Below are 119,510 nucleotides of genomic sequence, written 5' to 3' on the forward strand. Positions count from 1 at the left end.
CAAAACATCTATAATTGTCTTTATAATTTTACAAATTATCTTAATGTGTTCCAAAGATATAAGTTTAATGTTTGTAAATCACTTTTCTTTAAAAAGCTCTCCTAATGCTGTGTTTGGTTGGGGTTTTTGGGGTGGGATTTGGAAAAGGAATGAGAAATGTAATCCTATCTATGTTTGGTTATAATAAAAAATATATGGGAAAAGAAAGGGGGTGAGAAATAAATAAAGAAATAGGAGACCTTTTAGGACATAAATTCTATTTTATAACCAACACAACCAAACATAGTTGGGATTTGGAATTCTATTAATTCTTTCTCCTTTTCCTTTCATTTCCATTTCCCTTTCCATTTCCCTTCCCAAATCCTCCAACCAAACACAGCGTAAATGAGTTAAAAGAGTTGATTGTGAATTAAATTAGTATCTTTAACCTCCCTTATTTTATAATTTTTTTAAATCTATGACTCTTTGATAAGACAAATATTTGTTGACCTAAAATCTTCATAAATTCATAACTTGTCATTGGGTAAATTACAATTTAACCCATGTGATTTACCTAAAAAATATGGAGCCCCCTATAATTTCATTTGTAACACTTAAACCCCTTATATTTTATACCAAAGTGTAATTTTCGACGGAATTGTTTGTTTAAAGAGAACGTGTGTTGCACAATCATGAATGGTGAGTGGAATAGTTTTTCCCGCCCAAATATATATGACAAATGACCAAAACACCCTTATTGCCATATATATACACAGAATGGTATTGTGCAATAGAGCATGGATTACACTCTTGGCGAAACATTAACATCTTTATCTGTCACGACCCAAACCCGCCCCTATAGGTATAGCGTCACAACCGGCCAGTAATCCTTGGATTACCAAAGGCCTTTTAACAGAATAACATATAATAAGGGGCTGCAGAAGCAAATATAAAAAATATACAATATCCATAGAACTGTGTTAACATATATGAGACAGAAAACTTCAAAACAACATATATATATATATATATATATATGAGACATCATAAATACATGAGTCTTACGTCACCCAAGTACACAGATAATGCCAAAAGGGAACTTAGCCCAATATACAGATAAACAAAACAAAGCAAAAACATCTGTAGCAAGGTTGCAAACTAAACATTTCAAAGAGAACCTCCCCGGGAGGCATAGTGATTGGCTGACCCAAAAGTCCAAGCAGCTGCTTAGGCTTGTCCACACGCCTACTCACCTACATACATAATATAATAAAGTGAGCGGAAGCCCAGTGAATAATAACAGAGTAAAGGGTTTAAATGAATGATATCCATAACAGGTACAGAAATCAGAGTTCATATTAGAAACAGATTTATATTCATGTTCTTGTTCAATCTACATACAGAAATCAGAGTTCATGCTTCGTTATACATGGTACATCCATTAGCATTAACTTGTTTGTTAGTCCTATAGGGAACCTCCGGTACCGAGAACTTGTAATAAACTTGAGCCATGGTATTGTTACCCCTAGTGTCACGACCCAAACCCGGCCCTATGGGTTTAGCACCGTAACCGGCCAGTAATCCGAGATTACCGAAGGCCTGCAGAACAGTAGAATAGTAAAACAGAGTACAGGGCCTGGCGGAAGCTAATACAGTAAATGAATAGTGTCCATGGAGCTGTGTCAGTCTGTATGCCAAAAAGATTTTTCATGCATTCACATATACAAACAGTACAGTCTATACAAAATTTACAGTCACAGAGTACAGGGACCTAATCCCTCGATAACAGTACGGTTAGCAGTTAACAGTCTATACAGTAATCCAAACAGTATGGAGACAGACGGGGGAAAAACAAGACACCCCAAAGCCATAACATGGCAACTCGGAACCTCTCAGTGAGGCACAAAGGCTGGCTTGACAAAACTGGAGTCTAACCCACGCTCCTAGCTCCGATCTGGCGGCTGAGCACCTACATATATATATAAACAGTGAGCTAAAGCCCAGTGAATAACATAATGCGTAAAGGGGTTATGAATGAAATGTCCTTACAGTAATGAAATCAGTTCATCAAACAATACTTCAGTCTTTCAGTCAGAACAGTTATTCAGTCATATGTGGTACATCCATTAGCATAGCAGTAAACAGTAGGTCTTAAAGACCGAACAGTAATGATGGCCATCAATCAGTAAACAGTAGTGGTCCTACGAGGGAACCGGCAGAGATCTCTGTAACAGTAACAGTAAACAATAGGTGCTAAGGATGCCACAATACAGTTCAGAAGATAGAACATACATTCATTCAGTAACAATATCAGTTCAGTAAACAGTTCAGTTCAGTATTCAGAAGATAATCATTTGAACATATCTTTACACAATTATTACTCACAGAGTTTGGGCTACAGTATGCTAGAGTGTGTCTCCCCAGTCGTCAACCCTACACAGTTCACAGGTTGAACACACACTAAGCTACACAGTTGGGAAAGATAACAACTTAATCCCTAATTTGCCTCGGTGTGTTCTACATCTATATCCTCAATAAGATGCCTTAAACTAGGTCTAAGAATGCCTAGAATGGGATGAGGATGCAAAGATGTGATCAGAAAACAGTCTCGAAATTTTCAGAAAAACAGAGTCCCGCTCGAGCGCATGTTTCCCCGCTCGAGCGCATGTTTCCCCGCTCGAGCGGACATGCAACAGAGGTACACGCTCGAGCGTAAACTTTCCCGCTCGAGCGTACTGTAAAAGTACTGGATGGGTGAAATCTCCGCTCGACGCCCGCTCGAGCTTGAGACATGACTCCGCTCGAGCGCCCAATCCTTCGCTCGAGCGGACTGTAAAACAGTGCAGAGATACTGGATGCTCGGATTCCACGCTCGAGCGGCACTTACCCCGCTCGAGCGGAAGTGCAAAATCTGGGAATTCCAGATTGCACCTCCAAGCTCAAACTCACATTCAAATACATCAAAACCAATCCTCTTGGGCCCATTTTCTGGAAAACATTTATAAACACATAGAATAACATGGTTCAAAGCTCAATTTGAGAAATCAAAGCCCAATGGTGTTTAATTCAAACTCAATTTCAAACCATTTTTCAAGAACAAGATGAATATGCAAACATGCATGAATTCAAACCATTTTGAAGCTCCAATTTGATGCTCTAAGGAGCCAATTGATCCAAAAACAAGTTGAAAACATGGACCATTACAAAATTATGGACATGCATGCACCATTTTTGTCACGACCCAAACCCGGCCCTATGGGTTTAGCACCGTAACCGGCCAGTAATCCGAGATTACCGAAGGCCTGCAGATACAGTAATACAGTAAAACAGAGTACAGGGCCTGGCGGAAGCCAATACAGTAAATAAATAGTGTCCATTGAGCTGTGACAGTCTGGATGCAAAAAGGCTTTTTATATATTCACACATAAACAGTACAGAACAGTATGTACAATATTCACATCCATTTAACTAGGGACTCGACCCCTAGTAACAGTACAGAAAACATTCCGTCTGTACAACACAGTATACAAAATTAACAGTCACACAGTACAGGGACCTAATCCCTGTATGACAGTACAGTAAACAGTCAGTCTATACAAAACAGTGAAACAGTACAAAAAGGGGAAAAATTCTAAAACACCCCTAAGCCTTAACAGTAGGCTCGGAACCTCGCAGTGAGGCACAAAGGCTGGCTTGACAAAACTGGAGTAACCCTGACGCCTCTAGCTGCGGTCTGGTGCCTGTACACCTACATATATATATATGAGCAGTGAGCTAAAGCCCAGTGAATAACATAAAGCGTAAAGAGGTTTAGAATGAATGTCCTTACAGTAATGAAAACAGTTCAATTCAATCAGTATTTCAGTTGTTCAGTACAGTAAACAGTCATATGTGGTACATCCATTAGCATAACAGTAACAGTAGGTCTTAAAAGACCGAACAGTAATGATGGCCATCAGTCAGTAAACAGTAGTGGTTCCACAAGGAAACCGACAGAGATCTCTGTGACAGTAACAGTAACAGTAAACCGTAGATACTAAGGATGCCACAGTACAGTTCAGAAATAAAGGACATACATTCATTCAGTAAATAATACCAGTTCAGTAAACAGTTCAGTTCAGTATTCAGAAGATAATCAGTTGAACATATCTTTACACAATTGTTACTCACAGAGTTCTGGGCTACAGTATGCTAGAGCGTGTCTCCCAGTCGCCAACCCTACACAGTTAACAGATTGAACACACACTAAGCTACACAGTTGGGGAATATCATAACTTAATCCCTAATTTGCCTTGGTGTGTTCTACAACGATATCCTCATCTAAATGTCTTAAACTAGGCCTAAGAATGCCTAGGATGGGATGAGGATGCAAAAATACACTTAGAAAACATTTTGCAAAGTTTGCTGAAAATAGGAGCCTCGCTCGAGCGAGACCTTCTACGCTCGAGCGTAAGTCCAAAATCAAAGGCTTCGCTCGAGCGAGGAATCCTTCGCTCGAGCGGTCTGCAAAACAGTAAAAGTACTGGATGCTGAAATTCTACGCGCGATGGTCGCTCGATGGTCGCTCGAGCGGAGCCCTGGACAAAGGTGCTCGCTCGAGCGGGGAATCCTTCGCTCGAGCGAGGAAGCCAAATCTGGAATTTCCAGATTTGCCTCCCAAGCTCAAACCAAGCATTCAACCACTCCAAACTCGACCTCTTGGGCCCAAATTCTGGAAAACAACATTAAATTCAATGTATAACAAGTTTCAAAGCTCAATTTATGAATTCAAGCCCCAAAGGTGAGTCAAATAGAACCATATTCAAACCCATTTTCAAAAATATGAAGAACATGCAAACATGCAAGGATTTAAACCAAATCAAAGCTTCAAAGCTTGTTCAAATGAGCTCATTCTTTTCAAAACAAGATGAAAACATGGTCTACTCTTACAACATGGACATGCATGTAACCATTTACCATGAATTCAACTCAAAACTCATTAATTCAACCATGCATGCAAGAAATGAGCTTCAATTCACCATTAATGACCCAAATCATGACTTAGTTCTACAATGAAGCATGAACCATGCAAGAACTAGTTCAATAGCATCAATAAGAAGATAAGATCCTTACCTAGAGCTTGAATTAGAAGACTAGGAGCTCAAATATGCAATCTATACTTCACTTCCTTCAATTCTCCAAGCAAAACCCAAGGTAGAATTCAATTCCTCTCACTCTCTCTCCTCTCTTCCCTCTTGGTCGGCAATGAGAAGGAAAAGGCTGAGGAAATGTTTTGATTCAATGTGTGCAAGGCTCTAGCATCACTAGGTAGTGTGCCACTAAGGGTGGCAATATGGTAAATAAACCGAACTCTTTAATTGGCTTAATTTAATCTAATTTAATCATACCTAATCAATTTTCAGATACTTATACCATAAAATCACATTAAATATGAGGGTCACGTAACATCAATCGGTTTCAGATTCGGCCGCCGATAAGGCCTTCAAATAGCAGTTTAAACATATAAACATGAACAGATAATCAGACAATCAAACAGATAGAATGCAATTAACTAACATATACTCGGTCAAGTCAGTTTCCAATTTCAGTCAGTCAGTTCAGTACTTTAATCAGTTCAATTATCAGTCAGTTATCAGTCATCATCAGTTCCGTTTAGCAGTAATCGGTGATTATCGGTAATCAATCAGTCCCTAATCAGTAAACAGTATGAGGGTTGTTACAATTTTGCCATGAACTCAACTCCAAATTCAACCAAGAACACATGCAAGCATGAATTATGCTCTATATCAACATGTATGAACTAAAACATGACTTAGCTCTACAATTTAACATGGACCATGCAAGAATTAGTTCAAACACAAGAATGAGAAGGTGAAATTCATACCTAAGTTCCTTGAATGCAAGTCTAGGGGTTCAATTTAGCAATCCACACTTCAATTAGCAAGCAATACACCAAGCAATTCAAGCCAATTCAACAAAATGAACTCAATTCTCTCCTCTAGTCTCTCTCTAGTCGGCAAGGCAAGGAAGAAGCCTGAGGTAAACGTTTTTGGCTCAAGTGTAATGAACTCAAAAGTGTATAGGTAGTGGCCCACTCAAGGGCAAGGTTGTAATTAAGGCCAACTCTGTATTTTATCAATATTTAATCTAATTTAATCATACCTAATCAGTTTTCGAATAAAAACACTATAAAGTCACATTAATTACGACGATCATAAAACACCAATCGGTTTCTAATTCGGCCGCCGATAAGGCCTTCAATGAGCAGTTTAAACACAAGTCATGAACAGATCAAACATACAGTCAACAGATAAAATGCAATTCAAACGTACATACTCAGTCAATTCAGTTCCAGTTTTCAATCAGTCAGTTCCGTAGTTTATTCAGTTCGATTATCAGTCATAATCAGTCTCGGTTAACAGTAATTAGCGGTTAATCAGTCATTAGTCGGTAAGCAGCATGAGGGTTGCTACACCTAGGCAAGGGCCTTGCTTATAAACCACGATATTGTTACCCCTGAGCAAGGGCCTTGTGCTAAGGATGCCACGAATACTTGCCAGAAATTGAACAATCATTCATTGAACATAATATAACATTTCATAAAACAGAGCATTTATTGTCATATCATATCATATAAGAAATTACTTAGACGTAAACATAACTTTACAAAGTTATTACTCATAGATGGCTCCACTTGCAGAACAGACAAATTAGATAACTTGTGGCGCGTGACCTATACACACATAGCAAAAACACATATGAAACACACACTCGGTCGGTACTTAACTTCTTTTCGTTTCATTCTTAATGTGTTTCGAAGTCTTAACCTCTTATTGAGTCTTAATCATAGCCTAGGAATGCCTGGGATGCAATGTAGATGCCAAAATGCACTTTGGAGCCCTTAACAAAACTTGCTGAAAACAGGGGTCCCGCTCGAGCGATCATGCAAACATGTAAGGGGCCGCTCGAGTGCAACCTCCTTCGCTCGAGAGGTCTGCAAACTTTGAAAAAGTACTAGTTGTGTGATTTTCACGCTCGACAAACGCCCGATAATCGCTCAAGCGTGAGACTCAGGTCCTTGCTCGAGTGCAACTCTTATCGCTCGAGCGGTCTGCAAAACATAAAACTTCTGGGAGCTCGCATTTCACGCTCGAGCGGACCTCATGTCGCTCAAATAGAATTGTAAGATCACAGAGTGGCCACTCGAACGCAAATTCTGTCGTTTGAGCGGAAATGTAGAATCTGAAATTTCCAAATTGCACTCCTAAGGTTCAAACTCGAACTACACACCTTAAAACTCATCTTTTTGGACCAAAACTTCAGAAAACATTTTGAAACTTGTAAAATACCATGGTTTGAAGATCATTTCACTAAATCAAGGCCCAAAAGCATGATAATTGACCAAGACTCCAACTTGAAATTTTCAAATATGCCATGAACATGACATACATGAATTACTTTGAACTAAGGCTTTCCAAAACATGATTAATTAAGGTCAAATGGTAAGAATTATGATGAATTCTCAAAACCAAGTCAAAATAGACACATGCATGTGACAATTCTTTAGAAATCTATTCAAAATGTCATGATATATGCATGCATGCATGCATGAAATTCATTCATTAAAGCTTAAGTCTCTTACTTAGTCACCAAAACTTCTTGAATTCTTTTCATTAACAATTTAAATACAAAGATTAAGAATCAAACACTCACCTAAGACCTTCAATTGAGCTCTAGGTTGTTCTATCTTTGAGTCTTCAAGTCAATTTCCCTTAAATGGCTAGCAATTCCTTTGTTTGATTTTAATTCTCTTGGTCTCTCTCTCTCTCTCTCCCTCTCTCTCTCTCTCTCCCTCTCTTCATACGTTGGTGTCAAAAGATAAGGAATGAGAGTGTGTAAAAGGTTTTAAGGTTTATATTAGCCTTATATAGGCTCTAGTAGTGGACTTAATTAACCTTAATTAACTTAGGTTAGGCAAGGGTATTAATTAATCTAAATTGATTCGTTCCGAATCGAATTTCAATTGAACTTACCATAATGTTTTAAAAAATTCAAATAACACATATACCAAGTCAATTTTGCATTCGGTTGCCGATAAAGCCTTCAATTCATAAACTGAAACACAAACACAAACAGATATTTCTACATTACACAGATATAAAACACAAATAATGCAATATACAAGTAATTAACTTACGATTTCATTTTAATTACTTATTAGGCGTATTAAATCGTGGATTAACATTAATCAGATGTCGGGGTCGTTACATTATCCTCAAAAGAAATTCAGTGTTTGAGCATGGGTTTCATTTACCTCAAGCATTAATATTCTTTGTGCATGGGTTTGAGCATGGGTTTCATTTACCTCAAGCTTTAACATTCTTTTGTTTGTTTCATTTACCTCAGGTTCTCTCTCTCTCTCTCTCTCTCTCTCTCTCTCATTATATAAAAATTCTCAAAAACTATTTTTTGCAAATGGATACTGCTTGACCAACGTAGAATTGACTCTTGAGATGCACAACCTCAAATCCAAAAACAATAGAAAATTGCCCCTTGTCTGAAGGACACTGCACGGCAACAGAAAGTTGCCCTTTGTTTGAATAGCACCGTAGCACACTGTATGCCAACGGAAAGTTGCCCTTTGTTTGAATAGTACCGCAGCGCACTGTAACCAGTTCTCATGGTGAAGGTCACAACCGAACTCTCGGATACGGAGAAGACCAAGATGACCCGTTCAATCTGATAGATAGGACAGTTGAATTTGAAGTGTTTTATGGCTGGACTTCAGAATGAAGTTGCTTACGTATCCCAAAAATGGGAATCAAGCCTTACGTAGTTCGGGATAAGGTACATTCGGGTATTGACCTATCCTTTTGCGTTCTAACTTTTGCCAAGGCCGCCTTTCCGGGTTTTCAACCTTGCAAGCTTTGTTTTTCTTTTCTTTTCAATTTTTTTCTTTGTTCAGAATTTTTCATTTTCTTCACTTTTCCTTTTTTTTTTTTTTATTCTTTGCATTTTTCTTTTTTTTGTTCTTTTTCTTGCTCTAATTTTTGCCTGGGTCGCCCTTCCAGGTTTTCAGTCCAGCGAGCCTCTCAAGGGAAAAAGTTTAGTTTTGTCCATGTTGAATGGTTTGAGATCTCGGAGCCATCTGAATCCAAGAGAATGGCTGATGTTCGCTGATGATGTAGAAGTCCATTCAATGGAGAGTGAGTTTGCCCCTAGTGTTATAGATAGGAACTTGGTTGTCCTTTAGCAATACTTTCTTCTTTCCATCTGAATCCAAGAGAATGACTGATGTTCACTGATGATGTAGAAGTCCATCCAATGGAGGGTGAATTTGCCCCTAGTGTTATAGATAGGAACTTGGTTGTCCTTCAGCAATACTTTCTTCTTTCTCTCTTCTGGGATTTGGCATTCTTGCCAGTCTTCCCTGGTTTGCAGAAAAGACTCATCTTTGACTCTTCGAGCGCATCTGACATTTTTGCCCCTAGTTTAAGGGCTGCTTTTGATCTAGCTTCGCAAGCTTCCTTTGATTACATCTGATATTCTCGCCCCTAGTTCATGGGCTGCTTCTGATCTAGCCACACGGGCCTTACATTGTGGTTGACCGTTGAACATTCTGAATTAAGGTTCAAGGTTTGAAAGTGAGGGGTCGAGTCTCGGGGCTAAGAGCGATCCTAAGCTGCACAATCTCAAGAGCGATTTCACACAGGTCTTCGTAGGACCGCACAAAACATTTTTTTGAAATCTTTTAAGAAAGCGACTAGTTGCTCACGCTGAAGACAGTGTGGAACCAATCTGGATCAAGCCAGGATCCTTCTTAGTACTCAGATTAACAAACATGATCTCATTCATTAAGGGCTTAGCACGCCTCTCTTCCCTCAATTGATCAAATTTTACAAATCCCGAGGAATTTCTTCCTCTTCGTTTTCATCACAATGTTCCAAAAAGGTTTTGAAAAAATTGGGTCGATGTAATGACTTAAAGGCACAGAAAAACAGGTGAAAAGCACTGCTGTTTCATTCAAGCTTGCTGACACAACAGGCTCAAAGCAGAAACAAGCACAAAAGCATGAAAACCACAGCTGTTTCAATTATATCTTCTGGTGTAACTGGCTCCCCAGCAGAAATAGACTCAAAAGAAAGCGAAAAGACAAACACAAAACAAAATAATGATATCCGAGGTAACGCTCCCAGGATCACCCGACTCTAACAAAACAGGACTGACTCGATACAACAAGACAGACCTAACTGACTAAGTATGAAAAGACTGACTTTATACAACGGGACAGACTCTAACCAACATAACAAAACTGACTCAATACCCGAGTCAAGAAGTACAAAAATCAGCATTCACAAATGCTCAAAATAATGCGTGCCATACGCCACATCTGGAGTAAACTGAGCGCCGCCTGCAGGTGGTTCATCCCCTGATCACATATTCGTACTATCCCCCAAGTTCACTGATCCAGTGGCGAAAGACTTTGCTGAGCTGGTGCGGTGATGACCTTGTTATCAAACAGATCTTGTACATCATGGCGAAGATGAAAGCAACTGTCAGTGTCATGACCGATTTGTTAATAGTAGGCACAATATTTAGTCTGGTCATGCTTTGGAGGGATAGGATCGGGTAGATGCTGTTGTTTCAATGGTTTCAGATATCCTTTCCGGAGTAAGACCTCCAGAGCCCTTGACAAAGGCATATAAAGTGGGGTAAAAACCCTCTTAACTTGAGGTGGATATTTGGTTTTTTGTGAGCTACTTCCGGACGCACCGGTGAGTGGGGTAGCTGTTCTTGATGCGGCGGTGGTGACCATGCCCACTTCAGAAGATCTTGCAGCTGCATCACCACTAGTGGTCGCATTCGAACTGCAGAAAAACGCCCTCCTGGGCTGCTCCTTCTCCTGGTCAATGAGGCCCTGCTTCATAGCGTCCTCGATTTGCACCCCAATGTCATGTAAATCTGCAAAGGTGGGTAGGGAAAGAACGATCATCTTTTGCATGAGCTTGGGCTGGAGGTTGCGCACAACCATCCAAATCTGATCTTTGTCAATGGGCCTGATGGTCATCATCGAGGCTTTAGCCCTCCAGCGGGTCACAAAATCGGAGAAGCTCTCCTTTGGCTCTTGTCTGGTGGTCTCGAGTTCATGAGTTGTGACCTTGATCTGTGTATTGTAGGAGTATTGAGCTATGCAGGCCTCAGCCATCTCCTCTCAACTTCTTTTGATGGAATCTTCTAGTTTTGCGTACCAGATGGCCGCTACACCCGACAGGGTTCGGCTGAATAAAGAAAACTTCTGTAATCTGGTGAGGCCCATCGGCCTTAGTATGTCCAAAAACAACAGCAGATGTACCATAGGATCACTGGATCCATCAAAACGGTCAATGTGTGGTATCTTAAACTGGTCCGGCAGCGTCACGGCCACGTCGGTGTACCCATATTCGATATCTAGAATGGACTTGACACCTTGAGATTTCTTGAACAGCTTTTCGAGCTTGCTCGCTTTTAATGCTGTGGGGTCCACCTCGAACTCAAAGGGAGAATTTGGTAGGTTGGTAGGTGTTTTGGATAGCTGGGGTAGGATTGGAGGCGGAGCTGGCCCTGTTGGAATGTCGGTATCTTCCTGGACATTTGGTGTCTCCCCGGGTATCGGAACCCTTGGCGGGAGAGGAGCTTGGTGTGAAGCGGATGCCCTGGCTTGCTGCTGTAGTCTGGTGATTAGCTCTGCCTGTTGGGCCATGATCTCAGCCTGCTGTTTGGCAAATTCTGCTTGACGAGCAGCGTCTTACTGCATAGTTTTCATACTTTCTTGGAGCTGACGCATCATTTCTTCCATACTAACTGAAAACTGCTGATCTAACTGAACAAGTGTGTATCCCTTTTTTGAGGTGGAAACAAATATCTCAGCCCAACCGCGCACAGGTGAGGTGAATAATGACCGCTGAACTGGGTACTGTTGAACAGGTGATCTGTGCCTGATTGGTCTTTTCTTGCCTTACCACTGGCGAAGGAAACACTGGTTGCTCTGAACTGAATCTCTGACCTGACAAAGTCTATTAGCACGAATCCAATGTACCCGGGGGATATTGGAGCCCTCTGAAGCTATAGTTTCGCGACTACCTTGCAAAAGAGAAAACAGACAGCATCTCAGCTTGATTTCACCAGAACAGGTATAAGCATAGTTGAACGAATATGCTCTCTATTGAATTCTGTCCAAAACCCTGCCAGATACCCTCAGGTAAAACTGATTCTTCGCATGCTGATGCCTGCAGGCTTGATACCCCGACTTGCAAACTGATACATGCATTCCTGTAGAGGTACACTCTAAAAGCACGTATCAAGCAAATGAGAGCCAAAACACCCCTATGTTGGGGTAGGGTTTCCTTGTCCTATTTTGTCAGGAGCTAGGGTTTTACTATGCACGTAGCGGTTTCAAACAACCTACAATCGGGTAAGCAACCTGTTCTAGTTTGGAATGGTCACTATGGATTTTGAATATGCACTAGGACAAATGGTCAAAAGGGTGCCCCGGTAAAAATCGGGGTTTATGTTCCCATCGTGGCAGAGCCCGTAACCGGTCAGCCACATGGCACGCAGCCTCCGGCAAACCGTTTAGGAATAGCAGATGGCAAACACGGTGTCCTATGCGCACCAATGCGAATGCAATGCAAAGAAACACATGAGTGTAGTCAAAACAAGATATCATGAGTTCAAGTCAAGTTCTCTAACTCCCCAGCAGAGTCGCCAGAAACTGTAGATGTCCCCGAACGTCCCAGGAAGAATCTCGTTTTGTTCATTTGGGCTTACTACAGTTCGGACTCAAATGTCACGGTTCTTAATCTGATCTCACAATGTGCGATGTGAGATTGATAAATCACCAAAGAGTCCAAATCTGGCAAATCGTTTTGGAAAATTGATTTTTAGAAAGAAGTGTCAAACATGGACTGCTTTGCCAGATACAGAGTCGCCACCTAAATATTTTATTTTGGGAGAATTTAGGAAATCCTGACTCGTGCCTAAGGCCACGTGTTCGTCATCACCAAAGTTGTCTCGGCTCAGGAACTTGGGTACAATTAGGGAAGGTCAGCTATGAGCACCCCTGCTCGCCCGATCAAAGATCGGCCACTACTAAGCATGATAGCGAGTTTTGAAAACATATGTGCTCTTATTCCGGTTATTAGCCTAGAATTACTATGTGATGCGCACAGCATACAAGTATAGACTGGGTCACCTGAATTGGACAAAACATCTCATGTTCGTTTTGAAAAACGATTTGAAGGTGCTACTCGCAAGTAGACTAAAACACTGATTCCAATGAATTGTTCCAATTCAAGAAATCCAACCTTCACCCACAGGCATTCAGGTAGTTATATCACATAAGTAATTAGCCTCATGGTAAGCATGCTGTCATGTTAACATTCACATACATGCAAGATGCTAAAGCATAAACACTCATAGTGTACTTCGAGCCAAAACAAGAAACTAGTTAGTAATCATGAATGATCCTAGTTCATGTTAGCAATGGCTAATGCAACGCATGCAAAATACAACTAAGATAGGCTTGGCTACCCTAAGAATGGCATGTGAAATGTGACAACTCGATACACGTATTCAAATCGGAATTGAAATACTATGCAATTATTATGATGTGCCGAGCCCGGTGCGTGCAATACGAATGAATGCATGCAAACATGCTATCATAAAGTATGCTAATTGAAACGTACCCTAAGACTAACCATTGAAAGCAGGTAAGTAAAAGGGAGAAAGACGTGGGGTTGGAAGACATGCATCACACACACGCACGCTTATTACAAAATTCGCCCTCTCTCGGAGGGGCCAAAAGAATAATACAAACCAAATAAATAATTAACTACTCTAGCTAATTAAATATTACAAAATCTTAATTAATTAACGAATTAATTAAGCTATTAAAGCAGTAAAGTTGCCTCGGGAAGAGGGTTAAATGCATGCATGCTCGATTCGCCTCGCTCGAAAATCCGTTGCCATGCCACATGTTCCCTCTATTTGCACGACCACCCTCCCTATCATACTATGAACTCAAGGGGGTTTGGTTCTCAACCTTCGGGCCACCAATCACGCATTTCAATGCATGATGGCCAAAGGCGCCAAGTGTGTAATTTGATATCAAATGAAATGCACAAAAACACATAAGGGCCCCAACCTCTATCATGATTGATTCAAGAGGCAAGGGATGCGCACACAATGCTATGCAACCTAAGCATGCAAGCAAACTAATGCAACATGAGCATGCAAGCAACAATGCTATACAAGGCAACTAGCATATAACAATATGCAAAGACAAGCATGCAAACAAGCATGTAACTTAACAAGTATGCAAGATGGATGAACATGCAACAACATGTCAATAGGCTAACATTTAATAACATGCAAAGGCAAGTATACTTAGACCAATGTAATACATGCATGATGAACTTAACAAAGCAACACAAGCATGCAATAGGCAATAGGCAATAGGCATACAACCTAAACATGTGAACACGTATAGCATGCAACAACATGCAAAATGAAACAAGCATGCAACAACATGGTGAGATGGACTTACACTAACATGGGTAGCTCTCAAGCATGCCAAAATCAGTGGCCAAACATGATGGAAATGAAGCAACAAAACACATGCAAACATGCAAGGTGTAAGGGCTCTAACTCATAGCACAAGATGCAACTCTCCTAGTGCATTGAAAAGATGAAGTATGGCATATAATGGCATATATTCCAGCTCTGAAATAACATACAAAATGGTTCCGAATCATGCAAACGACTTACATAATGCATGTAAAAAGGCTCAATTACCGAAACTAGTGAAGCACATTACACTAGAGGTATGCAAAGCGATGCTCGAATGACCAAACCAACCCCAAACAGTCCCTATACAAGCCCAAAACAGTGGCAAAATGGACTAAGATGATGCCTTGAAGTGCACAAAAATGAAGCTCGTGCAATGACTCATAAATGGGGTATAAAAGCATAACTCTCAAACACATTGAAGACATGATAAACATGAGAATATGGCACACCTATGAACTTTGAAATATCATATTCAATGATGCCAGAACACTAAAATGCCTCAAGAAACACATGCAAGGGACCCCAAAACTCAAAGGTAAGCGAGGCTATTACACTACAATCATGCATGGCAAGCACCAATCAGCCAAAAGGCCTAAAAACAGAGCTAAGGCAGCCCAAAATATGAACAAAATATGTTTGGAGTGTGGCCAAAAGGTGCTAGAATAAGGAGCCAAAACAACATGCAATGTGAGCTAGTAAGCATGATTTACACTACAAGCCTATGAAGCATGTGAGGGGCCACCAAACCAGCCAAAAATAGAATCATGGCATGCTAAAATATGAGCAAAAACACACTGAAACATGGTCAATACATGCAAGAATGATGTGCTACTTTGATAAGCTATGAAAAGGATTACTCTACACATGCAAGAGGCAAACAAAAGGGGACCAAACCAACCATGGACAGAGGCTAGACAGGTCCCAAAAGTCACCAAAAAGTTCCTAAAATAGGCCTCCAAATGATATAAACATATGCTCCTTTGATAGGCCAAATATGCTAGTAAACAAGACAACAAAGGAGAGGGGATGACCCTCTCCTTCTTAGGACCTCAAAACACCATCCCCACCACTGAAATCCCTCTGGATTTCAGTGGTGAGAAGGCAATACAAGGTGGTCCCAAAGCTCACAAAAAAGGCACAAAAATGAGGCCAAACAAGGCCTAAGAGGGGGTAAACAAACCCAAATACAAATGTGATCTTAAACAAAGATTAAAAGCATGAAAAAATAAATTTTTTATCAGTTATACACTAAGCTCAAAACAGTATGAAAGATAGGCTAAAATCTTGTGCAAAAATGGAAAATAAAGAGGGAAAATGAGTTACCCTTGTAGCTCAGCAAAACCAGCAGGTTCTTGGACAAAAAACCAGCTCTTTAACCTCTGAAAATACCCTCTAAGAACCTTAGATGAATGGTGGAGGTGTGTGGTTGTGAGGTGGTGTGCAAAAGGGCCAAGAATCTCACTTTTTTGAACCCAAAATACAGAGATATAGAGAGAGATATATCTCTTGTGCCTTAGACAAATTTTTCAACCTCTCTGAAGGAGAGGGAAGCCCTCTCTTATAGAGAAAGAAGAGGGTTCAAGCTTCTTGGAGAAGTTAGAGCAAAAGGGTCAAGCTTCTTGGAGAAGCTAGAGCAAAAGGGTCAAGCTTCTTGGCGAAGCTAGAGTAAAAGGTTCAAGCTTCATGGAGAAGCTAGAGTAAAGGTTCAAGAGGTTCAAGCTTCCTCAAGAAGCTAAAACAAAGGTTCAAAAGGTTCAAGCTTCCTTAAGAAGCTAAAACAAAGGTTCAAAAGAATCAAGCTTCCTCAAGAAGCTTAAAACAATGGTGCAAATCCTCCATACACGTGTATGGAGGGCAGGGTCTGTGCTTACCAGTTGGCACAGCTGGTATGCATAATGCCTGAAAAAGGTAAAGAAAAGGTCTCGGCCAGAAAAAGTGGCCGATTGACCAAAACAATGGTCGACCGACCAAAAACAATGCCGACCGGCCAATACCTTTGGCCGGTAGCAAGAAAACAGGGCCGGTGGCCTCAAGCCATGGCCGGTGAGGTGTGGGGATGGCCAACAAGCCATTCCCTACCCTTAGAAGCAAAAACACAAGTGTTTGGTCCATGACCAAGCACAAAACAGATAAGTTGAGAGATCTTGAGGTGAGGCGCGTAGCCGAGACCTCCGAGAACTCAAAACGAACACGATCATGGATGATCATCGAGTGTTCAAACGATGACGTCCAAGTCTTAAGGACGGTCAAAAATAGGGTGTCTACAACAACACCATTACCTTTCTTGCAAAACTACCACCATCACCTTTTATTCTCCTCTCATTTCACTACCATTACCTTCCATGTAAAATCACAACCAACCAACATCACCACCATCATATTCCATGCAAAACCACAACCAACTTCTTATTCCATGCAAAACCACCACTCAAAATTACCACAACAACTTCTCTCTCTAAAAATTATCCACAACCAACTTCTTATTCCATGCAAAACCACCACTCAAAATCACCACCACAACTTCTCTCTCTAAAAATTATCCAAACCCACTTTTCTTCTTATAATTCAAATTAGTAACAAACCCAACCCATGAAATCAAACAATTAATATGTATAAACATTTAGATTTTAGAAATAGCATTGATGGGATTCATACTAACCAAACCCACTTTTTCTTTCGTTTCTGACATTTCTTCGGCCCACCTTTTGGACTCCATAACTTTCTCGATTCTTAACGATTTTGTCCTGTTCTTTCACTAAACTCCTCATCTTGCTTTATACTTCATCCTACGCTACCTCATTTTCTTACTTCTTCCTGAAATGGGTGGTTTCGGCATACCGAAAGTTATCCGAAAACTAACTTCACATATTTCAAAAAAATATCTCTAATTCTATTTCTTTCTTTTTCATCATCCACTCTTTTCTGTTGCTTCATCTATAGCACTTTGTAAAGGGTGGTTCTTGGTTTTGATGGAGCTGGGCAATGGTAGTGATGATGGTGGTCACGGTGAGAGAGAAGATATATATATATATATAGAGAGAGAGAGAAAGAGAAAGAGAAGTCAAAGCTTGGGTTCACTATTTATCTGTAACAACCCTCATACTGTTTACCGACTTATGACTGATTGATTACCGATAACCATCGATTATCGTTAAACTGAATTGATTATGACTGATAATTGAACTGATTAAAGTACTGAACTGACTGACTGAAATTGGAAATCGAATTGATTGAGTATATGTTAGTTAAATTGCATTCTATCTGTTTGACTGTATGATTATCTGTTCATGCTTATATGTTTAAACTGCTAATTGAAGGCCTTATCGGCGGCCGAATTAGAAACCGATTGATGTTCCATGACCCTCGTAATTAATGTGATTTTATGGTGTATTTACCTGAAAACTGATTGGGTATGATTAAATTATATTAAAATAAGCTAATTAAAGAGTTTGACGTAATTACACTTTTGCCATCTAGTGGGGCCTTTGTTTACTCATATTTGAGCCTTGTGTATGCTTTATCAAAACATTTCTTCAGCTCATTTTGAGCACATCACCGACCTTGAGGGAGAGAGGGAGAGAATAGAATTGTTCTTGGGGGTTTGGCTTAGTCAACTTGAAGAATTGCTTGAAATTGAAGTGTATCTGCCTATTTGAGCTCCCTCACTTCTAATTCTACACCTAAGGTAGATCATTCATCATCTTAATGGTGTCCTTGAGTTGTTCTTGCATGATTCATGCTTCATTGTAGAACTAAGTCTTGTTTTGGTTCATTGTTGTTGAATTAAAGCTTGATTGTTGCATGCATGTACATATATTGGAGTTTTGAGGTTGTAGTTCATAATACCTCACATGCATGTCCATCTTTTGGTCATACTGTATGAGTTCATCTTGTTTTTGAAGGTTTGAGCTCTTTTGAAACAGCATTAAAGCTTTGAAAATGATTTAAAGATCATGCGTGTCATGTTTGAGGATTGTCCTTGGAAAATGGTTTGAAATCGGGTTTGAATAAAACACCCTTGGGCTTTGATTTCTCAAATTGAGTTTTGAATCATGTTTAACTATGAGTTTACATGTGTTTTCTGGAAATTTAGCCCAAGAGGTCGAGTTTTGATGCTTTTGAACTTGGTTTTGGAGCTTGGAGGTGCAATCTGGGTTTTCCAGATTTCGCACTTCCGCTCGAGCGGGGGAAGTTCCGCTCGAGCGTGGAATCCGAGCATCCAGCATCTCTCTGCACTGTTTTGCAGTCCGCTCGAGCAGAGGACTGGGAGCTCGAGCGTAGATTTCACCCACCCAGTACTTTTACAATACGCTCGAGCGGGAATGTTTACGCTCGAGCGTGTACCCTTGTTGCATTGCCGCTCGAGCGGGGAAACCTGAGCTCGAGCGGAACTCTGTTTTTCTGAAAATGCTTTTTAGTGTACATCTTTGCATCCTCATCCCATCCTAGGCATTCTTAGGCCTAGTTTAAGACATCTTGTTGAGGATATAGATGTAGAACACACCGAGGCATTAGGGATTAAGTTGTTAATCTTTTCCTAACTGCGTAGCTTAGTGTGTTCAATCTGTTAACTGTGTAGGGTTGGCGACTGGGGAGACACGCTCTAGCATACTGTAGCCCGAACTCTGTGAGTAACGATTGTGTAAAGATATGTTCACAAATGATTATCTTCTGAACAACTGAACTGTACTGTTTTCTGAACTGATTACTGTTAACTGAATGAATGTATGTCCTATATTCTGAATTGTATTGTGGCATCCATAGCACCTACTTTTTACTGTTACTGTGACAGAAATCTCTGTCGGTTCCCTTGTTGGAACCACTACTGTTTACTGACTGATGGCCATCATTACTGTTCGGTCTTTTAAGACCTACTGTTACTGTTATGCTAATGGATCTACCACATATGACTGTTTACTGTACTGAACAACTGAAATACTGATTGAATTGAACTGTTTTCATTACCGTAAGGACATTCATTCTAAACCTCTTTACGCATTATGTTATTCACTGGGCTTTAGCTCACTGTTTATATATATATGTAGGTGCTCAGCCACCAGATCGGAGCTAGGAGCGTGGGTTAGACTCCAGTTTTGTCAAGCCAGCCTTTGTGCCTCACTGCGAGGTTCCGAGTTGCCATGCTATGGCTTGGGGGTGTTTTGTTTGTTTTCCCCCGCCTGTCTTCTTACTGTCTAACTGTTCTGTATAGACTGAATGTTTACCGTACTGTTATCAAGGGATTAGGTCCCTGTACTATGTGACTGTAAATTCTGTATAGACTGTACTGTTTGTGTATGTATGAATGCATGAAAAATCTTTTTGGCATACAGACTGTCACAGCTCATTGGACATTGTTTAATTACTGTATTGGCTTCCGCCAGGCCCTGTACTCTGTTTTACTGTATTACTGTTAAGCAAGCCTTCGGTAATCTCAGATTACTGGCCAGTTACGGTGCTAAACCCATAGGGCCGGGTTTGGGTCGTGACAGAGTGGTATCAGAGCGATACTTACCACGAGTTATACCGCACACACGTGTCCAAATGAGCTATAGGGTGTCCTAGAAAAGTGATTAGGGCATCTCATGAGCATGAAAAGTGTGTGGTTATGTTATAACTGAATATCTGCTAATGTGGTAAACTGTTAAACAAATGACTGCTTATGTTTAAAACTGTTCTAACTGCTTATAGTGAAATGGATAATGCAACCAATGCAAATGAACCTGAATCCTCATCTACTGAGGCAAGAATGGAAAGAATGGAAAGAATGATAGAACTGATAACTGCTAGACTTGAACAACAACAGAACCAACAGCCCCCACCTTCTCCTCCTCCGGTACAGCCGGAACCTAATGCGAATGTGGATGATGGGGATATTATTGCTCTCACCCATAAATTCAGCAAGATGAAACCGCCATCCTTTCAGGGAGGCCTCGAACCGTTAAAGGCTGAAGCTTGGGTGCTTGAAACAGAAAAATTATTTGAAGTGTTTCCGTGCTCGGAAGCGAATAAGGTATTGCTAGCTACCTTCACCCTACAAGAAGAAGCTAGAAGGTGGTGGATGTTGATCCGCGATACAAGCACTGTTTTGACTTGGGCTCAGTTCAAGGAGTCCTTCTTTGAAAAGTACTTCCCTCAGTGTGTCAGGGATAGAAAAGTGACTGAATTTGAACAGCTGAAACAGGGCACAATGTCCGTTGCAGAGTACGAAACAAAATTTACTGAACTTGCCCGTTATGCACCGCATATGGTGGATACTGAGTATAAGAAGGCCAAGAAATTCGAAGGTGGCCTTAATGTTGCAATCCTTGATCGAATAAATGTCTTGAAACTACCGACTTTTGTGGGTGTTCTCGACCGGGCATTGATGGCCGAGTCGAACATTGCAGCAGTGAAACAATCTGAAACACCAACAACCGAATGGCATGGTAAAAGGCAGGGTTTCAAATTCAAGAAAGGCAAGCACAACCCAGCCAACAAGAAACAGAACACGGGATCGACAACTAGCCCCAGCCAAGGGAGTGGGTTTATACCACCCTGTTCTGAGTGTGGCAAGAAGCACAAAGGGGTTTGTTATAAACTATCTGGAGCCTGTTACAGATGTGGCAAAGTGGGCCACATGGTTAGAGACTGTCCCTCTGCTCCGCAAGTTAGTAGCAAAGCTACACCAAGCGCAGCAGCATCAACTGTAGCACCAAAGCCTAACCCCAGAACTACCGGGAAGGAGCCCATGAGGCAGGGCCGAGTGTTCGCCCTAGTACCGGGAGACGTCCAGAATACCGAGACCGTTGTGTCAGGTATTCTCTCTATTTGTACTCAAAATGCATATGTACTGATTGATTCGGGGTCTACGCATTCATATGTATCGCATGCTTTCTCACGGAAATTGAATAGACCCTTAGAACCTATGAACTATCTGTTAACTGTATCATCACCCGTCGGGGGATCTATGACATGTGCTTATATGTACCCCGCATGTGAAATCATTGTTGGGGATATGCATCTGTTTATTGATTTACTGCCATTGAACATTGATCATTTTGATGTAATATTGGGGATGGATTGGTTACAAAAATATCATGCCACCATTGATTGTGTGACCAAGCAAGTTGTTTTCCGTCCACCTGGTTTGCCTGAATTCGTGTTTAATGGGAGTGGAGTAGTACCTCCTCCGCATTTGATTTCGTCAGTGAAAGCTGTTAAATTAATTAGGAAGGGGTGTAAAGGGTATCTGTGTTCTGTGCTGACTGCGTCTACTGATGATAGTGTTAAAATTGATGTGAATTGTGTTCCTATAGTCAGAGAATTTCCAGATAATCTTCCAGGAGATTTGACTGATAGGGAGATTGAATTTACCGTTGATGTGATTCCCGGAACACAACCAGTTTCTAAAGCTCCTTACCGAATGGCTCCAACTGAACTGAAAGAACTGAAAGTGCAATTGCAAGAACTGTTAGACAAAAAGTTCATCAGACCTAGCACTTCGCCATGGGGTGCTCCTATTTTGTTTGTCAAAAAAAAAGATGGCTCACTGAGACTGTGCATTGACTATCGTGAACTGAATAAGGTAACTGTAAAGAATAAATACCCATTACCGCGCATTGATGATTTATTTGATCAGTTACAGGGTGCACAAGTGTTTTCCAAAATCGATCTCAGATCGGGGTATCATCAACTGAAGGTTAAACCAGAAGACATTGATAAAACTGCTTTTAGAACGAGGTATGGCCATTATGAATTTTTAGTTATGCCATTCAGAGTCACGAATGCCCCTGCTGCTTTTATGGACCTCATGAACAGAATTTTTAAACCATACCTTGATGACTTTATTGTTGTATTTATCGATGACATATTGATTTACTCCAAAAGTATAGAACAACATGAACATCATCTGAGACTTGCCCTACAAACCTTAAGAGAACAGAAACTGTATGCGAAACTGTCTAAATGTGAATTTTGGCTTGACCATGTTATGTTTCTGGGGCATGTTGTTAGCAAAAATGGAATTTCTGTTGATCCGCAGAAAATTGAAGCTGTAGTGAACTGGCCTAGACCGACAAATGTGATTGAAGTCCGAAGCTTTTTGGGACTGGCTGGATATTACAGAAGATTTGTCAAAGATTTCTCCAAAATTGCCCTACCATTGACTCAGTTAACTCAGAAGGGGACATCATTTGACTGGACTGACCAAAGAGAATCTGCTTTTCAGGAGTTGAAAACTCGATTAGTGACCGCACCGGTTCTTACCTTACCTTCAGGTACGGATGGTTATACTGTATTTAGTGATGCTTCTCATAAGGGTTTGGGATGTGTTTTAATGCAGAATGGGAGAGTGATTGCCTATGCTTCCCGTCAACTGAGACCGCATGAAAAGAACTACCCGACCCATGATCTGGAACTTGCTGCAGTAGTATTTGCACTGAAAATCTGGCGTCACTATCTGTACGGGGTGACATGTGAAGTATACACCGACCACAAGAGTTTAAAATATTTCTTCACACAGAAAGAACTGAACATGAGACAGCGGAGATGGCTAGAACTGATTAAAGATTATGACCTACAGATATTGTACCATCCGGGAAAAGCCAATACCGTTGCCGATGCATTGAGCCGGAAATCGATTGGAAACTTAGCCTGTTTGCTTACAGGACAGAAAGAGTTGCTTTGTGACATTGAAAAATCTGAAATCGAAATTGTTTTATGAGAACAAGGTGGAATCTTAGCTGCTATTTCTGCTCAACTGGCGCTGATTGAGGAGATTAAAGAGAAACAGCCACCCGCTACCATTTTCCACCATTGTCTTCCGTCGCCATCACCCACCCCCACCACCACCTGCCACCACCACTCACCACCCACCTGCTATCCACTCGCCACCACCCACCTGCCATCCACTCGCCACCACCACCACCACCACCACCCTCCCGCCACAACCATCTACCGCCTGCCACCACCAACCGCCACCTACTTGCCACCACCACTCACCAGCCACCTGCCACCACCAGCCACCACCACCACCCACTCGCTACCACCTACCACCCGCCACCATCACCCACCCACCGATCACCACCCGCCACTTACCCGTCACCAGCCACCACCACCCGCCACCCACTTACCACCCACCACCGCCACCACCACTCACTCGCTACCACCGACCACCCGCCACCGTTACCCACCGTCACCCACCCGCCACCCACCCACCACCACCCGCCACCCACCTGTCACCACCACCCGCCACCACCACCGCCACTATCACCCACTCGCTACCACCCACCACCCGCCACCATCACCCACCCACCCACCCACCACCACCACCACCACCCGCCACCTACCCACTACTACCACCCGCCCGCCATTCGCCACCCACCTGCCACCACCACCCGTCACCCGTCACCCACCCACCCACCACCACCACCAGCTACCCACCACCCACCATCACCACTTTCCACCACCGTCTTCCGCTGCCACTTGCCATTTCTCACTCTTTTTATATTTTTAAATTTTTTTAAACATTTTGTCAATTACCAAACGCGTTTGTAGTTTATGTTTTTCAAAAAATAAACAAAAACCAGTTTATGAAATTTTTGTAAATATAAACTGAAAATGTAAACGTTACCAAACACACCCTTAGAAACCCACTGGATCCATTTCGGAGCAAAACCCATTCGGCGCATAAGCTCCGATAAAAAATCCCATTCAACTCGATCGTAAGCTTTATTGAAATCTAGTTTAATGGCTATAAACCCCGCACGCCCCGTCTTCTTATGTTTTAAAAAGTGGAAAGCCTCATGTGCTACAATGGAGTTGTCTTGAATCATTCGTCCCGGCACAAAAGCCGATTGATTAGGAGAGATTAGGGATTTCAGAATTTGTTTCAGCCGGTTTGCAAGAATCTTGGTAATGATCTTCAGAGTGAAATTACACAAGCTAATAGGCCTGAATTGGGATAACTTCACAGGGCGACTCAATTTGGGGATAAACGCCAAATTTGTCCCGATTTCTTTTAGGAGATGACCTCCTTGAAAGAAGCTACAAACTGCAGTGCATACATGAGGCCCAACCACAGCCCAGTACTTTTGATAGAAACACCCTGGAAAACCATCGGGTCCTAGAGACTTAAATGCACCCAATTGAAACACCGCATCCTTTACTTCATGATCGTTGAGGAGTCGCACCAAGATTTGGTTCATAGACTCTGAAATGACTGGAGTCACCATAGATAAAACGTTCTCCATATTCCTTTGCCCCAATGCTATGAAACAAATTTGAGAAATACCCTGAGAGATGCTGATTGATTTCATGTTCTGTGTGTAGCCAAACTCCTGCCTCATTCTGAAGTCTCAAAATCTGGTTTTGTTGACGTCATTGAATCATTGAGGCATGAAAGAAGTGGGAATTCCTGTCCCCATAACTCAACCATCAAGACCGTTGATGCAAACACATCTCCTCACGGGATAAGGCATCCTTCAAATCCACCTTTAACTGTCGTTGCAAACGAGCATTATCCTCCGGAGAAGGGGTGAGATTGGAGAGATACGAGTTGGGATTTTAGAGTCAAAATTTGACGTTGATTATTCCCGAACGTTGCTTTACTCCACACTTTAAGTCTCTCCTTACAAGATTTCAACTTAGAGACTAGCTGAAACATTGGAGAGCCAAAGTGTTGACCATCTCAATTTGATCGAATGACATCTTCACAAGCTGGGCTTGTTGTCCACATGTTTTCGAATTTGAAAATTCTAGGAACCTTCTTAAGTGAAACACAACAACTGAGAAGGAGGGGACAATGATCAGAGCCAAATTAGGCTTCGCGAAAGACTTGGGCACAAGGATACAAGGCTCTCTAACCCACTATGGCTAAAGCTCGATCCAATCGTTCACGGATATTTCCTGCACCCACCTGATTATTTGACCATGTGTAGGGTGGACCCTTAAACTCAAGATCCATAAGGCCACAATCAGAAAGAAGTTCTTGAAAGGCTTGTAGTTGACTCAAACGACAATGTGCACCGCCATGTTTCTCTGACTGAGCCCCAATCTCATTGAAATCTCCAATGTATAACCAAGGATAATGATATTCAAAGGCCATCTTTTTAAAGAGACACCAGAAAGCCTTATGAAGGCTTCTCTAAGGAGGGGCATGGACAAAAGAGGTAGCCCAGACCGTAGATTTATCTGGAGGAGTAATAATGTCCCTAATTAAATGCTTAGATTGATACCTGATGTCAATTTGTACATCATCTGTCCACCAAAGTGCCAGGCCTGTTGAAAGGCCAATTGGTTCCACATAACTCGAATTTGTAAATTGCAAACGCCGTCTGATTCTTTCCAAACTACCCATTTTATTTTTTGTCTCCATGAGGAAGACCACCGTAGGCTGATGGGTTGACACCAACCCTCGGAGGATCCGGACTGTCAGGGGTCGGCCTAGCCCCTGACAGTTCCAGTTAAGGATTAGCATGAAGGCTGTGGCTGCTTGGGGCCAGCCACCACAGCCCTATCAACATCAGCAAAAGATAAATCCTCAAAAAGTGTGCTTGGGACCTGTAAAAAACAATCATCAAATGGAGTCGTAGGAAGGCAAACATCACAAGAGGATTCCAGCTGTGGAGATTGGCTCGCAACCACCGGGACTTCGAACAGAGTCTGAGAATCATGTTGATGTGCCCTCCCCAGTTGCTTCTTACCTCTCCCACGATGACAAAGCCTAGATTGCTCAGAAAAAGGGCATGGAAGAAGGGTAATCAGAGCTGAAGCAGTGCTAGCAGAACCCATAACAGGGATGGAGACAAATGGCTTGTCCGAACACTTGAGAACCTTGCGTTTCGGGACCGGTCTGTCCTCTTCCTTGTTGGCTTTACGTTTGATGGAGAGACTATGAAAAACTTGGGACATACAATCATCCACCACTATGGTTTTGAGATCCAACCGAACATGGCTGTAGATGGACTGAGCTCTTCAATATTCAGTAGGTTTGATGACTGATTTTCATGGGCCATAGAAAGAGAAAAGGCCTGGATACAGTCAGTTGGTATAGTTACAAAATAACATTGTCCATTAGGAGGAGACTCTTCTGTCAATGTTGGGCCAATTGGATTCCTCTGATGGGCCAACTCCTCAACCAATAGCCCAGCAGATTGATTCCCTATATATCCAACCAAGCTGGCCCCCATTTCCACATACGGCTTCTCTAGGGAGAGGTTTTGGACTATTGTGTTACACCCTACAGCCCCAGCTATTCTGTCTCTCTCCATCGAAATTTCTGTAGTACAAACATCAGGACGTGCATGAACACTCGTTACTGCCTCCACTATCCCAAGTTCAGTACGGAACCCACTCGTCTCAGTCATACTCGCATGTCTAGAGTCTATCATCTTGCGTTACGAACTTTGCTGCGGTGACCCGGATCGGTGTAACATAGGCCTCACACGTTCAACCAATTCGTCCACCTTCTTCCGATAATACTCAACCGGAAAACCAATGGCACGAGCTATTTCAGTACATAAATGTGGCCCATAACCAAACTTACTTCCTATTTCTCTTGATACAAACTTACAAGAATGTCTATTATGGCCAAGACGCCCACAGTCAAAACAAAAATCGGATAACTTCTCGTATTTGAAAGACACCCATAAGGCTGCTTCGCCCTCACCATGTGCTTGACCAGTACGGAGAAAAAACCTTTTGGAATGGGTTTCGTAACATTAACTCCCACTCTAATTCGGAGGAAATTTCTGTAAAGAAGAAGGCCCTCACAGTGAGCTTCCACTCGGATAAGACGGCCAATATTAGCCCCAATAATCTCCCCATTCCTCTTAGTCAGCTTTTCAAGAGAAAGGCCATGAACTTGGACCCAAAAGGGGCTCCAGGAAAAATCCATGTCTGTGACTGGGACGCCCAAGATGAAAGGGTTAAGAACAAGTAAAGACCCCATAATAGACCAGGGGCCCTCCCGCTGGACCTACTAGAGGTCCTCCTCAGTTTCGAAGTTGAAAATAAAAGTATTGTCATTCCAAGAAGAGATGGTAAAGGAATTTCTAACCTTCCATGAAACATGGAGGATGTTCAAGACCGCTTGTTTGTTGAGCTTCTTGGAGGCCAGAATCCGACCAACTAAGCACCAGTGAGGTATTCGGAGCCTTGTAATCTATCCTCAAACTCGATGGTTCCCAAATCAGACGAAGTGCTCGAAACAGTCGCCATCTAAGAAAACACAACTCGAAGAAAAAAGAGGCTCAGAGGATATTCTAGAATTAACGAGAGAGAAAAAAGAGGCAGAGAGGCTACAAAGACCCCACAAGAGGAAAACATAAACAGAGACTGGGATTGACCCAGAGAAATCCACTCTAGGGTAGAAAGCCCCTCATCTTAGAGAGAGAAAAAATTTACAAACACTAGTTGTGGAGCCTTATAACAGTGTTTTTTCTACGCACTCTCTCCCCGAGCACACAGATGTGGCTGTTCTTTTGGACAATGAGCCATTTACAAAAGCATACAATGAGCACCTAAGATCACAAATTCAGTGTTTGAGCCTGCAAGAATGATGGCGAAATGTGATCCGAGGCATGGGAAATATATGGCCTGTTGCTTGATGTACCTTGGAGATATTGTTCCAAAGGATGTTATTGCAGCTGTTGCCACTATCAAGACCAAACGGACCGTACAGTTTGTTGACTGGTGGTTTATAATGGTATCAAGAAGGAAATTAGAGAAATAAATAAGGGTAATTTAGACTTTTTACAATTTCTTTTACATTTAAGTGTTACAAATGAAACTATAGGGGGCTCTGTGCTTTTTGGGTAAACCACAGGGGTTAAGTTATAATTTATCCTTTGTTATTTGTAGCAAAGGATTATGCTAGGGACCCTAAGGACTTGTTTAGTATGTATCTCAAGATATAATTTTTTAGAAATTTTTTTAAAATTTTGTTTGGTTCAAATTTTTTTAAAAAAAAATCAAAATCACTTTCTCTCTCTTACACATCAATCAATCACTTTTTTTCTCTCTCTTTTCTCATTCTCAATCACTTTTTCTCTCACACACATCTACTCAATTATAACAAAATATCAAATCCGTTCAAATTCCAAAACTATTTCCAAAATATACAACTAATAAACCAAAAAAATTTCTAAACTTTCTCTTCATTTTTTTTTTTTTTTGAAAATCTATCTCAAAACGTAAACCAAACACACTTAAGGGGTGATTTGGAAAGTTGGTTAAAAACTGACTTTTTGACTTTTTTTTTTAATCTTTTTGTGGACAAAAAATGTGAGAGGTGACGTGACTCAAAATAGATTACAAACTAAAAGCTAGCTTTTAACTAGCTTGCCAAAAGACTTCTAAGGGGTTGTTTGGGGTGTCCTAAATAAGTGCACTTTTTGTCTTTTTGAACTAAAAAATTGAGAAAGAAAATATAGATGTTTGGGTTAATTTTTTGACTTTTTATGGAAAAATGTGTAATAAAAAATTGTAAAAATTAGTTTGTAAGAGAAAATTATAATTGGGAGTTGTGTAGCCATAATTGTTGACTTTTGGTGAATAGTGTTAACTTTTTAACTTTTTGAGTAATTCTAGACTTGCCAAACTTGGCCTAAATGTTTTATCAAATATTCTACTAAATGTCTCACATGAGTGTGGGACCCATACGAGGCCTACATGGTGTGGGTCTTACACCCATATAAGACATTTAGTAGAACATTTGGGATCCCTAACATTTTTCTTTAGCAAAAGAATATTGTTATTCAAGACAAAAAAATTAGACCTAATTTTGAAGCTTAATAACGCGACAATCAATTAAGATATTAAAAGCAACACTCTCTCCTATCTATACCATATATTAAGCAAAAGGGGGTTTTTAACCCCAAAGCCTGTGGGAGCTCCAATCTCCTAATTCTAATTTTCTAATTTTTTGATTTAAAAAAAAAAAAAAACTTCAGCATTTGTTGACTTCTCTCATAATTATTGCAACACCCTTTTCAATTTCTCCCATACACTATGGTTACACACAAAAACAAAAAAAAAAGATAAGAATTTAGTTATAAATCTCAAAAAAGATATAACATCTAAATTTGAATTATGATTTAATAATATAATTATGTATTTTTTTTTATGTATATCTATCAAAATTTTAAATTACTTAATGAGAAAAATTAATCAATTTTCCAAAATTATTGATTTTTAATTTACAAAATAGATTAAAAAAAACCATTGACTGATTTATTTACTTAATAACAAAAATATTTCATAATCTCTCCCTCCTAATCTCTGTCACAAATTTTCAAAAAAAAAATATTAAAACTTGCTTTCTTTTTCTCTTCCCCTAAAAATCAAATAATATTTTTTTATTAAAGTTGTAGATATCTACCTATATTTTATATATTATATTATAACATAACAAAAAAAACTAAAAAATTAATTTTTTTTAAAAGTTTATCTAAATAAACTTTAAATCAATAAAACTTACATGTCTATCACATATCTAACTCACATCATAACTTACCTAAATAATAATAATTAATTTTTTGATTTTAAAAAAAAAAATCTCAGCATTTATTGACTCCTCCTAACCCACAATCCCTTTTGACTTTTCTCATAATTATTGCAATACCCTTTTCAATTTCTCCCATACACTATGGTTACAAAAAAAAAAAAAAAGTGATAAGAATTTAGCTATGAATTTTAAAAAGATATAACATCTAAATTTGAATTATGATTTAATAATATAATTATGTATTTTTTTTTGTATATCTATCAAAATTTTAAATCACTTAATGGGAAAAATTAATCAATTTTTCAAAATTATTGATTTTTAATTTACAAAATAGTTTAAAAAAAACTATTGACTGATTTATTTATTTAATAACAAAAATATTTCATAATCTCTCCCTCCTAATCTCTCTCATAAATTTTCAAAAAAAAATATTAAAACTTGCATTCTTTTTCTCTTCCCCAAAAAATCAGATAATATTTTTTATTAAAGTTGTAGATATCTACCTATATTTTATATATTATATTATAACATAACAAAAAAAACTAAAAAACTAATTTTTTTTTAAAGTTTATCTAAATAAACTTTAAATCAATAAAACTCACATGTCTATCACATATCTAACTCACATCATAACTTACCTAAATAATAATAATTAAAAACAAATAGAAACCACAAATAAATTAAATTTAAAAAGAAAATATACCCACAACTCCATCTTAAATAAATTGAAAAAAAAATACCCGAATAGAAACCACACACAAAAAAAAAGAAGATATATCTATCTATCTATCTATCTATCTATACTATATATTAAGAAAAATGAGGTTTTTAACCCCAAGCGTTGTGGGAGCTCCAATCTTCCCAATATAAATTTCTTGATTTTTTGATTTAAAAAAAAAAATCTTAGCATTTGTTAAAATTGATGTATATTATTGATTGATATAGATATGTTGATTGATTACAAGATTGATAAATTACAATTCCTATACAATCTATATATAGAAGAAAATGTGGTAGTAGGTGTAGTGGAGGTGATAGTGGGTTAGGTGAAGTGGAGTGTGTGGTGAAGTGGAGGTAGGTGAAGTGGAGTGTGTAGTGGAGTAGGTGAAGGTAAAGATGGGAAATTCTAACAGCCCCCCGCAAACTCAAGGAGGAGAGAAACTAACCAACTTGAGTTTGGAGAGAGTAACAAAACAAGAAAATACATAAAAATAAAAAAGGATAGGAGACACTGTATGGTCGTGTCAGACCGTTGGTGAAGACACGGTATGGGGTGTCATAACGTTGTAGAGGACACTGTATGGTGGTGTCAGACCGATGGAGAAGACAGTTTATGGGGTCATGTCGGACCGTTGTAGAAGACAGTTTATGGGGTCATGTCGGACCGTTGTAGAAGACAGTTTATGGGGTCATGTCGGACCGTTGTAGAAGACAATGTTGTGACAGTTTACGGAGTCTTGCTGGACCCTTGTAGAAACTAACCGGAATCAATGTCGGGACAGTTTACAGAGTCTTGTCGGACCCTTGTAGAAACTAACCGGAATCTATGTCGGGACAGTTTACAGAGTCTTGTCGGACCCATAAAAAATCACATCCTCAAAAGGTGCGCTCAATTTTTCAAAAGGCGTGCCATAAAAAGGCGTGCCCACTTTATCAAAAGATGTGCCATGAAAAGGCGTGCCAGTTTGTCGGGCGTCAAGAGGCGCGCGATGCGCGTGGCTGCCTCGGCTATAAGACGGAGGCTGAGGCTGAGGCAGAGAAAAGCTGTGAAAAAACCTCTGAAAAAAACTTCGTTGTGCTGAGAGAGAGAGTCTGAAAAACTCTGTTGCCCAGACAATGGCCTCCTCTTCCTCTTCTTCCCGTGGTCTGCTTACTCTCTTTCCCGAACTGAACGAGTCAACAAGAGAGAGAACTGGTGCGGAGACCAGTGAACCTCAACCAAACACCTCTGTGTTCGCTCCGTTGAACTTTCCGATGCGGTCGGTGGAGCAAAGAATGGCAGTGCAGTCGGATGTGGAGGCCAATCAGTATACTTTGAAGGCATGTGTGGAAAGCATGACGGCGGTCACAAATTTGTCGAACCGGCTGCAGAGTAGGACAAATGAGGTGCAGCATTTAAACTCCCAGCTGGCTCTGCTCCAACGCATGTATAAGGATGCGCGAGCAGAGATAAGCGTGCTAAGGGCAGAAAACAAGGAGCTGAAGCGGAAAGCCACCGTGATGTTCCGATTTGGAGGTCCTCCATATGCTGCAGTGGAGGAGTATGGGGGAGTGATCATGCCCAGTGGAGTGGGAAACATGGAGGCAACACCGTCAAGGGCCGCCCAGGACGGAGGCAAGAAGAAGAGACCTGCAGCAGAGTAGAGAAGCAAAATCCCGCCTGTGGATGTGGTTGTTTGGTTGTGTGATATATGTTTTTTTTTTTTTTTTTTTTTTTTTTGTGTAAAATGGTGATCGGGGTGAGCCCCGACATGAATAAAAGGAAATGAGTTTGGTGTGCAGTTCGTCTTCGTCTTTTTTTTTTTTTTTTTTTTTTTAAAGAAATAAAGGAAAATAAATAAAAATAATAAATTGAGAATCAAAACGGAGGAGAGAGGGGACAAGGCACATGGGTGTCTTGGTGTAAAGGAAATAAAAGAAAAAATAAAGAAGTTGAGTGGGTGACCCAGTGGATGGCCGTGAGGAGAGAGGGAGAGATTCGAAAAAGGTGAGAAAAATGTGAGTGGTGTGGGTCTTTAGAGAAAGAGAAACCGTGAGTGGTGTGTGGGGGTTGTGGAGTTTGACAAAGTAAAAAAATGAGAATCAGGAGAGGGGTGCAACTTTTGTCTGTGTAGAGAGAGGGTTGGTTGGGAAATAATAATAAGAATAATAATAAAAATATATGAGTGGGAAAGCCTGGTGGGAGAGAGATGAGTGGGCACCCCGGTTTTGTTTTCTCTGTGCGTCTTTATTCTCCGCAAGAGAGAGAGATGGTGAGGTCCCCCTCTGTGCGTCTGTACTGTCTTCTCCGATCTGCGTCAGAGCTGTGATTGCCGAAGAGGGCTTCGCGAGTCCCTCAGTCGAATCGCTAGCAACGAGAGGAATCTCTGGCACCGACTTGATGCGGTGGCCGCGAGCCATGACGAGGGAGGGAACGGCGGAGCGGTTCTGGTTGATGGTGATGCGGCGGTGCCAGCGGTCGCCAGATCTTCATCGGAGCGAACATGCGGCCGCCGCGACACATGGTTCCGAAGGCACCGGGGAGACGGCGTAGGGCTGGCGACTGTGCTTGGACATGTTGGTGTGGACGAAGGTGATGATATCGGGGCGGATCGAGGATTGCATGAGGAAGTGAGAAGCTGAAGAAACCTCCATTTAACCAGAGAACAAGAGGCTTGGAAGGTGGATCTATTTCGGCTTCAACAAAGTAGTAGAACAGAGCTCTCTGTTTCTTGTCATCAACAGTCACGTACCCAGAATACTGCTCGAAGCTGACTTGGGGTTGCCCTGGTAGCTGATTAATCCTATCCATTGCAGACAACAGAGAAGATTCTACTTCCATCACAAGGATTAGCCCCTCAAACAATACTATGGCCAATGGCAATGCCATAGTTTTCCATTGTGAAGAAGATGGCATGACTTTCAGTAGTATAAAGAGGAAAGAGACTACAGAGAGAGAGAGAGAGGAATTTGAAGGTATGTATAGAAAATTCCAGCGGGCAGCAAAGGCAAAGTTGCCGGCCGGCTGCCCGCCGGTGACAAAGAAATACAGGCTTAAATCTTATCTCTGCTCTGATACCATGTTAAAATTGATGTATATTATTGATTGATATAGATATGTTGATTGATTACAAGATTGATAAATTACAATTCCTATACAATCTATATATAGAAGAAAATGTGGTAGTAGGTGTAGTGGAGGTGATAGTGGGTTAGGTGAAGTGGAGTGTGTGGTGAAGTGGAGGTAGGTGAAGTGGAGTGTGTAGTGGAGTAGGTGAAGGTAAAGATGGGAAATTCTAACAGCATTTATTAACTTCTCCCAACTCCCAAGTCTTACCATCATAATAACACTTTAATACAGTAAGAACAAGCATAAAAAAAATTATTTGAAATCTAACGCATATAAATTCTTTGAAAAGTCCCAACACATATGATTATTATCCCTCATAATAACACTTGAATGCATTAAGAACAAGCATAAAAAAAATTTCTTGAAAAATCCAACACATATGATTATTATCAAGATATTAAGCTTTAATATAATATAATAAAAAAAAGACATTTAATTCCTTGAAAAGTCCAACACATATGATTATTATCAAAATATTAAACTTTAATATAATATAAAAAAGAAAAAAAAGAAGATATTTAAAAATAGGGTTTTTAACCCCCAAGGATTGTGGGAGCTTCAATATCTCAATATGAATTTTCTAAATTTTTTATTTAAAAAAAAATACAGTATTTATTGATTTGGTCAAAATTCAATGATTAACATTTATTAACTTTTTTTAATCCACATGTTTTTTCACATGCTTGCATTTATTGATTTGGTCAAAATTTCCTGATCAGCATTTAAAATCCCCTCAAACAAATAATTATAGATACAATCCGTGTATAGTTACCGCAATACCCTTTTTAACTTCTCCCATACATTATGATTAGTGATAAGATTGTTAAATTATTTTTATAAAAAATCTTAAAAAACATAATTTATATATTAAAAAAAATTCAAAATAAATATAAATATTAATAATTATCCCGTGCATAGCACGAGTGATAAGCTCAACATCACCTCGTCATCACAAATTGGTAAAATTCTTCAATAGTTTATGGGTATGTTTGGCAAAGTTTGGACCCCCCACCAAAACATCGTCTCCCACTAAACATCACCTGGTCATCACAAATTGGTAAAAATCTTCAATAGTTTATGGGTATGTTTGGCAAAGTTTGGATTAGGTCGGATTAAAGTTATTTTAGTCATAAAAAAATATATATATTTTTAATTTAATAAGATAAAATGTCACATTTAAATTATAATTATTTTATTTAAAAAAAAAAAGTCAAAAAATTTCATCTAAAATAAGACTTTTTAACCCTAAGTTAAAAAAATTCAAAAATGAAAAAGTCAATATATATCCCAAATAAAAGCTAGAAAAATGACTCGTAACTCGAATTTCATGCGGCTCGAATGACCCGAACTGTCCAAAACGACGTTGTTTTGAGCAGTTTTTTTTTTTTTTGAACAAACAGAGAGAGAAGAGAAGAGGAAGTAGAGAGAGAGAGAGAGAAAAGAGAAGAGAAGAGAAGAGGCGATCGACGGTGATGGTTGGTGATGGTGGTGGCAATCGCAGATCTGGATTTGAAAAAAAAAAAAATTATGTATTTTTTCCAAGTAGACCTAGATCTGCAAAAAAAAAAAAAAAATTATTGATGATGATAATGTTGATCCGGATCTACAGAGGATTTTTTATTTTTTTTGTTGATGAAGATGATGATGATGTTGAAGATGATGAAGATGATGGCCATCTGCAGAGGATTTTTTATTTATTTTTGGTTAATGAAGATGATGATGATGTTGAAGATGAAGATGATGGCCCGAACTGCATTTTTTTTCTCTGTATTTTTTTTTTTATGCAGAAAAATGCAGATGATCTGCATTTTTTTTCTCTGCGTTTTTTTCTTTTAACTTTTTTGGTTTTTTTTGATGCCGAAACCCATATTAAACATCATCTCCTTTTGTTGATGCCGAAACTCAGCTCCTTCTTCTTCTTTTCTTCTTCTTCAGCTTTCTTCTTCTTCTTTAATTCAGAAAAACGTGAAAAAAAAAAAAACCAAACGACGTCGTTTTGGTGTCGAGCCATTCGAGCCATCAGACTTTTGAGCTATCAATCGGAATTGTAAAAGCTATGTATTATCAGCTCTTATATCTCTTTCTTCTTTATTCTCTCTCCTCCATTGTTATTTTCTCCCCCTCTTTATTTGTGTGTGTTTGGTTTGAGTTTTTTAAATTAAATTTTTTGAAAGTTGAATTTTTTGTTTTGTTTTTTTTATTTTTAGTGAATATTTTTAAAATTTTAAGCATTTTTATTTTTTTAGATGTACCTTACTTAGATATATCTAAAAAGTAAAAAATTTGTGAAAAAATATTTTAAAAAATTAATAAATTCATAAAAATATGAAAAATATACTGAATTCTCGTTTTTTTTTTCATTTTTGATATTTAGTGAATTTTTAAAATATTTTTTTCACAAAAATTATATTTTTATGTGTATTTATATTAGATGTGCCTAAAAGTTTAAAAAATTGTTAAAATATTAAAAAAATTAATAAAACAAAAAAATACGAAAAATAAGAAGGTAAAAGTTTTTAAAAAATATTTTTGAAAAACTAAAAGCAAGAAAAGTTTCGACATGCTGTCAAGTGTTAGTTGAGTGGGAGTTTAGTGGTAGTTTAGAAAGTGGTAATCTCAAAGGTATCCAAGAACTGTCCGCCTTTGTTTGGTATAAAAAGTTTGGATTAAAATAATTATAAAAGGATATAATAAATTAAAAAATTAATAAGATAAAATATCATATTCAAATCATAATTATTTTATTTTTTCTCTTACAAAAGTCAAAAAAATTAAAATGTCTATTCCAATGACTTTTTAATCACAGGCTAAAATAACTAAAAAATTAAAATATTAAAAAATTAATTCATATCCCAAACGAAGGCCCAGTGTAATTTACCAAATAGTTAAGGACTTTTTGGTTGTGTTTTCTCCTTCATTTGCATTTGGCATATTTTCTGGGAGACAAAAAAAAAAAAAAAAAAGAAAAAAGAAAAGAAAGAAAGAAAGAAAGATATGCTCTAAAACACTCAACACTTAAACTCTTTTTTTTTTAAATTTTTTTGCTCAAAAACTGTTTATAAAATTTTAAAACAACTTTTTGATGGTTTTATAAAGTGAGTTGTTTTTACAAAAAAAAAAAAATTAAAATTAAAATTAAAATACAGAAAATTTCTTTAATTTTTTCATGAAATGAAAAGATAAATTAAAGAATTAAAAAACCAGTTTGAATTTGATAATCAAAATAAAAAAAAAAAAGTGTGAAATAATAGAGAGGAAAAAAATTATTTATTGATACAGACGGAGGGGTAATCAGTACGGTAAGATATGAGGGGCCCCAGTTATTTCACTAAATAGAGAAGGGAAAAAAAAAAGCAGATGAAAATAAAAACAAAAGAATTTTGATTTTGACATATATGTCAACCTAACGCTTCACTTTTTATTTTTATTTTTGTTATAGGCACCTACATATTCAGAATGTTAGGCATATACTTTATTAGAATTATTTGACTTGTATGATACATCCATGGCATTGGCATGATGTATCCATCACTCACAGGTTGCGTTCTCAAATGGTTTATCAACACATTTTTATCACTTCTTGCTTAAGAATCTGGTATACGGTACTTCCAGTTTTCTTTTTCCTGTTATTTTTTACTATTTAATAATCTCACTTAAAATAATTTCCATTTGAAAGGGGTCCAAGAATTTAAAAAATCATAACTGGCTGCTAGTTTAAATAGTCAAACAAGATACAGCAGTTGCTCTCGTACCCATCTTGTATTTCAATTTCTGCATCATTCTTTCTAGGTATAGTAGTTGAAATGTAGCCTGTGTATGCTTTGTCCACCAAAAGCAAGACACAAACATAGCCTATTTAGTATTGAAATGGATCTTTTCAAACCAAGAGAAAACAACAATGATGCTCCTCTGCAAGGACAAAAGAAAGCAAGAAGCAATCATGCATGGAAATTAGATTGTACAAGTTTACTCAAGAATTGGTTGTTCTCCTTCAAGCTCGGATATTACAATCAGTGAATCCGTCAGTTCAAGGGAGAGAGGTGCAGATTTGGGTAGTGGATTTATCACCTGCAAAGAATTAGGTATTTGAGCGATTTCCTAACGCTGTTTTGGTCAGGGGATTTAAGAAGGGATTTGGAAAGAGAAAGGAAAAGGAAAAAGATGTGTAAAACTAAGTAAAATGTAGATATATTTTATTCATATTTTATCTACATTTTCCATTTCTCTTTCCAAATCTCTCATTAAATCCCCCAACCAAACACAACATAAGTGTTTCCAATTGAATATCCAAATGAAAAAAAGTATACCTTCTTGTTGTTCTTCACATAACCAATGGCAACTTCTCGTCGTAAATATGCCCTTTCAGATAGCTCAGCAAAAGAAGGATTCTCCCCCTCTTTCATGTAGAGGCCAATATGCTATAATAAACCCACAAGCATATCAATTATTCAAAAAAAAAAAAAAATATATATATATATATATGTACAGATGGTTTAATTATAAACATATTAGAGCCACTGAAGCTTCCTGGTTATGCCAATTACTCCCTTACCAACTTGGTTAGGGTAGAAGTCAAAACTCATAGGGGCTTTCGATGTTACTTTGGAAAAAAATAACTATGTTTTCAGGCATGACTACCAAAAATTTCCAGTGATCTTGATTTCAAAATTGGAATGGTCATGTGGTGTTCAAAGAGCACCTATAGTCCTAATCCGTAGTGCGAACAAAATTGGTAATCCCACAATGAGGATGTCTCGATCTATCTTCTTTTTTTTAAAAATAAACAGAAACTATTGATGAATAATAACCAGCTAACCTAATAATATCTCAAAAGTTGTTTAATTTACTTAATTCCTTCGCTAGACAATTAATTCAAATTCAGAGGGGGATGAACCAAGAAGATGAGTTATCCAAAAGCTGTAATTCATTGCATCTGAGAGACCTATTCCATGTAATTTACCAAATTGTTTATATTTTGTCTCTTCTCCAGTTTATTTTTGGCTGCCTTGTACAGCATGCCACATCATATTTACGCCCCCCCCCCCCCCCCCCCCAAAAAAAAAAAAAAAAAAACTAAATAAAATAAAAAATTGCCACATCACATAGAGAGGCATAATGTAAAAGTGTTATTATGCCCATGCATTGATCCTCAACTTTTCATCCTAGTCCAAATATGTAAAGATTAAAATAATTACACCACAGAGCCCATTTACCTTCACATATATTTCGTCACCCTCAGCATCCAGAATGTCTCTCCACACCTCATTCAATTCACTGTTCTCCGCCACTGTCATGCACAAGCAGAAAATTACCTTTAAACATGGAAACCTCAATTGGTTTAACACACATTAGAAAGAAAAAGTGGAATAACTCAAGACCTTGTGCTGTCACAAGGCTCATTACTTCCTCAGCTGCAATGTAAGTGAGGGCTGGATTGATTCTTGAAATCTGTAGGGATTTGCAAGAGTGGTAAATGAAAATTGAACTTGAGCAAGTACGATAGGAAGATGAATTTTTACATGGAAATATAATTAGTCTGCAAAAAAGAAGAATTACTTGTTTTCCCAATTTGGAGTCAACAATTTCTGCAACTAGATTATGCACCTGCAATCCATTCATCATTATATTTTTCCTCAGATAGAGAAATTAAACATTTATTATGCTTATGACGGAAGAACACATGAAAAAATAAATGCTACTAGATCTTTAGTTTAAAGGCATGGATGCTAATGGTATCTAAACCATTCAACCATATTTGGGCCCTAAGTTTCTGTAATGAAGGATTTAGAAGGAGATTTCATAACTTGTTCCACTTCACAATTGGACCTGCTTTCCTGTTTCACCAGACTTGTAGCATATTGTACATTTCTCTTCAATAAAATGAGATATGACACACAATGGCTATGTTTTTTTTGGCTGGACTGGATTAGATGGGATTATGCTACAACCAAAAACTATGGTTTTTCTTTTTTTTTTTTGATAAATAAAAGTTTATTGAGAAAGTATCAAGATGATGCAAAGAATATGTAAAAAAAGATGTATTATTGATTGATGTTGATTGATTATTACAAGATTGATCAATTACAATTCCTATACAATCTATATATAGAAGAAAATGTGGTAGTAGGTGTAGTGGAGGTGATAGTGGGTTAGGTGAAGTGGAGTGTGTGGTGAAGTGGAGGTAAAAAGATGTATTATTGATTGATGTTGATTGATTATTACAAGATTGATCAATTACAATTCCTATACAATCTATATATAGAAGAAAATGTGGTAGTAGGTGTAGTGGAGGTGATAGTGGGTTAGGTGAAGTGGAGTGTGTGGTGAAGTGGAGGTAGGTGAAGTGGAGTGTGTAGTGGAGTAGGTGAAGGTAAAGATGGGAAATTCTAACAGCCCCCCGCAAACTCAAGGAGGAGAGAAACTAACCAACTTGAGTTTGGAGAGAGTAACAAAACAAGAAAATACATAAAAATAAAAAAGGATAGGAGACACTGTATGGTCGTGTCAGACCGTTGGTGAAGACACTGTATGGGGTGTCATAACGTTGTAGAGGACACTGTATGGTGGTGTCAGACCGATGTAGAAGACAGTTTATGGGGTCATGTCGGACCGTTGTAGAAGACAGTTTATGGGGTCATGTCGGACCGTTTGTAGAAGACAGTTTATGGGGTCATGTTGGACCGTTGTAGCAGACAATGCTGTGACAGTTGTTGTGACAGTTTATGGAGTCTTGCTGGACCCTTGTAGAAACTAACCGGAATCAATGTCGGGACAGTTTACAGAGTCTTGTCGGACCCTTGTAGAAACTAACCGGAATCTATGTCGGGACAGTTTACAGAGTCTTGTCGGACCCATAAAGGAGCTAACCGGAATCAATGTCGGGACAGTTTACAGAGTCTTGTCGGACCCTTGAAAAAGCTAACCGGTATCAAATGTCGGGACAGTTTATAGAGTCTTGTCGGACCCTTGTAAAAGTGGCACCCTCAAAAGGTGTGCCCAATTTTGTCAAAAGGCGTGCCTTCAAAAGGCGTGCCCAATTCATCAAAAGGTGTGCCGGACATGATGGCGAGGCACGTGAGTGTCTTGGTTGGCGTGCCCGTTTGTCGTTTGGCGTCAATTGGCGCGCGATACGCGTGGCTGCCCTGTCGTCATGGTCTTTATAAGCGGAGGCTAAGGCTGAGGCAGAGGCGGAGACAAAAACTTGCGAGAGATATTCTGAGAGAGATTTCTGAGAGAGATATTCTGTAATACTCTGTTGTCTGAGAGAGATTTCTGAGAGAGATACTCTGTAACACTCTGTGGCCCAGAAAATGGCTTCATCTTCCCGGAGTCTGCTCACTCTCTTTCCCGACCTCAACGAGTCAACAAGAGAGAGAACTGGTGCGGTGGCACTGGAAACTCAACCAAGCGCCCCGGAGTTTGCTCCGTTGAACTTTCCGATGCGGTCGGTGGAGCAAAGAATGGCAGTGCAGTCGGATGTGGAGGCCAATCAGTATACTCTGAAGGCATGTGTGGAAAGCATGACGGCGGTCACAAACTTGTCGAACCGGCTGCAGAGTAGGACAAATGAGGTGCAGCATTTAAACTCCCAGCTGGCTCTGCTCCAACGCATGTATAAGGATGCGCGAGCAGAGATAAGCGTGCTAAAGGCAGAGAATAAGGAGCTGAAGCGGAAGGCCACCGTGATGTTCCGATTTGGAGGTCCGCCATATGCTGCAGTGGAGGAGCAGGGGGGAGTGAATGTGCTTGGTGGATTAGGAAGCACAGAGGCAGCACCGTCAAGAACTGTCCAAGACGGAGGCAAGAAGAAGAGACCGGCGGCTGAGTAGAGAAGAAAAATCCCACAGTGGGTGTGGTGGTTTTGTTTTGTTTTGTTTTGTTTTGTTTTTTTTTTTTTTTTTTTTGTGTGTGTAAAATTGTGATCGGGGTTGAGCCCTGAGATGAATAAAATATGGTTTGATGTGCAAGCCAGATGGTATGAATGGAATTTGAAAAAGATTAAAAATAATGTTAAAAAAGAAAAGAAAGAAATAAGAAGAATATATTTAAAAATGGCAATGGTGTTCGATATATATATATATATATATATTTTTTTTATAATAATAATAATAATAATAATAATAATAATAATAATATATTAAAGAGGACAACATGTGCACTGGTGGGTTGAAAAGTAGTTGTGTTAGTGAGGGAGATGATGATGTTTTTTTTTTTTTTTTTTTTTTTTTTATTTATTATTATTTTTTTTATTATAAATAAACAAAGTAGGAAAAGTAAAAGTGTTGCTCTTCTCTCTCTCAGCACCGAGAGAGAATAAAGTGTATTGGTTAGTGGGTTTTTTTTTTTTTTTTAATTGATATTGTCCAAAGTAGATCTGAAGCAGATTGCACGGTTATTTTCCTTTCTTTTACAATGTTCGATGTACTTACCAAACCACCAAATCTCATCTCTGTATCATTGAGATCCCATTGGAGAGGAGTGTTGGTTGAGGATGAGGATTGGTCAGTGACGGTCCAGGCGTGGACCCAAGAGATGGAACTGGTGTGATCGCAGCCCTCGATGAGGACGGTTGATCCGAAGGAGGCGAAGGACTGGGGGACGAATTTGAAGTCGTTGATGTCGGAGCCAGTGAGGAGGCGCATCATAAGCTGGTGGAAAGAGGGCCATGGAACCACCACTCGAGGCCGTCAGCTAGACCTGTGTCGGCCTCTCTTTTAAAACCTAAACCCCTGTCGTAGCTCTTCGAAGAAGCTGTTTAAACCCTATGGCCATGGCTATGAGATTAGCGGCGGCGAGAGTGGCTCCGGCTGGGCCGCTTGGCTTAAGAACTGCGTTGTTCTCGACTCTAACTTTATCTTCGCCGTTCGTTCCACCGCCGACTAATCAAGCCGAGAGGCCTCCTCCAGCTGAACCCTCCACCAACCTCTTCGTCTCCGGGCTTAGCAAACGTACTACTACAGAAGGACTTCGAGAAGTCTTTGCAAAGTTTGGTGAAGTGGTCCATGCTAGAGTAGTGACTGATCGTGTTTCTGGATATTCCAAAGGCTTTGGTTTTGTAAAATATGCTACTATAGAAGATGCTGCAGAAGGTATGTGTAGAGGTCCGGCGGGCGGCCAAGGCGAGGCTGCCGCCCGCCGGTGAAGCAGAATAATTAGGTTGTTAACCTTGCTCTGATACCATGTAAAAAAAGATGTATTATTGATTGATGTTGATTGATTATTACAAGATTGATCAATTACAATTCCTATACAATCTATATATAGAAGAAAATGTGGTAGTAGGTGTAGTGGAGGTGATAGTGGGTTAGGTGAAGTGGAGTGTGTGGTGAAGTGGAGGTAGGTGAAGTGGAGTGTGTAGTGGAGTAGGTGAAGGTAAAGATGGGAAATTCTAACAGAATACAAAAAAATCCTCGACAGGTGAAACTAAAAACTCCTAACCAATGACAATATCCAAGAAATCTAGGAAAACAAATAAATCCGGATCCACCCTTTGCTCCAACCAACTACACAAAGTAACTAACAAACGATTCTCAAGCCACGACACCGAATGACTAATCTCTTGCAACGTACGTCGATTCCTTTCCAACCAAACCAACCACATTAAACAAAAAGGCACCAACAACCAAATTTGCCAACGTCGCCTCCCAATCCTGGCACCACGCCAACTCCACAACAGCTCCAACATCCTCTTTGGCTGCACCCAAATGATCCCAAACACAGACCAAATAAGCCCCCAGAGCCGAGATGCTACAACACAATGAAGAAACAAATAATTCACAGACTCAGTGTTTGCACAACACATACAACATCAATTCACTAATACATGTCCTCGACGCACCAAATTGTCAATAGTAAGATTCCGGCTCAAAGCTGTCGTCCACAAAAAGAAAACCACCTTTAATGGAACACCCGGCACCCAAACACTTCTCCAAGGAAATACCCCTGTCACCTCCCCCACCAAACTCCTGTAAATGGAGGAAACACAAAATTGTCCTTTAGTACCCAAAACAGTCCACACAACCACATCCACCCCCTTATCCGTGAAGCCCAACCCATATAAGAAACTTAACATCTCCTCCAGTTGGCCAACCTCCCAATCCTGAACTGGTCGTCGCAATTGAACATCCCAAACCACCAGCTCTCCATTTCCCAAACAATCAACAACAGTGATCTCTTAATCCATAGTAATCCCAAAAATCAAAGGGAAATGCACTGCCAACACCTTATCCCCATACCACCTATCCTTCTAAAACCGGACATTTTCCCCATTCCCCATCCGAAAAGTCACCCTTTCCCAAAACTCACCCCTCCCTAACCAAATCCCTTTGCACATACCCCTCCCACGCGATCCCTGTGAGAATATTATGTTACTTATGGAATTATTAAATTGATTGTGTAGATTGATTGTATTTCCTATTTTAGATTCGATTGATTGTGTTTCCTATTTCAAATTAGGATTAGGATTGCTATATATATTGGCTATAATCTTTGTATTAGCTACAATTCAATACACAGAAAAGACATTCAGAAAACTTACATGGTATTAGAGTCATGTTTAAAACCTTAGCAGCAATCACGAAACCCATTGGTTTGGATCTGAGTTTCGATCTGAGTTTGGTTGGTGGTTCACTAGAGATTGCTCTCTAGGTCATTGGAGTTCAACCCATCTGTTCTCGTGACCCATCTTGAGTTTGCAAGACTTCGACCCATCTCTAGTTCAGTCTATCGAAAGTTCGAAACCCCTGGTTCTCTCGTTCGCAAGTCTCTGGTCCATCTCTCTAGTTGTTCGCACAGTTCTCTCTCCCTCTGGTTTAGAATCGTGACACCCATGCCCATCGTGGTTTGCGATCTCTTTATGATTTGGAGTCGACTTTTTCTACTTCTCTTTGGTTCGCAAGTCTCTAGTCCATCTCAGCCTCGAATTCTTCTACTTCTCCCTGGTCTGAAATCCACGAAATCCATCTGGTCTGGGTGTTATTATATTTGAAGCTCTCAGGTTTGGGGTTATTACATTGTTGCCCTATCAAATTTCAATTTATTACAGTTCCTTATTTTTTTTTTTGGTTCATTATAATGATGACGGTTTCAGTTTCTATAAAGCCCAACAAGGGGCTCATTGTCTCAGATGAAGTTGCTTTCTGCCATTTGAGGGGCCACTGGAAGTACCACTGTCCCAAGAAGAGACGTCTACCTACCTCATCTTTTCAACAGTCTCAGAACCAATTCCGAGCTCCTCCCACTACGTATACTGCATCTGTTCCGTCTCCTGATCCTGACTTGGCTTCCTTGACTGCTCAGATTAGTCAACTTCAACATATATTGTCTACCTCCCAGCCATCCCCATTTGCCTCCATTGTTTCCTCTCTTCATTCAGGTTTGCTTGGGTCTTGTTCAGGTATTTCTTCATCTGTCTGGATTTTTTACTCTGGTGCCTCTCATCATATAACTCTTTATCTCTCCTTACTTCAAAATTGTACTCCTCATTCTTTTCCTATTACTGTCAATGTTGCTAATGGGTCTGGTATGTCTGTTGTATCAGTTGGGTCTGTCCTACCGTTTACTATGTCTGCTGTCTCTATTTCATTTGTCCTTTATGTTCCTTAGTTATCTGTTAGTTTATTATCTATCAGTCAGCTTGATGCCTTTGATTTTGATGTTATCTTTTCTTCTTCTATCTGTTCTGTGCAGGATTGGATGTCTAAGCAGCAAATTGGGACCGGCCATAAAGTTGGAGACTACTATGTGGTGGAGAGCTTGCATCTGCCTATGACAACCTCTCTGACTACCCTTTCCTATTTTCAGTTAGATTCTCTATCTAGTCTGCTGGAAATTTGTGTTATAATAAGATAGTGGCATGTATATAATATGATAGTGGTGTTGGTGGTAGATAGTGGCATGTATAGAATATGATAGTGGTGTTGGTGGTAGATAGTGGCATGTATAGAATATGATAGTGGTGTTGGTAGTAGATAGTGGCATGCATATAATATGATAGTGATAGATAGTGGTAATATATAATATGTAAGTGGCATATAATGGGTTATAATGATGTTTGTAATATCTCCTATATAAGGAGTGTCATTTGGTCTTGTAAAATAAGAAGTTTTGAATATAACATAAATATATTCCTTCTTCCTCATATTTTCGGAGTTCTTCTTCCTCATATTTTCTAAGTTGGTATCAGAGCAACAAAAAACACAGCAGCCCTAAAACCGTCATAGCCATGTCGGAAGTCACGTCCGAAACCACTTCAACCCCTGCCGCTGCCATTCCGGTGAAAACGTCCAACTCTCACTCTGTCCAAATCACCACCATCCGCCTAAATGGTGATAATTTTCTCCGCTGGTCACAATCTGTCCGGATGTATATCCGTGGGCAAGGAAAGATCGGTTACATCACTGGTGACAAGAAGGCTCCTGCTGTTAATGATCCGCTGTTCGACAGTTGGGACGCTGAAAACTCCATGGTTATGACATGGTTGGTCAATTCCATGGAGGAGGATATAAGCTCTAATTACATGTGCTATCCTACTGCACAAGAATTGTGGGATAATGTTTGTCAGATGTATTCTGACCTAGGAAATCAATCTCAAGTTTTCGAATTAACTTTGAAGTTGGGAGAGATTCGTCAAGGAGATGATTCCGTCACCAAATATTTCAATTCGTTGAAAAGGTTGTGGCAGGATCTTGACATCTTCAACACATACGAATGGAAATCAGTTGACGACTGCAACCACCACAAGAAAACTGTGGAAGACAGCCGTATTTACAAGTTTCTTGCCGGCCTCAACATTGAGTTCGATGAAGTGCGAGGAAGAATTATTGGCAGACCTCCTCTCCCATCCATTGGCGAAGTATTTGCCGAAGTCAGAAGGGAAGAGAGCCGAAGGAGCGTCATGCTTAAGAAAAAAGGTACTGGTGAATCAATTGAAATTTCTGCTTTAATTAGCGATGCTGCGGCCAACAAGGCTGCAAATTACCAGCGCAGGTTTGATGATAAGCCACGGGTCTGGTGTGATTTTTGCAACAAGCCTCGCCATACACGCGAAACGTGTTGGAAGATCCATGGCAAACCTGTCAACTGGAAAAGCAGCAAACAAGGAGAGAAGAATCGTGGCTTTCCTACCGCTAATGAAGCCGATTCAGGTCCCTTCAACAAAGAGCAGATTGATCAACTCTTAAAGCTGATAAAATCCAACTCCTCATCCGGTACTCCTAGTGTTTTGTTGGCACAAACAGGTAGAAATCCTAAAGCCTTCTCTTGCCTAAACTTCTCTCCGTAGATCATAGATTCCGGTGCCTCCGATCACATGACTAGTTTTTCCCATTTATTTAGTACCTATTTCCCTTGTTCTGGTCATGACAAAATCAGAATAGCCGATGGTAGTTTTTCACCTATTGCAGGAAAAGGATTTATTAAACTAACTGAGAAAATTAATCTCAATGCTGTTCTTCACGTCCCCAACTTAGCCTGTAACCTTTTGTCTGTCAGTAAACTATCTAAGGATTCTAATTGTCGTGTTACATTTTTTGAATCCCATTGTGAATTTCAGGACCAGAACTCGGGGATGATGATTGGGCGTGCTAGGATGCTTGAAGGTCTTTACTACTTTGATGAAGTACCTGTTAGTAATAAAAAAGCTCAGAGCTTTAATAGTACTAGTTCAATCTCTGTTCGAGAAAAAATAATGCTATGGCACTATAGGCTAGGACATCCTAGTTTTCTTTATCTGAAACATTTATTTCCAGAATTATTTAAAGGGATTGATTGTTCTTCTTTTCATTGTGAAAGTTGCATTTTTGCAAAATTTCATCGCTCTACTTATTTGCCAAAACCTTACCAGGCTTCCAAACCTTTTTATTTAATTCATAGTGATGTTTGGGGCCCTTCTAAAATCACTACTCTTTTTGGTAAAAGATGGTTTGTTACATTTATTGATGACCATACCCGCTTATGTTGGATTTATTTGATGAATAAAAAATCTGACGTGAAAAATTTATTCACAAATTTTTACAATATGATTGAAAACCAATTTCAAACCAAAATTGGTATTTTACATTCTGATAATGGAACAGAATATTTCAATGAGCAGTTGGGTGAGTTTTTGGAAAAAAAAGGGATTTTTCATCAATCTACATGTCGGGATACCCCTCAACAAAATGGCATTGCAGAACGAAAAAATAAACATCTACTTGAAGTAGCACGTGCTATAATGTTTTACATGCATGTTCCTAAATATTTATGGGGTGAAGCAATTTTAACAGCCTCTTATTTGATAAACAGGATGCCTACAAAGGTGTTAACATACAAAACACCTTTCGATTGTCTCAAAACTTTTTTTCCTGACACGAGGTTGTTTTCTGATTTACCCGCCAAAGTTTTTGGATGTACTGCCTATGTTCATGTTCCCAGCCAATTTCGTTCAAAACTTGACCCCCGTGCTATAAAATGTGTTTTTTTGGGTTATTCCTCAAACAAAAAGGGGTATAAGTGTTTCGATCCTCAAACCAAGAAATTTCATGTGAGTATGGATGTGTCATTTGTTGAAACAAAATCCTATTTCCCCAACACTTCTCTTCAGGGGGAGACAAGTGGAGTAGAAGACCGTTTTTGGGATATTTCTATCTCGCTCCCCAATGTCATTTATCCTACACAAAAACCACATCTGTCTGATAATGATCACTCAGGAGAACCAAGTTCTATGGTGCCTAGTCAAGAAGATTCTTGTTTAGGGGGAGAAGTACTACAAAATGATCTAAATCCTGAGCTTCAGGTTTATACTAGGAAGCGATTTCATCTGAGGAATAATGACCCGAATGTCCATCCTAATGACCCGAATGTCCACCCGAGTTCTGGCATCGAAATTTTAGGTAATCCTATTCCTTCTATTTCTGACCTTGATGTTCCTATAGCAATTAGGAAAGGTGTCCGAAATTGCATTAAACATCCTATTGCAAATTACCTCTCCTATCAAAGACTGTCTAAAAACCATAGAGCTTTCACATCTAGGATTTCACACTTGTTTGTTCCAAGGAATATACAGGAAGCATTGGATGATCCGAATTGGAAATTAGCAGTCATTGAGGAGATGAATGCTTTAAGGAAAAGTGGTACTTGGGAGATAGTTGATCTACCCAAAGACAAGAAAATAGTTGGGTGTAAATCGGTGTTTACGATAAAATGTAACGCAGATGGAAGCGTTGAGAGATACAAGGCGAGACTGGTGGCTAAAGGCTTCACTCAAACTTATGGGATCGACTATCAGGAGACGTTTGCTCCTGTTGCTAAAATAAATTCCATCAGAGTACTGTTATCTCTTGCAGTAAATTCAGATTGGCCTCTACATCAACTTGACATTAAAAATGCATTTCTCAATGGTGATCTTGAAGAGGAGGTGTTCATGAGCCTACCGCCGGGATTTGAGCAGAGACTTGGAAGCGACAGAGTATGCAGATTGAACAAGTCATTATACGGACTCAAACAATCACCAAGAGCGTGGTTTGAACGCTTTGGGAAGGCAGTTATCAGTTGTGGCTTCTCGCAGAGTCAAGCAGATCACACAATATTTTATAAACATTCAAAAAACAGTAAAATTGCAATTTTGATTGTTTATGTTGATGACATCATTTTAACTGGTAATGATGAAGCAGAGTTAGCAGCCCTTAAAGAGAAACTCGCAAAAGAATTTCACATTAAGGATCTGGGAGCCCTCAAGTATTTCCTCGGAATGGAATTTGCAAGATCCAAGGAAGGTATATTCGTTAATCAGAGAAAATATGTTCTTGATCTCCTTGGAGAAACAGGTATGCTTGGTTGTAAGATGGTGGAGACTCCGATCGAGCCTAACTTGAAGTTACAAGCTGCTAAGGCTGAAGAAGTCAAAGAGAGGGAACAATATCAGCGACTTGTCGGGAAATTGATTTACTTGTCTCATACGCGGCCTGATATTGCCTTTGCAGTCAGCATGGTAAGTCAGTTCATGCACTCACCAGGGGCAGAGCACTTTGAGGCCGTTTATAAGATCTTAAGATATTTGAAAGGAACTCCAGGGAGAGGCTTACTGTTCAAGAAACATGGACATCTTCAAGTTGAAGTATACACAGATGCAGACTGGGCATGAAGTGTTACAGACAGGAGATCAACATCCGGATACTGCTCCTTTGTAGGTGGGAACCTAGTTACATGGCGGAGTAAAAAACAGACTGTGGTAGCTAGAAGTAGTGCAGAAGCAGAGTTCAGAGCTGTTGCCCATGGAATCTGTGAAGTAATGTGGATTAAAAGAATTCTTGAAGAATTAAAGCTTTCTCACCCGACACCTATGAAGGTCTATTGTGACAACAAAGCAGCTATATCTATAGCTCATAATCCAGTTCTACATGATCGCACAAAACATATAGAAGTGGATAAACATTTCATCAAGGAGAAAATCAATGCTGGCATAATCTGTATGACCTACCTTCCAACAGGTGAACAATTAGCTGATGTGCTAACAAAGGGACTACACAAGAAGCAATTTGATAAGCTGACTAGCAAGCTGGCTATGGAAGATATCTTCAAACCAGCTTGAGGGGGAGTGCTGGAAATTTGTGTTATAATAAGATAGTGGCATGTATATAATATGATAGTGGTGTTGGTGGTAAATAGTGGCATGTATAGAATATGATAGTGGTGTTGGTGGTAGATAGTGGCATGTATAGAATATGATAGTGGTGTTGGTGGTAGATAGTGGCATGCATATAATATGATAGTGATAGATAGTGGTAATATATAATATGTAAGTGGCATATAATGGATTATAATGATGTTTGTAATATCTCCTATATAAGGAGTGTCATTTGGTCTTGTAAAATAAGAAGTTTTGAATATAACATAAATATATTCCTTCTTCCTCATATTTTCGGAGTTCTTCTTCCTCATATTTTCTAAGTTAGTCCTTTCTACTTGTGACATTCTAGATTAGGACATTTGTCTGCTGATCGCTTACAGTCTTTAGTTCATTCTGGTATATTGGGTAAAGTTTCTCCTAGTGAACTTACTGAATGTCGAAAGTGTAAACTTGCTAAAATGACAGCCTTACCTTTTCATAAAAATACTTCTATATCTAATGCACCATTGTCTTTAGTTCATACTGATGTTTGGGGCCCTTCTTCTGTTCTCACCAAAAGGGGTTCTGCATACTATGTGTCATTTGTTGATAACTATACCCATTACACTTAGGTTTATCTTATGACTCATAAGTCTGACTTCTACCAGAAGTACCGTACTTTCTAGTCTATGGTCACTACACAGTTTGGGTCTACTATTAAATTGTTACGGTTTGACTTGGGCGGGGAATACTTTAAAACTGAATTTTGTGAATATTTGGCCAAATTGGGTAGCATTCACCAAACTTCTTGTTCTTGTACTGATACACCTGCCCAAAATGGTCAAGCTGAGCGTAAACACCATTATGTCCTTGAGACAGCTATGTCTCTCTTTCCCTCTGCCTCCGTTTCGGCTCCGTTTTAGGGTGAGGCAGTTCTTATTGCTATTTGTTAGAATTTCCCATCTTTACCTTCACCTACTCCACTACACACTCCACTTCACCTACCTCCACTTCACCACACACTCCACTTCACCTAACCCACTATCACCTCCACTACACCTACTACCACATTTTCTTCTATATATAGATTGTATAGGAATTGTAATTTATCAATCTTGTAATTACATCAATCAATCAATATCAATAATACATATATTTTTACATGGTATCAGAGCAGGTTTAGAACCTAGTATTTTTCGCTTCCCCGGCGGGCGGCAACCTCACCTTAGCCGCCCGCCGGACCTCAACCTAGTCCGCTAAAATTCTCTACACATACCGTCACTCTTCTTCACCAATGTCTGCAAACAATCAGATCTCTCTGAGACATTTCATCGAACACCATGTCTGCAACAATGATGGGCAAAACACACACACACACCATGCAGGGGGGACACCCTTCATTACCAAACAGAAGGCCATCTCTTCTCCAACCAATTTTTTTCTCTCTCTAGACTTCACCACCAGCCCCCCGTATGATCTGATTGTTTCTGCACAGCTGCCTTATCCAAGAAACTAAAATCTTTGGTGTGATCAATCTTGCGGCTTCCTTTGATAGCAGATTCTGTATCAGCAATCTCATACAAAAGAGTCTTATCTGCTGGAACTCTAACCCTATATTTCTTCACAGAAGCTACTAGCACCTGACAGATTCTTGTCAGAGGGCTACCTCCGGGCTTCTGGTTCCGATACAGGCGAGTACCAGAAAAGAAACTTGCTACTGCCATTGTCATGGCCACAGCTGGGATTCCACGAGGCTTACGGTGGTTCTTGATTTAGATGAGACTCTAGTGTGTGCTTATGAAACATCTAATAGACTGTATCGGCCTTCTACCATTAGCACGGAATATCGTGAGCATGTGAAGGATCTGTCTTGCCTCTCACAGGATCTCTGCCGAACAGTTATTGTTAATAACAACCCATTCAGTTTCTTATTGCCACCAGTGACTGGAATTCCATGCATCCCCTTTTCTGCAAGACAACCACATGATGATCAGCTTCTGGAGGTCCTTCTTCCACTCCTCAGACACCTCTCTCAAATCCGGGAAACACATTTTCTCTCTCACTTTACTTTTTCCACCACCCACCAAACATCATCATCGCCATGACTGGGTCTGCCCCCTGTGCTTCTTTTTCTTTTATTCTTTAACAACAACACTTAGTTGGTGAGCCCCTTTCACACATGTTTTCCACTAAACCACATACCCATCACATTTTTTTAATATTTCTACTTTTTCGTTTTTGTTGTTTTTTTATTTTTTTATTCATCACCCCACCTGGGCATGTCTCATCCGGGTGCTTATTTTTCTTATCTCTATTTTTTTTTCATTCTCTTTGTTCCCACCATGTTTCATCCCACTAGAGTATATAAAATATATTTCTATTTTAAAAACAATTTAACATATATATATATTGTTTTATCTATTTTTATTTTATTTTATTTTATTTTTATTATTCCACAAAAAAAAAAAAAAAAAAAAAAAAAACAAACAAACAAACAAACAAAAACAAATCCACAATCCATTCACCACCTCGGTTTTCAACCCGATCACAATTTTACACTAGGATCAACCCCGATCCCCATTTTACAGCAAAAAAAAAAAAAAAAAAAAAAAAAAAAAAAAACACACAAAACATCCACCTACACAGTGGGTTTTTTTTTTTTTTTTTCCCTTCTCTACTCTACTGCAGGTCTCTTCTTCTTACTTTTATCTTGGGTGTCCCGTGCCAGTCCGGTCTCCGTGTTTCCTTGTCCACCGAGCACGTTCACTCCCCCATACTCCTCCACTGCAGCATATGGCGGACCTCCAAAACGGAACATCACGGTGGCCTTCCGCTTCAGTTCCTTATTTTCCGCCTTTAGCACACTTATCTCTGCTCGCGCATCCTTATACATGCGTTGGAGCAGAGCCAGCTGGGAGTTTAAATGCTGCACCTCATTTGTCCTACTCTGCAGCCGGTTCGACAAATTTGTGACCGCCGTCATGCTTTCCACACATGCCTTCAGAGTATACTGATTTGCTTCCACATCCGACTGCACTGCCATTCTTTGCTCCACAGACCGCATCGGAAAGTTCAGCGGAGTAAACTCCGGGGCACTCGGTTGAGGTTCCAGTGCTACCGCTCCAGTTCTCTCTCTTGTTGACTCGTTGAGGTCGGGAAAGAGGGTGAGCAGACTCCGGGAAGACGAGGCCATTTTCTGGGCAACAAAGTGTTACAGACTATTTTCTGGGCAACAGAATATTACAGACTATCTCTCTCCGCAAACGGAACTATCTTTCTCAGCAACACGAAGGATTTTTCAGAGGTTTCTCTCAGTTTTTTCTCTGCCTCAGCCTCTGCCTTCGTCTTGGTTAAATAGCCGAGGCTGCCACGCGCATCGCGCGCCTCTTGACGCCCGACAAACTGGCACGCCTTTTCATGGCACATCTTTTGATAAAGTGGACACACCTTTTGATGGCACGTCTTTTGATGGCACGCTTTTTGATGGCCCGCCTCTTTATGAATTGGGCACACCTTTTGAGGGTGCAACTTTTTTAAGGGTCCGACAAGACTCTGTAAACTGTCCCGACATTGATTCCGGTTAGCTCCTTTATGGGTCCGACAAGACTCTGTAAACTGTCCCGACATTGATTCCGGTTAGCTCCTTTACGGGTCCGACAAGACTCTGTAAACTGTCCCGACATAGATTCCGGTTAGTTTCTACAAGGGTCCGACAAGACTCTGTAAACTGTCCCGACATCGATTCCGGTTAGTTTCTACAAGGGTCCAGCAAGACTCCGTAAACTGTCCCAACAACTGTCACCACATTGTCTGCTATAACGGTCCGACATGACCCCGTAAACTGTCCTACTACATCGGTCCGACATGACCCCGTAAACTGTCTTCTACAACGGTCCGACATGACCCCGTAAACTGTCTTCTACAACGGTCCGACATGACCCCATAAACTGTCTTCTACATGGTTATGACACCCCCATACAGTGTCCTCTACACCGTTATGACACCACCTTTCAGTGTCTTCACTAACGGTCTGACACGACCATTCAGTGTCTCCTATCCTTTTTTATTTTTATGTATTTTCTTGTTTTGTTACTCTCTCCAAACTCAAGTTGGTTAGTTTCTCTCCTCCTTGAGTTTGCGGGGGGCTGTTAGAATTTCCCATCTTTACCTTCACCTACTCCACTACACACTCCACTTCACCTACCTCCACTTCACCACACACTCCACTTCACCTAACCCACTATCACCTCCACTACACCTACTACCACATTTTCTTCTATATATAGATTGTATAGGAATTGTAATTTATCAATCTTGTAATTACATCAATCAATCAATATCAATAATACATATATTTTTACACTATTTTTCTTCTTAACTGTATGCCTACCCCCTTTCTTTCTGGTTGGTCTCCTTATGAGGCTCTGTTTTCTCAACTTCCTAATTACTCCCTCCTTCATGTGTTTGGGTTTGCTTGTTTTGTCCTTTTGCCCCGTAAAGATATGACAAAACTTAGTGCCCGGTCTGTCCTATGTGTCTCTTTGGGTTATAATCTCACTCAGAAAGGTTATCGCTGTTATGACCCTATTTCCCATCGCCTTTATGTCTCCCGCCATGTTGCCTTTCTCGAACGTCTACCTTACTTTCAGTTTCCTCCTCTGACCACTCCAATTTTCAAAGAGGATTTGGTTCATATTGATCCGTTTCCTTCAGAAGTCCCGTCTGATGAATACATCTCCACAATTCCTTCTGAGCTTGTTCTATTTTCTCCTTCTGCTTCACCTCTAGTTGCTTCTCCTTCAGTTTCTTCTCGTCCTCCGTTGTTAGTTTATTCTCATCGCAAGGCTCCTCCTCCACCAGTTGTCTCTGCCTCTGCTTCTGATGACTCTGATTCTGCTGCACACCGATATCCTACTCGAGCACGTCATCCTCCAAGCAGGTTGGGTTGGTCTAATATATGTTTTTCTGCTTCCTATCGTACTTTTTTGTCTGCTATTCACTCTTTTTCAGAACCTCAGTCTTACAAGGAAGCCTGTCAGGATCCTTATTGGGTTCAAGATATGGAGGATAAGCTGTCTGCTTTACATAAAACTAGCACTTGGGAATTGGTTTATTTGCCTACTGGTAATAATTTGGTTGGTTGCAAATGGATCTACAAAATCAAGACTCATTTTGATGGTTCTCTTAAGGGCTACAAAGCTCGTCTAGTTGCCAAAGGTTTCTCACAAGAGTATGGTATTAATTATGAGGAGATCTTTGTTTCTGTTGCCAAGATGACTACTATCCGTACTTTGATCTTTGTTGCTACTGTTCGTTTTTGGCCTCTTTATCAGATGGATGTTAAGAATGCTTTTCTTAATGGCCATTTCATAGAGGAGGTTTACATGCGTCCTCCACCTGGCCTTCACCATTCCTCTAGACAGGTTTGTCACCTTTGGCGTATTCTGTATGATCTGAAACAGTCTCCTCATGCTTGATATGATCGCTTTCAGACTGCTGTTACTGCGCTTGAGTTTTATCCTTGTGCTCAGGACTCTGCTTTATTTCTTCCTCACACCTCTGCTGGATTTGTTGCCTTATTACTGTATGTGGATGATATGATCATCACTAGCTCTCACTCTTCTGCCATCTTTGAGGTAAAGCAGTATCTTTTCCGCACCTTTGAAATGAAGGATCTGGGCCCCTTGCAATATTTTCTTGGTATTGAGGTAACTTCTTCTCCCAAGGGTTACTTTCTATCTCAAGCTAAGTATACCAATGAGGTTATTCATCGTGCCAATCTTACTGACACTAAGATTTCTGATACCCTTATTGAGCTTAATGTGAAACTCACCACTACTGATGGTGTTCTTCTAGATGATCCTACTTTGTATCGAGAGCTCGTGAGTTGCTTAGTCTATCTGACGGTTACTCGCCCTGATCTTGACAATGTTGTTCATGTAGTTAGTCAGTTCATTTATGCTACTCATTCTACCCATTGGGCTGCTTTGATTCGGATTCTTCGTTATCTCCGAGGTACTATCTTTCAGGGTTTATTGTTGTCTTTTACTTCCTCTTTGGATTTGGTGGCTCGTGCTGATTCTAATTGGGCTAGTGATGTCACTGATCGCAAGTCCACTTCTGGCTGTTGCATGTTTCTTGGTGATTCCTTGATTTCTTAAAAGAGCAAGAAACAGACTGTTGTTGCGTGTTCCACTGCCGACGCTGAGTACCGTGTTATGACTCATGCCACTACTAAGATTGTTTGGCTTCGTTGTCTCTTGACTGATTTGGGTGTTCCTCAGTCTTCTCCGACCTCCCTTTACTGTGACAACTATAGTACTATTCAGATTGCACATAACACTGTCTTTCATGAGCGGACGAAGCACATTGAGATTGATTGTCATTTTGTCCGTCAGCATTTGCAGTCTAGCTCCATCTCACTTCCTTTCGTCTTTTCGGCCTTGCAACTTGCTGATTTCTTTACACAGACTCACACCATTGCTCGCTTTCAATTTCTTCTTGGCAAATTTTCCGTGTTTTCTGCTAAAACACCTTGAGTTTGAACGGGGGTGTGAGAATGTTATGTTATGTATGGAATTATTAGATTGATTGTATTTCTTATTTCAGATTCAATTGATTGTATTTTCTATTTCAGATTAGGGTTAGGATTGCTATATATATTGGCTGTAATCTTTATATTAGCTACAATTCAATATACAGAAAAGACATTCAGAAAACTTACAATCCCATCACATCACACGTCCATCAATTCCCCCTATCCACTCCAAACTTGGAAGCAATCACCTTCCGCCAAAGCCGATCCCGTTCCTAAGCAAAACGCCAAAGCCACTTTCCTAACAAGGCCCTATTAAAAGTCACCAAACTTCGCATCCCTAAGCCACCGTCCTCCTTAGAACAGCAAATACGATCCCATCCAACCAAATGATAACGAAATTCCTCCCCTCCACTCCCCCACAAGAAATCCCTCTGAAGTTTCTCCAGCCGCCGCGCCACCGAAACCGGACTCACATGCAACGACATAAAGTAGGTCGGAATGCTGCTCAACACACTCTTAATCAAAGTCAACACCTCTAACCCTTTGATAAATATTGTCTCTTCCAACCTGCTAAACGACGTTGCACCCGCTCCATTACGCCATCCCACGTCCTTGTAGCCTTAAATGTAGCTCCCAAAGACAAACCCAAGTAAGTCATCGGCAAAGCCGACACTTTGCAACCTAAAATTGCTGTCAACACTGGAACTCTTACAACCTCACCTACTGGAATCAATTCATACTTAAATTCACTCGTAAACCCAAGACTGCCTAAAAACACTCAATACACAGCGCAAATAACCTAATTGCTCCGCTGACGCATCACAAAAGACCAAAGCATCATTTGCGTACAATAAATGTGACACACCAACCACACTCCTTGCCACGGAGCCCACCGAAAATCCTTCTAACAAACCTTCTTTGCCCGCAACAACAGTCTACTAAAAGCCTCCATCACCAAAATGAACAACAACGGTGACATAGGATCTCCTTGCCTAAGACCACGGAAAGTGGGAAAGAAACCTGCCGGCGTACCATTAACCAACACAGATATCCGCACCGTCAAGATATAAAATTGCATTCACCGACACCACTTGTCCACGAAGCCCATCCGCTCCATGACATAGAAAAGAAACTCTCAATTCACATCATCATAGGCCTTCTCAATATCCAACTTGCAAATCACACCAAGATGCCATTGTCGAATCCGAGAATCAACACATTCATTGGTTACCAAAACTGCATCCAAAATCTGCCGACCCCCTACAAATGCATTCTGAGATTCAGACACCATGGCCGACAAAACACCATGAAGTCTGCTAGCCAGGACTTTTGCTAACAACTTATATACACTCCCTAGCAGACTAATCGGTTAGAAAATCGGGGATATCCTCTACCCTCCCTTTCTTCGGAATCAATGCCAAAAAGGTTGCGTTAAGACTTTTCTTAAACTGCCTAGAGTTGAAAAAAGCCTTGAACACTACCATCACATCTTGCTTAATTACACTCCAGTATTGTTGAAAGACAGGCATGGTGAAACCATCTGGTCCTAGAGCCTTATCCCTACTCATAGCCTTCAACGCCCCCAAAACCTCATCTTCTGAAAAAGACCTCTCTAAAGCCTCCTTATCCCCTTCACTAATGGCATCAAAGTAAACCCCGTCCAACCCAGGCCGCTACTCACTTTCCTGTGTCCTGAACAAATTCTGATAAAAACCCACTATACCTTCCTTGATCTCCTTATCTGTGCTCAGATCTCTACCCTCTATCCGCATTCTAGCAATCTGGTTCACCCGTCGATGGCCATTTGCCATACAATGAAAGAATTTCGTGTTCCGATCTCCCTCCATCAACTATAAGCATCTGGATTTTTGTTGAAGCACACCTCCTCCATGTGAGCCACTCGAACATTATCTTGCCTCGCCATCTCCCTCCTAGCAATATCTACCTATAATAAACCGCCAGTCATTCCCTGATCATCTAAAGATTGCAAAATCCCCACCACTGCTACCTTCTAAATCTCCAGCTAACCAAACGTCTCCGTGTTCCACCGCTTTAAGTCTTCCTTAAGCAATTTTAACTTTTGAGCCAACATACAACTAAGCGTGCCACTAACCGCATAATTCTTCCACCACTCCATGACCCCATCCACAAAGCCTTCCGACTGTAACCACATGCTCTCAAACCGAAATGGCGTAGGCCCACCACGACGCCCCCCATTATCTAACAGAAGAGGCCAATGATCTAACACTGGACAAGAAAGACGAAGCTGAACCATCTCCGAAAAGTGTTCCTCCCAATTACCCATAACCAAGAATCTGTCAATCCGAGACATCTGTTGCCCATTCGACTAAGAAAAGTTCCTTACTTGAAGAGGCAGGTCAATCAACTGACAGTCGTCAACAAAATAACAGAAGGCTTGCATTGAGCCCCGTCCCCCGACTACTCCCCATCTTCTTTGTTGGCTATCTCACCAAATTAAAGTCTCCCCTTACACACCACAGCTTCGACCAGCGGAACGCAATAGTCTCCAGCTCTAAAAGAAAGGCATCCCTCTCTACATTCCGTACCGACCCATACACTCCAGTAAACACCTACCGAAAACTGTCCTCCACACACCTAAATAAACAAGACACAAAAAAATCCCCTATCTCCTCCTCTTTTCTCACCACCACCCTCTTGTCCTAGCAAATAAGAACCCCCCTGCTGTGCCCATTGTAGGCAAGCAAGTCCATTCCACAAATCGACCACCCCAGATTTCTCGTACCACCTCCCCCTCCATTCTTTCCATTTTTGTTTCCTGTAAGCACACCACATCTGCTCTGGCGTTCTGCACCATTGATTTGACTGCCATCTGCTTGTCCCTATCATTTAACCCTCGCACATTCAAAGACAAAAATTTTAATTTCATTTCAACAAAAGAGGGTCCCTCATGTCTTCCGTAACTCACGGCCTGCTGTCTTTCCTCCCTAATCATAATTAATGGAGCACTGCAAATTTTTAAGTTCCCAAATCCCTTTCCGACTCACCCCTTACGACATGTTTACCTCCTTTCCAAGACCATCTGGCCTTCAAGAAGCCTATACTGCTGAAAACAGTCGCATCGCTTCAGCCCTGTGTCCTTTGAAAGATAACCCTAACATATGGCTGAACTCGCTTATCCGACCATTCCGAAACAACTTCAACTGATGGGATCTCCTCCCCACCAAAATCCCCTTCTCGTTGTGCAGAATCCGAGACTGTGTTTGAGCAATCTTGCCATAGGACCTCATCGCCTCCCACTACCAAAGGTTGAACCACCAAGGACAACTCTTTCTCAACACCATCAACCTCAGCCTCCACCCTGTCAGCCCATGTTATAGCTGCCACCCCTTGATCTTCTTCATTTTGGACCTCTCTTTCGTCACAGCGTTGCGACTCCTCATCAAAAGTCGATCGATTGATCATGTCCTCCTTCTCCGATGTCTGCTTGAGTTCGAGACCCGCAAACCCAGGTACCAAACATTGCCTCGAAGTCGATGGGTCTTCCACCCGTTCTTCCTCCACTGTGTCGATGTTCGAAACGTGAACCCCATGTCGTGGGCCAAACTTTGGTGTAGATTAGTGAATATCTGGGCCACTGGAGTAGTGGACCCATTTTGTGCCGCTAGATCCTTCACAGATAGAGCAAACCACATACTTGAAGCCCCCATTTTGTTGTGGCCCAAACCTACATTATTTTGAGCTTGAACCATCATCCCAGAGTTGAACTTATGAGTTGGCCCAATCACTCTATTAAATTCCATTATATTTCTGGGTCCAAACCCATTCGTGGGGCCCCTCAAATGTGTGTTTCTAGGCCCAACCCTATTATTAAAACCTCTTCTGTTATGGAGCCCAAGCCACTGCCCATCTTTCTGCCCTTTAATCATAGTCCTGTCCACTTTCGGTTTCAGAGCTAGCCCAATGACCTTCTTCAAACCCATACTATTATGGCCCAAGATCAACCCCGCCGCTTGTCTTTCCTTCTTTGGTAGCCATATCCGTGTTGACCCAATCCCGTCATTCCCATATCTGTGTTGACCCAATCCCGTCACTCCCATGGTTTTAGAAAGTCATAGAGATGCTAGTGTAATTTATAGATAACAATGGTGAGGACCAATATTATAGGGCGACTAAAATAATGACAATGAAGAAGATGATGAACCTTTGTGTTATAATAACCTTAAATAAAAAGTTAAACAACTTTTGACACTTCTACCAAAAATGTTAATGACACGTAAACATGACATATCTGCAAACCTAAAGGGTTTGTCCACCTATATAATCGAGGCCACACTGGTTAAATTAACCAAAAGGGATCTGAACATGGCACAAGGACCTTAAAAGGAAACTGTGAAGGAGAATTTACAAGTCCTAGAAAGAAATTTAGTGTTTTACAAACCAGCCAAGTAAAGCCCTCAATAGTTTCTCAGAGGACAACCTACCTACCATAGCCCCATTGTTTCTCCAGTAATCAAAAGACTAATGGGAAAAATATCTCAACATACTATGGGTATTCCATGCCATATATAACCGACCGACACCCCACAAGTTCCATGATAGAAAAGCGCATAGACTAAAAGTTCCCAAAAATGTCCAATGATTTCAACCAAATTGCCATAAATAATCTATTTAATTACGTGCAATATTTTGGCATGATAATAATTTGTTTCTTTAGTTCCAAATGGGTTATAACCCACCTCTCTATTAGGTTTAGATAAATAATAGAATGTTTTATATGTTTCACCATGCCACAGAATTGGATCCGTCAAGCAATGCAATGTCAACCATCCATCCAATTAGAATCATCGGTTCATAATATCATACGCAAAATATATCTAACGTCAGTAAATGGAAATTTTCCCATTATCCGACATTCTATTATGCAGATTACCCAGACAAAGAAAAAGGAAGTTTCTATACTCGTGTTACTTACAACTTACACGTAAAAAAAAAGATCACATACAATTTGTAATAAACGTTAATATCCTTGAGGATCATTTGCTCTGAGTTATACTCACCTTCACTCCAAGTCTGTTGCAAATATTTTCAGCAAGAATAAGGGCATATGCTGAATGCTTGTCTGCCCTAGATGGATCTGAAGAAAGAATAGTTAGTGACATGCCATCTAAAGCCAATAGAAATATTATGTTCTATTACCTCCAAGTAGCCACTCTCTATCAGATATTACAACAATCGACAAGGGAATATCTTCACCATTCTTGAAATTTTTCTGGATATTAGTTATGGTTTCCTTTAAGACATTATAGTCCATGGGGTTGCCAATCTGCACATATGAAAGAACATGAAGGATTCAAAGGAATGTGGAAAAAGAATTCTAGAATTGAGAGAGAGAGAGAGAGAGAGAGAGGGGGGAGAGGAGATAAATAGTTCTAACCATATTTGATGAGACAGTACCCTATGGGAAACCCGGACATTTTTTAGCTTGCGTTGATGAACAAGGTTGCTTGCCCTGTCATCCATCGGCACATCTGACAATGTTTCCTACACACACATAGATCTTAAAATATAAAATTTTGATCAATGTACATAAAATCTGAGAACTTAATGTATGCAATATCTAAGACATTAATTTATCTTGTGTTTGATTTCACAAGAGGGGAAAGGGAAAAGAAAGAAATACAGTGAATGAATAATGTCAATCTACTGGTGGCCTTGGGAGTGACACTTAGATATTGTCAAATAGCTATTACTAATACAGCATCTGGATGCAATATATTTGCAGATAAAATTGCTAAAGAATTGAAAAGAGCAAAGCACTCAAGATGACTAGATGACAGTTTCTAATTTGATGGCATCAACAAACAGCTTAATTGTCCCCAGTAAGAACGGGGTGGTAATGCCAACTTTGATGAAAACTATCAATCCATGAAAATAATTATTGAAATAATTGGAGAAGCAAAAGGCATACTTTGCATTACAAGAGACATATATATATATATATGTGTGTGTGTGTGTGTGTGTGTGTGCAAAACATGACAGATTTCTAATATTAAAAATTTATAGCAGACTTTTATAGACGAAATAAATGATTCGTTCAAAAGTGAGTTCAGCATGAAGCTGATTAAGAAGAGACTGTATTATCTTTCTGTTAACTTTCTAATGCTTCATCCAAGGTGCCTAAAGTTACATCTAGCTGTCACTCATTTTTCTACAAATCTTGATAAGTTCCTAGTTAGTTATCTAAAAAATATGCAAACAATCATTGGACTAGTCAATGTCACAGATAAGGTTACACTTAGAAAATATGAGGAAGAAGAACTCCAAAAATATGAGGAAGAAGGAATATATTTCTGTTATATTCAAAACTTCTTATCATACAAGACCAAATGACACTCCTTATATAGGAGATATTACAAACATCATCATAACCCATTATATGCCACTTACATATTATATATTACCACTATCTACCACTATCATATTATATACATGCCACTATCTACCACCAACACCACTATCATATTCTATACATGCCACTATCTACCACCAACACCACTATCATATTCTATACATGCCATTATCTACCACCAACACCACTATCATATTATATACATTAACACAATTTCCAGCACTCCCCCTCAAGCTGGTTTGAAGATATCTTCCATAGCCAGCTTGCTAGTCAGCTTATCAAATTGCTTCTTGTGTAGTCCCTTCGTTAGCACATCAGCTAATTGTTCACCTGTTGGAAGGTAGGTCATACAGATTATGCCAGCATTGATTTTCTCTTTGATGAAATGTTTATCCACTTCTATATGTTTTGTGCGATCATGTAGAACTGGATTATGAGCTATAGATATAGCTGCTTTGTTGTCACAATAGACCTTCATAGGTGTCGGGTGAGAAAGCTTTAATTCTTCAAGAATTCTTTTAATCTACATTACTTCACAGATTCCATGGGCAACAGCTCTGAACTCTGCTTCTGCACTACTTCTAGCTACCACATTCTGTTTTTTACTCCGCCATGTAACTAGGTTCCCACCTACAAAAGAGCAGTATCCGGATGTTGATCTCCTGTCTGTAACACTTCTTGCCCAGTCTGCATCTGTGTATACTTCAACTTGAAGATGTCCATGTTTCTTGAACAGTAAGCCTCTCCCTGGAGTTCCTTTCAAATATCTTAAGATCTTATAAACGGCCTCAAAGTGCTCTGCCCCTGGTGAGTGCATGAATTGACTTACCATGCTGACTGCAAAGGCAATATCAGGCCGCGTATGAGACAAGTAAATCAATTTCCCTACAAGTCGCTGATATTGTTCCCTCTCTTTGACTTCTTCAGCCTTAGCAGCTTGTAACTTCAAGTTAGGCTCGATCGGAGTCTCCACCATCTTACAACCAAGCATACCTGTTTCTCCAAGGAGATCAAGAACATATTTTCTCTGATTAACGAATATACCTTCCTTGGATCTTGCAAATTCCATTCCGAGGAAATACTTGAGGGCTCCCAGATCCTTAATGTGAAATTCTTTTGCGAGTTTCTCTTTGAGGGCTGCTAACTCTGCTTCATCATTACCAGTTAAAATGATGTCATCAACATAAACAATCAAAATTGCAATTTTACTGTTTTTTGAATGTTTATAAAATATTGTGTGATCTGCTTGACTCTGCGAGAAGCCACAACTGATAACTGCCTTCCCAAAGCGTTCAAACCACGCTCTTGGTGATTGTTTGAGTCCGTATATTGACTTGTTCAATCTGCATACTCTGTCGCTTCCAAGTCTCTGCTCAAATCCCGGTGGTAGGCTCATGAACACCTCCTCCTCAAGATCACCATTGAGAAATGCATTTTTAATGTCAAGTTGATGTAGAGGCCAATCTGAATTTACTACAAGAGATAACAGTACTCTGATGGAATTTATTTTAGCAACAGGAGCAAACGTCTCCTGATAGTCGATTCCATAAGTTTGAGTGAAGCCTTTAGCCACCAGTCTCGCCTTGTATCTCTCAACGCTTCCATCTGCGTTACATTTTATCGTAAACACCCATTTACACCCAACTGTTTTCTTGTCTTTGGGTAGATCAACTATCTCCCAAGTACCACTTCTCCTTAAAGCATTCATCTCCTCCATGACTGCTAATTTCCAATTCGGATCATCCAATGCTTCCTGTATATTCCTTGGAACAAACAAGTGTGAAATCCTAGATGTGAAAGCTCTATGGTTTTTAGACAGTCTTTGATAGGAGAGGTAATTTGCAATAGGATGTTTAATGCAATTTTGGACACCTTTCCTAATTGCTATAGGAACATCAAGGTCGGAAATAGAAGGAATAGGATTACCTAAAATGCCAGAACTCGGGTGGACATTCGGGTCATTAGGATGGACATTCGGGTCATTATTCCTCAGATGAAATCGCTTCCTAGTATAAACCTGAAGCTCAGGATTTAGATCATTTTGTAGTACTTCTCCCCCTAAACAAGAATCTTCTTGACTAGGCACCATAGAACTTGGTTCTCCTAAGTGATCATTATCAGACAGATGTGGTTTTTGTGTAGGATAAATGACATTGGGGAGCGGGATAGAAATATCCCAAAAACGGTCTTCTACTCCACTTGTCTCCCCCTGAAGAGAAGTGTTGGGGAAATAGGATTTTGTTTCCACAAATGACACATCCATACTCACATGAAATTTCTTGTTTTGAGGATCGAAACACTTATACCCCTTTTTGTTTGAGGAATAACCCAAAAAAACACATTTTATAGCACGGGGGTCAAGTTTTGAACGAAATTGACTGGGAACATGTACATAGGCAGTACATCTAAAAACTTTGGCGGGTAAATCAGAAAACAACCTCGTGTCAGGAAAAAAAGTTTTGAGACAATCAAAAGGTGTTTTGTATGTTAACACCTTTGTAGGCATCCTGTTTATCAAATAAGAGGCTGTTAAAATTGCTTCACCCCATAAATATTTAGGAACATGCATGTAAAACATTATAACACGTGCTACTTCAAGTAGATGTTTATTTTTTCGTTCTGCAATGCCATTTTGTTGAGGGGTATCCCGACATGTAGATTGATGAAAAATTCCTTTTTTTTCCAAAAACTCACCCAACTGCTCATTGAAATATTCTGTTCCATTATCAGAATGTAAAATACCGATTTTGGTTTGAAATTGGTTTTCAATCATATTGTAAAAATTTGTGAATAAATTTTTCACGTCAGATTTTTTATTCATCAAATAAATCCAACATAAGCGGGTATGGTCATCAATAAATGTAACAAACCATCTTTTACCAGAAAGAGTAGTGATTTTAGAAGGGCCCCAAACATCACTATGAATCAAATAAAAAGGTTTTGAAGCTTGGTAAGGTTTTGGCAAATAAGTAGAGCGATGAAATTTTGCAAAAATGCAACTTTCACAATGAAAAGAAGAACAATCAATCCCTTTAAATAATTCTGGAAATAAATGTTTCAGATAAAGAAAACTAGGATGTCCTAGCCTATAGTGCCATAGCATTATTTTTTCTCGAACAGAGATTGAACTAGTACTATTAAAGCTCTGAGCTTTTTTATTACTAACAGGTACTTCATCAAAGTAGTAAAGACCTTCAAGCATCCTAGCACGCCCAATCATCATCCCCGAGTTCTGGTCCTGAAATTCACAATGGGATTCAAAAAATGTAACACGACAATTAGAATCCTTAGATAGTTTACTGACAGACAAAAGGTTACAGGCTAAGTTGGGGACGTGAAGAACAGCATTGAGATTAATTTTCTCAGTTAGTTTAATAAATCCTTTTCCTGCAATAGGTGAAAAACTACCATCGGCTATTCTGATTTTGTCATGACCAGAACAAGGGAAATAGGTACTAAATAAATGGGAAAAACTAGTCATGTGATCGGAAGCACCGGAATCTATGATCCACGGAGAGAAGTTTAGGCAAGAGAAGGCTTTAGGATTTCTACCTGTTTGTGCCAACAAAACACTAGGAGTACCGGATGAGGAGTTGGATTTTATCAGCTTTAAGAGTTGATCAATCTGCTCTTTGTTGAAGGGACCTGAATCGGCTTCATTAGCGGTAGGAAAGCCACGATTCTTCTCTCCTTGTTTGCTGCTTTTCCAGTTGACAGGTTTGCCATGGATCTTCCAACACGTTTCGCGTGTATGGCGAGGCTTGTTGCAAAAATCACACCAGACCCGTGGCTTATCATCAAACCTGCGCTGGTAATTTGCAGCCTTGTTGGCCGCAACATCGCTAATTAAAGCAGAAATTTCAATTGATTCACCAGTACCTTTTTTCTTAAGCATGACGCTCCTTCGGCTCTCTTCCCTTCTGACTTCGGCAAATACTTCGCCAATGGATGGGAGAGGAGGTCTGCCAATAATTCTTCCTCGCACTTCATCGAACTCAATGTTGAGGCCGGCAAGAAACTTGTAAATACGGCTGTCTTCCACAGTTTTCTTGTGGTGGTTGCAGTCGTCAACCGATTTCCATTCGTATGTGTTGAAGATGTCAAGATCCTGCCACAACCTTTTCAACGAATTGAAATATTTGGTGACGGAATCATCTCCTTGACAAATCTCTCCCAACTTCAAAGTTAATTCGAAAACTTGAGATTGATTTCCTAGGTCAGAATACATCTGACTAACATTATCCCACAATTCTTGTGCAGTAGTATAGCACATGTAATTAGAGCTTATATCCTCCTCCATGGAATTGACCAACCATGTCATAACCATGGAGTTTTCAGCGTCCCAACTGTCGAACAGCGGATCATTAACAGCAGGAGCCTTCTTGTCACCAGTGATGTAACCGATCTTTCCTTGCCCACGGATATACATCCGGACAGATTGTGACCAGCGGAGAAAATTATCACCATTTAGGCGGATGGTGGTGATTTGGACATAGTGAGAGTTGGACGTTTTCACCGGAATGGCAGCGGCAGGGGTTGAAGTGGTTTGGGACGTGACTTCCGACATGGCTATGACGGTTTTAGGGCTGCTGTGTTTTTTGTTGCTCTAATACCAACTTAGAAAATATGAGGAAGAAGAACTCCAAAAATATGAGGAAGAAGGAATATATTTCTGTTATATTCAAAACTTCTTATCATACAAGACCAAATGACACTCCTTATATAGGAGATATTACAAACATCATCATAACCCATTATATGCCACTTACATATTATATATTACCACTATCTACCACTATCATATTATATACATGCCACTATCTACCACCAACACCACTATCATATTCTATACATGCCACTATCTACCACCAACACCACTATCATATTCTATACATGCCATTATCTACCACCAACACCACTATCATATTCTATACATGCCACTATCTACCACCAACACTACTATCATATTCTATACATGCCATTATCTACCACCAACACCACTATCATATTATATACATTAACACAATTTCCAGCAGTTACCCCAGAGAAGTTATTAAGCATGCTGCTTGATTTATTTTATTTTATTTTTAAAAGGAGAGGGAAGGGTCACGGCCATGGCATTTTTTGCACAAGTGGTTAGTGGCCCCTTCATAATGCCTATAGACCTCACAATAAATAAATTAAAAAATTGAAAGAGTCACCGCCATGCATGTTCTTTCAAAGTTGCAAGTTGTAAGACCTAATTATTCCCTCAAACTCCAAAACAACAATTTATAATGATTGAATATATATATCCTCAACTAAAATTGCAGATACAATGAAGAGTTCCAAAGAACATTAGAACATACCAATACACTGCCAGGTCCAAGATAATTATCATACTCTGCAATCATTTCTACAACATCAGGGCGCCACCCAAGCATTAGTATGCATTCTTTTGGTCCTAGATTCCAGTCTGATGCCTACTAACAAAAGTCAAACATAATAGACTGAAAACCAATCTTTCAAATAACAATGACATATATGTAATTCTATTCATTTAAATAAATAAACAACTGACAAACATGAAATTGTGTATTGGGGAAGTAATATACCTTTGATCCTGATTTTGTGGGCCGCTTCACTATATTTTCAAGCCTCATCCTTTTCATTTCTAAGGATTGTTTAGGAGATTCACTGTTCTTCTCTACAACTTCAACATTGATTGGTGTCTTATTTTCTTCTTTGACAACATTTTGATATTCAAGCCGAGGTTTTTTCTTCCCATGAACGGGTGCAATGAACAATACCTATATGAGTAAAAGGATAACATCAGAAGCAAAGAATGACAAATATAACTAACTAAAGAATTCAGCAAGGAGAAAATTTTCAAACAAATTCTTGGTAAGCAAACTTATTCTCCTTGCAAAATTTTAACCATCTATGGTGACTAAGCGAGCACGAGATCTTTGGACAACATGATGACATAATGATGCCTCCACTATTGAATGGCTAAATAAGTACAATAGGGTTTGGAAGCCTAGAGAAAAAGCTATGCGTTTAATGATTATTAAGAGACCTTTTAGGACAGAACAAAGTGTCCATTGTATTGTTTAGGGTATTTGTTTACATTTATTCTAAACTCATATGTTGGTGGTGCTTTTAATTTATGTCTTCTCTGCTTTAGTCATCTAAACTCATATGTACATACTGTTTAGGGCATTTATACAACCATTTATTTGCTATATACTTGATCATACATAATGAAAAATGACAAATAATTTTGATTTAGTTTTTCCATCACAACAGTCAAGAAGATTTTAACATTATTCATCAAATTGGGTCCAATCGTAATCCAAGCCCATGCTTATGGCCCATGAAATTGTAGATAACTAATATACTGAATTTAAGGCTTTGTAAGAGCATTTGGAAACAGTAAAAAACAAGCTTATGGCCGATGAAAATCAAAATGCAGAGCCCAAGCTTTGGCCCAAGGCCATAAGAGAGCGGAGCATGATTTGGTTGGACCGATCCAAGAGAAAAGAAGGGACAAGTCAAAATAAAGAAGCCAGCAGTGAGAAAAATGTCCAATTTGGTAATCAGCATTTAAGTGAGGTCTTAGAGTTGAATTGCAAAATGGATTGAAATAATGCTTGTCCAAGGGTAATTTGAAATTGGAATATTTGGCCCAAGAAATTCATGGGTGGATTCCTAGGGATTTCAAATCCCTATATCAGATCCATATGGTGTATTGGATTTTGGAATTTGGATTCGAAATCACTGCAATCCAAATCCAAATAACATTTTTTGTTTTTGCAAACCTATGCTATTCAATGTATTATTATTTTGTTCAATGCCAGATAAAAATATTAATTCATGAAAAATTCTCGTGTGGAACTGTTTACAAAGATAATATTTTGACTACTTTTCAAGCTGTTCTTGTATGCACTTTTAGTATCACAATCTGTTCAATTGGATTAATAAATTGGATTTGCAAATTTGAAATGTATAATATCTCAAAAAAAAAACTACAATCTATTCTTTTATACTAAAGGATAAGCAATGTTAAAAAAATGATTATGTGTGCATACTTTGTCAAATTGCTGTAAAACTTCATCATCACTTGGGTGAAAATACATCTTCCCTCCCCGATAAAGACCACAAACAACTGACTGCAAGGATTTTAAAAATAGAAAACATATTAGGACCAGAACTGTTGATTACAGTGGATGACAGCAACAACAAAATTTTATAGACTGTTTTACCTCTTGGAATCCACGTCTTACTTGCCTATATGTTAATCCCGCTAGATTAGGAAAATTGAAGAGGTTAAATACATTCTCTGCGACATACAAACATGACTGTTGGTAAATTAAGTAGGATGTCACTCGCAATAAAACAGTGGAAGATAAAAAAAAAATAGAAATAAAAATAAAAATATTATACTATGATGATTGGAGCATAGGTAGTACTCAGACAACAAAATATCATCCAGGAACCAAATGGGGATGTAGTTAGTTCCAAGTCCAACACCTAAGAACCCAACCAAGCAACCCCTCTCATGTAATGTTATCCCCTAAAAGGAACATACACAGAGGTTTGCAAAGTGACATAATGAAAAACACCTGACAGAGTGACATTGAAAAACTACGAACACGGTTACATGGACATAATTAACTGCATGGACATTAAGATGGTCAGAAATTGTTTCTACCATACAAAACAACAAAGCTTCGCAGAATAAACTCATTGCACGACAACCCTTTGCAATCTAGGTGCCATAAATTAAACCCGACCCTTAATAAGTTTGACAGAACTTCAATAGAAAATCAAAGTTGGCAGTTGAACATAATGTGACAAGACCTCATAGACACACTGTTGACAAATACCAACAACCCATAACATTGTTGGATATCATTGAAAGGAATCAATTTAAAAAGAAAAAAATTGATAACTTCATCTACAGAGGCCAAATCAAATAAATAAAAGCAGGTATTCTATTGATTGATTATAAGTTATTGATATTGTATAACTTCTATATTCATCAGACAAAGTTAAGGTAACAGAAAACAAAGAAATTATTTAGTATGATTGGTTTCAATTTTCTCAATTCAGTTTTTTAAAAATTGAGTTTTTTGTTTTTCATGTTTTTTTGTTTTTAGTGAATATTTTTAAAATTTTAAATATTTTTTTTACTTTTTTAAATGCACCTTACTTAAATGTATCTAAAAAGTAAAATATTTGTGAAAAAATAATACACAAAAAAAAACTAAAAATATACTGAATTTTTGTATTTTTGGTATTTAATGATTTTTTTAAAGATTTTTTTCATGAAAATTATACCTTTTAAGTGTATTTATGTTAGGTATGTCTAAAAATTACAAAAAAATTGCTTAAAATATTTAAAAAATTCAGTAAAAATAAAAAATGCGAAAAATAAGAAAGTAAAATTTTCTGAAAAGTGTTTCCAAAAAACTAGAAACAAACATGGCAATCATTTTTTGAGATTTTGTTTTTTTCCTTTTCAAAGTGAATTTTACATATAAAGAAGCACAATTTTCAATGAATCTGAAAGTGTCCATACTTCGATAATTAAGCAAATGTCTGTAAATCTTTATAAGGACTTTTTGACGAGAGCATTGAACAAATAATTTGGACGAAACATTTTCCACAGGCTGTACTTTTAATCCTGAGATTGACTTTAAGAGCTCACATGTATTGGAATCTGCAACCTGCAGGAATTAAGAGGACAAACTCATCATAAATTTTGCATCCTGAACTCTATTACGTGATGTCAATCAAAAAGCCTCTCACAAGAACGCACCTCAACAATGGTGGGCACAGAAGCCATTTTTGGAAGAGGTTGAAGGGCAAGTACAGAAAGAAATGCATCCGTATCAACTTCATATCTGAAAAATTGATAATTTGAATTCAAAAGACTGCAACGAAGTATAATTTTAGAAAATTTAACTAACATAAATTGTGAATTCATGAAATTTTGGAGATTGTAGTGTCCAAAACAGAACACACAAAATGAGCACAATGGGGCATGTAATCTTGTGTTAAGTGTTAGGGGTAGTTTGGTCTTTATGTATTATGCTTTTTAGTATAAATAGTTGTGCGCAAGGGGGAAACCCTATGCTTTTGAATTAAGGAATATACAGCAACTTTCTCTCTCTCTCGTTGTTGTTGTTGTTCTTCTTCTTCTTCTCATCATCTACACATTCAACATGGTATCAAAGCAATATCTTCCTCCTTGAAGATGATTCCTCTCATTCTTGTCTCCTTGTTCTTGTAGGTAGGTATGTCTATAGCAACAGAAACAAATAAATAAATAAATAAAAATAAAAAATTGTCAATATGCTCGAAATTTCATGGGTATTCATCCTGTAATCTCCTTTTGATGTTTTGATCATTCTTGATTGCTTTTTCCAATTTTTTTGATTTTTCGTCAAAATCGGGTGATTTTTCAAAAGTTCTTGTTTGAACCCTTTTTGATTGGTTTTGTCCCTTCCTTTCACTTCTGTGGGAGCCGACTGGCACCCTTCAAGGGTTTACTATCCCTGGTTTGAGGCATTTTGGTCCTACCTTGGCTTTTTCTGCGTTTTGGATGGTCTGCTTCAGTTTTTTGGACTTGTAGGTGATCTGTTGCTGTGTTCTGGGATAATCTTGCCCAGTTTTAGCCTTAAAAGGTGAGTTGTTGTGCTGATGCAGTGTTTTCTGGATTGGTTTAATATCCTGCTTGTGTTTCTACCCCATCTTTCTTTCATCTCATGGCTGCCAACGAGGGTAAAGGCAAGGAGGAGAGTGGACTGAGTCCTAGTATGACTCTTGGTGATGGTCCATCTCTCCAGATTAGTCCAATCAAGCTTAATAGTACTAATTACTTGATTTGGTCCCGTTCCTGCAGTCTTGCCATTGCCGCCTAGCGGTTGACAAGCTATATTACTAGTAGTATCCAGCAACCTACTAAGGATAGTGCTTTATCTGCACAATGGATTTCTGAGAATGCTTTAGTTATAACCTGGCTCATCAATTCTATGGAGCCTACCATTAGTCGTACTTTTCTCTTGATGGATACTGCTCACAAGATCTGGATAGTTGCCTCTCAAATGTATTCTCAACAGGGAAATGATGCATAGGCGTATAAATTGCGTAAGAAGATTAGGGATTTGGATCAGAAAGATCGCTCTCTAGCAGTCTTCTATGCTGAGTTGAGTGGTTTATGGCAGGAGCTAGACTTCTACCAGAGTTTCCAGCTAGTTTGCTCCATGATGCCAGTATGTTTCAGCAGGCTGTGGAGAAGGAGTGGGTATATGACTTTCTTGTTTGCCTGAATTTGGAGTATGACCAGATACGGGTTCAGGTGTTGGGTCGCTCTCCATTTCCTACATTGTGTGAGGCTTATGCAATGGTTCAACAGGAGGAGAGTCGTCGTAGTGCTATGGTGCATGCTCCTATTCCGAATCGGTCCGCGATGGTTGTCGGCCCCAAGTCACGTGATACTCCGCCTGATCAGCCTCAAGGTGGTGGTAAGGGTCCATTGGTTGATCAGGACCGGTTAAAGTGTGAGTATTGTGGGAAAGATCGACATGATAAAGAACACTGTTGGAAGTTGCATGGCCGACCTACTCGAGGCCGTGGTCGTGGTCGTGGTCGTGGTGTTCGTCCTCAAGCATATGTTTCTGAGACTACTGCTAGTGCCTCGGATGATGCTGGTTTTATTTCCCAAGATCAGCTTCACACTCTCAGACGTTTGATGGCTCGACTTGATTCTTCATCTGCCTTCGCTCCTTCCTCTTCTGCCTCTTCCAACTTTGCCCACACAGGTGTTTCTGCTAGTGCACTTAGTGCCTCTTCGTCGTCTCCTTGGATCATTGATTTCAGTGCTATTGATCACATGATGGGTACTTCTAGTTTTTTCCATTCTTATTCACCTAGTTCTGGGCGAGATAAGGTTAAAGTGGCTGATGACACTTTATTTTCTATCTCCGGCAAGGGTTCTGTTCATTGCACCTCTTTACTTTCGCTTCACCTGTTCTTCATGTTCCAAATTTTTTAACTAACTTACTTTCTGTTAGTAGCCTTACTATTGCTCTCAGTTGCTCTGTAACTTTTTTTCCGACTCATTGTGTCTTTCAGGAACTGGCTACGGGAAAAATGATTGGCAGTGGTAGAGCGCAAAGTGGATTGTACTTTCTAGATGCCATTCATGTATCACCTTTGTCCTCTCAGGCTCTTCAATGCACTTCTGGCTCCTCCCTTCGCTTTCACCTGTTCTTCATGTTCCTTTATTAGTTCGTGATTGTCCTAGGAATAACTTTGTTTGTGACGCTTGTGAGCTTGCTAAGTATAAACGTAATTGTTATCCTTCAATTAATAAAAAAAGTACTTTTCCTTTTATGCTTATTCATACCAATGTGTGGGGTCCTTCCCCGGTGGTTTCTATCTCTGGTTATCGGTGGTTTGTCACATTTATTAATTGTTATTCCCATGTGACTTGGATTGATTTACTTCGTACTAAAAATGAGGTCTTCTCGTGCTTCAAAAGTTTTCATAAAATGGTATCCAATCTCTTCAATGCTACTATCAAAATTTTTAGGAGTGATAATGTGACTGAATATGTTGATGGAGCTTTCAGGGCATACCTCGCGAAGCATGTGTTAGAATTTCCCATCTTTACCTTCACCTACTCCACTACACACTCCACTTCACCTACCTCCACTTCACCACACACTCCACTTCACCTAACCCACTATCACCTCCACTACACCTACTACCACATTTTCTTCTATATATAGATTGTATAGGAATTGTAATCAAACAATCTTGTAAGATATCAATCAATCAATAATACATAATTTTTTACATGGTATCAGAGCAGGTTTAGAACCTAATATTTTTCGCTTCCCCGGCGGGCGGCAATCTCGCCTTGGCCGCCCGCCGGACAAACCCAAATTTCCCTAATTTCTTCTTCAATGGCAGTGACGAAGAGTTCGAAACCGATCTTTCTCAAATTTTCACTTCTCTGCTTTCTCTCTATCCTCTCTTCGGCACTCGCGATCACGCCCTGGACTGGGTGAAGATTTCAACTCCAGGTCTTGGTGGTCCGGCCGCATCTGGGGCCGCCACGGTTGCCGCTCCACCGTGTCTTCGTCTCCCCCTTCCTCCGCTGCCTCCAAACCGCCTCCCAAGTCATCGGCGGCGCCGGCGATTGGTGGAGCTTTGAAGCCAAAATGGCGTCAAGTCTTCTCCATCTTCTTCCATAAGTTTAGAGAGTTTGGTCTGCTTTTGAGAGAGAGAGAGAGGACCTTTTTTTTTTTCAGACACAACCCACAAAGATTCAAGCTTTTTTAGAAACCTCAAAAACAAACAGTGATGTTTGTGGTGTGGGTTTGTGTCTCTAGTTGAGTTCTGAACAAGAAGAGACACTTCTGAAATAAAAAAAAAACAGAGGGCTCAGATCAAATATTTTGAGCGAGAGAGAGAGAGAGAGTTGGGTGATGGCGTGTTTGGTTTGCTTTTGCTTTTCTTTTTGGGATGTTTTTGCTTTCATCTGAAGCACCTCTGTTTATCTCCACTCAAGGCCACCCTCATAAAATAAAATAACAACATATCACCACACTGCAGCAGCCGAGGGACCAGGTTCACACACACCCACGTTCTTTCCCACTTTTTTTTTCTTTTAATATATATATATATATTTTTATTATAATATCTTTCCACCAATATATTTCCACCATCCTCTAAAATAATATTTCTTTCCATCCTCCCACTTTGACCCATTCTTTGTATTATTATTATTCTTATTATTATTATTATTATTATTATATCTTTCAAAAAAAAAAAAAAAAAAAAAAAAAACATTTTACACATTTGCACAACAGCCCATATTTTATTTCTCTCAGGGATCCACCCCGATCACAATTTTACATAAAAAAAAAAAAAAAAAAAAAAAAAAAAAAAACCAAAAGACAACACCGAAAGCTTTGTTTTCTTTTCTGCAGACGGTCACCCACCGCCATCACTTCTTCGCCTATTCCGCCGGCCTTTTCTTCTTGCCTCCGTCCTGAGTGGCCCTTGACGGTGCTGCCTCCGTATTTTCCACGCCGCCGAGCACGTTCACTCCCCCATACTCCTCCACTGCAGCATATGGCGGCCCTCCGAATCGAAACATCACGGTGGCCTTCCGCTTCAGCTCCTTGTTTTCTGCCCTTAGCACGCTAATCTCTGCTCACGCATCCTTATACATGCGTTGGAGCAGAGCCAGCTGGGAGTTTAAATGCTGCACCTCATTTGTCCTACTCTGCAGCCGGTTCGACAGGTTTGTGACCGCCGTCATGGACTCCACACATGCCTTCAAAGTATACTGATTCGCCTCCACATCCGTTTGCACTGCCATTCTTTGCTCCACCGACCGCATCGGAAAGTTCAACGGAGCAAACTCCGGGGCGCTTGGTTGAGGTTCCAGTGCCACCGCACCAGTTCTCTCTCTTGTTGACTCGTTGAGGTCGGGAAAGAGGGTGAGCAGTCCACGGGAAGACGAAGACGAAGCCATTTTCTGGGCAACAGAGTGTTACAGACTCTCTCTCTCAACCCAACGCAGAGTTTTTCAGAACTCTCTCTCAGAAAACAGAGTGTTACAGAATCTCTCTCCACAATCTCTCTCAGAATTTCTCTCGCAGGTTTTTTGCCTCAGCCTCAGCCTCTGTCTTATAGCCGAGGCAGCCACGCGCATCGCGCGCCTCTTGCCACCAGCCGACAACCGGGCGCGCAAGCCAAGGCGCCCACGTGCCTCGCCATCATGTCTGGCACGTCTTTTGATAAAATTGGGCACACCTTTTGAGGGTGCGATTTTTTAGGGGTCCGACAAGACTCTATAAACTGTCCCGACATTGATTCCGGTTAGTTTCTACAAGGGTCCGACAAGACTCTATAAACTGTCCCGACATTGATTCCGGTTAGCTCCTTTATGGGTCCGACAAGACTCTGTAAACTGTCCCGACATTGATTCCGGTTAGTTTCTACAAGGGTCCAGCAAGACTCCATAAACTGTCTTCTACAACGGTCCGACATGACCCCATAAACTGTCTTCTACAACGGTCCGACATGACCCCATAAACTGTCTTCTACATCGGTCTGACACCGCCATCCAGTGTCCTCTACACCGTTATGACACCCCCATACAGTGTCCTCTACAACGTTATGACACCACCATACAGTGTCCTCTACAACGTTATGACACCACCATTCAGTGTCTTCACCAATGGTCTGACACGACCACACAGTGTCTCCTATCCTTTTTTTATTTTTATGTATTTTCTTGTTTTGTTCCTCTCTCCAAACTCAAGTTGGTTAGTTTCTATCCTCCTTGAGTTTGCGGGGGGCTGTTAGAATTTCCCATCTTTACCTTCACCTACTCCACTACACACTCCACTTCACCTACCTCCACTTCACCACACACTCCACTTCACCTAACCCACTATCACCTCCACTACACCTACTACCACATTTTCTTCTATATATAGATTGTATAGGAATTGTAATCAAACAATCTTGTAAGATATCAATCAATCAATAATACATAATTTTTTACAGCATGGCATTCTTTACCAGACCAGTTGTGTTGGCACTTCTGAACAGAATGGCATTGCTGAACGCAAGAATGACCACCTCCTTGAGGTTGCTCGCTCTCTCTTGTTTACCATGAATGTTCCTAAGTCTTTTTGGGGGGATGTTCTTACCACGGCTTACCTTATTAACCGTATGCCCCCTAGTGTCCTCCACTTCCAAATTCTACTTGAGCTTCTTCCTGTGACTTATCCCACTTCTTCCCTTCCACCTCGGGTCTTTGGTAGTGTCTATTTTGTTCATCTTCAACCTCGTACTCGTGGGAAGCTTGATCCTAAGGCTGTCCGGTGTGTCTTTCTTGGTTATTCTGCTACTCAGAAGGGCTACAAATGCTATGACCCTCACACTCATAAGCTGTATGTTAGTATGAATGTCACATTCCGTGAATCTGAGTCCTTTTTTTTTTGGTCCTCCGCTATCTCCTCAGAGGAAGAATGGTATTGATGAGATTGCGGATGAGACGACATCATATCAGCATGAGTTGTCTTTTTTCCTTCCTAATCAGCGGGTTGTTATTTGTGGTGAGAGGGAGCCTAGCAGTTCTGTTGATGATTACTTGGATATCGGTGGTCATTTGGACAAAGCTGATCTTAAGACTTATTCACGGCGTTAGAAAAAACAGGTTTCTCTTGTGCCACCAAGTCAATCATCATCTCCTATGCTAGTTCCACACCAAGTTTCCACTGACTCTACAGGTAATAATCCTCAACCCATTTCTTCACCTGTTGTTAATGGTCCTGTTACTGATGATTTGAGTCTTCCTATTGCTCTCAGAAAAGGGGTTAGAGCTTGTACTCAACACCCTATTTCTAAATTCATGTCATATGATTCGTTGTCTTCTCTATATCGTGCTTTTGTTTCGTCTCTTTCTTTTATATGTATTCCACAGGGTTGGAAAGAAGCCATCAATGATCCTAAGTGGAAGGTAGCTGTGGTATAAGAGATGCAAGTTTTGAGTAAAAATAACACATGGGAGTTGGTGTCTTTTCCTAAAGGGAAAAAACCAGTCGGACGTAAGTGGGTGTTCACCATTAAGCACAATGTAGATGGGACGATTGAACGGTACAAAGCAAGACTAGTGGCCAAGGGATTTACCTAGACATATGGAATAGATTAGCAAGAAACTTTTGCCCCGGTAGCAAAGATGAATTCCATTTAAGCTATTTTGTCGTGTGCGCTAATTTGGGATGGCCTCTACAGCAACTAGATGTGAAGAATGCTTTTCTTCATGGGGATTTGAAGGAGGAGGTATATATGGATGTACCTCCAGGATTCTCATCTCAGTCTACAGTTGGAACGGTTTGTAGATTGAAGAAGGCTTTGTACGGTTTGAAACAATGTCCTAGAGTCTGATTTGGTAGATTCCTAAAGGCAATGCTAGGATTTGGGTATCAGCAAAGCAATGCGAATCACACATTGTTTGTCAAACGCAATGTACATAGGGTAACAGTGCTTATTGTATATGTGGATGACATAGTTGTGACAGGTAATGATGAGGAGAAGGTGACCCATCTCAAGATGCAATTAGCCAAGGAGTTTGAGATGAAAGATCTTGGTCCATTGAGATACTTTCTTGGGATTGAAGTTTCCAGATATGATAAAGGCATCTTCATTTCTCAAAGGAAGTATATTCTAGATCTTGTTGAGGAAACGGGCATGTTAGGCTGCAGACCAGCTGATTCACCGATTGAGACTAATCATCGTCTTTGTAGTGGGATTGGTGAGCTTGTGGACAAGGAAAAATACCAAAGAATTGTGGGAAGACTGATATATCTCTCTCATTCTCGTCCAGATATTGCCTATGCAGTTAGGATAGTGAATCAGTTTATGCATGATCCTCGTGCAATTCATTTGGATGCAATCTATTGCATTTTGAGATACCTTAAATCTGCCCTTGGAAAACGAATTTTGTTCTCTAATCATAGTCACTTGAGGTTGGAAGCATTCACAGATGCAGATTGAGCAGGCTCTATAGATGACCAACGCTCCACCTCCGGTTATTATGCTTTTGTAGGGGAAATCTAGTCACATGACATAGGAAGAAGTAGGTGGTAGTTTCCAAATCTAATGCTGAAGCTGAATACAAGGTTATGGAACATGTGAACTAATGTGGCTTCAATCTTTATTGAGTGATATAGGGCTTGATTGGAGTGATCCCATGACTTTGTATTGTGACAACAAGGCTGCTATTAGTATTGCACACAATCCTGTTCAACATGACCGAACTAAGCATATTGAGATTGACAGACATTTCATAAAGGAGAAGTTGAATAAGGGCGTGATATGTATGCATTTTGTTAAGTCTGAAGATCAACTGGTGGATGTTTTTACTAAGGGTCTTAGTAGTAAAATCTTTCACCCTATTTGTTGCAAGTTGGGCATGAGAGACATCTTTGCACCAACTTGATAAGGAGTGTTAAATGTTAGAGATAGTTTGGTCTTTATGTATTATGCTTATTAGTATAAATAGTTGTGAGTAAAGGGGAAACCCTATGCTTTTGAATTAAAGAATATACAACAGCTTTCTCTCTCTCATTGTTCTTCTTCTTCTTCTCCTCATTATCTATACATTCAACAGCTACCCTCCATCTTATACCGAAAACATGTATTGTAACTTATACAGGTAAACCTGCAGACATAGATGACTAACCCTATGGGTAAGGAAAAGATAAATTCATGTGGCCAGAGAGGGTTTGAATTCAGGCAGTGGAACAAGCAATAGCACTGGTAAAGCCAGAATGGCTGAAAAGGACAAAGAGATGAGATAATTAAATAAAAACTTGAAGACTCACCACAACAAAAGATATGGTTCTGGAGAATTTGGTCAGACTGAAAAAATAAAATAAAATAAAAAAAGAGGAAAGGAAGAATGATATGGTTCTGGAGAATCTGGACAGACCGAAATAGTTGCATGAAAATTTACCAGCCATGCAGGACACTAACAATCAAATAATGAGAATGTTGTATCTTAAAGAGTAGATAATAAGTGAATCAACAATGTCCACACTAAATAATATCCACAGCCAAATTATATTCAATATATGGAATTTCTTTGGTTATTGGCCGTAATGTGCCCTGCAAGTTCTTCCAAGTATCTTAATTGAACATTCTAGCCATAGAAATATGTTCTATCCATCCAATAATGCACTACCATCACTGAGTAAAATTCCAGGCTATATGCCATTAGAAAATTATTCTTCATTGTTCTTTATTTTTTGTTCTCTTCTTTGGCAAATGGTAGAAATCAAGTCCCCCCAACATGCATAACCTCTTCAATGACCTCCCTTTTAAAGATGATGCCAGCACTTAACCTCTGTGTAATAGCTTGGGAAAATTATAGTTATTTAATAAGAGGTTTCTCAAGCTGACACCACAAAGTAGATTGGCATTCTCCTAAAATAAAATTATAGGTCCAGTAAAAATAATATGGCTTAAAAAAGAAAGCAACTTCAATATTATTCTGGGCTAGTTTAGAAGATATCCATGGACTGAAGCCAAAAATTATCAACCAAGATAGAGCCAGAAAAGGAAGGTGAAAAACAAGATATATATATATATATATAGAGAGAGAGAGAGAGAGAGAGAACAACATAAAATAAAAGGAAAAAAAACAAGTAATAATATTTATTATTACAAAAATATGTTTTTCATATCAACATTCTTACCGATCCTCCTTAGTTGGCAATATAATTATAGCACGTGCCTTATTAGCTGCAGCCCTTTCAAATGATTTTGTTAAGCTCAGACTGCAACTGTACAAAGAAAAGCTAAAACATGTAAGAACTGAAGCAAGCCTGAACAATTCTATCTAATCCAGTAAAAGTTACACTTCCATGCTTTGAAATCTAAAAACTTCAAATTAGTCAAAGAGTGAATGTCTCTCAGGTGGTTTTCGTTGGAACTCTATTAACAAATAATAAATAAGAAATCAAGTTTCACAAGCAATAAAAACAAAAGCAATCTTAGTAATGGTGGTTTCTAGACAATGAGAGAGAAAATATGGGAATTAGGGATAAGATTGTGAGCTGTTAACACTTTTATATGGAGGGAGAAACCCATCTTTAATTTAAACCTCCATTGTGCTTCACTTTAAATTTTCAAATTGTATGTTAAAACCTTGGCCTAATAACCATGAGATTATGGGTTCAAGTTACGGGGCAACCACTTTGTGCACTATGCTAAAGGCTAAGTGTGTGTCCAATATTTTCCCTCCCAAACACACATTAATGTGTACTAATTGGGCATTGTTTTTTATGTTTGTTTTTACAACAATACTATTTGTTATGATGAAAGAAAGGTATACGTTGATGTCTAAAGTATTAGCTAACTTGTTGTAAAGTACCCTAGAAGTGTCAGATAAGTTCCAAATCCAAAATACAGAATGCACTTTTATATTACAGACATGTCCCAGATGAGCTGGATGCATGTCCATGCATCTCAAACAATTGGCATTGTTTTGACACCCAGACAGATACTCTGTGGTAGTAGCAGCACATATGCTACAGTAGCCACATCCAACCAAGAAGAGTAAACCGCTAACAGAGAAGGCATTTCTATCATGGTCCAAGAAACATAAAATTGTCTCTCCTGCAAGCCACCATTCTGACTGAAAGAAAGCTATTGCAAAATACGAACCCCGCAGTACCCCAGTCAACAAAACATACACATACCTCTTTGTAATGATGTCAATATAATTAAGATCTTTGCCAATATTGTCAGCTATTTTGTCCATCTGCTTCCTTGGAAGATCAGACAAAAGAAGAATTATTTGCTTCCTGCAAACATATACATGCAAGGAATTATTGAAAACAGTATCTCAAACTAAACTTAAGTAGTATCCATAGTACAGCAAAAGAAACAATTACCTAGCTGTAGCAGTACCTAAGTGAACGGCAAACTCGTGATACTCATTTAACTGCTTTAGTATAAAGGCCAGACGACTATTTAATCCACAAATAATGATATGATCAGTCTCCAGAACTTGCATTTGTGCTCCTTCTCTGAGTTTTTGCATATTATTCTGTCCAAAAGGTAGTCAGGAGGATGCTGTTGAGATGTGAGGGAACTATAGCACATGAAATCACTCCGAAGAGCTTACCCTGAACTGTTCTGTCATTGTGCTCAACAGACGGGAGTAGAATAGTATGCCCCATATAGCAAGAGAAAAGCCAAGAACACGTTCAACCCGTGTCCGTTGCTGCAGCTCAATACCAAAGTATTTCGTAGCCATATTAGTTACTACCCACATTCCTTTTAGCAATGTGAAAATAGTGATATCTCAACCATATGAACAATATTGAATTTAAAAAATAGTATTGTACTCTTAAATGAGTAGATGATGAACACAGGCATGCCCAAGCGTCCCAGAAGCAGTCTTCCAGACGTTGCTCACTACCCCTGTGTTGTTCCACAATGGATGTAGCTGAATTAGCAAACATAAGAATTACATGTAGCAAGAGTCAATTAATACAAATACAAGCACCAGCATATTGACTATTGCAAATAAATATTTAATTAATAAAAACAGTGGGAAAAAATAATATCAACCCAATTTTCCATGCAGCAGAGAAGAGTGTTCTGACAATGGTTCAACTTTGTGATACTCCCTTAATTTAAATTTTGTGATACTCCCTTAATTTAAATTTTGTGATACTCCCTTAATTTAAATTCAAAGTAATCAAACTCTAGTTAAATGGTCCCTTCAAATTTGTCATTTAATTACTTGTCAGGGGCCAATTACTAGAGAAAACATCAATTAATGGAAATAATTTCTTTCCACATTAAAGAAAACTTTTTTTATACTCCTTTAAGATATAAAACTATATAGAACACAGACGGAAAAAAAAAATTGAAAGATCTCTGTGATGTCTATCCAAGAAGACATGCATAAATAAAGGACTAATCATTTCTAGCAACATCAAGAACACCAACTACTTAAACGAGCTAAGTTGCTCTGTGATGATCTCAGGAACAGAAGAAAATGTTTGAGTAAACAAGACAACTAACTAGAAATTCACCACTCAAAAACAATGTACAAAAAATCCTTTTGTCTTTGTTTCGTTTTTGTTTTGTTTTGTTTTGTTTTGTTTTGTTTTTGTCTTTTTGTTTTTTTTTCCCCCATGAAATTAACATCAAAATTAAACTTACAATTGTGTAATACAAATCAAAGACTTTATTTCTCTTACAAATTTCATAAATTCCAAAGAGAACAGTAGCATCAAATTATTTTCAAAATGTCAAGATAGAGGGTCACCTGAACTTGTAGAAGAGGAAACCACCAATGATAACAAAGAATAAGCATGCTGCAAGGAGCACAACAAAGAACCTACAAGACATCCAGAGCAAAAACTTCAGCCTATTAAGCAGGACATAAAAGACTGAAATTCAATGTTAGTACACAGTCAATAGGGTGGACACATCATATTAGTTCCTTCGAAGCATTTATGAAACAGCAGATGGACAGCATTGATATATTCTAACTAGTGAAAAGCTTGCCGAAAGTGATCTAATAGTTTCTTTTGGCTGGAATGTGAAGGAAAGTCCCACGTCGCCTGAGTACAAAAGTAATGCACAGTATGGTATAATTCAGCTTACCTTCAATGAGGTTCACCCATGTATTATATAATGTAGAAAAGATTACAATTTAGGAAATAAAACTAATTACATTGAATAAGGCATAAAATCCGTGATTGCCTAATCAGCAGATATTATTCAAGATACACCTAAATTAGCTATTCCAACAGTGAATGAACACAAAACACTGCAAACAAAAGCAACTTTCAGAGCATATAGAATAGGATGATGAATTTCCTAGAAAAATATATAACACAGTGAACTTATGACTAATCTTACTTTCTATAGGAAGATAAAATAGCAGATAATTCATGTTTTGACCACAGCATAGGTCCAGATACATAATACCACCTAACTAAACGCCATCATGGTATCTTATCAATACAAAGGAAAAACAATCAAACAAGAGCATAAATAGTGTCACTTACGTGGAAACATTCCTCTCAAGTTGGATATTGAATAGATAAAGTAACCTTGCAAAGCTCCATTTAATATCTTGCAGTGAGGGCAAAGACACATCCAAACGAAGAGGCGTAGGTTTATTCAAGGAACTAGACATACAAGCAAATGGCAAACTTGTACCCACAAATGAGAAAAGTGTATCTCGGGCCACGTTTATCAATGTATTCATTATGTTTACATGCACCATTTTGAGGAGGAAATAAGATGACAGGGATGCTATCAGAAGTTTAGCACAAACATCCTGCACATGCCATATTAAAAATCAAACATGAATTAACAATAATTACTATTTACTAAAACCAGCAACACAACATAAATCAATCTATTAGCTAACACTTCGGGGTATGCTCTCTTGGTACTAAAGGAAGATTATAGATCAGTTTTTCTAAATGCATGAACTATATGCAAGTCTTGGAAAAATTAATTAGAGATGGGTAGTAGTCTTGTATATCAAATTTGATCGAGTAAAAGAAGAGTTTGAACAGTAGACAGTCCCAAGCACCATTATAAAATACAGACAAACTGCAGTTCTTCATGAAAGCATCTTAAAAAATTTCATAAATAAATAGTATAGGTATGAATTGATGGTTAAATAAATACATGGCTCCAAATAATAATGAGAAGGAAAATATAGAGACTAAAGAATCCAAAGTTCTTATCAAAACAAAGGTCTGGTTCCTATAATACATTAATCAAGCATAACAAAGATTTGCATCATCTTGTCTCCACTATTCCATTAACACAATGACAATTTTAAGGGGCCGTTTCTCGGTAAAGTAAAAGCTAGGATTACAATTATGAGGGTGCAAAATTCAAATTTGGGTGCAGCCACTTCATGCACCAGAGATTGCAGGAACAAGCACTAGGAAATGGCTTTCACCAACTTCACTAACTGATTTGATTTACAGAATATGAATGACTTTGCAAGTTGCAACTGGAAAGATTACCACAATTTCTGCCATAAATAAACTAAATAGTTCCCTACAAGTTGTTTTAGGCATCACAGTGATACTCAACACTGAAAACCATACATATAACAAATATCTTTTTTGAAATTCTAAAGCATTCAGACAGCACATCCACTTTGTAATTTTATTTTATTTTTCCCAGCTGCCTCCCATTTAATTCTCACCTGTGTGCTATTTTTTAGCTTGTCTGAAACATTGAAATTCGTAAGGGAATCCAACTCATAACATGTCCTTCGAAAATTAGCATCACATTTCCCTGGCAAAGGATTATGACAGTTAATCACAAAAACCAGCAAAAGAATAAATGGAACATCCACTAATCAATGCCAAACAAATGAGAATAAGAGTAATGAGATCAAAGCCATATATGTAAACCAATTAAAGTCAATATTCTGCAAACCAATTAAAGGCAATATTCTGCATAAGTGTTGCTGTATTGGAGACCAATAAACTGCAAAGGTAATATCACATTTACCAAACATTTTTTCTTTTTAACATTTTGGGGACACTTTTTTTTTTTTCTTTGGTTCTTCCTTTCACGCAGTAGGATTAGTAAATTAGGTTAGCACAACTGGGCTCCATAAGTTTGAACCTCAAACCTCCCTCTAGAAACTTAGAGCTACAACCACTTGACCTACACTCAAGTTCAACATTTTGGTTACTTCACCAACCTTATTTCTGATACCCACTTTCCAAACAGATTTTTTTTTTTAAATTATTTTTTTGGTTGGCTAATTCATTAAGGATTGTTAACCAAGAGTTTGTCAATTTAAAAGAAGATTGCTAACTCATGTAGGACCTAACAAGAAATCAACATGCCAAAGGTGTAGAATGTAGACAGAGGGAAGAGAATATCCAAGCAGGATGATGACAACCATGTACATGGCCATCAATGTTGATAAGTGTTAGTTACTTGTAAAGTACTAGATTGCATGAAACCTGAGTAGCACATAAACTGTCACATGAGGGTCAACTGTGAAAATAAGGAATAGAAAATCACAGGGCCAATTGCTATAAAAGGAAGGTGTTGCGATAGAACAAGAGCTAATTTAGCAATACGGCGAAAAATGATATCCACATTCCTACCATTAAATTAAATACAAAGAAGAAACGAAAACAAAAGAAAAGCATGCCTATTCAAAACACCAACAGTGCCAGTTATGTCACCAAAAAATTAAGAAGCACAGGAGAAATGGACAAATTAAGGCCAAGTTTGGGGACTTTAAAAAAAGTCAAAAAGTCAAAAAGTTACTCAAAAAGTTAAAAAGTTAACACTATTCACCAAAAGTCAACAATTACGGCTGCACAACTCCCAATTCAAATTTTCCCCTACAAATCAATTTTTACAATTTTTTATTACACATTTTTCAATAAAAAGTCAAAAAGTTAACCCAAACATCCATATTTTCAACCTCAATTTTTTAGTCCAAAAAGACAAAAAGTGCACTTTTTTAGTCTTCCCAAACTTGGCCTAAATGACAATAAGCACAGCACAATGCAAGCTGTGTAAGGCCATTAGTGAAGATAGGATTACTAATTTATCAGTAAGTGAAATCACAAGGCATAGAAGTAGAATAACAGGAACAAGAATCATCTTAGCAATAGGACAAAAAGAGTTGTCATATCTTATTTCATGCACCGAAGTACGCATAAGCTGCCAGGTGACAGTGAATCTTAGTAAAACATTTTTTTCCCTATTTGAAGGAGGATGGTGGTACTAAGAAACATGCAGAGAATGTTGTGTAACATTCAACAAATCAGCCCAAACATCATCCACCAAACCCTGGGTGAGGCAACATACAGAACAAGCCCAGTGGGATGGATAACCCATGGTTTGTGATAAAAAAAATCTAATTCCCTTGGCAGCATGCAGATCCAAGCTTCTTAGGATAGTTCCAAACTTCTGCAAATATGGATGGCTACAACGGATATTGATAATTAGAGTAAATTTCTTGCTTTTGTCAAAGGAGTGCTAAGTCCCTAATGGTCAAGGTCACAAGAAGGACATTGACACCAGAAACACGATGAGAATAAAGAAAACCAAATGGAGAGGTGCAACAGTGAATGATCGCCAAGTGCGAGAGTAAATGTACGTACCTTCACTGCTTATGAATAAATTACTCACACGTGAAACAAAAGATTTCATCCACCAACATGGACGGGGCATCGATTGTCTGAAAAGTATCATGTAGTCAGAAAGTTCCAGCTCTCAAGTGAAATTCAGGTTAAATCTATAACAAATACAACTCTTAACAAGATTGTTCCCAAGCATGTGAGACGTGAAAATCGATGACATAATCTTGAAATGCAAGTTCCATGCTGCGTTCATTCTATTTCAACCTACCACTTGCTTATGATATACACTCAAGAAGTCATCAATTTATAAGGTCGTAGGTTGATACTTGCAAAAATCAAAGGAAAAAAGAAAACAAGAACACAACTAAGACCTAGTTTGGAAATTGAATGTTTCACAAGATAAATTTTTTGTTAGAGTGTACATAATTTGCTGAAATGCAGTCAAAATGTGGAAGCTCCTCAACTTCATCATAGTCTGAACTATGATTGTCATCTTCATCTATTGCCCATACAGTGGTGTTCTGCGCTTATGCTTTCTGATTTTTTTTTTTTTTTCCAGCAGGTACAGCAACAACACTTAAATATGCAAATTTCTAAGAAACAATAACTTGTTCTTCCAAAAGCAGTGATGTTAGCTATAATTGAAATTTCACCTACAAAATAAGGCCTTGAACAATGAGTTTACAGAGGCTTTGAGTAGTGCGGAATAGGCTAATCACCAGACTGTTCTAGAATGTTCAGTACCAAACACAGACTTCTGCCTTTTTTGCTCTTAAAAGAACACCATGTACACTTGAGTGACAACCAAAGGGTGCCTAAAACTCATACGTGATGACGATTAAGAAAGATAGCAGATCTTCCAATAAATAGTTTCCTAATCTCTCATAACTCAGTAAGATTTTTCTTCCAGTTAGAAACAAAACATCAAACACTCTCAATGCACACAATGTGAAAGAATTTCCTAGTCAATTATGTGTGTGTGTGTGTGTGTGTTGCATATATAATATGTTAAATTGAAGAGATTGAAAGACACAGAGAAACGAAGAAGAAAGTTCATTGCTTGAAGAATCAAATAGAACATAGAGAAATCAACAAGCTCAACGAGTAAAGTAAGTAGTAAACCTCCTCGGGGGACGAGAAATATGGTGGAGTGTCGGAATTCGAGGCAAAATCCATGGCCGCGAAACATGCAACGAAAGCATCCTCTTCTTCGCCTCTGATTCTCTCTCTAGTTGCTTAAATGGTTAAAGAGAGAGAGTGACAGAGAGGTTCAGACTTGAGAGAACTAGACTTGAAGAATGATGGATATAGAGATGGCAAACAAGTGTTTTTGTTTTATATACAGGTGTATTTGGTGATAGTTCCATACTATCTAATTTATTTTTCAAAACGATAAGAATTATATAAGTATTTTTAAAATTTTTTAATATTTTAAAATTTATTTCTTTTATTATATTATTTTTATATCTATCAGCTCTCCTATTAAGTTATTTTTACTTTGTATTTTAGAATAAAATTTTATTCTGTATGAAAGTAAAATTTTACTCTGAATAAGAGTAAAATGTTACACTCTGAAACTAAAGTAAAATTTTACTCTATATAAAAGTAAAATTTTACTCTGAATAAGAGTAAAATTTTATACTCTGAAACTAAAAGTAAAATTTTACTCTGTATAAAAGTAAAATTTTATTCTGAAAAACAAGTAAACTGTGAGACTCTGAAACTAAAAGTAAAATTTTACTCTGTATAAAAGTAAAATTTTACTCTGGTTCTGTCAAATGAAAAAAACAGAGCAATAGAACTAGAGTAAAATTTTACTCTGGTTCTATCAAATGAAATTAGATCATTCACAACCACTGTTCTTCTGTTTTTTCATAGTTACTTGCCTCTTTCGTATCACCTCTTTAGCTTCTCTGTTATCTATTACATATACACAATCCATATTGCTCACTCACGACACAAAAATTTATCAAAATCAAAAACAATTTTACAACAAAAAGTTGAGAGAACATAGTAACAATTCATCTATAGATCAATTTAAGAACTTAACAACACTATCCAAATGAAAAATCTCTCTCTCTCTCTCTCTCACTCTCACACATACACAAACACACACACATACACACACACACACACATATATATATATATGAAAAATCTGAAGAACTGTGTTCAAATATGAAAATTTTAAACAGTCGCACGATTTGTCTCTGCACTCTTTCACAATTCTAATTATTTGTCGAAAACTTGATCTAACAGGTCTCTCTTATACTAAAAAATCATTCAAATCTCCGATCTTAAAGACTCAAAACACACACACACACATATATATATATATATATATGTATCAGTGCGATTTGCAGGAACTGTGTTTGATCAACGGTTGCTGATGAGGGATTCGCCGATTCTACAACGATTCACGTAGGTCGATCTTGGGAGATTAGAAATCGGAATCGTTCATGTTGCACAGATTTGAGTTGAAACCCTATATCGAAAGAGGGAAGAGAAGCTTGCGAAGGCTCTGGAGGATGATGAAGTCATGGAGAGGTAACGGTCGAGGACGAAGTCGATGGAGGGGTTGCCGAAGGCGAAGGTGTTGCCGGCGTTGGAGAAGGTGATGACGGCGGCTTCGGTGCCGCACAAGTTGCAGAGCTCGCCGGTCTTCTTGAAGAGGCCATCTGTGGAAAGGAAGAGAGTGGGGAAGAGAGTGGGTATAATAGTCATATAAAATATTTAAATAATAAATTTGTCCTTTATGCAAGACTTTATAATTATGAGGGGGTTTAGAAAGTATAATTTTTTTCTTAGTCCTTTTAACAATAAAAGGAAGGTAAATGGGGTTTATAGCCAAATTTCTCTTATATATATTATCTGTCTGTATTTGGAGAAGGTGAGAAGAGAGAGAGAGAGAGAGAGAGACTGGGTGTGTTGCGTAAAAATCAGCACAGCCTGTTTATTCTGTTGTTTATAGCCATTATTTAAAGGATAAATAGTTTGAAAATTACAAGTTTTAATTAAAAATTTAAAAAATTATTATAAGTTTTCATATTATTTTTTTATATTTTTTTATAAAAAAAATTATTAAAATAATTTATTCTTAAACTAAGCTTTATTGATTGTTTCTGAAACATTGTTGAACATTATTTATTGAGGATATGTGTCTTATTATCTCCTAAAATGAGATTAAAGAAGGGATATTTAGGTCAAAAGTTTAAAATTAAATTTTTTTTGTTCAAAAGTTTATGCACTAAAATATTATGGGAAATTTTATTTGCACATACTTAATTATCTCAGTACACATATTTAATGAAATATTATTTTAATGACAATTATACCCTAAATTAAAATAATCATAATGGACATCCACTAGCATTCATAATATTATATGAAAATATTTTTTTGTACATATCTTTTAAAAATAAAAAAAAATCTCAATATACATTTTTTGAGTGAAAAAAAACTAAACCCTAATTTTTCCATTATTGTCACTTTGCTTGCTACACACTCTATATTCCTTTATTGCTTGCAAAACAATACTCTCATAACAACTCCTATATTGCTTCAATATCTAGATTTATACTCTATTAGTGACGAATATGTTAGTTTTTTCGTGTAGAACGATTTTTTTTCTTTCCTTTCATGGTTTTCAGTCGGACAAGTAACGCCGAATTATTTTATTATATTCGGATATCAACTGCCGAATTATTTCATTATATTTGGATATCAACTGCCGAATTATTTCATTATATTCGGATATCAACTGCATAAAGTTTTTATTTTTATTTTTTATGGAAACAAATTTATCGAACTAATCACTTTTATTCGGAAGTTAAGTTTCGAATTAAATGTATAATTTCAAAAAACCAGTGCCGAAATCCCAAACTACAAAACATTATAAAAAAAAATGAGGGTTTTATGGCAATGGAGTGCACAGAGATTTGAGAATGATAAATGCAATAACAAAATAAAAAGATACCTCATCTTCAACAATATTTTGAAGGGTTTTCAATAGTGTTTTTAATGGAGGTTCAATAGGGTCTTTAATTGTCACAACCCAACCCCCGCCTCAAGGGATTAAAGAAGTGACTGGCTAGTAATTCGGGATTACCAAAGGCCTGCTTAATAGTAATACAATAATCGGGACTGGCGAAAGCCTATAAATAATAAAATATAACATCCAATGAGCTGTAAAGACTTAAAGGAGCAAAACATGCCCTTATATGTATACATATACACATGAGTCCAAACATTAAACTTATATACACATAAGTCCACGTTAAGTTTAAGTACAAAAACAAACATAAACATAACTTAGGAATTAAATCTGAATAACAAAACCAGTCTTAATAAAAGCCTTAGCAACATTCATAACACTTGTTCACAAATACAAAAGGGTAAATTCTAAACCACCCATGTAAAGCTTAACCCAGTCAGAACCTCGAAGTGAGGCATAAAAGCTAGCTTGACAAAAAGCAGAGTTCAAGTCGACGCCACTAAGTTCGGTCATGCACTTGATCACCTACATACATATACAAAACAGTGAGCTAGACCCCAGTGAATAACAACGGTGTAAAGGGGTAATGAATGATGTCCTTTTAGTAATTTCATATAGTCAATTTCATCAATGAATTAATATCTCGTAACATATCAAATCATACTGAAATCATAACAGTCATACGTGGTACATCAAATAGCAAAACAATACAATAGGTGACCATCAATACAATAAACAATAGTTCCAAAGATTGGAACTAACAAAGATCTCTGTAACAGTAAGAGTAACAGTAACAAATGCTATGGATGCCACAAATACATTTCATAAATAGGGCAATCTATAGCAATTTCGATTTTGACTCGACCCATTTGATTTTCCTCTTTATTCTTGCTTGAATTTGGCTATTGAGTTGGTTAGAGCATGTTTGGAACTGGTTGGTTACTTAGTTTTCAAACTTTTGTTGCCTAGATTTTTGCTCTTCCACTCGAACGGGCTTTGCAAACTCTCAGTACATTTGTAGGTCCATAACAATACTAGGAGAGTGTATTCTATGCTCGCGCGATCCTTTCTGCGCTCGAGCGATCACTTCTTGCACTCAAGCGATGGTTTGTCCTCTGCAAAACTATTGAAAGTGTGTATTTTGCGCTCAAGCGGTCACTTCTTGCGCTTAAGCGGAATAACTTATTGTGTCTGACGCTCGAGCGTCACTTATTATGCTCAAGTAAACTGTGCGTATATCAGTTCGTAAAAAGGTCATTTTATATCATTTTTTCGTAACTTTCTCTCTCAAAACCCTAAATCTAGAGCTCCTCTATCTAAAACTCACTCTCTCTACTTTTTATCTAGATCTAGTGATTTCTCCACCATTATGCCTTTGTTAAAAATGTAGAGCATCTCAAGAGCTCCGTTTTGATCCGAATAGATCTGGTTTCGGCATCTTCGAAGATCCTCCATCTCTTCCTTTGGTCTTCTAACTTGAGGTAGGGATTTTTCTACACTCTCATATGGTTTTTAACTTGGGTATTCGTTGGTGTGTAACAAACATTGGAACTTGAGGTGATTTTGAACAAACCTAGGATTTTAGTTTGAAATCAAAAGAGGGGTTTTCAAATGTATGTGTTAAAAATGGTTATAAGAGCAAATGTGAAGTTGTGTTGTCGTAAAGTTGTTGATTTTGATATTCGGGGTGGAATTTGAAAAAAAAAGAGGAAGTTTTGCCCTAAAATGGTTCAAATTGTTATTTCATATAAACTAATGAAATTGGTATAGGGAATATGAAATTCGATAAGGGTTTATGTTAATGGTGGAGTTGGATTTGCATTATTACCCACCTATGGTAATTTGGATAATTTTATCTGTTGAATGGATTGTATATCTGCTTAGAAATATCTATTTTGGGCTATCGGTGAAGGATAGCTATGATTGTTGTAGAAAGTGCATGAGGATTAGGTGAATTGAAACTAATCTCTTATCGGTTGTCATTGAACATGACTGCGTGCTTTAATATATTGTATATGTATGATGTTTGGATGGAGAAAATGGATGTACTCCATTGTTTAGGAGGAGAAAGGGGATGGACTCTATAGAATTAAGTTGGCCTGTGTGCGTAGGGTGAAAGTCCCAAAAGCTTTGTGTATACATGGGTGCCGATTTTCGCGGATGAAATTTCCGTAAAATGGCAAATGGAAGTGTCTATGTGATGACTATATCATTTTGAGAACCTTTGAGTTGTATTATCAATTTGATTGTTTGTGATAAATGGAAATAACTTATGAATTGAGATAAATGAATAGAGATAAAAAAGGGAATTAAAATAGTATAAATTGTGATACAAAACTTGGCATGGCATGGTTTGTTAAAGAGTTGTAAATGATTTTGTCACCGGCATTGTATATGCGCATCATATTTATATCTTTGTTAAAATTCATATATTGTGTTAGATTGTTTCTACTGGGCTTTGACTTACCTTATTTGGGAAAAACATTTTCAGGTGTTGGTGATATGCCTCCACCAAGGGCTTAGCTTGGAAAGAATGTGGAGCTGAAGGCTCAATCTTTTTATTTAGTACTTAACTTTTTGTACAGCTAAAGGGCTTTAAATGTATTGGATTGAAAGTCCACTTTTGTTGTAATCAAGAACTATCTTTGAAAGATATAAGCCTTTAGGGCATTTATTCTTTGTGTTGCTTCTGGTTTTATCTCATGCTGTGGTATATGTTGTAGATTCAGGGACAGGCTCATGAATGTATAATTGCATATGTCACTCCCTTGTATAATTGGATCTCATGTAATAGAAGGACTTTATACTCTGATTCTTACTGTCATTCACATATTGTCTTGGTTGGTTTATTGTATTATTTTAGGGGTGTTGCACAATCATTCATTTAGTTAAAAAGCACCATTTCAGAAATAGAACATTCTATAATTCAGAAAATACTTATATTGTGAACATAGCTTTATAAGGTTGTTACTCACAGTTGGCTCCCTGAATCATGTGATTGAAATGCGACATCTAACCTACAAAAACACATTCAAGCACAATGTCTCAAGACACATTTGATTCATTCAGTCGGTTCTTAAACCTTCGATTCATGACCCATGCAAGAAATCAAGTATGTGAACAAGATTTTTTATGAAATCATGCCAAGCATGTCATGTTCATAAACTAATTCTTACAATTTATTCCTTATCTTGTTCATACATATATTCAACTTCATATTACTCCGTAAAACTACCAATTAAGCTTGAATTCTTCTTAATTAAACTTAGATCACATGAACTTATGAGTGAAACAAGTCAAATTCATTAAATTAAAATAGAATTCCTACCTTGAGTTGATAAATTAGATTATTAGCCTTACTTCTTCCTTGTTCTTCTTTATCCCTTTTCTTGAGCTCTCTCTCTCTCTCTCTCAAGTTGTATATTCTTCCAACAAAACCCACTAACTTCTCTTTAAACAATTCTCATCATAATCTAATTTAAATTAAACTAAATTTAATCTTACTAATATGAATTAGGCTCTAATTACCTATCAAATATTTAATTTTAACCTTATAAATTACTGATTCAGACAAGTTCAATTCATATCCTATACACATTTGTTAACAATAACACACTTCAAATCACACGTGGCACATATTAACAAATAATCAATGCAAATAATATAATTAGCATAATTAATCAAAGAGGTGGTTGTCACACCAATAGAGGTCTCCAATGGAGGACTTTATCTTCACTTCACTTCACACTGTGGTCTTGAATGGTCTTTACATGGGTCTACAAATCTAGAAGTAGGGTCACTTAACAAGCATGTGGAAATGAGAGTTAAGTGGTGTTGTAGCTTGGCTTTTTCGCGTCCCCCTTTCGGAAGCTCGAAAGAAGCTCTACAGTTTGGACTCCCGCGGTTTTGAATTTAATCTCACAAGTGCAATGTGAAATTGATAAATACTAAAGAGTCCAAATCCGGCAAATCATTTTGAAAAATTAATTTTGAATCAAAAATGTCAAAATTGGACTGTTTTGCCAGATATAAAGTCGTCACCTAAATATTTTATCTTTGGAAAATTTAGGAAACCCATGACTCGTGCCAAAGGCCACGTGCCTGTCACCACCAAAATTGTCTCGGCTCAAGAACTTAGGTACGAGAGAGGAAGGTTATGGATTGAGCATCTCCATTCGCCCGATCAAAGATCGGCCTCTACTAATCATGATATGATTTTTATGCACATTATGCGTTCTTGTTCTGGTTATTAAACTAGCATTACTATGTGATGCTCACAAACAAATATAGACTAAAATTGCAAGAATTATAACAATTCAATTCATGTTTGTTTTGCAAAAAAGGTTTGAATTTGCCACCTTAAGTGAGCTTAAAGTTTGCGAATTTGCCACCAAACATAGTAGGCTTAAAACTGATTTGCCACTCAACAAAGTGGGCTTAAAAACACGCATTCGTTGAATTGTTCCAATTCAAACAACAGGCCTTCATCCACAGACATTCAAGCAGTTTAACAAGTAAGCATTTAGCCTCATGGCAAGCATGCTAGTCATGGCAATCACTCACACTCATGCAAGTATGCTAAAGCATAAAAACTCACCTAGTACTCCAAGCCAAAAGAAGACAAAGTTAGAAAAAAAATACATGATTCCTAACAATACAAGATGTCTAATGCAACACATGCAAAGAATGCAATTAATAGGCTCGGCTACTAATATGGCATATGATTCAATTAAATAACATGTGGTTAACACGTATTCAAAGAAAGTATTGAAATGACAATGCGATTTGAATGATACGCTGAGTCTCAGTGCATGCAATACGAAATGAATGGATGCAAGCATAAGGTATGCTAATTGAAACATGTCCCTAGTCTAACCATCAAAAGCGATTAAATAAAAAGGAGAAAGACGTGGGGTTGGAAAACATACACATTATTACAACACTCTCACAAAGGAGAGTCCGAATGAATAAAGCTAACTAACTAACTAATTAAGCTAAGCTCAGCTAATTAAGCTAATTATTACAAAACTTGAATAAATAGCTAAACTAATTAACTAATTATTACAACACTTGAAAGAATAATTAACTAACTATCTAAGCTAATTAATTAAAAGAAATTAACTAGGCTAAGCTAATTAAATATTACAACATCAACTAATTAGTTACAACTAATTAAGCTAATTAAATATTACAATGCAATTCACTATGCTAATGCAACAATTAAATGATCAAACGCATTCGATATGAATACCAAGGAAGATGGATGGAGGTTGCATGCGTATCACCTGAAAGCTACTCTATTTGCCCAGATCGCCTCTATTTCACCTTTAGTCACTGCCTCTATTTCTGTAAAATTGCATTATTGGCCACACACCAAGGGTCGGCCGTGCATTATTGATGGCCAACCGGGCCTACAGAGGGCCGGTCGTGCATTGATTTGGTGCAAAACACCATTTCTGTGCTCTGAGGTGAAATCAGTGTAGATAGAGCATTTTTAAGCTTTGTTTGTCATTTCTTCCTTCTTTGTCATGGGAAAGCCTCAAGAAAAGGTTGAGATTGACTCCAAAACCATCAACGAGTGATATGATCGCTTGATGATCTCGAATATCATTTTGGACCAAAAATCAATGAATGTAATGCAAATTGACCACCCCTTTCTTTTTGTCATGGAATGAACTCAAAAAAGGAAGTTGAGACGCTTCCAGGACATTAAAAACACCATAAATTGATGCTTGATCAGCCTTGACACAAGGAACTTGGCGTAACGTCCAGCCAAGTTCAAGCTATTTAAGCCATTTTCTTTAAGTGTGTTGATCCAAGTTTTAAACCAATTGCTTTAGTCATTGCCATTCATTAGTCTATTTGTCCAAATGTGATGTTAAAGTCCTCTAAATAGGAAGTGATGTCAAACAAGAGATCCTTCTAAAACATGAGAAAGAGACTACACCTGTAACGGCCCCAAAACGCATGTCACAATTATCCTTAATTAATTATGCGATAATATGAATTAATTGGAGAATATCTGTTTGAATTGGAAAAATATCTGTTGGGACTACAACTTCGGGACTGAAATTGACGACCATAATGGGTTCGGAAAAAGAAATTGAACACGCCTATGTGTTACCGGGAATTTTTAGAGCCATTTGGGACGTTTAATTGAAAACTGATTTTCGTCTGATTCGCTAAGTCATGTTTGGCTTAACTTTTAGGCACAATGATATATAACTAAAGATGGACCCTTGTTTGACTCAACACAAAAGAGGGAAAAAAAAATCTAAAAGAGGAAGAGAGTTCTAGAGAAAACGTGAACCAAGGGGAAGAAGAAGAAAGAAAGGTGATCAAGCTAAATCTTCACCCATTAAACCATCCAAGGTAAGATTTGCCATCTAATTCCATGAATCTATGTTGTATTACTCTTGACATCTAGCAAGCTAAGGAGTTTCATGGTATAGATGTTTGTTAGAACTCTCATCTCAAGATCTTGGCATGAGTTCATGAAATTCTTGTGCATATGTATTTACTTTTCACTTAGTTCTTTAATTGAGAGTAGTCTCCATGAATTTTGAGTTTATGTGCATGTTTATGATTTTTCATCTTAATTCAAGGTTTAATTCTTTACATGAAACATTTGGAATTTGTTTGGAAGTTATGATTTTTATTTGAAGCTAGAGATGGGAAATTCAAGTGGTTTTCAAGTGTTTTGGGCCTTGATTTTCATGAATTTGAGGTTGATTTTGCAAAAGAGGAGGTTCCCTTTCAAAGCAGAATTTCGAACTGGTTTTTGGGCCAAAAATGCATTCTGCAGTTCCACCGCTCGTGCGGCCAAGGCCACCGCACGAGCGGACGTGTACCGCACATGTGGCTAAGGCCACCGCACGTGCGGCCAAACAGTACAATTTTCCAATTTTGTTTTTTTATCGTTTTCTGACTTCTGGGCCTTCATTTACTTGATTTTCACATGTTATATGCATCCATTAGCATATCATAAACATGAAATAAAGTAAGAAAAGAATAGAACTAATTGAACAACCGGGTATCAAATAACCGAATAAAGTTAAGAATCCATTAAGTGACTTGATGTCTATGTGTGTTAAGAATTGTGCTATGAATGTTTGTATTTGTAGGTCAAGACTCGAAGACCGTGCAACCGGTTTTGGAAACCCACTGTGAGTAACATTTCTGTAAAGTTATGTTGATAAAAATTATGTTTTAACTGTTATTGATACGCTATGTTTTCTCAAAGTGTTATCTTGATTCTGTGAACGAATATCCTATTTGCGAAACTAGTATGGCATCCACGGATAGTCCCAAGTCATGGGGGACAGCACATTTGTGCGGATCCATGACATATATGTGATACGAGATCTCGTTAGCCACTTCATTGTGGTGATATGTGTTAATCGGTAACCGGAACCGATTCTCTAGTCAGAAGACGATATGTGTTGTATCCTGTGAGATGTACCATTGTGTTATATTCTGATATGAATGGTTGTGACATGATTTGTTTTACGGATATGTTATATGTGGAATTCGTTCACTACCCCTTTACTTTAATGTTATTCACTGGGTTTTAGCTCACTGTTTTTATATATGTATTTATAGGTGAGCATTCTGGGAGTCAAGCCTAGGCAGAGTCTTGAACCGAGCCACCGTTTTGAAGCCTACCAGGTGTTTTGGGTGCCTCTGAGTTGGGGCTAGGCCTGGAAGGCCGTTAGCAACTTTGTTTTTGTTGTACACTTATGGCGTGTGCCTATGTTTTGTATATGATATTTTGTTATATGTTATGTAATGTAAGTGGGTAAATTAACATTTTTGGAATGTAAATATTTGTTCATATATATGCACAGCTCTTTGGACTTATGGTATTTCGTCTTTGCTTCCGCTAGCCCGAATTATTTACGTTTTGTACATGAAGGCCTTTGGTAATCTTGGATTACTGGCTGGTTACGATGCCAAACTTTTAGGGGCGGGTTTGGGTCGTGACAACACCGTTGACGATGAATTTCCAAAGAGATTAAGCCATTAAGTGTAGGTCTCCTTTACATGCATTAAACAACCTCAATTGGTTGAAACCATTCTCATGAATGAAAGATATGAAATGATTGATTGATTAGGCTCCAATCATGGAAAATGAACAAATAAAGCATATCAAACATGAAGCATGCTAATTTAATGAGACCACAAGTGTGTTAAACAAGGTATGAACCAATTGAAAAAGCCTAGACAACCTCAAAATAGCCCTAAATACATGAAAATCAGAGGTGAAACATGCATGAGAAAGAGTTGAAAAGCTAGACAATAAAGATGAGAATTAAGGCTAGTAAACAAAGATAAGGAGGGGTGGCTAACCCCTCCAGTTTTGAAGCTTCAAAACATAGATTTTAGTCTTTCAAAAGCTCTGAAAATCAGTGTAGATACCAAAGGAAAATAGTGAAAAGGAGATGGTTTGAGTTATAAATAAAGGTGTAGAAAGAGCTACCCTTTTGGTAACTCTTCAAACCCAACTCCAACACTTCATATAACCTCAAAACAGGCCAAAACAGCAAGAATTATGAAGTAAATGATAGAAATGAAGACAAGAGAAGATAAAACAAGCTTGTACCTTTCAAAAAGTAAGCTTGTTGTTTGATGTTTCAAACTTGGTTTCAATGTACTCACAAGCTTGAATTACACTTCTCCAAGATCAACCAAGGCTTTAGGTGGTAAGACAAGGTTGTATATGGTGTGTAGAGGTGGTGTAAGCAAGCTAGGTTAGCTTAAATATAACTGGCAACAGAAGAAGTAGGAGTCAAGAGCTCTCAAGGTGTATATATCACTTCTAGAATTTTATGCAACCTTCAAAACAATCCCAAAGCTTCGATTGTATAGAATTCTAGCTCAAAAGGTGATAAATATCTTCAAAAATGAACAGCTGGCGGCCTTCCGCTCAGAACAGTGTTTATCGTCATCGAAGGCTGGCCGGCCATTCATAGCCACGGCCGGCCATCACTGATGCACGACCGAGCCTTGATGGCCTCTCCTGTTTTTTGGTTCAAACTCAGCTCAGGGTGAAAAACGGTCCAAAAATGAAACTCATGGGTTCAAACAAGGTAAATGTTGAAGATGTGAGGTTATTTCAGAAGCTTGATTGATTTTGAATCATTGCGCATTCATAATTCAACTTTTATCATTGAGTGCATTGAACCAAGCGTCTGAGTTTTTGCGGGTAGTCAAAAATGGAGTGTCTACAGGTGTGTATGATTATGAGTGAATGGTATAATTGTAACTTTCAGTGTGTGGATTGAGAAAATTAATTAATAATCAAATTAATAAGTGTGTGTATTGAGAGAAGATGTGCACTGAGGTAATTAAATGTGTGAAAATAGAATTTTCCAAATATTATGTCAATAAGGACAAGATTCTACCAAATAACCAAATTACCCTCATATATATATATATATATATATCATATCACACGTCTCTCTAAACCATTTTCTCTCTCTAAAATATGACTCGATTATTTCCAAACCAAATTTTTTTTTCTCTCTCTAAATCGAGGTTTATTCCTCATTCCATTCCGCCGCCGCAACTATCGTCGTCTCCACCACGACTCTACCGCTGGTTTTCTATGTGGAGTATGCCATGAAGGTGGTAAAATAGGGCTCTATTACGACCCAAACTCGTCCCTATGGGTTTAGCACCGTAACCGGCCAGTAATCCGAGATTACCGAATGCCTGTTTAACAGTAAAACAGTAATACAGAGTACAGGGGTCCACGCTCAAGCGTGGCTTTCTACGCTCGAGCAGACATGCAGAACAAAGGAGCTTCGCTCGAGCGTGGTTTCCCCCGCTCGAGCGGACTGTAAAATCATGCAAAAGTACTAGATGCATGTAATTCATGCTCGACGGGCGCTTGATCCCCACTCGAGCGTGAGACACAAGTCCTCGCACGAGCGTGCATTCCCTCGCTCGAGTGGACTGTAAACATGGGAAAAGTACTGGATACACGCATTTCCCACTCGAGCATCCCTTTCCCTGTTAGAGCGGACTGCATGAACTCAGTGTGTACGCTCGAGCGTGGAGTTCCCCGCTCGAGTGTGAGTCCAAAATTTGGAATTTCCAGATTTGAACCTCAAGCTCAAAATCAACTTTAAAAGAATCAAAATTGATCCTTTTGGGCTAATTTTCTGGAAAACATTTGTAAACTCATAATATGACATGTTTCAAAGATCAATTTGAAAAATCAAAGCCCAAAGGTAGTTCAATTGAACACAAATTCAAAGAAGTTTTCATGAACATGAAGAACAATGCAAATTCAACACATGCATGGGTTTCTAGGAACACCAATGCTACAAAACAAGATCAAATGCAATGTTTAACTTCAAAACATGGTGAGTTCATGGATCAAGACCAAAAATATGAACATGCATGAAGAAATCCTCATGAAACAACTTCAAAACTCAACAATATGAACATGCATGCATGATACAAGCTTCAATTCAACAATTTAAGCCATAACTTGGCTCTACACTCCAGCAAACCTCTAAACCATGCAAGAACCAACCCAAAATATGAACAAGAAGGTAAATTCTCTACCTTAAGTCTCCAATTTCAAGTGTGGGAGTCTAATTTTGCAATCTCCGCTTCAAGTCTTCTAAATTCAAGCAAGGTTTTCTAGTTTAACTCAATTTTTTTCCAAGTCTCTCTCTCTCTCTCTCTCTCTCTCTCTCTCTCTCTCTCTCTTTCTCGTTTGGCCTCTAAAGATGGAATGGATGATATAACAAACATGAATGGAGTAGTAAGGGATGGTCTAGAGTCAAACCACTAAGTGACAAACTTGTAGATAAGTCCAACTTTTGTAATTTAGCTTATTTAATTCAATTTAATCATACCAAATCAATTTTCAATTAAATATACCATAAAATCACATTAATTCTAATTAACACAAAGCATTAATCAAATTTTCAGATTCGGCCGTCGATAAGGCCTTCAATTTGCAGTTTAAAACATAAAACATGAACAGATCATTTAACGGTCAACAGATAGAAATGCATTTAAACTAATACACTAAATCAATCAGTTCAGAATTTCAGTCAATCAGTCAGTTAACATGCTTAATCATAGATTAACACTAATCAGTGGTGAGGGTCGTCACAGTCTCCCCTCCTTATAAAGAGTTTGGTCCTCCATACTCGAGTTACCTTCATTTTGGAAGAATACTAGATCCAAAGAGAACAGTTCAGGATATCTCTTTATCATATCGTCTTCCCTTTCCCAAGTGGCATATACGCCACCATGGTTTTGCCAATCAACTTTCACTAACAGAATCTCTTTGTTCTTCAACTTCTTGATCCGTCTGTTCACAATCTGAAGAGGCCGTTCTTCATAAGTGTAGTCATCACTTAGCACTACACGGGTACGCTCAATCACATGGAAAGGATCCCGAAGGTAATCCCTCAACATTGAAATGTGGAACACGTTATGCATATGCTCAACTTCAGGAGAAAGCGCTACTTGATACGCCACCGAATTAATCTTTTCAAGAATCTCATACGGTCCGACATATCTCGGCGCTAGCTTACCTTTGACTCCAAAACGAGTCTGGCCTTTTATCGGTGTCAGTTTAACAAAAACATGATCACCTATTTCATACTCTCTGTCTCGCCTCCGGACATCCGCATAACTTTTCTGTCGGCTTTGTGCGGTTTTCAGTCTCTGTTGAATCAGTTTCACTTTTTCGGTAGTTTCATGTACAATTTCGGGCCCAAGCAAAGGCCTATCTCCAACTTCTGGCCAGCAAATCGGAGATCGACATTTTCTGCCATACAAAGCCTCGAAAGGCGCCATACCAATGCTCGAGTGAAAACTGTTGTTGTAGGCGAATTCAACCAACGGTAAATGGCTTTCCCAATTTCCTTAGAAATCAAGAACACACATTCTCAGTAAATCCTCCAGAGTCTGGATGGTTCTTTCTGACTGACCATCTGTCTGAGGATGGTATGCACTACTCAGTCTCAGTTCAGTACCCAATGTTGTCTGCAAACTTTGCCAAAACCTCGATGTAAACTTCGAGTCCCTATCAGAAACAATGGACACAGGTACTCCATACAATCTAACAATCTCATCACTATAGATTACAGCCAATTTGTCCGCATTATAAATTGTTTTGACAGGTAAGAAATGAACAGATTTAGTCAGTCTATCAACAATAATCCAAATTGAATCCATACCTTTACTGGAGCGAGGTAAACCAACAATGAAATCCATAGTGATATGTTCCCATTTCCACTCCGGTATCGGTAAGGGTTGCAGTAAACCTGCGGGTCGTTGATGTTCGGCTTTGACTTGTTGGCAATGAAGACATTTCGACACAAAGTCAGCAATCTCTTTCTTCATTCCCGGCCACCAGAAATTCAGTTTCAAGTCTTGGTATATTTTTGTATTTCCTAGATGGATAGACAGTTTTGAATTGTGGCCTTCTTGCAGAATTCTTCTTTTTAGTTCAGAATCACTCGGTACACACAATCTTCCCTGAAATTTCAACACATTATTCTCAAATTTGAAATCCGGCCTCGGTTTAGATTCCCGTTCTTCGATGATCTTCCTCAAGAAGTCATCCTGTTACTGTTTCTCTTTAATCTCTTCAATCAGTGCCGGTTGAGCAGAAATAGCGGCTATTGTTCCACCTTGTTCACGTAAAACGATCTCAATTTCAAGTCTTTCAAGGTCACATAGCAATTCTTTCTGCCCGGTGAGTAAACAGGCTAAATTTTCAATCGATTTACAACTCAGTGCATCAGCAACGGTGTTAGTTTTTCTTGGATGGTACAAAATTTGTAGGTCATAATATTTTATCAGTTCTAACCATCTCTGCTGCCTCATGTTCAGTTCTTTCTGTGTGAAAAAGTATTTCAAACTCTTGTGGTCTGTATACACCTCATATGTTACCCCATAAAGGTAGTGATGCCAAATTTTCAGTGCAAACATTACTGCAGCAAGTTCTAAATCATGGGTCGGGAAGTTCTTTTCATGCTGTCTCAGTTGTCGGGAAACATATGCAATAACTTTACCATTCTGTTTTAAAACACATCCCAAACCCTTATAAGAAGCATCACTATATACAGTGTGACCACCCGTACCTGAGGGTAAGGTGAGAATCGGTGCAGTCACTAGTCGAGTTTTCAACTCTTGAAAAGCTGATTCCCTCTAATCGGTCCAGTTAAATGATATCCTCTTCTGAGTCAGCTGTGTCAGTGGTAGGAAAATTTTGGAAAAATCTTTGACAAACCTTCTGTAATATCCAGCTAATCCTAGAAAACTTCAGACTTCGGTAACATTTGTCGGTCTAGGCCAGTTCACTACTGCTTCAATTTTCTGTGGGTCAACTGTAATGCCATCTTTACTAATCACATGTCCCCAAAACATCACACTGTCTAGCCAAAATTCACATTTAGTTAGTTTTGCATAAAGTTTCTGTTCTCTTAGGGTCTGTAGGGCAATGTTCAAATGACGTTCATGTTCTTCCGTGCTTTTGGAATAAATCAAAATGTCATCTATGAAAACAATTATAAATTCATCAAGGTATGGTTTGAAAATTCTGTTCATAAGGTCCATAAATGCAGTAGGTGCATTGGTAACTCCGAAAGGCATTACAAGAAATTCGTAATGTCCGTACCTCGTTCGAAAGGCAGTCTTTTCGATGTTCCCTGTCTTGACTTTCAATTGGTGATATCCAGATCTAAGATCAACTTTGGAGAACACTTGGGCATCCTGTAACTGGTCAAATAAATCATCAATGCGAGGCAATGGATATTTATTTTTCACTGTTACCTTGTTCAGTTCACGGTAGTCAATGCAGAGTCTCAGTGAGCCATCTTTCTTTTTCACAAATAAGACTGGCGCGCCCCACGGTGAAGTACTGGGCCTGATGAACTTCTTATCTAATAGTTCCTGCAGCTGAACTTTCAACTCTTTCAATTCGGTAGGTGTCATTCTGTACGGAGCTTTAGATACAGGCTATATACCCGGAATCACATCAATGGTGAACTCAATCTCCCTATCAATCAAATCCCCTGGCAGATCATCTGGGAAAACATCTGGGAATTCTCTGACTATAGGAATACTGTTCACATTAGTTTTATCATCAGTAGGTACAGTCAATACAGAACATAGATACCCTTTACACCCCTTTCTAATCAGTTTGAAAGTTTTCATGGATGAAATGAGATACGGGGGAGGTACTACTCCAACTCCGTTAAACACAAATTCGGGCAGTCCAGGTGGACGGAAAACAACTTGTTTTGTTACACAGTCTATGGTAGCATGATATTTTGTTAACCAGTCCATTCCCAATATCACATCAAAGTGATCAATATTCAAAGGAAGTAAATCAATATACAAATGAACATCTCCAACAATAATTTCACATGCAGGGTACATATAAGCACAAGTCATAGATCCCCCAACAGGTGAAGATACAGCTAACAGATAGTTCATGGGTTCCAATGGTCTATTCAATTTTCGCAAAAAAACATGAGATACATATGAATATGTAGACCCCGAATTAATCAAAACATATGCATTTTGAGCACAAATTGAGAGTATACCTAACACAACGGTCTTGGTATTCTGTACGTCTCCCGGTACAAGTGCGAACACTCGGTCTTGCCTCATAGGCTCTTTTCCGATAGCTTTGGGATTGGGTTTCGGTGCGACAGTTGATGCTGCTGGCTAGGTGCAGCTTTGCTATTGCCTTGGGAAGTGGAAGGGCAATCTTTAACCAGGTGACCCACCTTGCCACATTTGTAACAAGCACCAGAGATTTTATAACAAACCCCCTTATGATTCTTACCATATTCGGAGCAGGGTGGTATAGAACGGTTTCCTTGACTAGAACTGTTTGTTGACCCTGTGTTCTGCTTTTTGTTCAACGAACTGTTCCGGCTTTTCTTAAATTTAAAACCCCGTCTCTTACCACGCAATTCAGACGCTGGTGTTTCAGTCTGTTTCAATGCTTCGATGTTCGATTCAGCCATTATTGCTCGGTCAAGAACATCCACGTATTTCAACAATTTCAAAACGTTGATTCTGTTAAGAATTTCTACATTAAGGCCACCTTTAAACTTCCTAGCCTTTTTGTAATCAGTGTCAACCATGTGCGGTGCATATCTGGCGAGTTCAGTAAACTTTGACTCATACTCTGCTACTGACATGGTGCCTTGTTTCAGTTGTTCAAATTCGGTCACCTTTCGGTCCCTGACACACTGTGGGAAGTATTTCTCAAAGAAGGCTCCCTTAAACTGAGCCCAAGTCATAACGGTGTCGGTGTCACGGACAAGAATCCACCACCTTCTGGCCTCTTCTTGTAAGGTGAAGGTAGCCAGTAGCACTTTGTGTGCTTCAGAACACGGAAAGACTTCAAACAATTTCTCGGTCTCTAGGACCCATGCTTCGGCCTTTAAGGGTTCAAAGCCTCCCTGGAAGGATGGCGGTTTCATCTTGCTAAACTTCTGTGTCAGAGCTATTATATTATCATTAACATTCTGTTCCGGTTGAACTAGAGGAGGTGGGGGTTATTGGTTCTGTTGTTGTAGCCTCAAGGCCTCCGTCAACATTTCAACTGTTCTTTCTAGCCTTGCCATTTTGGCCTCAGATGATTCAGTTTCATTAGTAGGTCTTGCATTCTCCATTTCACTATAGGCAATTATGACAATAATAAACATAGGCAGTTGCATACTTAAACATATTAACACGTATATTCATGTCTTGGCCACACACACTTTTCATGCTCATGTAATGTCCTAATTACTCCTCTAGGACATCCTATAGCTCATTTGGACACGTGTGTACTGTACAACTCGTGGTTTAGTATCGCTCTGATACCATTCTATCACAACCCAAGCCCGCCCCTATGGGTTTAGCACCGTAACCAGCCAGTAATCTGAGATTACCGAAGGCCTGTTTAACAGTAAAACAGTAATATAGAGTACGGGGGTCTACGCTCGAGCGTGGCTTTCTACGCTCGAGCGGACATGCAGAACAAAGGAGCTCCGCTCGAGCATGGTTTCCTTCGCTCAAGCGGACTGTAAAATCATGCAAAAGTACTAGATGCATGCAATTCACGCTCGACGGACGCTTAATCCCCGCTCGAGCGTGAGACACAAGTCCTCACTCGATCGTTCATTCCCTCGCTCCAGTGGACTGTAAACATGGGCAAAGTACTGGATACACGCATTTCCCGCTCGAGTGTCCCTTTCCCCGCTCGAGCGTGAGTCCAAAATCTGGAATTTCCAGATTTGAACCTCAAGCTCAAAATCAACTTTAAATGCATCAAAATCGATCCTTTTGGGCTAATTTTCTAGAAAACATTTGTAAACTCATAATATGACATGTTTCAAAGATCAATTTGAAAAATCAAAGCCCAAAGGTAGTTCAATTGAACACAAATTCAAAAAAGTTTTCATGAACATGAAGAACAATGCAAATTCAACACATGCATGGGTTCCTGGGAACACCAATGCTACAAAACAAGATCAAATGCAATGTTTAACTTCAAAACATGGTGAGTTCATGGATCAAGACCAAAAATATGAACATGCATGAAGAAATCCTCATGAAACAACTTCAAAACTCAACAATATGAACATGCATGCATGATACAAGCTTCACCAACAATTTAAGCCATAACTTGGCTCTAAACTCCAACAATCCTCTAAACCATGCAAGAACCAACCCAAAATATGAACAAGAAGGTAGATTCTCTCCCTTAAGTCTCCAATTTCAAGTGTGGGAGTCTAATTTTGCAATCTCCGCTTCAAGTCTTCTAAATTCAAGCAAGGTTTTCTAGTTTAACTCAATTTTCTTCCAAGTCTCCCTCTCTCTCTCTCTCTCGTTTGGCCTCTAAAGATGGAATGGATGATATAACAAACATGAATGAAGTAGTAAGGGATGGTCTAGAGTCAAACCACTAAGTGATAAACTTGTAGATAAGTCCAACTTTTGTAATTTAGCTTACTTAATCCAATTTAATCATACCAAATCAATTTTCAATTAAATATACCATAAAATCACATTAATTCTAATTAATACAAAGCATTAATCAAATTTTCAGATTCGGCCGCCGATAAGGCCTTCAATTTGCAGTTTAAAACATAAAACATGAACAGATCATTTAACGGTCAACAGATAGAAATGCATTTAAACTAATACACTAAATCAATCAGTTCAGAATTTCAGTCAATCAGTCAGTTAACATGTTTAATCATAGATTAGCACTAATCAGTGGTGAGGGTTGTCACAGGCTCGACGGCGATTGGGATTCTCGTTTCCATCTCTTTCTCTAACAGCTCAGCAAATGAGATCAGTACCAGCCCTGTTGCCAACACTCTACGGCTTGCCGGCTCTGATTTGGCAACTTTCATATGATCTGATCTCATTTGAGAATGAAAACTTGATCTGATAATCTGAACGAGATCAATCTGTAATTTGTGTACGAGATCAATCAGTTATGATGGCTATTTCAACCCCATTTTGGTTGTTCAGGTGACGGAGCTCGCTAACGATGTTTTTATCGGCTACTCTTGCAACCACGCCGCCAGATGATGATGAAGATAAGCCAGATTGAGCCACTATTGTGAACCAGAAGATGATGAACCAGTGTTCTGAACTTGAGATCTCAAACCCTAGCCCTTGTTCGATTTCAAACTCTCTCTCTCTCTCTCTCTCTCTCTCTCTCTCTCTCCTTCTCCCTCTCCTTCCTCAGATCTCTCTCTCATTTTTGCTTTTGTTTTGTCAAAATCTTTGAAGAATACAGTGGTTGTCGAAAGTTTGTCATCTGGTGATCGATCTGTCCGTTTTTACTTTTGTTTGATATATACACACACACATTATTATATTGAAGGAAAACACAAGTCTGAGTCAACGATTGCAACATGCAAGAAAAATATATGAAAGATTGTGAAAAATTGGATATGTTTGGCTGATCAAGATTACAAATAATCAATATTTACTAATCAAGAAATTAATGTGATTTTAGCATGCCTAAAAATCTAAGGTTTTTGGTTTCTTTTGCTTGTTGTTATGTTATTCTCTCTGTTTGGCTATAAAAATGTGAATAAACCAAGTTTTGAATCTTTTGTTTAGTACTGGTCCTAGTTGTTTTGAAGACTTTTGTTTTAAAGAGAAAGTGAGAGGTTCATAGATTCACATTCTTCTATTGTTCTATGTTTTCTTGTTAAGCAAACACAAGGAAATGAATTCATTTGCATTCTTCAGTTACTGGCACTTTGTGATAGAATTCAGAGAAAAAAATTGGACAGGTGAAACAGATAAAAAAATTCAGAGAAAATTTGTTGTTGCAGTTGTTGATAATAAAGCAGATTATTGTTGTTGATGATGATTACAACTATCACGACCCATCCTCGTGCCTAGAGTTAGATTCGCAACTAGTTAAATTTTAAAATTCCCAAGATTAGTTCGAAGTAACTAAATTAAATAATGCAATAAAATATGTAGATAAATATATGAAGTGTGCATGGGAATTATTATTTACGTAACATAAGTCAGATAATAATTACAAATAAATGCAAGAGAAAAAAAAACACGATATTCATCTCAAGTCTGGGACCTAATTAATGGGGTAAACCATTTTTCCTTAAGTTTCTTCACCTGAAAAGGTTTTAATAGCTATAAGCACATGACAGAGTGAGAAATATTATACTAAGAACATAAGGATATACAAATCACCATGGATAACTATTTAGACTAAATAATGAATAGTTTGGTTCAAATAAATTATTTTAAATAACAGACATAAAATACAAAAATTGTATGTACAAAACAATCATAACTACGGTATAGAACAGAACAGAGGGTCAATGGATTCATGACAGACAGAGGGTCAAGAATTGACTAAACAGAGAGCCAATGGTTATTTAAGTCTCCCAAGGCATGAGACCGTCAGAGGGTCACTAAAGTGACAATTTAGAGGACCAATGGTTATTTAAGTCCCCCAAGGTATGGGACCTTAGTGGTAGTACTTATAAAAATAAATTGGTTATATACTCATTGTCAAATAAATTCCAAAATTTAAACAATCATATCCATGAGTTTCAATTTTAAATAAGCGGGGCTCATAAAATGAATAACATAATTGAATGTTAATATAATTAAAAACACATAATTTGCATAAAATAATTTATAAAATAATAAAATAATTTATGATTTCTCAAGGTATAATATAATTTACCTTAATATTGACCCCTACTATTTTCTTCCTGTTTCTTCTGATTTCCGTGACTCCTCTGACTTTTGTTTTGTTTTTGTTTTTGTTTTTATTTTTTTTCTACTCCAAGTTACTGTCTCGGTCCCCTTTTATACTGCAGCCTAAGGAGGGGATTCACCCTTAGCACCAAGGTGAATCACCCTTCATGTCTGAAGTCTTTTACAAGTGGTTTTTGCTGGAAATGCTGCCTTTGGCTTACCTTTCCTCTAATTCCATTCTGACTAAGGATGGGCGCAGGTCGATTGCAGCCACAAAACCTCAAATCCACTATCTGTTTGCCAGATTAGCAGCTTGGAGAAAATCAATCCACATCCGTCCACTAATTCGGCGGATGTGGATTGAGTGGATTGACAGATGGATTCGAATCGGTTTGGCGATTTAAAGTTTTATAAATTTTCAACATAATTCAACTAGTGCACTTCCTAAAAAAAAATAAAATTTATAGTCAGTGACTTAAAAAAGTATTATAATCACTACATGCTTCATCCAAAGAAAGAAAGTTTGAAATTTTAGAATATTACAATCACTGCATGCCTCATCTACATATTAAAATCACAGCATGTCTCATCCACATAAAGTATTACAATATGTGGTTCTTAAAATATAAAAACAATTTAAACCACCAAAACCATGAACAGAACAACAGTAGAGATTGTATGCCTCTATAGTATTATATTTATATCTGTGTTTGAAAGCAAAAATCAATCAGCATATATCATCTTTTTTATTTATTATTTTTAGAGTTAGATTTAAAAATAAAAAAATATAGATAAATAATACATTTTTTTTTCAATTCAAAAAATATATTCAAATTGAAAACTCATTTTCAACAGGATATATTCAACAGAATATTTAAACTCTTTTTTAATTAAAAACACAAACAGAATATCTAAACAAATTGAAAACACAAAATTTTACAAATTACTAGGGGTGCTCGCGGTTTGGCGGTTCGGTTGCGGCCAAAGGAACCTGAAATCCATTATTCGTCCAAAACTAGGCGGATTGAAAAAAATCAATCCACAACCGTCCGCTTGTCATCACACATTCGTTCAAAATGCGGCGGATTGATTCAGTTCGGTTGGTTTGGACGAATCAGTATATCTGCTGCTCACCCCTAATTCTGACCCCAAACATTTTGATAATTTCATAGTTATTTTGATTTGGGCCCAAACAATTTATTAACCACATTGTTATGGTTTGGCAATAATGCTTCTAATTTTAGATTACATTTTAACACACATAACTATAAAATTAAATATTTAATTTTTTTAATTTTTATTTTATTTATTTATTTTTATTAAATTAATTAAACAATTGGAGTGTCACAACAACAGATAAAAAAATCTATGATGCAACAAATAAAAAAAAATCTATTGAAAATTTGAACAGATAAGGGCTTGACAATGGCTTAGTGTATTTCAATAACAAGATTTGAACAGATAAAAAAAATAACAAATAGAATTTAGGGGAAAAAAATTGAACAAATGAATAGAATTTAGGGAAAAAATTGAACAAATAGATGTAATTTAGGGTAAAAAATTGAACAATTGGATAAAAAATTTGAACGAATAGACAAAATAAGGGAATCAAAATGAGCATATAGAAAATAATTTGAACATATAGATGAAAAATTTGAATAGATAGAAAGAAAAAATTTAATAGATAGACAAAAAAATTGAACAAATAGATGAAAAATTTGAACAGATAGAAAATAATTTAAATAGATAGTTAAAAAGAAGTCAATAGATAAATTAAAAAGTAGAATTAGAAATAAAATGTCATTCAAAACAAGTAAAAGGACCTCTCACCAAACTATTTCACAAATAATGGACCTATCACTAATAAAAAAAATACACGAGACCTAATACTTTAGACACCCTCTAAATTAGATTTATCATCAATTTTCTCTATTTAAAAAAAAAAAAAAAAGTGGTCAGCTTCATGATTTAATCAATAATTAGAGCACCATCAATTTGGCTTAGGAGTAAATAATCATCCAACAATGATTCATCCCACTAAAAACATCACCACTAATAGCACTAATGCATTAAAAAAGTAAAAAAAAAAAAAAAAAAAAACACAACTCCAAGACCAAAACATCACATCATTAATGGCGGGACCTACTGCCACCTAATTAGTGGGAGCACTAATTAGTGCTCCCAAGAATTTTTCATAATCATCATCTTCCCATTTAAAGGTTGCATGACGTCACAAAAAACATGACGTCGCAAAAAACTTGTTTAAACACAGTTACTCATAATTTGACAAATAAATTTAGGAAAATTTATATAAAAAAATTAAGATTGAGCCTTATAATAAAATAAAGGGTGAATTACAAATGCACAACTTGAGATTTGCTTAAAATATATCCTTGTGATTTAGAAAATTATAAATATTCCATTGTCAGAATTTTTTATTTAGCAGAATTAATTAAAAAAATAAAATTATAATTACTTTTTTATACAATAATAAAATTATTTAAATTATTAATTGAAATGTATTTTTAACATTATTAAAAATAGTTTATTGACTTGATGATTTATTAATAAAATGGGTGATTTGTTATGAAATTGAAAATTTTAGGGATGGACCGTAATTTCCAGAACCACACGGGTCAATTCGTATTTTAATCAAATCTTAAGAGATGTATTTGTAATTTATCCTAAAATCAAATTATATATTTTTAATTTTGTAAATTTAAATTATAATTTTTTATTTATTTTTAATTTAAATCATTTGTTTATTTCTATTAAGTCAAAATAATAGAAAAATAATATTTTAACCATTATAGAGTTACGAAAAATGTCTAAAATATTTTTTTTTATTGAGTTTAATGACTAAATATAATTTTTCCATCATTTTTACTTAACGAAAATAGATAAATAGCTTAAATTGAAAAAATTACAGATTTTTTTTTTTTTAAAGTTCAAATCCTATAAATTTATAAATATTTTTTTAAAATTAATGTAAAATGATAAATAAACTAGGGGCGTGTGCGGTGCGATTCAAACGTTTTAAAAGTGAAATTATAAATCAACCCGTGGATGGTGGATTAGCAAATAAACAAATTGCAGTTTGGGACGATTTCAATTTGCTAGGTGATTGAAAAATATTCTTAACCAATTATCAAGTATTTGTATAATATATAACACTAATTTCATAATATTTTTCATATATATAATACAAATTAGTTTTACATAATATTTTTCAGGATGAAACGATTTTAAAAGTGTATTATAAATTTTAAAATTTAATTTGTAATTAGTGAAAAAATCAATGCAAATTGATACAAATTAATATGATTTTAGGCCCCGTTTGTTTCCAGAGATGGAATGGAGGGGATTGATAGTGAGGGGATTAATAGTAAGGGGATTGTCAGTGAGGGTCGTTTGTTTTCAGAGATAAAATGGAGGGGATTGATAGTGAGGGGATTAATAATGAGGGGATTGTTAGTGAGGGGATTGATAGTGAGAGGATTAGTAGTGAGGGGATTGATAGTGGGGGAATTAGTAGTGAGGAATTGTTAAATTATTTTTATATAAAATAATAAAACAAATAAAAAAATATAAAAAATTAAAAATTATATTTTTAAAAAAATTTTCAATATATAAAAAATAAAAAAAATAAAAAAATTTCTAATACCCTCACTATTTTTCTAATATCATCTCTACCTCCTCACTATGAATCCCCTCCCCAAGGGTATTAGTAATACCAAGGTATTAGTAGTACCCTCCCTATCTCTCAAAACAAACAAGGTATTAGTAATACCAAGGTATTAGTTAGTCCCAAGGTATTAATAGTCCCAAGGCTATCTCTCAAAACAAACACCCCAATAACTAATCCCAAGATACTAGTAATCTTAATCCCCTTGCTATAACCCAAAACAAACGGGGCCTGAATTGGAGGATAGATTTGCATAGCCTTAAAATAAACTCACTCCCATCTATGGGCATCCATGAATCATGATAGTGAATTGACTTCTTGCTTGTTGAATGAAAAATGGTTTACACCACTAAAAGAGAAACACTAAACAAGTATTAATTTGTCCTTTTGCTCTTTATATTTTGTCTTTTTCCTTTTTTTTTTATTTTTTTATTTTTTTGGGTGTATGCCAGCTCAGTAGAGCTGCATTTAGAGCAGCTCTACTAGTGATCTGTATCACCATTGTTGTTGAATCAACAATGATTCATCCCACTAAAAACATCACCACTAATAGCACTAATGCATTAAAAAAGTAAAAAAAAAAAAAAAAAAAAACACAACTCCAAGACCAAAACATCACATCATTAATGACGGGACCCACTGCCATCTAATTAGTGGGAGCACTTTAGTGGGAGCACTAATTAGTGCTCCCAAGCATTTTTCGTTGTTGAATTGATTTTTTTAAGGGAGCAACTTGTCTGTAGTCCTTAATCGGACTGGACGGTGCTGTTCGGCCTGTGAGGGCTCATCACAAGTCTCGTTTTGATAATTCAAACCGTTCAATGTGTAGAAATCGTCGAGTACTATATACTTGTAAAAAATTACATTGATCGGATATTGATAGCTATCTCATCATATTAGTTTTTTGTCAACTATTAATTTGTTCACCGTCCATTTTTTTATATACAAAACTAATTTGATCACATAACTATCGATATCTGATTAACATGATTTTTTACAGGCATATAGTATTCGACGAGTTTTACACATTTATTAATGGTTCAGATTATCAAAACAGGACCCGTGGTGGGCCTCTACGGGTCGAACAACATCGCCTAATCTGATTAAGAATCGGAGACAAGCTGCTCCTTTTTTAAAAATTTATTTATTTTGTAAAAAATTTAATAAACACACTCTTAAAAGTGTATATTATATAAATTTCTAATTATGTGATTTTCTGTTTTAGTTATGACGTTATTTTAATTATAACTCATGAAATTTTTAATTATATCTCATGTTATATTTATTTATAATTTTCTTTAGTTATAACTCAAAAAATATAAAATTATATCATTTTTTTTCTTTATAATTATAAGTTACATTACCATAGTATTTTTCTTTTATTTTAAGATATGTAATAAAAATTCTAAGCAAGTACCATCACGTGGCATAGTATTATGGATTGTGCATGTGCTTTGCAACGATCAACTGCATTTCAACTCTTTGATTATCAGAATAATGGCATTCTGGGCTATTTTGGGAAGTGAGTTATAATCTACTTTTCAGATTATAACTCATTTCCTCTCTCACAAAAAAACTGTTTATAAGTTATTTATGAGCAGCTTTTCACCAAAAAGCTGATTATATCATAACGCTAATTAAAAACTTTTTATCACTTCCAAACATATTCCAAAAAAATAAAATAAAATCAATTCAATGAACTTTAGCTTGAATATAAAAATACACTTCTTAAGATAAATTTTTTATAAAAGAGTTGTAAAAAAAAAATTAGCAACCCATATAACAATCTACCACTTGGCAGAGTAAGAAAACTTTTGAATTTTTTTGCAAAACCTCAAAACCAAATTATTGTATATAGAAGTTATATAGAAAATCTAATATATATTTTTTAATTACAGCAGTCTCATGCTAAACAAAGACATTATTTTTTTTTTTTTTTTTTTCATGCTTTAATTTGTATTTTCCACCTCTTTGTTGCCCCAATTTTAAATTCTTTCTTGACCCAAAACAAAAACTATTGGATAGAGAAGAAAAAATTGAAATATCGTAGAAAGTATCAACTAAGTCGAAATGGACATATAGACACAGGCAAACTCAATCATTCATGAAAGAGAAAATAGGATAAGATATTAAAGGCCTTTAATGTAAGTCAAGAAAATTGGCTGTAACAAGGGACTCAGTGTGGTCCATGTCTGTCTTCTTATTATAATAAGTCTTCAACACGTGAAAAAACCCATAAATAAATAAATAAATAAATTTGAGTTGGTGTTAACAATTACCTTAAAAGTATTAAATGACAAAATTTAATACAAATATATATATTTTTTATGACAGGTACTGAGAAAATAATTGCACAATTATTTTAAATCCAAAACAATTTGCCTTTATACTATCAATTGACAAAATTCATAAATTTGAAGTTGCTTGAGTCAATTGGGAGATGCAGTGTCACAAGTGTTAGGTGGATGATTAGTATAACATGATATTAGATATCACTATGATACTATGCGGTACTATAATAAAATAAGCTTGACTTTGGTGCGGTTTATGAAAATTTTAAATTAAATTTAAATAATTTAATTTTTGACTCGATTCGTTTGTAGCCGTGCTCAATATTTTGTTGTGTAAAATGGAGGGGCCTCACCCCGTGATTGGGACTCCCACATTGATCTCTTTGAAACATGGCCTGTTGGGTTGGGAACCACATTGGAATTCAGTCAATTGAAAAGCCTGCTATTATGATGATATTTGGGCCCAATACTATGACCATTTTGACAAAATATATACTTTTTCCGTCATAAAATAATGATTCTTTTTAGAAAATTTAACTTTTTTTTTGATATTACAATTATTATATTTTTAAAATATTAATTTTCTAAAATTAGCTGTTGATAGTACATTTTTTAAGAATATCAATTGTTATAATTATATTTTTTGTGTTATTAATGAATTTAAAAGAAAGATAAAATAGTAAATTCATATTATTTTATTCATTAATTTTAAAAAGAAACTAATATTTTGAAATAATAAAAAATAAAATAAAATAAAAAACTAATATTTTAGAACGAATGGAATACATATAAAAAAAATACAAAAATTTGTATTAAAAGAAGTAGTGGAGCCACAATTAATGGGCTTTTCAAAAGAAACCTGTTGGCTGTTATGGTTAATATTGTCTTATTTTACTTCCTCCAATAGGACTAGTTACTAAGTGTTGTAACAAAATTTTTACAAACAAGCTACATTTTTTTTTTTGGGTGAACAGGTTGAAGACAAACTAGCTACATTAAGAACAATTAGGAGGCTCTTTTAACAATTTATATAAATAAATAAGTAAAATAAAAAGTAACATTGAAACAAATAGATAAAAAAATAGTTCAGTTAAAAGAAATAGTAATCTATTATTATTATTATATATATACTTTAGTTAGTAAAAATAAAGAGTAGCATTAAAATTGTTTTTACCCGTTTATTTTGTTTTAAAAAAATAATAATAATTAATTTCTGAAATTCGAACCCACACACAGTGTTAAGGTGGATGAAATACTTATCATGGCAGATTACAACCTCTAGGCAGAGAACTATAGTATTTTCCTCCTAAATATACTATTTTCTTTCTGAATAGGAAAAGCAAAGTAAAAAACTTCAAGCCTATTTTTTGTCATTTGTTGAGGCTGTATATAGTGTTTATATATATATATATATAATTTATTTTAAAGAAACACTTAATAAGCTTAAAAATAGAAAAACTAACAATCAAGAATTTGGAAAACATATTTTTAACAAATTCAACCTAAAAGAATTGCAAAAACAAATTACATAGCCGATTGGCCGAGTTGATTTGTTCAAACCACATTCAATTTGACTCAATTCGCTTAAAACCCATTTACTAATGAAAAATGCTTGAGACTCCCAAAGTGAAGGATCCCGTGACTCCCAAAATAATGTTAACTAATCATGTGTTTTTATTTTTTGTTTTCTCTTTTCTTCTTGGACCAATCACTGGCGAGTGGGGATTCTAGGTGTTGTGTTTTTTGGAGGTCTGTATTATTGTTTACTAATAGATGGATTTTGATTGAATTTTTTAATGCTAGGCAAGTCCTGACTCTAAACTGAGCTTTTGTATTTTGATTTGAATAATAACCCACTACAGATGCCAAGTTAATTTTTAACTAGGATAACCTCAAATTTCTTGGATAAATAATCCTTGTGGCTTATTTGAGCTGAGCTTGGATCTACTTGAACTCAATTTGATTATAACATGAAATTAAAATTTGACTCATGATCAGCTAGCAACTCATGAATATTCACGAATAGCAAATAAGCTTAGGTCAAACGAATTTTAAATGAGACGAGCTCGAACTATTCATGAATAGCTTTTGTTTATGTAAAATCCTAAACAAAGGTATAGCTAGAGTGTGAAAAGGGGAGAGCTACCTTTGTATGGGCAATTTTTCACAAATATAGTAAGTTACTTCATAAAATCGAGTG

General features: G+C 37.9%; 1 protein-coding gene across 3 annotated transcripts; it reads right to left on the reverse strand.

Moving 5' to 3' along the window:
* Window positions 1-37,586: 37,586 nt before the first annotated feature.
* Window positions 37,587-89,432, reverse strand: LOC114287907 (ion channel POLLUX-like protein, putative (DUF1012)). 3 transcript variants are annotated; one of them, XM_082875632.1, is made up of 24 exons: window positions 89,225-89,432; window positions 88,124-88,200; window positions 86,191-86,282; window positions 85,025-85,299; window positions 84,277-84,348; window positions 83,345-83,420; window positions 83,122-83,220; window positions 82,889-83,043; window positions 82,694-82,798; window positions 81,689-81,775; window positions 72,217-72,301; window positions 71,977-72,124; window positions 70,658-70,734; window positions 70,484-70,564; window positions 69,008-69,202; window positions 68,762-68,875; window positions 62,459-62,545; window positions 62,201-62,327; window positions 62,062-62,138; window positions 39,456-39,503; window positions 39,278-39,347; window positions 39,113-39,186; window positions 38,207-38,317; window positions 37,587-37,967 (listed from the first exon to the last, which is right to left on the reverse strand). In XM_082875632.1, the coding sequence occupies exons 1-24, from the start codon at window positions 89,302-89,304 to the stop codon at window positions 37,866-37,868; spliced, it is 2,514 nt and encodes an 837-aa protein (XP_082731758.1). In that variant the 5' UTR covers window positions 89,305-89,432; the 3' UTR covers window positions 37,587-37,865. The 3 variants fall into 3 exon arrangements, with proteins under 3 accessions (XP_082731758.1, XP_082731759.1, XP_082731760.1); XM_082875633.1 differs by having other exon boundaries at window positions 88,124-88,257; window positions 89,225-89,362; XM_082875634.1 differs by lacking the exon at window positions 88,124-88,200 and having other exon boundaries at window positions 89,225-89,421.
* Between the last annotated feature and the right edge of the window lie 30,078 nt (window positions 89,433-119,510).

The sequence above is a fragment of the Camellia sinensis genome, chromosome 6, assembly GCF_055761805.1.
Source record: "Camellia sinensis isolate YWXY chromosome 6, ASM5576180v1, whole genome shotgun sequence".
NCBI classification, from domain to species: Eukaryota; Viridiplantae; Streptophyta; class Magnoliopsida; order Ericales; family Theaceae; genus Camellia; species Camellia sinensis.

Bases quoted from the DNA above. Each gene is read 5' to 3' on its own strand.
- LOC114287907 (XM_082875632.1), bottom strand. From the start codon at position 89,304: ATGCTTTCGTTGCATGTTTCGCGGCCATGGATTTTGCCTCGAATTCCG. The intron at 86,283-88,123 runs GTACGTACATTT...ATCCTTTGCCAG, and splicing joins TTTATTCATAAGCAGTGAAG to GGAAATGTGATGCTAATTTT. The intron at 84,349-85,024 runs GTAAGTGACACT...GATGTCTTGTAG, and splicing joins CTTGAGAGGAATGTTTCCAC to GTTCTTTGTTGTGCTCCTTG.